Source organism: Phaethon aethereus (genome assembly GCF_964289735.1).
Source record: "Phaethon aethereus genome assembly, chromosome: 2".
NCBI classification, from domain to species: domain Eukaryota; kingdom Metazoa; phylum Chordata; class Aves; order Phaethontiformes; family Phaethontidae; genus Phaethon; species Phaethon aethereus.
The window spans coordinates 102,110,129-102,242,988 of record NC_138582.1 but is presented as its reverse complement, the minus strand read 5'-3'; the positions used below and the strand labels follow the sequence as shown (position 1 = coordinate 102,242,988).

Sequence of the window (132,860 nt, the reverse complement as noted above, 5' to 3'; positions counted from 1 at the left end):
GCCTGCACAGGTGAAGTTTTTAGGGAGCCGCTTACCGGCATCTCGGCACGGGACTGCGCGCCCCGGCGGCTGGAGAAGCGCTTTCCGCCGTTTCCGCACTTCGGCACGCACCAATATTCAACCCAGCCTGTCTGAGACATCGCATTGATTTTTCTTCGGCGAAAACGGAGCACCCACCAAAATATTCCCTTCCCTTGCGATCTGGATTACCTTCAAGAAGTAGAACAGTGGAACTGTGTCCACCACCTGTTCCCACTTTCCGGGCAGCGCCTTCACTTATTAAATGCCCCCAAAACAACTTATTAAATCATAGAACAGAATCATTAAGGTTGGAAAAGACCTTTAAGATTATCAAGTCCAACCATCAATCCAACACCACTATGCCCACTAAACTATGTCCCCAAGTGCCATGTCTACACATTTTTTGAACACATCCCCCCATCCTGTCCAGCACCCACCAGCCATGTCCAATTTTCCCGTGTTTTTTTTCCATTCTAGGCATGTTTTCCATCAAAGGAGGAAATTCTGCTCCATTTGGCATTGGAGAGGCCTTGATTAAGCTACCGCATGCGATTTTGGACACTGCACGTTAGGGAAGGTACAGCCTGGAGAGAATCCAGAGGTAAAGAAAAACAATAAAACGTGGTCAGAAAAACGCGGTCAGAAAAATGCGTCCTACTACGGAGGCTGGCTTTTGCTTTCTCAGGGTGAAAAGTACGGGAAGACATGGCAGGGGTGATCTGATACACAAAAGGTCACAAAGAGATTGCTCGTCCTCCGTAGGGAAGGTAACAGACTTTTTAAGCAATATTAGATTTAATCTAGATAACTGGGGATCAATAGATGCTGAAGTGAGGAAACCCTGCAGCAGCCTACCCAGCGATACTGGTGTTTTTTTAATAGATGAGGAAAACTTCTTTTAGGGGTGACACAAGTTTGGGCTGGGCATCCAGGACCTTTCCAAGTCTAAAAGCCTTTCCAAGTCTTCATTATGGCCCTTCCAGACCAGGCAGGAGCAAGGCTTGGCTGAAAAATCTCATGTGCTTCTGAAGAACCTTAGCATTGTTTAAAATTTTATCTAAATCTGCAGTCCGGCTACTGTGGACCACTCTTAAGGGAGTCCACCAGCAATGTCCAACTTTGTGCCTGTGCACAGTGCGAAGCAGCCGAGAGCTGTGCTCAGCATGCCTTGGCCATGGCAGGTATAGCAGCACCTTGCTGGCAAGGCGTATCCTCAGCAGAAGCGGGGCGAAACATAGATCCCTCCTTACTGCAGAGTTCACCTTCAGTCTTCTTCTGGAGCATCTTTTATGGTTTTCCTCTGCTGTGGTCTCTGCCATCTTCAGCTAACTGCCCATCACACAAGGGTGTCCTACACCAGGACTTGCCGCCTCATAGCGGGAGAAGGTTACTGGGGCACATCCGAGGGCCACAGCAGGGCAAAAGCTGAGGAGTGAGGACAGCAAGTGAAGGGCAAGGGAAAAGTCCAGATATAGAGAAATGTGCGGGCAGATAGGCAGTGAGTTTGCTTAATAATTCAAAATAAAGATTTTTTTTTCCATGTATGGAAATGGTAACACTACATTGCTTTTGCATACCCTAGAGGAAAGGGAATGGAAATAACAGGAAAGAACAGTAACCGTGGGCAGCTGTTAAGGGGTGATGGGAACTCTTCAGGAAAGAGAGGAGAGGGAAAAAAGGCATCTAGGAAATTATGTGAATAGAGACAACAGTATAAAAAAAAAAAAGAAAAAAGGGGCAAAAAAGGAAATAATCAAGGATCCTGCAAGATGAAGAGAAGAAACACAGGCCATGATGTTACATCATAAGGAAAAAAAAGTAAAAAAGGAAGAAACAAGGTACAAACATAGCAAAGCGACGACAGCAAAAATAAGAATGCTTAGAGCAGATCTTTAAAGAGAAGGAACACGGAAAGGCTGAATTATAAAAAAAGCCATGTAGATACAGCAGAGATAGCCAGGATCCCAGGAGCAGAAACAAAACAAAGTCAAACAGAGGGAGCAAAAGAGGCACTGTGCGGGCTATGGCACAGTACACTGCAGAATTCACTTTCATATATTGGTTCTTTCATCACCTAAGTTTCTAGTAGCTCGTTACACTGTAAAGGGCGTAAGTCAAGTGGTTGAAATAAAGTAAAGCAAGACTATTAACAGTCAAATCCTATATTGTTTCTTTGTGTGTTGTTTTTCATTGTGAAGGAAAAAGATCTGGCTTAATGCATAAGACAGGTTAAACATTTTCAAGAAACAAGCAAAACTCTGTTACACTCAGATGAACTGCCATAAATCCAGAATAACATCTATTTTTACATAAGAAAAAGAATAGAAAATAAATCCTCACCCCAGCAGGAGAAAAAACTCTGCTGGGTAGCATCTCCCTTTAATCAGATGTAAAAAGCTGGTCCCAGAAATGCGCACCAGCCGAATAGGATGGCCAGGACACACGACCCCATGGGAAGGTCTCAACTTCCTGTCTTCTGGAATTGGAGTTGTGCTGTGACTGTGGTGAGGCTGGAGGAGAAACTTCAAAGAAAAGCATGGGGTTCACCTGAAAAGCAACTTTCCTGTTCTATAAACTAACTCGTGCAGAAGACACTGCGAGAGAAGAGGTGTGTTTTCTTGTCTTTAAACACAATTCCGCTGCAGATATTTCGGTTTGCACCGGGACATTTTAAACATGTAATTCACTTGCTAGAGTGAAGGAAGGAACCTAAAGAAAGTGGAAAGTAAAACATTCATAGGAAGTGTACAGAGATGTATGTAAAGGAAGCTAATTGCCAGCCCAAGAACCTCTCTTTGTCCATAAAAAACAAATTGCTGCCTATTGGGATGTCATCATCCAGGTATCTATTGCAGAGAAAATACTCTGCAGAACTCAAAGGCTTAGGAGATGCTATAAGTAAGGCTGATGTGCAGCTGTGATTTGTCCTTCCTCATGGCTATGGTACTATACTACTATCCTTGTGAGAGTATGGTCTTTCTCTGTATGACAATAAGCAATTTTACCCACACAGTGTCATTTAGGGAAAAGGCCAAGTTTGTCCTGAAAATGGATGGACCTATGTAACGATGATTGCTTTCTTTGGGATTCTGACTGTTGTTGCAGGTAGTGGAAGCAGCAACGGAGATTAAGTTTTGCGTCAATGTTAAAATGGTTAAAAGCTGCCCCAGAGACCTGGATTCTATATGTGACTTCTCCCGTGAAGAAGATTCCAGACAATGTAAAAATGAAGACTGGAAAAAAGTTCCTGAGTTAAAAAAAAAGTCTCTAAGGAAGGTTTGAATAGTAATAGACAGTAAATAAATGTATAGCCCTGCATATGGAGGGCTATACATGAGGACAGAAAATACTGAACAGCTGCTTACTACGTGAGACCTGCCCATCCTTCATATTGAATGAAGAATTGTGCAGGAATAATGTTCACATAAAAAAAGACTGCATCATTATGCATACATGCAAGGGGCAGAACTGAGATTGTACAAAAACCCACTTTCTAATTATTAACCTCTAAGAACTCAATTTCTTAAATTTTGGAGCTTGTCTTTGCAAGCATCCAAGGAAGAGTTGAGAAGGGAGGGATGGGATTATGTGCTTGTGATTACACATCTGGAACACAACTTGCGTGAGAGCAAATGGACATCTGGAGGGAGTACTGAGAGTGGTGGGATATGTGCTTCTTGTTGTTACTGAAAGTGTGACATCCCATCATCCAGGTCATTAACGAAGTTGTTAAACAGTGTGGGCCCCAGTATTGGCCCCTACCAGACACCAGTGATGACTGGCCTCCAGCCGGACTTTGTGTTGTTGATGAGAACCCTCCGGGCCTCACAGTTCAGCCTGTTTTCAATCCACTTCACTGTCCACTTAACACTTCATCCATTTGTCTATGAGGAGGTTACAGGAAGCACTGTCAAAAGCCTTACTGAAGTCAAGATAAACATCGTCCACTGCTCTCCCCTCATCCACTGAACCAGTCAATCTCACTGTAGAAGGCTATCAGGTTGGTCAAGCATATCTTTGACTTCATACATCCAAGCTGACTACTCTCAGTCACCTCCCTGCCCTTCATGTGCTTGGAAATGGTTTCCAGGATAATTTGTGCCATCACCTTCTTAGGGACTGAAGTGAGGCTGACTGATCTGTAGTTCCCCACTCCTCCTTCTTGCCCTTTTTGAAGACATTTGCTTTCTTCTAGTCATGGCGACTAGAAGACCTTGACAAAGTCCCTTTCTCCATTCAGCAGCAGGCCCATGTTTTCCCTCATCTTCCTTTTGCTGTTGATGTACCTAGAGAAGCTGTTCTTCTTGCCTTTTACACCCCCCTCCAGATTGAACTTCAGGTGGGCTTTGGCTTTGCTAACACCATCCGTGCATGCTTGGACAGCATCTCCATATTATTGCTGGGTTACTTGTCTCTGCTTCCACCTCCTACATTCTTCCTTCTTACATCTGAGTTTTGTCAGGAGTTCCTTGTTCATTTATGCCATCCTCTTGCTGCCTTTGCTGGATTTCCAGCTCATTGGGATGGACCGACCTTTAGTGTGGAGGAGGTCATCCCTGAAAAGCAACTGATCATCCCTGAAAAGCAACTGATCTTCTAGTTTCCTCTCCAGGACGATTTCCCAAAGGATTCTTTCAGGCAGATACCTAAAAAAGCCAAAGTCTGCTCTTTTCCAGTCTGGGTTGTGATCCTACTTTTTGCCTTGCTCCCTCTACTCACAATTGCCATTTTAGGATGATACCGTCTGAAGCAGCCGCTAAGCATTAGTGCATCTCTGCTAAACAATTGCAAGCTGTGGTGTTTAGTACGTTTCACTTTTCAGAAAAAATTCGTTTTCAGAAAAATTGTATTATAGCTATCCTTGACCAAATTTCAAGGCTTTACTTCAAAGAAAAGCCTACCAGATTTTTTAAAGATAGCTTATGTTCCTTTGCCTTGTTTCTCAAGTAGTTTAATAGTTCTGGCCAGAAATGTCAGGCTGAGGCCGTCATCTTTGTGAAATTTCAGACCAAATGATTTAGGTTTTAGAAGGCGGCAGATGATTGAAAAACTGGGTCTCAGAATGAGAAATGTTGGATATCTTTAAGTATAGGTATGCCTACCCTCATAGAGGATATTACATAGGCAACCCTTCTGGAGAGCAATTTGAAAATAAACATGATGGAGCTGCGCTAAAGTAATAGCAGATTCTGCTTTTGTGCAGGGGGCTAGATATTTGAGACATTACTGGAAATAATCTAATGATTCCACAACCTTTGAACACAGTCACATAATGTCATTAGACCCTTTTTCCTCGTAGTTGGAACTCAGAGTTAAAAACAAACATCCAACTAACCAACTAAAAAAAATGAACCCTCGTGACGTAAATGCCTAAAACCTGAGCAAATTCATTAACTGTGTTTACACTTAAAACATTTGCAGGAATTATAGTGATATTTTCTAGGATAGAGAACAAATTTGAAAAAAAACAACAGAGAAATGAAACTAAACAAACTAAACTGACTTCCTTATTCTGTTATTTCTACTAAGAAGGTGACCTGAGAATTTAGGAGTGAAATGACTCCTATGAGCAGCATGTGACCTAGTTACCGGGTGTATTTACTTAACAGTTTCTGGAAACATTTACAGGACTACCATCCCTCAATTTTCAAAAGATATCAACCTTGAAATGTCACTTTGCTGTAAAAAAATAATGAGACATGGGCACAACCTTTTTTACCAACCGGTCATCCTACCTATTTCAGTGGTTTCAGGGAAAGCATCAAACCACCTAACCAGAGTGCGGGCATACAGTAACACAGCATCATTTGGTAGCATCACCTTATTATACCTGTGTAACATCTATTAATCCTCGTTATCAAAAGAACTTTGTGGTGGAGAAATGATTGCTTGGTTCATATGAGTTTATTTTTCAGGGTTAATGCTTTTACTTTTTTTTTACTGTTGGCAAGGTCATCACAGTCCAATGATATTCCGTAAGAATCTAAATTCTTCGCATGTAGTCATGCATTTATGTTAAAAAACACCTCCTGTATGTATCTATAAACTTGTTTATGTCTTCCATTTCTATACTTCACTACCTACATCCATTGGTAAACATATAATTTTGATTTGCAGCAAATGATACTTAGGAAAATACAACAAAAATCATGCATGCGTTATGAATTCTGTTTGTCAGCATAGTTCTGCTTTAGGGAGGATTTTAGTGAGGAACGTCAAGTCTGACTATCTGCTTGAGGAGATGGAAGCCCTATCATGGAAAGACAGAAACATACACTTGACCTTTGTGAGTGGCGGGCTTGTTATCACAAGGTGACTTTAAGTGTCTGTGTATTGCAGGATTAGGGGATCGCCTACTTGATAGAGTGCTGGTCCTTCTCTTGCAACTTTGGGATTAGAGCACACCTCACAGTTCTCACCCTCTGAGAACATGGCCCACTGCAAGGGGTTTCACTAGGAGGGAGAAGAGACATGGGGTGTGTTCCTCTACGGGCAGTTCCAATCCCTTTTGTCAACTTAGTCCATCTTTACACGAAGAGTTAATGTCCGTAGCAGCCTCCTGCGCCACGTCCTCACACAGCAATCAACTGAAACCTTGTTCATCTTGATCAAGTGATATTTAAAACACAAAGCAACCTAAAATAAAGCTGCTCTCAAGGCATCTAACCCTCTTAAGTCTACTACTCAGACTTTCAATCTTTAAGTTCTTTCAGCCTTTGTATAACTGAACGGATTGCCTTCCAAAAGACCAAACAATCCCCTTGTAATAATCAAGCCTAAACAACTGTTTGTGAAGAGGGGATTGCTTCGCCTCAGCTCCTGGCCTCTGAGCGTGCAGGAGTTCGTGGGACAGCTATGGCGTTCGACGGCATTCTGATAGGAATCTCTTTCAATTTCATCTTCTGGAGTTTTCTGCAGTTTTCTTCCCTGGACCAAGGGCTGCAATCCAGGTCTCTGGATCGATCACTTGAAATCATTTGCTGAGGAGCTGCTCTGGCAGTGGTCTGGCTGGCAGCGGAACAGCTCCATCGGAGGGTGCCCACAGCCCACGCACTCTCTTAAGACAGAGACGTATATTCAAACCCATTTTCCAAAGCAGGCAGAAGACACATTTGAACCCAGGTCTCCAATATCCCTTGTTGTGGGCAAACAAGGAGAGAAAATTTCAACTCCCGCTCAGTAAGTAGCTTGCCGCGAAGAGCTGGAGTAAGGACTCCTCTGAAGCTTCCTGCTCATTTGGTTGGTTTTTTTTGAGGGTGGAAGGCCAGCTCTTAATCTTGGGTGCCTGTTTCTCTCCATGCACTGGGTGGGAAGAACTTGGGTGTTTGGTTCAGACCCGCAGGTTTCCCTAGGTGGCACAGGAACGGCTGCTGAGCCCACAGCTACACGGCGGGAGCCTGGGCTGGGGATGAGGTTAAGCGAGTGGCAGAGAGCGAGGAAGCGTATTGATGGCTGAGTGGCTGGGGGACTGTTTCCTTCCCTGGGCTAGGGCCTACAAGCCAGGCACAACAGTGCTCAGTTTATATCCCCTCCACCAATCCAGCTCAAAATCACCTCCTATTAGAGGAGACAGGAGCAGGACTACTTTATTAGGGTGCTGTCTCTTCTTCAACTAGAAGATTTTAATCTCTGTGTATACAAGGTCTCCTTTATCCTTCTTTAACTAGTGGGCTTGTTGTAGGAAAGTTATACCAGTGGAATGTCTTAATTCCATCCAGGTTTGTTAGGTTTCTTTTCCACATTCATCCAGATCAGATAAATCGCATGCTGTATTTACTTTTTTGAACACTTGCCTAAAGAGTCTATGCACTGAGACTATTTCTCATAATATGCTGACTTTTGGAACCGACTCTTTATTTACAGGCTTTGGCAAAATGGTTAGATTTATTATTTATTAACCAGAAAACCAACAGCCCTTTCTTTCAGAAAGGTACAGAGTTGTACAAAGTATACTGTTGCACCAAAATTATAAGTTTTGTTCTGGATTTTTTCATAATTCCTATTATCTATGCTTTGATAGGTATAGTCATTATCATTTTTGGAGATGGAAATCCTTTTCTTTCCTTCTCTCTCACTTTCAAACTCCCCTACCACTTCAGGAACTCTTGTTGCATCAAGAATTTTTGTAAAGTTTGCTTGGAGATTGTAGTTAGATTTTTCTGTGCCATGTGAAGAGGCATTTCTTTACTTGCCTTTTAAATTTTTCTTAAATAAATCCACCCTTCACCTCACAGTGGGTTTCTATAAGTAGAGTTACGTTCATCTTTATCTTCCTCTTTAGTATGCCTGGATATAATGTCAGTTAGCATTTTTCTTTGGTTTGAATTGTTTTGTCAATACAGCCTTTGCAGGAATATGGCCTTACTTCTCCCATACCTGGCAGCTTGTCTAGAATCTCGTACTTCATCATCACAGGAGTGTAACTGCGAGACATGCATTTTGGAGGCATCAGAAGTATCTACAATAAATAATAATACTTTCAAATAATGCTTAAATATTATTTCAGCATACAAAGGCTTCAGAAACCCATTCTTTTTAGACTACAGTGGAAATCAAATTAGCAAGAGCCCAAGGTTTCCACACATGTTCAGAACTATCCCTGTGGGACTATGTTCTGCCTTCCCTGTCAGAAGCTAGGTGCTAACACAGCATGATGCTAATGAAGACATTTGGGAAATTCCTTTTTTCTGTCTTCTGGCCTTCTGTTTTGCCCAGAGCTGTTCAAATTAGGTAGCTTTTGGAGACACATGAACATGGGGCACAGGAAGAGCAATCCAACATTGCTCCAACATCATCCGTAACTGATGCAGGCTTGAGCACTGACCCTAAGAGCCTCTGCTCTTAGGCTGTAATTGCATGCACAACTTGAGCAGGCAGAAGCTGTCACTGCCACCAGAAGCAGTAGTCCTGCCTCTCACTTATCATTTGTTCCTGTCCCTGTGCTACCCCTCCCTTTGCTTGTGTCTGGGGAACTGATGTGAGTTAGAGCCAACTATTATTTGGGCTGGGTTAGTCTTAGCTTGTATCGGTTCCTGATCTGTTTCACTGCAGGACTGCACAGAATATTTTTGTGTCAACACAAGGGAGGGGACAACATGGAGGCAGGGCTGATCCAGGTGCCTGTAAAAAAGGGACCTGAGACACCACCACCTCAACGAGTTCATGAAACGCCAGCCTTTTTCTTGATTGCGCTTTGCAGGTGTTCAGTTAATGAGGTCGGTTGAATTTTTGCTGTTTTGCCATGTTTCAATTGTTCCTCATCCATCTCGGCATAACGGGTGACCCTCACTACTTCCCATTCCTCTGGGCTTTTCTTACCACTCCTGCTTTCCAAGGTGGGACGCTGGGAGCACTGAGTTCAGTGAAGACGTGGCGGTCACAGCTGCCTGGATCCCAGGCAGGACAGTGGAGTCTGGTGGTCAAAGAGAAAATTGCAACCAACGAGATCTCGCCTTCCAGCGTTGAGATCTTCAGCAAGCAGCTTTGTTCGTACAGCTTCTGCTTCATCTGCAGAACAGCCCCACACGGCCTTCCTCTTGGCTGAGCCACGGCTGGACAAACTGCTTAGCACTGCACGTGCCTAATGGCAGTCTCTACTGTGTTGACTGTAGAAGGGATCTGAACAGGGTCGATGCTTTCTCTTGTTGCTGTGGCTCTGGGCAGTGTTTGGTTTGCAGGAGTGCGGCTGATGATCCAAGCTTCCTCAGACCTGGCAGTAAAAACTGACATAGTAGAGACCAGCTGGCATTGTCCCACTCTCCAGGACTCCTCTGCATAAAATGCATGTAGGGATGATACCCTCTGCCCCCAAACTCGAGGGAAGAACCAGCTGCAGATGCAGCTGGGACAAATCAGCCTCTTAATCTCAGTTTTAATGCACACCTATCCTTGGCAAGGTCCCATTTATCTACTTTTCTTATTATTTACTTAGGCTGGCCTTTCTCAGAACCTCCTCCCACCAAACCATGGCATTTCCTGCCACCACTTTCATTGTAGTTGACTTTGCTTTGATCTCACCAGTCTTCATCTCTTTAAAATAAAAATAATCTATTTATAACCGAGTGTCATTGCACTCCATGGGTACCATTGCAAGGACAAGGAATATAAATACGAGAATAGTTGGCTGTTGAGGTTGTGAGTGATAGTGGTGAGATGGGAGGGACTCCGAGTAATACCACAAAGATGAGAAAATCTTTCTTCCTTCCTCTGGTGAACCTCCATATGCAAAAGTGGGGATGCTATGATGTGGCTGTCAAAGTCTTAGAAAACGATGAGGCTTGTGGAATGGACACCTGTGAGGTAAGACACTAATGTAAATTGCTCTGTACTTCTAGTAGGGAATGGTGTCTGTTGTGATGCAATCCTTGCCCACAAGGAAAACCTCTTGTCAGGTCTTCTGGTCCCAATGTGTCCCCAGGTTTGAGCACAATCTGGTCATGCATAAAGATTTTGGGATTCAATTCTCAAAATGATCAGTCTTGCTATGCATCTTGTACAAAAACAAAGAGATTGAAGTCCATGAAAATCCTCATTAGCCTGACATCAATGTTCTGAGACTAAAGAGAGTGGCTGTTGAAAGAAGAGTATATTTGCAAAGCATATTATTATTTATCAAGGTGAACAGAAGAGAAATGCTTCTCTGATTCTAGCTCTTTTTTTTTTAATTTTATGTAAAATATTTTTCTTACTATAATCAGAATAAAGATAATTCATGTCTCAAATTTAAATTCTAAACTTAGCAGAATAGAAAATAGAGGCTTGTGCTCTGTTTTTCATAAACAATTTAGCATTTAATTTTAGAAAATACATGATGCAAGCTGTGCTGGGGTATAAATGCATTCTTCTTTTGGTCCTCACTTCACTTCTATGTCTGACTCATCCAGGAAGATCTTGTCTTTCTGGAAAAGAGATGGCAGCAAATCAGTTGGGAAACAGCAGATTTCTTCAGATCTCATGTTCGTCTGATATTCCAGTATGTGATTTCTAAGCTTGTGAGACAGATGGGAAACCTTAGGAGCTTGGAAACTTTGGAGACTGTTGCAGTGAGATTAGTAAGACCTTCATGAACTAGTCAACAACTTCATCAATGTTGTATCAAATACTGCATCTCTTTGCATTCCAGGAAACACCATGGGTAAATATGCAAACTCTCAGAGATACAAGAAATCTCATGTCTGAGGTAAAGGGCAGAAAAGACAATAGGATAATTGCGTGCCTCTGATTTACCCAATGGGGCAGCACTGCTGAAATACATAAAAAGCCTGAGGAATGTTACAAAATGTGTGGCCTGAAGATTGCTCTCTTGATCTAAGGACTGCCAGAAGCCTCTGAAAGGGTGCCATGCTGCAGAGCGAAGAGCCAAGCATCGTGTGCATGTACTTGACGGGTTCGCAGGCTGCTGATGGAGGATACCGGCGTTAACTAAGCAGAGAGCTGTGGAAGCAGAGAAGGCTGCCAGGACACGTGGTGGTTATGCAGGTCAGCCTCCTGCTTGAAGCTGAACTATTGCCTGACTAGATGAAGTCAGATATGACCTTGAAATGGAAGTGTCATGACAGACAGCAAGAACAATCCTCTGATTATCCACTCCCCTATAACAAATTGCACTGGTCATAACCTTACCCACACACACTTCCTCCGTTCACTGACAGCTCTCCATTCCCTTTCAATTTATAAAGCCCTGTTCACCTACCAGAAAACCCCCATGCAAAATAACAACAAACAAACAGATATATACCCAAGTCTTCTCAACTACTGCTCCGAATCCCTATCCACCCACTACCAGTTTACAATAATTTTAAATTATTGTGTACTTAGGCAAGCAAGGATTGCTACTGAGAAAATACTTACAAAACTAATAACTAAGTGCAGCCAAGCTTTTTTAATATCTAGGTTTCCTTGGTGGTGCCTATTTAGGCTGACTGGGGTTTAGGGTTGAAAAAAAAAGGCTGTGTTAGTACAAGTATGAGGTCAGTGAGTAATTCAGTGAATACTGATTTCACGGGAATGCCAGCAGAGTATGTTAATAAAGTCGATGCTGAGCAATACAGCTTGCCTCTGCCTGCCATTGAGGCTCTTTGTCTAAAGCAGGGCTGTCTGTTTAAAGAGCATCTTTGCATGCTCCTTGAAATTATAAGAACAACTTAAAACTGTTATTGCACCTGCTCACTCCCAGGCATCTGAAGATAGTCTCTGACAGTGTTAAAATGAAGTTACCCTCATACAGAGTTAATTGGTTACATCAAACCAATGTACAAGCATTAATGGTTTAAACTGGCATGTAAATGAAAGGAATAGCAGAAGTGACCCTGCTGTTAACAGGCAGGGAATGAGGTGCAGGCTAAGGAACAAAAATCATCCTCCATTTCTGAGTTTTGATATTTCCTCATCTTTTGTTTCAACAAGACCCATTTAGGTTCAGATGATGCATATCTTGAGATCTTCTGGCACCAGGTGTGCAACATTAGCCATCTGAGCAGGGTACATTTAGAAAGCAAGGGCTGGAAGGTGTTAGGAAGGGAGGTGGTTTTTCTTCTTTTTCTTTTCTTTCCTTTCCTTTCCTGTGAAGGGGTGGTTGGTTGGAGGTGGCTCCAAAGAAGGTAGGATGAGGGGTGTGGGTGGGCTAGTTCAGTGTTCTATACTCATAAACTGTTCTGTTGAGTAATTCTTTTCCCTGGTTTTTGTCTAGCACAGTTTTGATGAGGAAGAACTTAATTTTTGTGTGCTACCGAATCCATGTGGTGTTGTACCTTAATTCTTCTAGGCCTGAATTTAATAAATGGCCTAATTTGTGCCTTTTTCTGTAAGAAAGTGAGAAATAAACAAAGAAACCTAGAAGCAAAAACCTCAAGTGAGGTTATCTGTCCAGAGACTCATGTGTTACTAACAAATTGAAGAGATCAGGGAATGCTTCTGGACACGGATTTTATTTTATTTTAATTTTTTTAAGCTTTTAAATTATTAGAACAGTGGCTGGCACTGTTTTGGTCCAAACTACGGTCATCACAAAACAGTTCTGGGCATAGTTCAGGAGTCTCTGCAGGCCCAAGAGCATTCCTGGTAAACCACTTGAATGTGGCCACCCTGTTTCTGGGGTCATTATGGACTCATAAATTTCACTGATATATCCTACTAGTTCACCCAATTACTTGTGCTTTATTTGAACTAAGCTGCAGTTCCTGGAAAGAAATTAAAACTTGATTTTAGTATCAAAAGAGATAGAACATTCCCCACTTTTTTTTTTTTGAGAATTCATTCCTTTTAATCATTTGAGCTTACAATCTGTTTTGAAGTACACAGCTCCAATTTCCAGTCACTGATTGTTATTTTAGTATTAATCTGTTAGCCTATGGTCATTCAGTACTTCCTTCTTCAGAAGATACTTATACACTGTAATCAAGCCTGGTTTTTATAACAGATTATGATTTTCATGTCTCTGTTCGTAAGACATTTTTTACAGCTCTGTAATAAATACTGCTGCCCTCTTCTGTAAAAGCACCCATTTTCAACATCCTTTTAAATAAGGGTAGCTAATGCAGTTATGCAGACTTCTAGTCTAGTCTTAGTTCTCAACCCCCTCCTTCCCACCGTTTCTCTCTGCATTATTTTCCAAGCCGTGCCAATTCTCAGCATTGTGTCTGGAGACTTTCTTCAGCTACTGTCTCCTGCAATTCTTCCCAGAGTCACTGCTGTCCAGCCTACAGCCTCCTATGCTGTAGGCAGAGACTCTCTTTGTTGTGCAATCATATGTTTGGCTACAATTTGTTTGAAAAGGTCCAGGTCATCCCAGAATGACTCAGATTGCTCTGTACAAGCACCCTGTCCACTCAAGTAACTCTAATCAGGCAAATCAGTGTTGCCCACAAATGTTACGGGAAGTGATATTTACAGCCTTGAAACAATTTTACTATCTTCATTTAATAATAACCACAAATATAATAAAGATGTTGGACTAATAAGGCCCTGCAAAAATATCTTTCTGTCAACAGCAATTCATTGACCTTTATTTCCTGATTTTTTAAAAAAATTATTAAATTTTTATTCTTCATTGGGTTACTATCTCTTCATCCCTTTTCTATTTATTAAACATGTATTTGAATACTGTCCATTTTGATGTTAGTAGGGGATTTTTTTCTTAAAAAAATCAGCTTATATTTAAGGAGCTGTTACAAATCAGATGCTTAGTGATGACATTCAGGTTTCAGCATCATATTCTTTGGGACAGATTTCTGTGCGTATGGAGTGGTTTCTCAAGACTAGAAAAGCCTTAATAAGGGAATGTCCTGAGTCAGTTTCACTGTAAACTACAAGGGGACAATGTCAAAATGGAGCTATCTGGCAATGAAAATAGTATTTGAAAATGCAGATAGTATTGTGGAGAAACTTTTGCCTGGCCAATTCTGTATTGTCACCAAAGTCTTTTATAAAGTATCCGTCCAATTCTAAAAGACAATGTATTAAGGAGAAAAAACCCCAATTTAACCTAAGTAGTGGTTGATGAATATGACTTCTTGTAAATCTGGTGTAAAGTCTGATTGTAAGCTGGAGTAAAGTAGAAGTTAAAACTTTTATCCTCATCTGTCCTGATCTATCAAACGCAGAGCAGAGCCCCCCGTGAAGTTCAAGATTCTCAAGTTTTCTGAGGCGAAAGACATACACATAGTTTAGAGAGTCAAAATAAACAATTAGCACAGCTTTTAAAAAACAGATAATCCATTTCTATTTGTTATTAGCCCAGCTGGTCAATTATTTGCTTCTCAGCATGCCTGTTAACCATCTGGAAGTTTCTACTGTTATACTCCTGACCATGTATAACATACAATGTTCACTTCTAACTATTTACAATAGACTTTCCTCTTTACACTTTAGCTGTTAAATAGGCTCTTGAAATATTTGCTCGGAGTCATAAGTATTTTCAAGTATGTAGCTTCTTGCTTTTCCTGTTCACAGTCTTGAATTCAGAAATGAACTTCGACTGCTAAAAGCCATTCAGTTTTACTTTTCAGCAGTAAATAATTTAGGCTATCTCCTAAGTTACAGAATTTTGCACTGTATAAAATATAAGCCAAACACAATTTTCAATTATAGTTACATACTTAAGAAGTACTTGCTGGCATTTCCTTGTGACTATGAAGCAGTAGCTGGGTTTTTCTTGTACTCAGCCCTCTCAGGCTGAGGAACCCCACAGATGGTGCCAGAAACTTGAAAGCTATTCACTGATGCACGGGAAAGCCACAGACACATCCTGCAGAGGTAAAGGATGGTTTGTTTATCTAGAAGGAATATTCCTGCCATTAAAACTATTAAAATTTGCAGATGGCAATGAGTATGTTATGCAACAGAGAGTTAGCACCTACTTGAAAGGACCCCGCTTTGAGGAACAGTGTGATTTTTGGATGCACAACTTGTTCAGAATCCTTAGTGAGCTAGAATAACTTTACATCACAACAAACTTTTTAATTATCTAGTAGTTTTTGTTTCATGTTTTCTTTACATTACATCCCTTGGGAATATTAGGATTATCTGTGTGTTTTACCCTCTTTGCCACAGCCAAAAGTGGAGATGGATGCTACATCTGCAGGGATCTTAAAGCAACAAATTTGTACTTCATGATAGAATTTTTTTATGTCATGATACCAGCATGTGTGCGAAACCAAAGGAACAGTTTGAGCAAGCAGTCAGCTGCTAATTATCTGCACACTCAACCTGAGTTGAATTAAGCAGAGGCAAGTTAGAATGGGAGTTGCAACATTAGGTCATGTTTTACCATCATGTACAGCACAGGCTAGTTTTAGCTTTCCGAAAGTCTAACGTAACTCAAGTTACCAACCTGCCCTTCCACTCCCATGCCTAGAAAAACCTTGGAGGAGGAAAAATCACTGTGCAAAGCTATGGTTTGCCAATGCAGAGAGGACAAATAGCCTTGCTTTTTCTCTTCTCCCCCAGTGTCAAATCTACAGTGTAGGCTCATGTGGAAAAGTTGGCAAATGCAATGGAAAGGGGAAGCAGGGACTGCTGAGCAGGGACACTCAGAGTTAATATACTTTCAGCACTATTAATTCTGTATTGCACACTATTGTTTTCTTCTGCACGTCACAGGAGTCAGAGTGCCTTGTGGGGAAAGTCAGCCCATGACAGCACAGTCATTGAATAAGCTCCTTTGCAGTGGTTGAGGAGAGGGCTTTGCCTGCGTACACAGGGATTTGGGACTGGAGTCCTGAGTATTGCTTTCTTTCAGATACTGTCCCGCTACCTCTTCGTTTCACTGCTCTCACAGCCTGGGTGCAGAGAAGATGCTTCCCGTTGGTAGACACAGCGAGGCAGCGGAGCCGGAACCACTCTGTCTTTTTCAAGACAAACAACACTTGGATGCATCCCTTTGTTTACATGGTAGTTGTAAACTGCAATCCTCTACAGTTCGAATTTTAGCCAAAATCATTACACTGCTTGGTGTCAAGACATGAGGGAGCTCTCCCTAAAAATCTCAGGCCAGGCCCCCAAAATCAGTAGCAGCATTGGAAAAAACCCACATAGCTAGAATGCACGTTGCCCATAATGGCACTCAGCAGCGAGATAGAGCATCAATCTGTAAGATGTATCTGCAGCCTGCTAGAGAAAACAAATTCAGGCTAGATCAGAAGCCTAAATGCTTCTGTATAGGGATAACTCAGGCATGCAGCAGACTTCAGTGGAAACTACAGAAGTTCTAACTACGTAATGTCGATCACCCTTATTGTCAACCTTGGCTATGCATGGGATGGAAAAGGAGATCATTCATTAACTGCATAGAAGGCTGTCACTACAGCAGATCCGTCTCATACTCTGTCAAGTAGAATACAATTTGTCAGTTCCTGTGTAGCAAATTATGATGATATCTGTTTAAAAACACGTTTGCAAGCAGTCAGCTGGCAAGTGCATTGTACAGTGGCCCATCTGTTACAACAGTAATTGGGTCATCCACTCCAGAAGAAGCTGTTTCGCCCATGTAGTGACAGAAGCAATGACTTCATATGAAGAAAGCCTGTATCAGCCCAGGGATTCTAACAGTGGGACAGACGAAAGAAAATATTCCTATGGAACCAGCTGGAAACAGCAGATCCTATCAGGCACGTGTTCAGCTGAGGTTCTGGAGCAAGTCTATTTGCACCTCAGAAATGATGCTGAAGGAAAACTAGGAAAAAGGTTCTGAAAGTTAGCATTACAGAGGGGACTGCAACCTACCTAAAAGGAGGGTTGCCAGGGATAGCTGTTTTCCTGTCCAGCACTACAGGTCACCAGCTTCAGCACCCTTCTGTTAGCACCAGGTACTGCCCATCTGGAAGGTACTGGTATATTTTAAATTTTTAGGTTGGCAATTTTAATTTGGAGTTTCTTCTTTAATAAGAGTTAATAACAGAGCTGGTTTCTGATTTAAAGGTAGTCAGGGTTTTGGCTGAAAAAAACAAAAGGACAAAGTTATAAGTCCTATTTTACCTGTTCATGACAGAAGAATAAGGCCTTCCTCTACATTGAGTATTTATTCCTCTCCTCTCCTTGCAATTATCCATTAGAATAACTTTGCTAGGATTGTAACTCTTCTCTATCCCTAGCAATTTTAAAAGCTAGAGCACCTTCCTTTCTTGAAGTTAGGCTGTAGTCTGAACAAGAAATAATTGTTACAAAAACCTTATGTTACCTCATCAGAGTGGATTTTTTTTTCAATCTTTAACCCCTGAATCTTTTAATTTTCTCTTCTGAGACAAGCTCCATTACTATGTGTACAGAATGAGTTTCTGAGAATTCAGGTGCCCATGATGCCTTGACCACCTACCTTGGTCAGGTAAGAGCTTTCGAAACTCAACAGCTTCTCATTGACACAGATATATGGAAGATATATAAAACAAACTGAGAAACTATGCAAAACTTCCACTCAAATATAAGGGAAGCATCTTATAGCTTAGAGATTAAGCACCAAAAAATATATACATATTCTCCAAATGAAGTCCAAAACTTATTTAGTGGGAAGAAACCTAAAGTAGGAAGAAAAAAGGAAAGTTAAATCCTTCTCAAATGAAGCTTCATACATCGTACTCTCCCACCAGTTCAGCCTTTGCGACCACCAGGTCACTTCTGGCCTCATAGCTAGTGAATCTCCACTGCCAGCAATACACGAGTGGAACTTGTAGGTACATCATCCATTTCCATCACTTCTTTCACACTGGACTTTAAAATTCACCACAGTATTTAACAGAGTCATCACTTGAACAAGACAACAGTTGCTCATTAACGTTTGACTGACTTAAGTCTAGCAGACTGCATCACTGCCAATCAATTCACCGTAAAATATGCAGTGAAAACCATCCAGCAAAGACAAGCTCATCACGTTTCTGCCAGCCTGGGCAAAGGGCTTGTTGCTAGTGGTAAGGAAGCCAACTTCAGAAAGAGGAGTTAAATGGTAGGACTGAGGCAGACATGATAATATTCAAACATCTTTTCAATACATGGGATCATGTTATCCATGTAACATCAAGCCCCACAGTGCAAATAATCTTTGTGTGTTCTTCTATTGCACCATTCTGATGGCACTTGGAGGCCCAGTTTTCTATGCATCTGCACCATATTAGCCTTGTGGGAAATGCATGCTGTGTTATGAGATTGGTCTAGTTGGACCACCAATTAAACACTTATTTGAACACCCAGCCTTATACTAGGGCAGATGATTACTTTTTATTTTCCTGCACTGCTAAGAAACCTGGAATTTGTTCACATATAGTCACTTAATACTGTAGGCATGGTACTCTGAGCAGCTGCAAAAGCAGACAACACTGAACTTCATCTAAATTCTTTTCCTCAACCAGGTCTCCTTTTTCCTACAGAATTAGCCTCGCATTTATGGGACAGCTGGAAGATGTGCCATCTAGAGGGACCTGGACAAGCTTGAGATGCGGGTACATGTGAACCTCCTCAGTTTTAACAAGGCCAAGTCCAGGGACCTGCACCTGGGTTGGAGCAAGCCCTGGTATCAATACAGGCTGGGGAATGAAGGGATGGAGCGCAGCCCTGCTGAGAAGGACTTGGGGGTACTGGTGGGTGAAAAGCTGCACATGAGCTGGCAAAGTGTGCTCGCAGCTCAGAATGACAACTGTATCCTGGGCTGCATCAAAAGAAGTGTGGCCAGAAGGTTGAGGAAGGTGCCTCTACTCTGCTCTGGTGAGACCCCACCTGGAGTACTGTGTCCAGCTCTGGAGTCCTCAGCACACGAAAGACAAGGACCTGTTGAAGGTGGTCCAGAGGACGGCCACAGCAATGATCAGAGGGATGGAACAGCTCTCCTATGAGGACAGGCTGAGAGAGTTGGAGTTGTTCAGCCTGGAGAAGAGAAGGCTCCGGGGAGACCTTACTGCAGCATTCCAGTACTTAAAGGGGGCTAATAAGAAAGATGGGGACAGATGTTTTAGCAGGGCCTGTAGTGACAGGAGAAGGGCCAATGGTTTTAAACTAAAAGAGGGTAGATTGAGACTAGATATAAGGAAGACATTTTTCCCCGATGAGGGTGGTGAAACACTGGCACAGGTTGCCCAGCGAGGTGGAAGATGCCCCGTCCCTGGAAACATTGCAGGTCAGGTTGGATGGGGCTCTGAGCAACCTGATCTAGTTGAAGCTGTCCCTGCTCATGGCAGGGGGGGGTGGACTAGACGGCCTTTAAAGGTCCCTTCCAGCCCAAACTGTTCTATGATTCTATGACCCACAGTAAGTTTATAAAATATCTGCTGGCAGATGTGATTGGCAGGAGACTTTGAAGGTGAACGTCTCAGTTTCTCTTCCTTGTACTATCCACAACCTTTCTTTGATGATCCTGGCTTGAAGCAGAGACACAAACTGATCCACCCAGGACGGTCTGTTAAGTGGCTGCCTTTAAAACAAACATCATCAATGTTTTACAGATCAGCCAGCAGGGGTCCTGCCTTTGCCAGTGATGAAAATACACTTAAAGGTCTCATTGTTAACTGGGTCATGTTCTTTCTAGTGGAGCTTACTGGGCCTTGAATTCAGTCCTTTCCCCTATGCATATAAATATTATACTCGTAATAATACAGCAGTAATAAGTTTATTATGTTTATTATCACTGCGCCAAGTAGCTGTATTCATGGAGGAAGACCCTATTTTGCTGGATGTTACACAAGCCCAGAATAAAGCAGGCAGCCCCGGCTGAAGGGGCTAATGATCCAAGTAGGAGGCAGGATTCAAAGCTGGATATAGACCAGCTGGCATAGGAGGCCAAGGAAACAATAAGACAGCACTAATCAGTGAATATGCTGTGATCTCAGCATAACAACTCTCTGTTGACAAGCTTTCAGTAGAAAAGCATTTCCCCCCCTTGAAACAATAAGAAAGAAACATTTTTTAAGAAGAAAGTAAAAAGGGTGAAAAAAGGGTATATTAACCTTGCATGTTTATTGGGGTCAACTCCTAACTGTAAAAGGGCAAGTTTAGAAGAAAACCCAGGAGTTCTTGTTTGAAAAATAAGGGCTAACGCTTGGCTTAGGGTGGGTGGATAGACAATGGGGACCTAGAAAGGGAAGAATGACACAAGATGGAGCAAAACAGAATATGCAAAAATAGGAGTGACATGTTCAAAGAGGTGTATTTGGGAAATATGCTTTGTAGTACCATTCTAACCAGACAAGGGTAAATTTACCAATGCTGCAGGAAAAAAAAGTTTCAGTAATCAAAACAAAAGACAATGAGAGCCTGGATGAGATTTTAGCTGAGCATGTGTTGACTAGGTCTCTACAGGTATTCACTCAAATAGAATAATAAAGTACCAATTTAAAGTAGAAAAAGGCAATTTCTATGAAACTAGTAGATTAGAAAATCTTTACAACCCAGCAGTTGTAGTTACATAATTAATATGTTGGTCATCTTAAATAACACTCATCAGCTTCAAATCATACTTATCCTTAATTTCTTTTTTCCTTTGGACATTATTTGAAAAAGTCATGACTACCCACAACTAGAACAGCAGTACACACAGTTAGAACTCTTTAACAGTGTACTGTGGGACAAAGTGTTCAGCTAGCACTAGTGTTACTAGATATTCAGGCAATACACATTGCAGAGCAATGGATTTAGCAAACAATGTTATTTGATAGCATTTGTGGACAAAAAACTTTGTACATCTTGGCTCTCTAAATCCATGCACCAGTACTGAATGATTCCTGCAATGTAATTTAATCCTTTCCATGAGACTTTTAACTACAATGGAAAGGGCTTGTTTCATTACACAAGTTTAATTTTTCTGTAAAATTGTAGTATTACACCTACAGCTTTAAAAACACTAGAATAGCTTTCTGCTAACCAGTCTTGACTGGTTTCAACATCTTTTTTTTTCCACCTATTATATTTACTGGATTTCTGGGAAACAGTTATGATATAAGGAATTGGAACTATTTCTCTAACTTTCTGGCAATATTAAAATTACTTTTCTCTGTGTTGTACAGTTTCCCCTCTAGATGGTAGAAGAGAACAAACTCTAAGGTACTTGCACTGTGATGACTGGGATGATACTAAAGAAAAACAACGTTGCTGGTGAAGTACAATGCAAAGAAGCTGAAAAGTCATGCTATATTAAATTACCTTTGTGTTCTGTTTTCATTTGACAGAGGTAAGAAGAGTCATGCTGGATACACTGATGGTTTCAAGTAAACTTAAACCTGGAACTTTGAAGTAATGTTACTATCAAAAACTTTCATGCACTATGATTTGCCTTTACATGACTGTTCTGCAAATCCTTTCTTAAGAATACAAACATAATTATTTAAATATTTTTTTAATATAAAACATTATTTCAATACTCCTGGATGTCTTTGGTTTTCTTTATAAAATCCTTCTCTTGATTTCCTTAAATGAAGTTGAACTGAAATCTCCACATGTCCAATAGTTACTGCCTGGATCCTGAACTATTTCAATGGACCTTCACCTTTTTCGTATTAGATATGAGTAATCCTTATTACACTTCAATTTTTGCAATTTCTTATTTTGTAAAACACAAAATGCCCTTCCAGGTTTTTAGTTTCAAGCTGTATTACATGGAGTTTTCTACATCTCAAAATGTTCCTGAATGAGCTCACAAAAAGATTCAATATAAACCATCTTCTTTTCTATTTGCTAGTAAATGGAAAAAAGAACCCTTCTACATTTACATGTGCCTGCCTCATGACCACTGGTTTTATTAAAGTCAAGAGATCCCTCTCAGCAGCAGGAAAAGAAACTAGGCTGCAAAATTATCTCAAGTCTAGACACAGAAGGCCTCATGTTGTTAGAATGAATTACAAGCTCTAAAGTATATGTAAATAACTGTTCATTGTCTTCTATTGTCTTTAATTTTGCATCAATAGATCCCGATTCTAATTCACTGCTATTTGAAGATATTAAAAATTATTATCCCATGATCTATGAAGCCTTCTTCAGCAGGTAGCATTCTCTTTTGATAACGGTAAAGGCCATCAGTGGCCTTTACGTGACTTTACAGCCATGCGGATGTACGGATGTTACCTAGAAAAAAATACCCATCCACTTTCACTCTCAGTTGCTCAGCTTTGTTCCTTGCAAATATTGTATATCTTCTAGACCTGCAGTTAATCCACAGGCCACCATGGTTCCTATGCCTGAGTTCCCAATGTCAAAAGAAATCAGGATTTGAAAACAAACCCATTCCCCTTCCTTCTGAAGCAAAAGGAGCACAGGACTAATTTCTAGCTCATCTCTGGTGAGTTTCATTCACACACGTAAGATACCTTACAGGCACTTTCACATTAGTATTTCCTTAACTGCAGAATCAAATTCTTGGTTTCTTCCCCTCCCTGCCTTCTCTTTTCTCAACCTTTTCTGGATTCTTCCAAAATTAGTGTTGTCAAGGCCAGAGTTAAAACACCTGTGCAAAGCTAAAAGGGACATCAACATTTCTATTGATGAGTTCATTCTAGATGTCTTACAATGTTGCTACCTGCTTGGGTGATGCACCAGCAACCTTCATTCCTGCATTTCCTAACTATTAAATGACTGTCTTTGTGACCTCTCCACATTGTCCAGTGAATTGTCTTCTACTGTTTAAATCATAAAAGGAAACATTCCACTGCAGAGTAACACTCACCATATGGAACCATATCAAATCATCACAAATCCGTTAGAATTCTCGGAACACTAACGGTGATCCTGTCAAGAAAGTATATTTGTATTTCCAGATTATTGGGGGTAGAGATTTTGCACCCACAGAAATTAAATAATCACAGAATAGTAGGGAATACTCCCTCCTGGATTAATAGCTGTTTAAAAGGAAATAAATAAAGGCTGAGAATTAATGTCAAGTTGGAAATTAATATGAAGGAATCTGTCCTGTTGAACACATTAAGTTTTTGGAAAGAAGGTGAGAAGACAAAGTTAGCAAGGGTATGAAATAATTCAGGATAATCAAGGCTTCGTTACAGAGTTGCAACAGATTTCACAATGTTGTATTGTGGGGCAATTTAAAGACTGTTAACATTTAATATTGATAAATATAAATGGGAAAAAGCAACTCTTGATTATACATACACATTAGGCTGTAAATTACCTATTACCTTTGAGAACACAGACTTTGAAATCACTGGGGATGATGTCAGGAATTCTTGGTAAAGGAATATAGAACAAAACATTATGTTACCACATAAATCTATAGTGTCTCCCTTTCAAAAACAGAAACAGAGTAGGGTGAAAATGAAGAACAAAGATACCAATAACTTCCATATAATGAGAGATTAACGAGACTCCTCAGTGAGGACAAGAGACAACTCAGGGTATATAAAGTTATGAATAGCATGGGGGAGGTGATTAAGCAAGGATTACTCACTTATTTCTCACAGCACAAGAACAAGACAGCACCCAATGAAATTACATGGCAACTGCTTTAAAACAAACCAAAGGAAGTACTTTTTCTTACAGCACATAATTAAATAGCGGAACTCATGGGATACTGTGGAGGTCAAAAACATAAGTGAATTCAAAATATATTAGACATGCAACATAGGCCCATCAGTGGCTATTAAACATGATATTCCAGATGAAATTTGCATCTTGGGAGGTCCTAATGGCTAGAAGCTGGGAGAGTACAAAGTAAAGGGATTGCTCTGTATTTGTCATGTTTCTTGCATACGTTTTCTAAGCATCCACAATTGTGATTGTCAGAGACAGAGGATCTAAATAACATTTTGGTCTGACAGGTTATGGCTACTTTTACACCTTGTAGGTGGTCCTGCCAGTGGAGAAGGGGGCAACAGACCGTGACATACAATTTCCATGTGCAAATTAATTTATAAACCAAATGCGGCAGTGGCTCAAAGATATTCCAGATGGGTCTGTTCAAGCACGGTAGAGTGTAGGAGAGCTTTCTAGTCCAAGTGCCGAGTATCACAAAAGTACCTTTGCTGAGCCAGTTTGGGTCCAGGAGTGTGCTCTTGGTTGGATTTAGCCCTATTGAATGTCCTTGGCTCCAGGCACTGCTAGTTCAAGTGTCTCTTACAGTAAGGCTTCCCTTTCCGGGTGCGCAGACTCCGCATAACACACTGCACTGCTGGATCCACACATCTGTACTACCTTGGAACCAAGCTAGCAAAGCTCCCCCCAAAGGAGGTGCACCAAAGACTACGTTGAGGAGACATCAAACCAAGCTCTCCTGCTGACAGCTCAGGTTTGGAATATACCTTCCCCTTCTTTTGGGATTGTACCAGCCTTCCGTGACTGTAAGATGTAGAGCTGACAGTATTGTGCTTACGTGTTTGAAAGCTACCAGCTAAACATGAAAAGGAGCACTGAAATTCAATAGTTGTTTTCAACAGTAATAATTTTTCTAATAATAATTCCAGTTTTCTTCCCTCCTGTTGCCACTCTCATCTTCTCCTCTCTCCCCAGTGCTTTCATCTTAATACTATCTTGCCTTTCTTCTCATACTTCTGTCCCACCCCCTTCTTGCTGATACACTGCCATCACCAATTCTGTCCTCCTAACCATAGCTCCCTTTGCTTCTGTTCCTTTGTATCTGTAGCCAACTTTCCTCTAGTTCCCTTCACTGGGCTTGTGCTAACCCACTTCAGAATCACTGTCTTCCTCCTTCTTCTGCTCTTGCTCCTGGCTTTCTCCATCTGTCCTTTTCTCCTTCCAGCTGTTTTCTGGAGCGGCTGTTTCCACCACCGCACAAAGCCTAGATGGCCGAGTACTGACTATACAGAGACAGGCACGCTCTTCTTGGTTCCTCTGCCTGGAGCCGTGTGATATCCCACTCTGCTCTTGTAGTGGCAGAAATAGATGGGAGTCCAGTCACACGGAGGAAAAGTGAAGGGCTTGAAGAATGCTTATGGTCTTCAGAGATGCTATATACTGACCCCCTAAGTCTCCACATGGATTATGTGTGGCTTTTTCCCCCAGAACTCCAGCAGTTGGTCACTCTTGAATAGGTTCACAAGGACAATGAAGGCATTTCCTTGATTCCAGGAAAACTACCACATCTAAACTTAAAGTCACCATCCCAGGGGTACAAGATTTCCACAGTAAAAAAACTTTGAGAGTATCTGTAGTGTGCGTGCAATAAATCGCTTTTATTCTGTCCCCAAAAGCAGGTCAATGGTTTTAGCCAAAGCTCAACAAGCAGCCCATGGTGGATACAGCCCATGGAAAGTTCCATCCAGATAGTTTCAGGCTGGCAAATTTTAAACAACTAACTGGAAAGAGGGACTTCTGATGGAAAATATTATGAACTCTTATGCATGGCTACCCAGTCCTTCCAAACTGCTTACTTTAGCTACTTAAAATATGTGCATGTATGTATGTATATGTATTTATAGATATATTCAAACTGGCACCACTAAAACAACGCTGTTCAGAGAATGTTGTTGCTGTAAAACTCTTTTCCTATTGAACAATATTGGCATGGGTTTTCCAGCACAGCACTCACTTGTACCGTATAAGCAGGACACCCTGAGCATGGCATGCTACTGTTTTAAGCCACTGCTACAGTTTCAGCTACCATAGTTGGCAATTATTTGAAGAAGAGAAAATGACAGGCCTATTAAAAATTCTGAAACTGAGTCTGCAAAGAACCTTTGGGGTATTTCAGGTTCCAAGCACGTCAGCAGCGTGAGCTGAACAGAAACCTTTGCAACGTTGCCCGAGTTCTCCTTGCAACACAATACTACATTGTCTGGGGAAAGCTAAGAACACTCCTTCTGCAGATAGATGATCTTGGCAGAAGTACCTTTTTAATGGGCATATTTCACTTACAAGGTAAATATATCATGTAAAACTCCTGCTCCTTTTTCTTTTTTCCCCCCTATCAAAGAAAAGCCACTGTTTCCCCAAATCACGTGCATCTTTGTTGCCAGCAACGTGAACCACAGGCTGAATGCTTGGTAATTCTCCATTAAAAACAGAAGTACTCGTAGGAGCAATGACTAAAAAAAATTAATATCCGTGTTAAAAAAAAAAAAATTAACCTTCTTACAGCTGTTTCGGTTGTGAAACTCCAGCTCGCCGCTGCTTGGGACAGCTTGGCCCTGCCGGTGTCAGGGAAGTCAATGCCTCCGGCAAGAAGCTGGGTGAAGGAAACCCGTTTTAGCCGCTGGCGCGGACGTGGCTGACTGGAGCTCGCCCGGTAGGCCCGGTGCCACTGCGAGGGGGTGGCGTGCGCCCGCACCGGGCCCGCTCGCTGCCACCGCCTGCACAGCGCGCCTGGCCAAGCCACCCGTGGGCGAGCGCCCTGCCCGCTCCCCGCCGACCGCTGCCCAGCGCTGCAGCCGAGGGGCTTGCACCGCCGCTCTGCCCCGCTCCCGCCCCGCGGGACCCCGGGAGGGGACGCGCGCGGTGGTTTTCACTTCCCGTTACAAACACGACGCCGCGGGGGGGTGATGGGAGGGGGAGAGGGGATTCCCTCAGGACGGAGCAGTTGCCTTTCGAATTCGAATCCGGCCGTTATAACGGACCACCCCCCCAGCGCGAGCTTGGACGCCGGCCCCCCGCCCCTTCTGCCGGAGGCGACGGGAGGCGGCAGGTGAGGACCCGGGGATGGCGACGGCGCCCGCCGCCCGTCCCGCCCACGGCCGTTGGCGGCGGCCCCGCCCCGCCGAGCGCCCCCTGCGGCCCGGCGGCCGGCGCAGCGCGGGGCGGTGGCGGGCGGTGCACGCGGCACGCGGAGCGGGCGGGTGGCGGCAGCGGCGGCGGGGCGCGCAGGTGCGCGCGGGCCGGGGGGCGTGTGGCCGGCGCGCGGCGGCGGCGGCGGAGCGGGGCGGGGCGGGGGGATGCAGCATGGCCGAGCCGCCCGGCGCCCCGCACCGCACCACCGGCTCCACCTTGCTGCACCCGCTGAGCGGGCTGCTGGGCATCCCACTGGACCAGGTGAGGCGGCGAGGCGCGGCGGGGCGGCTCTTGCGTGTGTCCCGAAACGGGGCTCTCCCGGCGCGGGGAGGCTCGTCTGTCACAGCCGGGTCGCCGTCGCTGTCCCGCCTGGCATCGGAGGCAGCGGAGAGGCCGCCCCCGCGGACAGCCTTGGGGTAGGAGCGTGTTTCGGCGAGGGGACGGGGCACGGCGGAGCACGGCGAGGGGGGGAGCGGGCCGGGCGGCGCAGCCTTGCCGGTGCCGTCGCGGTGACAGCCCCTTGTTTTCCCCGGGAACGCCTGGCGCGCTTCGCGCTCTTGCAAGGGGCGGCCGCTGGATGCGGCCAGGCACGGTGCTGGAGCCAACTGCGGCAAAGTTTGAAAGGCTGCGGTCGTGGCGGTGCTTGCACCCCTCCCGTTCGCTGCTGGGGGACTGCTCGCGGATGCAGTGCGTCTTGCAAGGAATCGTGACGTTTAAGGCACTGCTGCTTTTGTGGCTGTTGAGGTGTCGAAAGGAGGCGCGGAAGCCTCTCCCAGCCCGGTACCGGTGCCCGGTGGAATTGCAAAAGCACACCTGAAATGCACGGGCACGCGTGCAAAAAGCGGTCTGACGGGTGAGCCAGTTTGTATGAAGTGCTGAACGGCGTCGTGCGTTTTTGCCTGTGGTGTTGTCTGGTTTGTTTATAGGCTCCTAGTTAAGCTGGACCCCTGCAACAGGCAGAAAACGTTGCTCCCCTGCCGCCACCTCTTACCGTCTCTCAAGCCTGCGTGCACCTGCTGCCTTCCTGCGTTCTTTCCAGCAACGAGGAAGTTAGGTCTGGAAATTTGTGCTGACCAGAAAAACTCTCCGCCAAACTACTAGGAGGTAGAGCTCTGCCCTAAGAAACCAGGGCAGCAGAGACGGGCTGGTAAAAATCAACAGAAGATTGAGATTTATTTGCTTTCTTCTGTTTGCAGAGTGGCTGGTGCTATGTGTCATTTTTTACGACTGTTTGGTTTTGAAGTTGAGTAAGAAATACATCATTTTATAGATTAAACCCCTATATCTAACCATGCCATTTTTTTCCTTTTTTAACAGAAAACAGGTGTTGATGCAAAAAAAGAGGTCTGTTGCTTAACACTAAAACAGTCAAAACAATAAAGGCCTATAATTATAAGCTATTAATTTAGGAGAAGGTGCATGAATAGCGATAGCTTTTTTTTTTGCGGTATGCTGTGCCATGATTGATGAATAGGGTAACACGAAAGGAACCAAGAATAGCAAACGTTTACTGTTCCAGCTTGTTTGCGACAGCATGGCGTACGTACAGTGTCAGGCTGATGGTCACCAAACAACGAAGACTTGACAGACTGCAGTTTTCCTTCCTAAGCTTTCCAAAACTTGTCCTTCCATTCAGCCAAGGTGATACAAAGACAATGTTGTCCCTGGAGAAAATTCTCCCCGTGCTCTTACGGGCCTGAGGATGCTTCAGTGTGTCTGGTTACAGGCTGTGTTCATCCCAGGGCCCCGGTCTCCTGGGTGCTGATGGTGGGCACCAGCATGCCTGGTGGTTTGCACCTTGAGCCCGCAGCAGTAGGCGGGGACGGCGTGCTCCAGGGCTGGTGGTGTGGCTGGGCTGTGTGTGCGGGCATGCAGGCGTAGGTGCTGTCCCTGCAAATGGCTCCAGCAGCGCCGAGCAGTGCTGGGCTGGGAGGAAACACTGGGTTTCCTTGCAGAACTGTGCTGGAAGGCAGCTTTCCTCACCTGAAAATCACCTTCCCCTCCACCCCGCCCCCAGGATCCTGCTTAATTGTCCCTACAAGATTATGCTATCAGTCATTTAAAAAAGTCTCCCCCACCTCTCTTATCCCACTGCAATGTGCTGGCCAAGCATCGGGGCTTTTTGCTGTCCTGAAGTAGGAAATACCCAGATGGCTGTATGGAAGCGTTGTGCCACCACTGTCCCCTCAAATGACATGAGTTTCAATTCTGACCTGCAGTGCTTACACCCTCAGAAACAAAATAATAACACTTTCAACATTTTCAGAGAGTTCTTTTGCCAGGTAGGTTGGTTACCTTCCTCATTAGAATGAGAGAGGGCTTTTGCTGAGGGGGAAAAGTTCACTCGCTCCTCTGCGCAGAACGGAGCTCTGCATATGAAAGACTGTTTTGCTGGATACGAATCCCACGTGTAGCAGGGACTGGTTTTATACGAGTCCCTTGTTGCCATGCTGCCAGGCTCTCTATGCCTCCCACTTGGTGGCTTGGCTGCAACACGGCAGATAATCTCTGGTTTGTCACTGTATGTCAGCATCACCGTGCTCGGCCTGTTGGATGGCAACAGCCTAAATCTCCCTCTGGTCCATGTGGCTGGCAGTTCCCCATGGCTGGCCCTGAGCCTTCAAAAATGCCGAGAAGTGCCCAGAGAGCAAGAGAGAAAGGTGCACAGGTGGAGTTTAGACCCTTCAGGTCACTGTGGTACGTGAAAGCCATGTGTGTCTGCCTCTATGTTAAGTGCACAGAGGACCTGTCCCTTCTTTTTTATAGAGATGGATTTCCATGAGGTCTGTGCTATGGGAAAGATTTCAGCCTCTGAGAAAGACCAGAAAAAAATTGAGCTGCAGGTCTGAAAAATAAAGGTCATAATCGTTACCCTTTCACAACAGGGGCAGAAAAGATGTAGCAATGGTAGACAGAAAATGTTTTGTCTTCTAATAAGCAGTTATTGTATCACTCACTGTAGGATGCGTGGATGAACATGAAAAAGTCATTTTTCACATTGGTTGGTTTTTTCATTTAAAAAAATTACAACTTAGGCATAAAACCAGTGCAGAATTACAGAGGGTGCAATTTCTAGCTGCGCTGTGTACCTGGCAGACTGTTCACATTTTATTTAGTAGACAGTGTACTGCATGGAAACATAGCAATGTTTTCTACTTTAGATACTAAAATAATCCTGATGTCTCAGTGTGTGTTTGCATATCTCTTTAATGGATGATTTATCTTTGAATTTAGCATTGAAATATTATTTTTTAAGAAGTGCTATATTCAGTAACAAGATTAATGAGCTTGAAAGAGGATGAAAAGTCTCTCTGTGCTCAATTCATCCTCATATCCCAGGAAAGCAGACTTTGAAGTTTAGCTGACTTGTGTTCTAAAAATATCTGGCTAGGTCAATGACATACCTCCAGCAGCATTTGGAAAAGAGTTTTGGGATTTTATTTTTTTTTCTTGTCACATATGCCCTACATGACTGATTCTGGAATGTCATCCATCCAGTATGCTTACACAGTGACGTTGGGCAAAGTATATATATTTTTTTGGGGTCATATGTGCCCTAAATCACCAATTCTGAGACGTCATCCTCTGGCATAGATCAGGGAGATATGGTAAGTTAAAGATTAAACTTTTAGTTTAGTTTTTTTAATTAGTGTGATTTCTGTAAACAGAGTGCATGTGTATATAAATACAGTGAAGAAATATCTATACTATTTAAAAGTATATTAGAAGTAAGTTTAATGGCATCGTTTATCCTTATGGAGTTTTTACTCCATGCCTTCCTAAGTTCTAGGCACTTCCAGAAGTAATTCAGATTCAAAGGGTTAAGGCATTTGATTAAAAAATGTTGCACTTCTCAAGGTTAGTTTGCAGTACCCTTGATATCCCTGGTTACCTATTGCCTTGGAAGTAGCAGTCCAAATGCAAATCCTCAACTGCCATACAACAAACCTTACATTTTAACAGGTCTTACCCTGACCGATGTCAGTACCAAGTTTGTTGACTTTCAGGGAAATATGTTCTGTGTTCAAGGGCATGCTTTAAAAAAAAAAAAAAAGTAGTATGAGCATCTTCTCAAGTTTGTATCGGAGAGCTTCTAACTTCAGTGTTTTCATTGATGAGGCCAGCTGTGTTTCCCCAAAGGGGAAAAAATGTGCATTTAAACTTAATTTTGGATACTTTGCCTGCTGGTTGTACACCTTCTTTTTCATTTTAATCCTTTCATTGGAGCTGGTCTGCATATTTATGTTTTGGCAGCAGTTTAAATAAAACACTAACTCTGTGGGGGGACTGTGGGACATGCTTCTGAATCTTGGAATAGTTGAAGTATTAGAGATATCTTCCCACTGTTCCTTGAGTTTGAATAGTTCTCTGCCCAAAGCATGCTGATGCATTGGTTTAAAAGAGGAGAAAGAAGAAAAAAGTATATGTATATTTTTTTCCTTTTACAAAAATCAACATGAATTTGGATCCCAAAATCAGGGGTTGTTTTGTTAAACTTCACATTTTTCAGCTCTTTCGCTGCCCGACTTCAGTTTTGCTTCTACACTTTCCAGTTTAACTAATCAGCAGATTTGTTAGTCCCAAGCCTCTTTGCATGATTTTTCTAATCCACATTTCAGGCAGTGAAAAGCCTAATAAAAAAAATGAGCTTTCTAGGAACTCAACAGGCTTAGGTTGGGAACTTTAAGGTTCCTTTAATGGCTGTTAATAGGAGCATTAGAAGATGTAGTGCTGAAGAAAAAAAAAAATTGTTACAGACTGAAGTGAGATAAAGAAAGATAGAAGTTCACTGAAGACATAAGTGGGATTAGTATTTGTTTTTTACCTGAAAAAAGCTACTCTAAGGCCACAGCAATAGCTGTCCATGTTTGGTATGAACCATGCTACATTTTAATTCCCAAATGCCAGTCATTCTGCAATTGAAAAGTCAGTGTTTTCATTTTGAATTGCAGCAGTACTTGTCAGATTTTAACGCCTCCCTGCCTGACACCCTCAACTGCAAAAAATAAAGCTGTGTAACTTTTAGTTATTTGAGAAACAGTAAGCAAAATGAAATTTGAAATGAACATCTTAAAAGACATTTATAGAGAGATATTACTTAGGTTGCCAACACCGATTTTAATTTTGATATTTTCTGACTTTTGAGTACCCAGATTTTCTAAAACTACTGTCCTTAAAAGAAATCATTAGCTTTTTACTATAATGGCATGAGGGACATAGCGTTTGACTTAAAGAATAGAGGTATAGTCTTGCTGACCCTGTTTTGGGTCCCTGGTTAAACAGGTGCCTGCGAGCAGGACAGTTCATGGTGCTCGTGGGCTGCACAGCTTTTCTGTGCATTTAAAACAAATCCGCTCTCTAACTTGTTGCACCTGCTTGTGCAGGGCCCAAGGTTCTCTATGTTCCTGAGACATAGGTACAGTACTTTCCAAAGATGAAGGCCATCTCCAAAGCATTTCTTTCTCTTCAGGTCAGCTATTACTAACAATTGCAATGTTACACATTTTCCTCTGCCTTGGAAACGTGCTGCCTTTTTCAATGTTTTCTCACTCAGTTTGGCACTTCAGTCTTCAACCTCATGGCTGATGTCTTGATACTATGGGCGTAAATATTTCCACATCCCTCATGCCTTGAAAACAGAGTCTGTCCTATTAAGTTTTTCATTTGGCAAGGGGCAAAAGTGCAACTGGAATCAGCTGCTTGCAATTTTTCCCCTTTTAAGCACTTTCCTTCTCATTTGTGTTAAATGAGATCTGGAAAAATAAACGTTGAAGTGCTGCATAAAGTTTCCTGAAACCTTCTCTGCACATTAATCACACCAGCACTGATTTAGTGGTGCTCTGCAGCTATTTTGAGACAATATAAAGTAGTGACGAAGAATCTTGGGCTCCAGCCTAGGGGTCTAGGCACTGAGCACAGAACTGGCTCTGTGCTTTCAGGGGAGCCCCCGATGCTTAGGATTTACTGCGCGTTGGCCAGCCTGGCACGATATTTAATGCCCTGGCTGCTCCTTGGCTCCCATCACAGTTCACGAGAACGGGCAGCGCTTGAGGCAGATTTGCCAAACTGTAAGTGGTTCTGGTAATCCCTGGGCAGGGGAGGCTGCAGCGCTGGGCTTGGCATCAGTGCAGAGGTGAATCTGGCCTTCGGTACTTGTCCAAAACCAAGTAAAAAGTCTGATGTCAATGGGCCGTGTTTCTCTTTGGAGTGAAAAAATCCCTCTGCATGTCACCTAGTAGTTACAGGTAACGTGGAGGATACCTCACCTCCTGGATGCTCCGGGAGTCTAGTGAGGGTACTCAAGGAGGGCTTCCAGAAACTCAAGCTTGCTCTTAAGAGTACAGCCCAATGCATAAATTTCTACTGTCCTTTACTAATAGTGTGGGTATTTACGTTAACATGTAGTTTGGACCAGGGGTATGCTTTGGGAATGAATCTCCTGACTGTCCCCACTTAGGACAATTTGTATGTGAAGTGGCCCCGGAGCATCTGCCCAGGGTTGCTTTCTGAGTATATGGAGCCGAAGGATGCGCCCCAGGAGCCTGCAGCCTTTCAGCTGCTAAAGGGCACACGGCTCGCAGTGGCAGAGTTCAGCTCCTCAGGAGTGAGACCCTCCAGACAACGAGTCGCGTGAATGTGGGGTCCTCATCCTTAGCTGTTCTGCTCTTCTGACTGACTTCTGCTGCACCACACTGCTTGCTAAGATGGCCACAGAGGAAATCTCTGACCTTCATTTGGTGGATCCTTCAGAGCATAGCACTGGTCAGGCTTGTTTGGTCACTTCTGACAATGTGGAATCCAATCTGCACTGGGCTCAGCTGGGTCAGCCTGTCCTGTCCCTGCCGACGGGGAGAAGGGCAGGTGGACACAAACAGCCAAGGGGAAACCAAGGGTGGTCCCTCCCCAGAGCAAGGCGGGATTTGAGCATTCTCCCTTCTTACGATCATGACTGGAAATGTTCATTTTTCACTAGTCCTTTTTTCCCTGGCTTAAGGCATTTTAAAGAGCTTTTGCAGAATTGTAGGTGAGAACCAAAGCAGAAACAAAAGCACAAGCAATAGTTTGTGACATAAATGGGTTTTTTAGAACTTTTTATGGCAGTGCTACTTACAGTATGTTGCATCCTTAATGAAGTTGTATGGGAGATAATTTTTTTTTACTGTGATTTGGCCTTTCCTCATGATAAAATTTCAAGCTTAAAGAAAAAAAAATCTCAACAACATTAGGAAAAAACCTTCTAAATGTATTTTTGAAACACATAAATTGAAACAACACCTGAGTCTGTGTATCTGCCTGGTAAGTCTCAGCCAAAAATCTGGCAATCCTATGGAATAGCAACTTTAAAAATTGTTGGCCAGTATCAGATTATATTCTGCGGTCTTCAACTTCAGTCAGTGAGTCAGGCCGGGGATGTCTGGGAAGGAAAAAGGAGGCAAGAAAACACTCCTTTAGATCAGTCTTTTTGGATTGCAGGCAGAATACTAAAAAAACCAAATAACAATTTCAGGCCAAGAAAGAAATTTCAGCTGCTGGCTGTCGTGCACAGGGTGAGTGTTTGCTGCTTCTGCAGGCCTTGGTCTTGTGACAAAAGCTCTAATTGGACTTGAGCAGTTTCTTCATTTGTGGTTTCTTGTTCTAGTGCAGTTTGGCACTGGTATGCAGATAGGGCAGGAATGGGGAAGGCAAAAGGGCAAGGCAAAACCCAAGATATTTGAGGACCCTCCACTCCCAGTGTTTCGTGAATAACTTCCATGCTTGTTTCCTGCTCATGTATCAGTTGTATTTAAACTTTTTTTCTTTTTAAAGGACTGCTGAGTAGACAAGATTTAATTATTAACTCTTACACCTAGCTTAAATGACATTATAAACTGGTGAAAGTGTTTTTTTTTTTCCTGTTATCAGTGCAAGGGAGTGTTAAGGAGTAGTACAGTACTGGCTTTGTTTATCTCATGTGTGCACACATAGAGGCAGGTTCAAATCACTGACTTCTAAGGTTTGCAGCAAGTATTTACCCCAGCAAATTCCAGCTGATAGATCAATGATTTATCTATTTGAGAGATTTTTAGAATTACTTTGTTCACTCACAAGCGGAGTTTGTCTTGCGCTTACACTTCTTATGCAGCAGGGTTTCGCAGGATGTTTTTGCCAACTGTGCTGTACTGAAGGTGAGGAAAAACAAGTGTAGACAAATGGTTTGCAGACAGTGACTGGGAAGTTAAAGGACTTACTCTTTGAATTAAATCCAGTTTTTGATGGCAGTGTTACGCATCCACAGTGCATTGTAGGCACTGTTAGCACCCACAGCTGTTTATGCCTTTGTGTGTATGTTTGTGTTCATGCTAATTCTCTTAAGGCAAAAAAATTGTGGTCTGTAGTTGCCACAGCAACAATAACACTGCACTCAGTGTATGGGTGTTTTTTGGCTATTTTATACAAGTATGTTGAAAGTGTAGGCATATTGCTGTGATACATTGTGAAATATGATAGACTCTTAAGAGAGGAAGCATTTGTTTGTTTTTCATTCAGAGAATGTAACTTTGATTTAGTGTTACCTTTATTACTACTTCTCTGCTAGGGCGCTAGTTCCCAATTGCAAACATAACATTGCACAGAGGAAAATGGGCTCAGCAGTTTGGAAAAAGAAAGTTTTAGAGTTGTTCTGCTGATGCTAACCAGCAAATAAAATGAGGATTAGTGCAAAGAATGGTCCAGGTCAGAGGAAAATGGGTGACATAATTGTGTTTCTGTCCCATTGTAGTTGCTCTTGTCAATTGAAAGATGACTGTAGCTGTTCTTTGCAGAATGAAAATATGAACAAGATAAGAAAAAAAATTACAGGGTAGGCTTCTTAAAAATGCAAAAGCAAAGTGAGGGAACTGGGTGGTTTGCTTTAGGAATGTGACTGTTAAGAAGGATCATGGTGAAAGTATATGTGAGCAGCATAAATGAAATAGATCTAGGACTTCTTCCCTTCTGTCTCCCAGTGTTTCTCCATGTGAAGAGAAAAATGTGATAACATTGGAAGGCTGCAGATTCAACAGTGGTTAAAATGAAGGTGTTTTTCATGCAGTCCAGAAACAGACTGTGAAACCCATTTCAACAGGAGGCTGCCAAGAACTTGGCCAGAGGCAGTGAGGACTTGGATGTTTATGTGAAAACATGAGTATCCAGAGTAAGATACTTAATAGCTTAAAAGGCAAAGCTTTTGGAAGTACGTATCCTTTTGCCGGATCCTTTCAGGGCCCATCCCCTCTGCAAGCACTGGTTTCTGGCAGCTCTGCCTCTGGTGTTGCTGATGCTTTTGGGATCCCGAGTTGCTGCTGGCAGCCCCAAGTGCAGCTGCTCCTGTTAAGAGTGAGTGGGTCTGCTAGAGTCGTCATCCCCTTCCAAGGGCTTGACTCGACACTGGATTTGTCATTTGAGTTTTTCCCTGTGGTGATACAGCAGGAAGCAGCCCATCTCTGTAAGGAAGATCAGTCAATGCCCAAGCAGGATCTCTCCTCCAGCATCCCACTTCCAAGGAGCCCAAGCTACAGCTATCCTTCTATCAGTTTATATAGAAAGTAACTGGCCCCTTATATGCTTTGCCATGCATTTCCCTCTTGGTTATCCTCTTATTTGTCTGTTCTGATTTTTAACTGTTGGGGTCTTTTTTTGTCCATATGCTGAGCATTTCCTCTCTGTTCAGTTCATGCTGCATATCTTTAATGCTGTACTTGTGGGTTCTGTGATCTGAATATTCTCTTTGAAGAGACTACACCAGCAGGTGTAGTGTCTGGTGTAGTCTGCCTTCATCCTTTCATAGGATTCTGACATCCTGATCAGTAGTCTGTTGTCTAACTGTTTATCAATCATACATTTTACATGCACCATTACCTCAATTGCCTAACTATCTCGGTCAGGCTTCCTGGTTGGTTTTTTTTTTTTTGGCCTGGATAGAGTTGAGTCAGTGTTTAAATGATTATTCGGAGGAAACTGATTCCATATCTGCCTCCCCTTTTTCCTTTTTCTCTGACACTTCAGTTTTTGAGCAAAGTCATTAATAAGGGCAACATACCAGACCGGTTTAGAAGACCCTAAATGGCAAGTGTGCCTCTGTTTCCTGTGTCTAGGATCAGGTCTTTGCAATTGCTTGGACTATTTCTGCCTATGAGATGGTGGCCTCATTTATTTGCTGGCAGGTGGAACTACTGGCTTGTGCCCTGGAGAGGCTTTGAGAAGTCAATGGGGACCCAGGTCCCTGGTCATCCCCTTCCAAGTCTCCTCTCCCTTGTCCAGTATAAAGTACGTGCTGCTCATTGGTTGGGTGCCTTCCAGCATCAGGGAAGCTGATACACTACCACGCTCTGCACTTCAGTGCTATGGTATCAGTGGGAAAAATTCCATCTGCATTTTGAGATATTCTTAGGTTTGCTAAAAATTAAACCTGAAATGCTTTCTCAAAGTGCTTTCTGAGATAGCCAGCTGTTAGTGGTACAAAACCTTGCGATAGAAAAATGGAAATAAATATTGTGAGCCAGCTGTGTAGATCATGCAATGTGCTAGTTCTTTTAAAGCATGTTTTTTTAGGATTTATGTGTAAAGGGCTTGTTTGAAAGGGAAGTTATAATTATTTATGCAACTTAAAGGATTGTTGAATTTCTTTTTCCTGGCTAGGTTTAAGTTCATAGGGTATTTCGAGAAGAGCTCACTTGGAGTTTCTGGAATTTTGTTGCTGTGCCTTGTTTCTTGGACAGTAAGTTGCCTGTTACTGCATCACTGTAGGAGCATCACTGTAATCGTTCTAAAATGTAAGGACATTTTTTTTTTTTCCAAACTGTTAAAGGGGAAAAAATGAGACTTATTCCTGTTGCCTAATGATTGCTGTCCTTTGTAAAGGAAGGCAAGTTAAGTGTCTGCTATCGCTGACTCATAAGCATGGCAAGAATATGCCTGGGGAAAAAAATAATACGGTGTCTCAGTAATACAATCGTATGTGGGTTTTTTTCCTCCTGATATGGCAGTTATCTTTGGAAAATATCTATGTTATACCCCAAAGTTCTGCTGTACTGCATGCAAATAGAAGTATGGAACTCTAGTGGGGGATATACAAAGAAGGCAGCCTGCTTTTAATGAGGCAAGGAAATTGAATTTTTTTCTCAAGTATAGTATAGTGCAAATGAAATCAATTTATAGCAAAATCCTAGTATCTTTTTTTTTTTATTGTTTACATTTCTTTATGCTTATTCACCAACGGACACTTGCTCATGCTGTGTGTTTTCCTGTTAGTTTTTGTTTTGATTTCGTTGCTTTCGTTGCTAGGTTTGAAAACTAGGAAATCTTTTTTTTTTTTTTTTTTTTTTTGAGGGGGTAACCCCTGGAATTCATTCAGGGCTTGACTTTTTGGAAAGGTACTAATGATTTCCAGATAGTTTAGTGACAGTTGAGATGTTTGACTTACGCCGAGTCCTAAGCGTTTGTCATCTCCAAGTTACTTGTTTTCAATAGTGTCTGAAGTTGAGTGCCTAAAATTAGACATGCTCTGAAGTTCAGCTTCCAGAGATATTTGCTGTAGATGTAAGGTGCTTGTAACACAGGCATAACTAAACAGCTGGGCTATGTTCTTGTCTTCTTCGTTCAAGATCCAAAATAAATGAGCATGAAGTGAGAGTGCTGCAAACTCTGAGCAGAAATAAGGAAGGAAAAACCAGCCACAACAGGATATTGTCGCTGTACACATTTTATTGGTGGCTTTTCTTCCTGCCACAGTTATGAAGGGATTAAAAATAAGTCTGCAGCTCACGTGAATGAAGGTTAGATAAATATATCTTATATTAAACAGCATAGAGCAATAACTTTACTTTTAAACTGTGGAACAATAGGGAACAGCAGTATTTTATGACTATGAAATCTTATGATTGTGAAAGCAAATATCTGAAGTTGGCAGTTATAGAGGCTTGCTAATTCTACACAGTCACTGTTATAGCAAAGGAATGAAACAAAGGTAATTGTGCTTGAATTGAAAAAAACCCCCACCCATACACCGCTCTTTGGAAATAGGCTAAAAAATGAAGGGAAAAAGCTATCTAGAAAATTTGCTTGCCAGCAGTATCAAGGGCCATGGTGGAAATGGGGGACTCTGCAAGCAACTGCAGAATATAAAGTTTTCATTGTTCATGGAAACAGAGGGAGTGAGTTACTAACTGTTATGTTTGCAAAGATAATTGCCAAAATGCAAACTGAAAATATGATTTTTCCCAGTCAAATAAATGGGTCTGACTAAAGTTTACTACTAAAAAAAGTGGTTCTGCGTCTTCCCCTTGTGCCATGCTTATTTTTCTTCTCTTGTGAAAACAACCTCTCAGTCGTGCATCTGCACAGGTTCAACTGACTGAAAATTAACTCTAAAAAAGAAAAAATTAGAGCAGATTCACTGCAGGTTTTCCCTGGCCTTTACTGACGGCTTCCCAAAAATGTTTGTGTATCCTCTTCTGCCTGTGAAGGAGTTCCATGTTGAAAGGTAGCTGGGAATATTTTCTGTACCCCCGTTAGTAAATTCTGTGGCTCTGCAGTGTTAGAAATGGTACGGTGGTATCTGTGCCCTGTATTTTGCTAGGTTGGAACATGGGCAGAAGTAGACAGATCTTCACCTCTCTATGTTGATGTACCATGAAGTGATGTTTTTAAGCTCAACTGAAAGCATTTTCTTTGTTGTTCACATGGGTTTTCCTTCTCTTGTTCTGCCTGTGCTGTTACTGGGTGTTTCGGAGGTGTAAAACTGCTTAGACAAGGAAGAGGACAGGAAGAACTGAGGTTTGCAGCACCTGCAGAAGCAGGAAACTGGGTGTGTTTGACTACACCCATCGTGTAGGAGCATTCTCACCCTAAAACTCTTCTACACATATCTGACAGTAGATATACTAGTAATTTTTTTTCAGAAGTCCCTCCTGGTTGGCACTTTTTTTTTTCTTCCCCTCCACCCCACTATATTCCAGGCCCTTGAAGTGGGCTTAGTTTATTGCAGAATACCAGCTTCTAGAATATGATACCATTTAATGGTGCCTCTAAGTGGTAAACTAAAAAGTAGAGCACCAGGAACTGTGGGTCATTTTTGAAAATTTCATTTATTGCAACTAAATGGAAGTCCAGTGTCACAGCCCAGAGATTTCTTTTTGCTTCTGTTAAAGTTAATGAGTGTAGTATGGCTACTGTTGATCTTTGTAAGTCTGCAGTGTACATTTCTACATCTAAACTTACTCATCTAGATTGCTTTTATAGTCAAAGTACCTGGTTTAGACTTGTGTTTTAGGATTAGATGAATTGCAAGCTAGAATTGCCTTTTTTCCCCATTGACAATAAAGGAAATTTAGATGGGCTAGCTCAGGTATCAACATCAGTGTTAGGACAGATAAATTCTACCCCTTCCTCTAGGAAAGTCCTTGCATAAATTTTTAAAGCATGTCCCAGTATGCTAAATTTTACAGTGCCATTGTTTTAAGTTACTATGAGCATGATTGAGCATTTAAATACAGGATGTTCCAGATTTTTGAATGTGTAAGGGCCTAATAAATTCTTATGCAGTACCATTGCAATGTCTGAAAGGTTTAGTCTTTGATCAAGCCACTTAATTACAAGGATAATGTCCCTAAATTTAACACAGTGCTGACAGTTTCTACAGTGGGGAAAAAAAGTCCAACTTTCTTTTGGTTTGTAATAACTTGTGAAGTTGGCACTTTTTTCCCCTTACTGATGTTTGTTTCTTTCTGTTTTGTGCACTTGCTGGGATATCACTGGGATAATATGAACAAAACTGATCTGTTTGTATTGGTGTGTATTTTTAAAGACCACTGTCACATTTTTCTATAGAAAAGGAACTGAAAATAGAATTGCACAGACATTGCAACAGCAGTAACGGGGCAAGTTATTTTAGCTGTGCCAATTCCCATTCTAGTGAAGGATTGCACTTTAAGCCTACTGTTTTATTTTTAAAGTGGTGAATATGTGCAGGCGCGAGGCTTTCATTTGGCCTGAAAGTTAAGTGTGTTTCTGAATTGGGACTTTAGAAACATTGCTGTAAGGATCCTGCCATTCCTACATTCATGCAACTCCCATTGGTATTTGGGGAATATAATTTACATCGAAGCCACAGAAAGACATGCCAGCAGGGTGGCTGGGTATACACACATATGTCTGTATTGTCTTCCTTCTTTGCGTTTTGAATAAATCAGCTATGTACATATGTCAGTATGTAGACAAAATTAAAAGGTGCTTGACTTGCTGTACTGTATTCTAAGTTTTCAAAAACTAAATCTCTAAATCTGGGTGGAAAACGCAGATCTGTGTTGATGCTACTCTTAACACTGCTGCTTTGAAGTTATTTACTGAAAGATACAAAAGTAGTAACCGGACTGAAATCTCCAGAGCAGTTAGGCTGGTGAACTCGAGCTGGATCATGTCTGATGAAACCTGTCTTGACCCTGTTTCTTTTTTGTTGCTGATCTACTGTCTGTGATGGATGAGGTGACAGTGTTGGAGAGCAAGGGCTAGGCAATGCTCTTGAGCGGTTGTGTGAAAATAATTGTTTGGGGTTAGGGAGCACTCATCAGGTCTGAAAAGACCAGCTGGGAACTAATTTCTGAGAAAAAGATGAGTAACTGGTGCATTTAACTAATTATTATGAAAACTAAGGATCCAAGCTCCAGTTAGTTGCCTGAGCCCTATAAGTGGCAAAGAAAAGGGGGAAAGAGTGCTGTGGTGTGCCAGCCATGGGAGGTTCCTAGAGCTCCAGGGACTTTCAGAGGAGGCTTTGCAGGTACTCAAGTCTCTGCTTTGTTGTATTTTACTCTCCTGGAGCTGTTGTTTTCCTTGTTTCTATTCATTTTCACTTCAGCATCTGTCTCCCAACTTTGCATTTGCTTAAATCGTGTCTTCTGAGTGGACCCTGTGAGAAGAGCTGGACTGATGGAGTAATGTGGTGATAAGGTTCCCGCGTCATGAGTATGAATCTACGCACGAGCAGGAAGGGTAGGGCTGTACCAGATGCCACCTCTCCTACCAGAAGTACCAGATCCTAGTGACTTCCTACTTCCTGTGGAAGCTTTTGGAAAAGCAAGGCTGGTAGTCCTAGTGGTTTTTTTGGTTTGTTTGTTTGTTTGTTTGTTTTCTTTTCCCTGTCAAAATTCCCATTTGAATAATGCCGTTTCACTCCTCTTTTTCCTTTTCTCATTAAGATATCTTCTATACTCTGACCTGCTGGCTGTAGTTCTGCTTTTAGACATGTCTGCCATGTTATACCATGTGACATTATACCTGCACAGAGGTAGGTGAAACTACTCTTTTTAAAGTACTCTTTTTAGGTTAAAGGTACTGTAATTAGTGTGCCACCTCACTGATGAGTAGTCTGAAGAAATGCGGCAGCTCTTCCTAACATAGCTCTTCTAATGCCTAAAGGCATTCTGGTTTAAAAAAAACACCTGAATGACTGAAGGCTCCAGCTTGTTTGATTTTACTGTTGCTTCTATTACAGGTAGGAATTAGTGCTGGCTATCTCAGGTACAAGGGAACTTCATCATGCTATGTTTTGGCATTACTCACTGAGAGAACAGTAATTACGGAGTCGCAGGTAGCGGCAGAACATCACTGCACGTAAGTGAGCACTACTTCAACATCTGTTCAACATACAGAGTCATGACAGTTCAATGTAAAAGCTGTTGACAGCAAGCTAAAGCTGTGTTTGGATTGGGTCCACACGTTAAATTTATCAGTCATCAAAGGTAAATGTATGGGTGTGTGACAGCATTAGGATGTAGATTTGACTTCTCAAATATACTTTTGACTTAAATGTTTTTCCTTTTAAATTTTCTGTTGACTCAGAGTTTAATCTGTTTTATAGCTGTATTTGTGTGTCCTGCTAGCGGTTATTCTGCTAGTGGCTTCATTAGAGGTAATCCAGAAAGAACATCTGTTTCAAGTTTATAGTCTAAGTCATGGAAGGATATCTGATCCTGTAAGTAGGGAAACACGGAATTTACCCAGGAAAGCAGCACAACAGGCCAAAATGCTGTCAATTTGACATATTCTACTTTACCAACTCCACATTCCGTGTGCAACAGCAACAAAAAAGCCAGGGCTATGAGAACTTAGTGCTGCTTCTGAAGAGGACAATAATCTGAAATTAGTCATGCCTATATGCTTCTTTCTCTCCCTCTCTCTCCCCACTCCCCCCATCCCGATGAGAGAAACTCTATTTTCAAACCTTTGCTTCTGCCCCCTCAAAACCTTCCACAGGACTCCTACAACAACACAAAGTCAGAAAAATTAGTTGTTTCAGTATAATATTGGAGATGCGATTTTTCAATAGTTGCATCAGTATTTCTTCAATGTAAATGAATTTGTCTCCTCTCTGATCCATGCTGTTTGCAATTCACAGTGCCTGGCTGCAGACTGAAAATACGGCATCTTGCAAGTGACAGTCAATTCTGATTTCTTAACAAGTGCCTGTTTGTGCTGGCTGTCAGTGCACTGAGTTCTGTGCAAAGCGATTCCAATGTGGGTAATAAGGGGAGCTGCACAGATGGTGGTACATGGATCCTTTTCCTGTGCAGAAGCCCACATCAAAATTCTAGCAGTGGAAAACCTGACATGGTTTCTGTGATATCGCCCTCCTTTTTGGGGGTGTTTGTCCTCTCCCTGCGTAGAGCTAAGTGATCTCTGCAGACAACTATTTGTCCTTATGGTTCATAAAAACAGTCTGGAAGATGAAAATATTTTGAAAAATTTCAGTAAGTATCAGATATCTTTGAGATGATCTGATTAAGGAATATTCCATCTCTCATTCTTAACACACCCATTCTAAATATCACCCTTTGGAAGTTGCAAAATGCCATCATAGCAGCAGGTCTATTTTTCAACATCAGAATAGAAGTGTATCCAGCAAAGTGAACTTAAACACATTGCCAGGTGTCTTTGGTTATATGTGCAAAATAATCTTTTAAACAGAGAAAACAAGTTATTGCCCTTCTGTAGTTCTTGCTTTATTCTTTGCAAGAAACACACCATCCTGGGAGATGGGGCTGATCTCTGGTGAAGTGGAATGCTTTATTATGGCATCCCCTTTCCAGAATACCACCCAAGCAGTGTTGGACCCCACAGACAGTGGTTTGTCTTGAGAAGGAGTTGCTGTTGCTGTCAGTAGTTTCTATTAACATGGTTCTTTATGCTTTTCCAAATACTGAAAACAGCTGTGGTTAAGTTAGTAAACAGAGGAGAAATTCTAATTTACCAGATAAAAACTTTGTAGCAGTCTACTAAACTAATGCTCAGTAGCTCATTAGTAGATAGCAGCAAATACAGAGTATCTTGACCATGGGCTACAACTTCATCTGTACACTGAGCCACCATGGGAGGCCTCTGTTCGTACACTTTCTTCCGTTCAGCAGGTGAAATGCAGATTTAAAGGCTTATTCTCTCATTTGGCTGGTAAGCACAAGGCCTGGAATAAAAGTAGAGGTACCTTCAGCAATATCTATAATCTGAGGACAGTCTGCATCATCTGCTGCACACTGAAGTGGGCAAGGACCTGGATACTAGCTGGGAATATTCTGGTAGCCTGGCTGTGCCGTAACACGCTTGTACCTCTGTCTGTGAACGTGTATGAATGTGCAACATACCCGGTTTTTGTCCAAAGGTGGTGTGCTGGGGGACACACGTCAGCACCTTGTTATCCAACAAGTGACAAGTTAGCAGTGTGTTTTCTCATAGTGATTTTCACAGTGAATGTATTATAGCATTAATAGGAATTTTGCTTACAGAGGACGCTCAGGTTGGGGTAATAGACTTAATTGCCATTTGGAGTTTGGAGACAGCTGTGTGGTCAATTTGTTATATCCTCCTAGATTTTTTGAAAGTGAGATCAGCTTTTCTGCTAGTATAAGGGAGGAAAAAACTAGTAAAAGCAAAGCAAGTTCTTTTTGTGGTCAAAACAGAATGTAGGATATTTCTTCCTGATGCTTAACTATAAGGAAATGTTAAAAGCACTAAAATAACAGACTACGTGCTTAAACTTACTTATTATCTCTTCCTAGATTGTGACCTAGTAACCCTCAAATGTCTATTACCACTTTTTTAAATAGGAAGATTTGCAGATGCAAGTCTTATGGGGTGAGGGGAATTGAAACTTCCCAAAGTGTGTGATTAGTACCTACCCGGAACTACAGCAAGCAGTGACCAAGACTATTTGTGATGATTTGGTGGAAGGGTATAAAGCCAAGTTTTGCCTCCTCTTGTATGTTCTGTTTTCCATCTGAAGAACTTCTAGCTAAGAAAAACACTTTCCATTTTGTCCTTGTAAGATTTTTGTGTTTTTTTCAGTCATTTTTCAGTGCACCAAACAACACATGTACTTGTCTCCTTTTGGAAATGTGCTATGGCTCCATGCCTTTCCTGTTAGAGGAATTTGACAAATTGCTACCTTTCCCCGCTTGTACCACCTTTTGCCAACCTGCACCACAGAGACAGTTTGCTCCAGAATGAAAGATGATAACTGTTCCTACACAGTGTTATTAGCAGTGGGCTCATGTCCTCCAAGTGCTGAGATTTCGAGACGCAGGTATTTAATGCCAGGTGTTTGGAACTTTTATTTTGTGACTTACCAACTGGCTGTTGCCTTTAAAAGTCCCCACCTGCAGATGGTTAAAGGGACCAAATAAAACATAGAGCAAAAAGTTTTACGTTTTTCCTCTGAGAATGGTTAGGAAGTTGAAGAGATGACTTTCCCACGTAACATGTGCTGCCCATTGATGGAGATGACTGAAAAGATGGCTGCAGATCCCCAGGAGTTAATGTTTCCCCTTCCTACCGTACCAGTCCAACATTTGCAAAGTTGGTTTCACCCTATTAAAAATAGGAGAAGATGCAAAGGCTCAAGGCAGATGGAACTAACCTTTTACGTACTGTGAGGGCTTTGATTTTAGCATAATAGTATAGGGGGATCTTGAAGCCATTATGTTTGGTTGTTCTTGTGTCAACATCATAGGTGCTTGGTCGATTGGTTTGACCTGACTTCTAGCTTTGTATAAAACTTCATTTTGCAGTCTAAACATCACTTTGAGTTATTGCTATTACAGACTTTGAATGGATTTGAATTTGAATTTGAATTTCCTCCGTTTGAATGGAGGAACTATGGGCTTGGGGTTTTGTTGTCATACCTGGTGTTTACATGCTCTGGATCCATCTGGTCTTTTGAAGTCAAGACTATTAGATATTAAAGAATACCTTAACCAGACAATAGCCATCAATCCAGTTGGGCTGGAGCTGTTCCAGATTTTCTCTCTCTCCAAAAGTGCAGATGTCTTGCTTCTGCATTGCAAGGCTGTTTTCAGCTGGCTGTGATTCAGATACAAGACTTCCAGATGTCGTTGCAGGATACCGTGGTGAGACTGCCTTTCTGTCTTCCAATATTTAATCATGGAAGATGAAAGGAAGATAGTATCTTGTTTTGGCAACATATCACATGCTCTGATTCCTAGTTTTATTACATCTTACTTGCTAGACCATGGCAGAAAATGACTGTAAAAAGCAAAGGTGTTTCTTTTCTGCTAGCAAGGTTGAAACCAGATGTGCAAAAATTTGATGGCAACACTGAATAGATATGACTAGCTAGAAACATGGGTTAAATGACTTATAACGGTGGGTTGGAGTGAGAAGGCTTAATTCTCATATGTTATTTTTATGGGGACACTATTCATTAATGTTCAGAAGCCCTCAATTTACTGTTTAAAAAGTATATTTAGCAACTGTGGAAATAACCTAAAGGGAATAATATGAACCCTCTCTTTGGGAAAGGAAAGGGAGAAAAGTGTGCCTGTTACTTCACTTGTGATGGCATACAACATTTCTTAAAATCTTAGGGATCTGTTTGCTTCAGTACCTTAAATATGTAAAGTGAAGAATAAAACTAATGCTAAATGGAATGCAATAAAGTCACTGTCAGATGAACTGGCAGTCTTTTTGTGTTTGCATGTGAATGTTGCATGTTTTTAAAATGTTACATATAAATAACTAAATAGAGGTGGTAGTCATATGAAAAGCTATCATATCCCTCTATTAGCTTGTCTGGTACCAGAGTTAGTGCTCAGTTTTAAGTATGGAGTTCAGCCTGCCAGGCAGAACAAATTTTTCTCAACACTTGGAAAGGAGAACCCCAGTTTTACTGGTGTCTTGACATATGTTTTACGTTCCTCAAATCCAAGAAACAAGCAACTTCCCTCCTTTCTTTGTGACAAGTTATAAGAAAAGATTTGGGCTGTTCTGTCCATGCTTTCAGCTTGGCGCAGGTAAACTCAGAAGGGAATGATCTGCACAAGTATTCTGCAATTACTCAGCACCTCTAAAAGTCAATCTTGCAGTAAACTGTGTGCTAGACCTTGCAGTGAGCTCTGTGCAGCTACGTTTGATCTTCAGACCCATAAATCATAGGTCATCTTGGTGCATTCAGATTCTTAGTGCAGGTTTATAGGTGGACAGGTACAAGAAATATTCTCCAATACTATTTCCCAATGTTTTTGGCCAACAGGTACCCAATACCTTATGGATGACAGAAAGATTTTATCAATAATTGTATTTACCTGGCTTTCTTGTTCAAGGGTATCCCTCTCCCAACACCTCTGCTGATGAATCCTTTAAAATTGATCACATTGTCTGTAATGTGTATGTATTACTGTAAACACACACACAAAAAAAACCCCTAAACCCTGAAAGCCTTAATGGTAGACAAAGAAAAACAAACACAGCATGTTGTGTTTAGGGACAGCGCTGTCTGTCCAAAAAACATGGTCATGGAGGAGAGGAACCTGGAAAGCTGCCAAAGAGTTAGGGTGGCTGCACTTCAGAAAGGAGGCAAAGACATGAATGTTCTCAGCCAGTGAGCAAAAGTCTTCTCTTTCTGCATTTCAGACTGCATTTTTTTTTGTATCTGTGAGTCGATCTCCCAAGCAATGCACTGGGTGCAGCCTTCTCACTTCCTTTGTTCTATTGTGGTAGGTCACATAATGTTCAAATGACACTCAGGGATCCTGATGTGTGTTTGTGTCTCTTCGACACCATCAGTGCCATTTACAGATCCTGAAAACAAAGATTAATCTTTAGGCTTTTGAATCATATCTGTAACTTTTAATGGTGGATTGTAGCCATTCCTCTGTAACGTACTTTCTAGCTTAATTCAGTACAAAAAGAGTAAACTAGTGTTCTGAGATTATTGCCTGCTGAGTACGTTGGGTGTGTGATGTTTGGCTGCTCTGCAGAAACAACCCTAATAAATTGAAAGCTGATTGAAATACAAGGTTAGCATGTACTTTTGCACAGAGAAGAAATTGTCTTGGTTAATTTGCACAACAAATTGAAGATGTGATAGTGGTGTGGTTGGTGTACCCATGCTAACTTTAATCCAAGTGGCACAGGTAACACGTGGTCAGAGGAATTGATAGTGTAGGCAAGCAGCAGGGTATGTGTGCAAGGCTGCTGTGCTGTCGTATGCTGTATGTTGGCCTGTGATGAAGTCTCTGCTGCTTGCTTTCTGCTGCTGCTGTGGTTACCTGCCTTAGCTATGTCAATGCTGTTACAAGTGTGTCTGCCACGGGATCTTGCACTTTCCTGTTGCTGTGTGTGTGGATGGCTGAAGTCCCAGCATCTTTAACATTTCGAACTGAACATACAGGAACTGGATGAAAGTAAAAAGAAAACACTTGCTTATCTTGATGGTTTTTATGGGTGTAAAGCTTCCATGAGTGTTGCTGCACAGAAGGGGGTATTGTCTTTTAAACAATCAGCCACATCAGGTTTCTTGCAGTCTCTGCACTTTCCTTCTTTATACTGAATCAGGGGGGCTCTGCATGCTACAGTCGAGCTGCACTGGATGTGCTAGTATGACCCTAAGTGGGAGCAGGCTGAGGTGGGATTAAGGTTCACTGAATTGTCATTGATGAATTGGCATCTGTCAGTCTTGGGAACTTGCTTGGAAAGGATGCAATCAGAGCAGCCCCGTAGGGGATGTCCTCTCTTCATCCATAAGAGTTTGGGATTTGTATTACAGCATCTGGGTTTTGTGAGACCAGTGCAATTTTGTTCTCTTACTTTTTAAATCTTGCATAGAAAATAAGAATTGTCTTATTTCAATAAAGCACAAAGTACTGTCATAACAAGACATTGCTAATTACTTGCTTTTGGGTGTAGTTCTATGATACCGTCTGTTATAAATGCTGGCTGCCTACATGAACAGGAAATAAATTGGTATTGTCTCTGCTCCACAGAACTAAAATTCAGCATATCTAAGTATTTAAATTATTGCATTATTCTATTGCATGGCTGCCTGCATCACTCAAATAAAGGAACTGCAGCAATGTAGCCAAGAAAACTTTAATAAAAGCATTTGCTTGAACAGCGCCGTGTTGGATATAGTCCACCAGAATAAAAGCAGTTTGGGGCTGTAGTGTCTTCTGTCAATGTTAAACACATTGTGAATGTTTTTGACAAGAAGCCTGCCAAATCCAACCACCTCTGGACAGCCAGCATGTCAGAGCATTTCCAAGTGAGACATATCATCCTGTCCTGGACTGATAGCTTTGGATAATCCCCTAATCCAAGTGATCGCTTAAATGCTGCAGCCTATTTAGTTTTGCTCAGTCTAGGACGACTTGCTGCTGGAGAGCTCAGGGTGAATTTTAAAAAAAAAAAAAAAGACTGCAGCTGAATAAATGAATTTAACTCCAGCTGTCTAGGGTCCAGGCTGGATTTACGGATGTGATGTCCTAATGCTGTATTGCTCTGTTAGAGACAGCTCCTGAGCTCTGTTGTTCCTCTGACTTCTGGGATTTTTGCTGAGGCTCTCAAAGAGAAGGTGCCATGAAGAAGGCAGCTTGGCGTCGGTTTAGCTCTGAGGACACTGAAGCTCTTGCTTGTCCTTGTGTCTGATAGGAGTAGTCATGGACTACTTGCTCTCCACATGGACTGCCATCACTACCTCCTTGCAATGGGGCCAGACCACTTCCCACACTCTATAGATATATGCAGTAGCCAAAGAACAATTGAGAAGCATTTCCTTTAGCTGTCTGTGTGATGGTAGAGCACAATTATTTTCTTTGCACTCTTGAACTGCAAAAAAAAGGGTAAGTTGAAAGGCCTGCTTGGAGGATGCTCTGGAGTGGAGCATTTCAGCTAAGGCAGCTGTCCAGTTACTGCTTGTGAAACAGCGTCACGTCAGGATTGTTGCTTTTGCCTTTGTTTTGAGGTTTGTGGAGAAAGATAGGCACCGGGGCTGTGCTTTAGAGTCCCAGTCTGCTTCCTGGCCTCTGCCTCCCACCAAGAGAGGCGGGTGATGTCCCCTGCACCTGGGCTGGGCTGGCAGCGGAACAGAGCTCTGCCCCGGAGAGGGCGAGCACTGCCCGGAGCCCGCCTGTACCTTGGGCAACTGGAGCCTGCTCTTCCTCTTCTCCCAGCTTTTGTGTGGCAACATGCTTGTTTAATCCTTTCTGTTGTTGGCCAAGGAAAGTTACCGCTTGGGCTCACAATTGAGAACGTGAAGAAACAAAAGACTCATTGCTCTCACTTTTTTCCTCCCTTTTCCTGGCTCCACTCTTTATTGTTCTGAGAATGGAGAGCCTCCTTCCCCCCCCTCCAAGAATTACAACCATTTTTTTGTTTTGTTTGTCTTTTACAGATCAATTTTGTAGCCTGTCAACTGTTTGCACTTTTGGCTGCATTTTGGTTTCGTATTTACTTGGGTCCCAGTCATGCCAGCTCTGCTGTTCGCCATGCATTTGCCACACTCTTTGGAATATACTTTGCTGTCTTCTGCTTTGGGTGGTGAGTATTTAGTCACCATGTAGACAAAGCTTGGGTAAAAATATTTTTAAACTTCATATGAGCTTTTCTGGATTACATCATTTTAGTCTTAAAGCATTTTCTATGTTACCCTAAAAAAACCCCAGAAATTCCTAACCAGCATAACTGTCCCAAACCCTGAAAGTAAAATGGGCCATGAAACTATTTGTAAGTGAGGTATTTAATCTGTGGTGTTTGTGCTGGAAGTTAAAGCCACACCAGTCTGCTGTGAAGATGCCTCTTTTGGAAAAGATGTGGCCAGTTGGAATGTGCACTTTGAACCAGGCTGCTCTTTCTCTCAGTGAAACACATTGACAATATCTTGTCAATAAGTATTAATCTATGTTGGATATTCAGGCTATAAAGATATCATTGTGATAATCCATGTTTACAGATACTCTGATATGACATCACATGTATGTCATTTGCATGGAAAAATATTCCCTTGCTCTGAACTGCGAGACCTTTCAAGTCACATAGAAATTATCTAAATACTCACTTTGTTGTCTTCAAGGTATTCCATTCATCTTTTTGTCCTGGTGATGATGAACTATGGCATTATGAATATGGCAAGTATTCCCAACATCCACAGGTGAGCTGATGTGACTGCAAGTCTGGAGCTGACAACTTCTCTCCTTTCATGGAGAAGCATGAGGGTTTTTTAGGGCCACCTTCTCTTCTTTCCTGCTTTTATTTCTCAGTTACTTGCAGGAGCTTTGTTCATTCAGTTACAGAAGCAGCTGTAATCTCAATTTGTGGTTTTTCATTGACATATTGCATTTCCCTACAAGATTACTGGCCTCAAAAGGTGGCTTTTGCAGACTTAATAATTTATGCCCAAATTCTGGTTTCTTAAACATAATGAAGTCATATTCTCCTTGGTCTTGTGTCCTTGAGGATTGCTTTTGATAATCCTTTTTAATGTGTTTTCCCCCTTGCTGTTTGGCCTTTAGGTATTTTCCACTTATTCTTGAGTTAGGTAGTTCAAATAAGGTCACTGTGGCAGCTTAACTTAGTGATCTACAAAATTAAGTCTTGTATTTGGTACTGGGCTTTGATCTTGAAAAAGTAGAAAGTACCAGAAATATCACTGATTGAAGCAGAAGCTTATGGCATTATCATGAGAAGGTCTCCACCATGGGATCTTTCTTGTCCCTATACAAATGTCTCAGAGGAAGGAAGACACCTAAGACTCCTAAAGTGCTTTGTCAAATGAGTGCTTTCCTGGCCAAAAGACAAAAAGCACTTTCTTATGAAAATGAAAACTACATGGTCGTTATATCTGCTTCTTTCACTGATTAAGAGGAAGTTCATGTGGAAGAACTTCCCTGCTCAGTCACTGAGCCTTCTCGTGTGGGTACCATAGTCTCAGAGTTCAGCTTGTGGGAGTTTTTAAAATTGTGTAGGTGGAGTCATTTGCTTCCCATCAGTCTGCACAAATAGGAATTTTTATTTGTAAAACTGCTACTTTATACCAGGCTAGAAGGATGAGCTGGCAGTTTTTCCTACCTCTTTACTTTTGTGTTGGTCTCCCTAACAGCATGTGGTTAATTCTGTGGTTTCGTTTGGGTGTGTTAAAGATGAATTCTATCTCTATGCTGTGTTGCTGTTTCTGTAGCTGCTGCTGAATGCTCACATCCACATCAGTCTGGGCTGGGGAATGGAAACCCTTTCTTTGCTTGTTTTCAGGGCCAGGGCTGTCTGAGGATCTGATGCTCAGATAATAATTTCCCCTTCTTTTTTATCACTTCCTGATGTGACCCCTCTCTGATAGCCAAATGGGAACCATCACTTATGATTTCTCTAGGATTGTTTAGAAGCGTGAACCATAAACAACGGGCCTGTCTCCAGCTGTCACTAGAATTTGGACCAGCAAGACAGGTGTTAATCAAAGAGGTTTTCTCTGTCCCCTCAGCAAGTGCAAAGCCCAGAACTCCAGTAATTAATAATTTTAAAAAATTAAATAATTGGACAATGTTTATCAAAAAAATGCCATCCAGAGAGCAGAAGGAAAAGGTGCTAAAAAATTCTATTATTTGTCTCCTCATCATTGTCCCTGCCTGTCACTTGGAGGAAATGCAGGAGTTACTGATTGTAGATCAGAGAAACCAAGTCCACAGAGGGAATCATCCAATACTTACTTATGTCTTCCTAGACAAGTTGAGATCGTGGCAGGGAAACTGGCACAGTCTCAACAGGAAAACCCCTCACTCTTACTGTTTAGCCATTTAGTCACAATGGGAAAAAATAGCTGTATACTGCAACACAAATTAAGCCGGTTCATATAATGTCACCCACTGCTTCAAGATAGTCATGTGTTGATTTGAGTCAATGTGAAATGGCAATCCAACATGCTGAAAAACCTTAGGAGAGCTGGCAGAAATGGGTTAGAACTTTTCTACTGTATTCCACTAGCCATAGCGGTGTGATTCAAAGTACATCCACATTATTAATTTTGGCAAAATAACAGTGTATTCAAGCTGCTTGAGAATAAGCTTGAAAAATGGCAGCTTAAGGGCTGAACCTATTCATACAGAGGGCCTGTAAGAGCACTGGATCCTTCATAGTGGGGCTCCAAGACTTGGCTTTTTTCCCCCCAAAACACAAGTGAAATTGAACAAATGAAAAAAAGAAACTACAGAGTTTCACCTGCTTGCTCCTTTCCTTGGTTATTTTCTGCTAGTTTGCTCTCTGGTTAGGCTGCTAGCCTTCAAGGCCTATAAATGGACAAATTAATCCAGCATCAAAATGCTGCCAGCTGCAGCAGCAATCCAGTACATCTCTCCCTGCTGGCCTCCCTTTCAATCTAGGTGCTTTACGCTTTAGCATTGAGGCTTATTTTAGATGCTTCGTCCCACCTATCACTGTTACATGTCTGAGCTGGGTGACTTGTCTTTGGAGGGATGCTTGCTGTTCTCTGTTGGTGAGAGGGAGCCTGAGGTCCTTGCTGAGGCTGGACTGGATGCCTGATCCAGATAAAATAAGTTAAGATCTGCTCTGAATCTCCTGATGAAGCTGTCATGTCCCCTCAGTCTGCCTTTCATCCAGTTGTTTACTGTGGGCCACGAGACCTGCAAGTTGCCTTGCGATCCATCACTGTCACTCACATTGCAGCTTATTAGTCTCCAGGGAGGAAAAACTCACTTGTTTTAAAGCCAGCCATGATTTGACAAAGGCCTGGCTTATTTTCAGTCATATGCTTACTCACCGTCTTGTCGGATTTCACCTTTAGTTCCCCACCATGATCAATCCTCCCATGGGTCTGGGGAGACCCTGCTTGGCAATGTGTGCTTACCAGCCTGCCTGACCTCCCATGGCTCAGCTCCGCTGGGTGTACAGGATGTGCGGTCTCATTCTGTAGTCTGTAGGTCTTTGCATCTTCTCCCCCATGTGGCTAGCTTCTGATGCAGGGGACACCAGTAGACCTGGTCCTGCCCTGTCCATGTGATGCAAGCCTGTCATTCTGGTGTCCCAGTTCTCCATTGCACTGTCTAGTTTGCTTCATGTAGTCTGTTTCCAAATATCCATCCACTTCGTACCTCCCCAGTATCCTTTCTTGCTCAGGTAAATACAGGGAGAATTTAGTTGTATGAAAGACTGCATCTGCCCCACCTAGACACTGCATCACTTCCAGTCCTCAGACCATTCAACCCTTAATATAGAAAGAGTCATGCTACTGTCCTGCCTACATAATTTTCTGATCATCTTGAAAAACAGAGAGTGAATTTGTCACACCCCACTTACTTCTTCAGTTGGACTCGATGATCTTAAAGGTCCTTTCCAATCTAAATGGTTCTGTGATTCTTCTGGAAGACGGCATATTTCAGCACGTAGAGCTGAAAAGATTAGTCTATGTATCATTATCTGCCTTTATACAGAACCACAGACTCACAGAATGGTAGGGATTGGAAGGGACCTTTGAAGATCATCTGGTCCAACTCCCCTGCCAAGGCAGGATCACCTAGAGCAGGTTGCACAGGAACGTGTCCAGTCGGGTTTTGAAGGCCTCCAGAGAAGGAAACTCCACAACCTCTCTGGGCAGCCTGTCCCATTGCTCCGTCACCCTCACAGTAAAGAAGTTTTTCCTCATGTTGAGGTGGAACTTCCTGTGCTGCAGTTTATGCCCATTGACCCTCGTCCTATCGCTGGGCACTACGAAAAGAGCCTGGCTCCATCGTCCTGACAGCCACCCTTCAGGTATTTATAGACACTGATAAAGTCCCCTCTCAGCCTTCTCTTCTCCAGACTAAACAGCCCCAGGTCTCTCAGCCTTTCCTCATACAAGAGATGTTCCAGACCCTTCATCATCCTTGTAGCCCTCCATTGGACTCTCTCCAAAAGTTCCCTGTCTCTCTTGAACTGGGGAGCCCAGAACTGGACACGATACTCCAGATGAGGCCTCACCAGCGCAGAGTAGAGGGGGAGGATAACCTCTCTTGACCTGCTGGTCACACTCTTACAAATTCAAAATCAGAAGAGAGAAAATATCTTAAACTTTAAATATTTTAGTTTCTGGTAGATCTGAGGAAGAGTTGTACATGTAGATAAAGAACATTTAGAGATGAAAAAGGCAGTGGATAATTTCAGTGATGCACATACAGTATCATCTAATTTCAAATACTTGAATCAGACAGAAATTTCAAAATAATATGTGAGAGTGGGAACTGAAATTGAAATGCTCAACTTGGAAGTGATCCTATTTCTTCTTTGCTTTCCCCCCCCCCCACCCCTGCAGTGTGAGGAGACACCTCTGTAATGTTTCAGCTGGACCATTTGAAAATTTCTGCCAGATCTTGTAACGTAGCTTCAGACTTGTTAACAACCTAATTTGCAAAAATGAGACTCCACTCCTAAACAAGCCCAAACCCAGTTTGAGTGATTCTGCTTCTTGTTGGTACTTGTGTTCGTAACTATGTATTCTGTATCTTATGTTTTTAGGTACTCCTTTGTCGTAGCTATGGGATACCTCACGTTGTGCCACATAAGCCGAATATACATATTTCATTATGGTATTCTCACTACAGATTTTTCCGGGTGAGTGAGTCTGCAAGCTGTGTCAATTAGTATGAGTTGAGTTCAGTATGTTTTAAGAATAATTTTTATCTTATCTGTGGAGCACCTTCAATTTTGTTTCCCTTAATCTTTTTCTAAGACTTTTTGGCGTGGTGTTTTTTTTTTGGTTTGGTTTGGTGGGGTTTTTTTTTGGTTTTTGGGGTTTTTTTTGGTTTTTTTAAGGAAGGAATAAACACTGTGATTTTTTTTGCATTGACTCATTGTTTCTGCTGTTTTCTTGCTAGGCACTATCTAGTTAGGAAGGTAGAGCTTGGTTAGCTAGACTTCCACCTAGAGCAGCCTGGGAGGATAAGTCTGCACAGTCGCTTGCTGGAGCTGGAGGAGCGCTTATAGCCCTGGTGAGCAGCATGGCTGGTGCTCTGGTCCCTGGTGGTCTGCCCCAAGAGGTGGGGTGGGCTGCTCTCCTCCCACCTTCCTAGGCACAGCTATTGGCTCTAGGTCATCCTTTCTCCCCATTCTGATTTATCTTGATGCCCCAGCTGGGAAGGTGTTTCCCACCCCAGGCACTCCAGTGGGCAGGAGGGGTGGACTTGGACAGGGGAGCTGGGTGGTGGGTGGGTAACCTGGGCAAAGAGACATGAGACCAGCTTTCGCTTTTGCCACTGGTCCTACTATGGGTTCTCTCAAGGGGGGCAGGTTGTGGCTGCTGTTTAAATAGCAGAACTTCTTATATGCCATGCATGTCTGTAGAACAGTGTTTTTCACATACGCTGTAGTCCCTATTTGATTTCACTGAAACAGTAGAGGATGCTTTGCAAAAATATAGACAGCTAACTTTATATATTTTGTTTATGAGAGGAAAGTATATTTTTGCATGATTTAAAAACTATGCTAATCTGTATTCCACTTGTTTAATTGAATGTCTTGAATACAGAGTAATTAGTAACATACTATGAAAAACCTTTGTAAACTGGCACAGTAAGTTACAGACGCCTCTTCCAAGCCTCTGTCTTCTTGTGGGCAACTGGAGTTTTTTGCTGTCTGTGTGCATGTGTCTCTGTGTGAGGTGGTGGTGAGTTGAAGCATTTAATTAAATTGTGGGGGGAAAGTTCTTCTGAGACTTGAGTTTTTTATTAGAGGAGGGGGCAAAAATGTGAACTCGTACATGTAGAGAAATTTATTTCTATATTTTTTCTGTGTTGTTTTTTTTTTAATACATAAAAGCATGTCCTAAAAGAGCATGACATACCAAGAAGCCTATAAAAGGGATTGGAATGCTATAGCTCTGTGTGTGTGTGAGACAGAGAGAGAAATACAAGAGAGCATGCTTTTCTGAATAGTGCATTCAGAAATGCACTGTGAGGTGTATTAGCTGTCTCCCTCTGAAGACACTTAATAAAGATCTAACTGAGACTGGGGGTGGAAGAAGAGCTTGGTTATTGTGGTGCTTGTTTGTATTATAGGCTAGATAGTATTTTCTGCTCTGTTGATGAAAAGGGAGCTACTCTTATCTAATGATGATCTTGAGGATAATAATGGTACTGAAAGAATAATACCTGAACTTACTCTGTTGTTTGATTTTTCTCCTGATGCTTCAAGATATAAACAGATTCCTAAACTTCAGTCAAACATAAAACTGCCAAGTGGTAAACAACTGGAAAATGTAGTATGGATATGAGCTACATCTTAATAGTATATTTTAAAAACTAAGAATAAATAAAAATATTGTAGTGCTAGTAATAAAAGTTTGCAATCCTAAGTGCTCAAACCCAGGTCAGCCTCATAAGTCTGTCTTCAAACCTGTTTTCCTCAGCTGTAAATACTGTGCCCACTGAGGCTTCATGCATACACCTAAACAGATGTGATGACCCAGAGAGACAAAATATACTCCCTGACCACAGTTTTACCATATATGAGCAGCAACTGAACCTCCTCTTGCTCCTTCTCCCATGTGTGATGGTTCCACATCTATTGCATGTAGTAGTAGGGAAGCATTCAAACAGGCTTCTGGCTGGAAGGATGGCCTTAAAGTTCTCGCTCAGGACTTCAGAAACAACTGAGACAGAATCCATGGAGCGATCCTCATCTCCCTCCAGCCTCCCATCCTTCTAGGCAAACGTGGCTGGGAATATACACTGAGAAGACAAAACACTGGATTTAAGGGAATCTTTAAGAGGGAGGAAAAAGCCTGTCATCTACTGACTTGTATTTGAGGTCTCAGTATCCCCTAAGTCTCTGGTGATATTTGATTGCAAGGAGGAAGTTTTAATCCACATCAAATAGGCACGTAGCCAGTTCTAGTGCCGTCAGCTTTCCAGTGTTGGTTCCCTGAAGTGATGAGCCAGATGTTAAATGTGTTTCCTAGTGTCGGTGCTGAAAGCTGGCATACCTCATTTGCTTGCTTGACCTGCTTTGTGCACTTAACAGTTTGCATGCATAACCCTTGTGTGCTTGCAAATATATTTTTTTGGTTCTTTAGTAATAGTTGGTTGTGCTATTTGGAGTCCCACCATTTTGAGAACACAGCTGGTAAAATATAGGTAGAGATGGAGAGGGAACAAGGTAACTTTTGATTCATGTCTTAAATAAACTGGAAAGTAGAAAATCAAACTGTGACTCACCACTTCAAGGTTAAGTAGTATGGAAACTTGTTCTCTACTGATGGCTAGTTAATTCTTATAACTCATGCAAGGGATAGGTTTGGTCACTGACTCCCACAATTAAAACTGTACGCAAGCTGCTTGCAGCAATTTGTTTCATGTATTGCATAGTACTTAGGTGAAAAGTCCATTTTTTTTAAACTACGTGCCAGGTTTTAATGAAAACCAGTTACAGTTTGCCACACGTTAATTTTAATTACTTTTAAAAAATGTATATGTATTTTATCAAAGTTCTTTATATTATTCCACAAAAATTTAACGACATAATTTAGGACTTTTCTCCAGACTACTTTCTCAAAAAAACTATTCATTTTTGAATACTAACTGTAAAATAACTGAATGCTGTGCTTCCCCCTTAAATCAGTCTTTGAGAGAAATGTGCATATTTTATTTTGCTTGGTTTGCCAAGGCATTTATACATTGTACTCAGGAATACTAAACCTTAACTCTTTCTCTCTTTTTCTCTCTCTTATTTTTTCTTCTTTATGCTAAGAGGATTATGCTGGTAAGTTGCCTGGTTTCTATACAACTTTATAAAAATGGTGATGCTAACATACAGTTTGGGTTTTTTTCTTTGTATCACAGGCTCAGACTAATTATAGTAATATTATGGCTTTAGGGAGAAATTAGTTTAAAATAAATCAAGGTATCTTGATTGGAATTTTTGGAAACTAGTAATAGATATGGTTTCAATCTAGCAAGCTGCATCAACAAATGCCATATGCATATCATCATCTGGATGGAATTCAGAGAAGCTTCTCATCCGTATGAAGTTGTGTCTGCTTTAATCCTCTGCTTGATTAAGACCATAGAGCTTTTTGGTTTCCTCTTTGAATTCTTGCTGTGTCTGAGCAAAACTTCCTAATATTGCAGCTCATTCGGTGAATGCCAGGGAATGATCCTGCATATGTGAGTTTCTTGGTGCCATTCCTCACAGAAAAGAAACTCAGTTTGTGAAATCGCCACGCACACTGGCATCGCTTTCAATCCTTTGTTGGACTTAGAGAGACCAGAGCTGAATTCAGGTCGACTTGAGCAGTTTTCCTCCCTATAGATGTCAAATCTGTACCTTTTACATGAGTGGACATCGCTCTCCAGAAGGATCGGACATCTTTATGTGTTCGCTCTTTCCCAAGTGCAGAAGGGCAGCAGCATTCTCAGCAAACTGCTTAGAAAGGGATGGCCATTGAAAGAGCCCTCTCGAAAAGCCACATAAGCAGATACTTTAGTAACAAGTGTCACTTCAGGCACTGAGTTTTTGTTCGGTGGTTAGTGCTTTGTTGCTGGTTTTTCCCCTCTCGGTGGCTTAGTATCAACCACAAAAGAAAGGAACAAAGGTACAACAGCCCTTTTGAACAAAGGTACAACAGCCCTTTTTTACAAAGGAAATACATTTGCTGGTGGAAACACAGATGTACTCTGTTGCTGTGTTTAAACACAATGCAGAAAAACCAACTGGTCCTGCGAGTTGAGTTGGTTATTTTTATTTTCTTGCCTTTTAAACGTATGATGTGCAATACGTTGTTGCAGTGTATGTTCCAGCAGCTCTGGGTAGCTTTAGTCCCCAGAGGCCACACAGCAGGGCACGTGCGGGGCGAGTAAGTTCAGTCGGTCTTCCGTGCCCACTCGCTGCTTGACTGCTCTGCTGGGTGTTTGTCCGCTTGAAACTGCACTGAGATTCACTTACCATTGGTTACACAGAACCCCTGCAAGAGCTGCAATGTGGGAATTAACCAAAATTCAAGCAGGCAGTCATTACTAGAGAGTTCCACACATCTAGTGCATCCCAGGACACTTCTCCAGCAGTAAATACTCTTTTAAGTGAAACGCTTCTGTCATGAAGGTGTAAGAAATGCTCCTTGAGAGCTTTCAACAAAAAAAATGCGTGAAGCAAATTGGAGGGATGGACGTGTTCAGTGAAGTATTTTTCTTCTGTGTGCTTCAGCACTTCTTCATTTTGCTGTCAAAAGCAGAAGTAGGAGCCCGCTGCCAGTGAAGCCGTTGTGGCGTCCCTGGCTCGGCCGTCCCCTCGGCAGCATGTTTAATGTCGTAGCAGAGTGTGACTGCGTGAACTTCTCATCATGGCTTCAGGGCTAAAGACATAAACCTGAAATAAATGTTTGCCGATTTGCACTCTTGTCTGCAATGAGCCTTTTGACTCCACCTCCTCTCTTAGTGAAATCAGGTCAGTGGAAACTATTTCCAGCAAGCGTGTGCCAGGCTCCTCCACGGGATTACCTAAGGTCAGGCAGGCTCTGCTTGGTAAACGTCTTTTCTCTCGTAAGCGTCGAAGCTGGCTCAGTGCAGAAGCCAGGCTGTGATACAGGGAGGATCCCCACCGCAGGCTACAAACCGATGCTGACATCTTTAGTTTCACTGACCGGTGCTTCTGTGCCAGTTTCTTTCACTGGGACAAGCCAGGTTTAAAAATGACATTTAACTGGTATGTTTTCATTTGGAAGGTTTAATTAGGGGGGTAAAGCCCTCTATTCAGCATTCTCTGTAAGCTGCTGCATCTTTGTCATCTTGTGTTATTTTTCAAGGCATCTAATTTAAGGTAAAGACAGTTTCGGGTTTGGGGTTTTTTATTTGCTGAAACTTCCTATTTCATACTGACTTCTGGGAGCAATTTCTTGATGTTTTGTTGGTTGTGTTTTTTTAAATTAAACGTTGGCCACTATAGTTTGTGTGTAGGAGGTACAATGCAGCTACAACCTGAGGGTAAAATCTTAGCCAATATATAAAACATAGAGGGGCAAAAAAAGTCACAGTACCACAGGTAAATCAAATTCTGTGTTTCTGTGCTGGTGTGTAACTAGTGCTTAGTAGGTGAAGAGGAGAGGATGTGGAATCACCACTCTGCATGTGGCTGCAAAGCAATTGGAAGGTGTTCAAATACGATGGAGTTCAAGCCATTTAGGCTTTTTAAATATGTTTCATTTCAAATGCTTCCTTACTAGGGGAAGGCTTTCGTGCCTCATCTGCAAATGCAAGTATAGTAGGTAGATTTTCTTTTTAAGTTCAACCTAATAATTTGGCCCACTCCAGTAAGCTATGCATCTCAAAATTTGGGAGAAGGAAAGGTTATCAGAAGTTTTATAGTTTTGTTAACTCCCTTTCTTGTTTGTAGCACTGCTGACTTTTTCCAGTAGAGTCTAAAGTTTAAAATATTATCATGTTGGAAACAGTTGACTATACGTGATATGATGCTGTATTTTGTGTATTAATTTACGCAATGTTTTATTGCTGTTTAAAATTAGAGCTTGCCTGAAAGCCTGACTAGAAATGACAATTGGATACTCTGATATTGCCAAGTTTAATAACCAAAACTCACATGTGTATTTAGGAAATGATGATACAATTTTTTCCCCTTAAATTAAATGTATTTTTCTTATTTAATTTTTAATATTGTTTCAAGACTTCAAATCCTCGCGCATTGCTCTGCAAATATGGGGGAAATGTGTATTTTTCATTCTGAAGAAACAAAAAGTCTTGCTCTGTGTGTGTGTGATGAGGAGAGACTGGTGAGTCCCCGGAGAGGAGTGGGACAGGTGTGGGTGTGCAGAAGGTGGGGGGCCTCCACACCCCAAAGGGGTGCCAGAAGGGAGAGCTCCAGTACTGCCATTGTTGTGCTCTGCCCTTTCCTGCAGCGAAGGCTTGGTCTTCCAGTGAGATCAAGTCAGTGGGGGAATGGTAGATGGGTGAGGAAGATGCTCCCTGTTCACCCAAAACCTTGCTTACCCTTTGTGTGAAGCACTTAACGATATCTGATACTCACCTTTTGAAAGATTTAGAGGGTGTCATCCCATTGCCACTGTAGAGCAGGTTTCCACCTTCCCGAGTAGGGTATAGAAGAGATGCATAGATAATAATGTGTAATACAGTGATGGCAGGAGAGAGAACTGAAGGTATCTCGGACGCACTTTGTGGGTCGCCCTCCCGCCCACAGTGTCAGCAGCGTCACTTTTGTGCTTGCTTGTCTCCTCTGGAGTTGGGATTTGAGGGCGACAGACCGTCTGTATTTTCTGGTTAAAATGCAGGAGAGGCAGACTTGTTCTGCCGGCTTACAGTGTGCCGTCAATGAGGCGATGAATCCCTAATAGAGATGAAGAGAACCACCCTCTTCTCTGTGCTTATGCGTTGTATGACTTCAGTGCAGGCTGCACTTCTGCTTCCCTCGGTTAATCAGCACGTCAGGATTGTTTGCATTTTGGTTCTCTCTGGCTTACAGTGGGGGGCCCAATTTTCTAAGACAAGTGTCTAAATTTAGGCACTTGAAGGCACACGGTTTTGGCTGTGAGCCTGAGTTCTAAAGTTTACCACTTCAATATTGGCATAAAATGCTTGCTGTAAGAAACATCTGCAACAAATTGAACCAATTTGAAACAAGTGTTAGTGTTCATCCATAAAGCTAAAAGGTCAAGTACTGACAAAATAAAAATCTGTGTTTACTGCAGTAGAACTGCTGGTTCACCGACAGCCTCTGTCTCTCTTAAGGATTAAAAAATCTGCTTTTTCATATGGTTAAAGTATTGGGATTTTTGTATCTTTGAAAGCAAAGCTAAATTTTGCCTGAATGGGAAAAGCTACTTTGAGAAATAGGATGCTGAAGATAATGGTGAAAACAGCTTATAAATAACTTTTCTTGAAAGATGAGTTGCAATAAAAATTAGAATGATTATTTCACAATATCGGAGTTGTCTGGAAGGTGAAAAGTCATTGTTGCATTCGTCCATTCCTTAGCTGCGATCAGGTCTAGGTGACCCAAGGAGAGCTGCTGTACAAACCCTTGTGTTACGGTTGTATTCCAGACCCGTGTGTATTTAAGCTTGTTCTGGATTTTATGTGCAAGCAATTTTACTGACATTTCAAGGACATACTGCTGATATGATAAAAATTGTTTCTGATTAAGAAATTGGCTGATATTGCTTGTTCTCTGTTTTTGGGTTGAAAATGCAAATTACTCAACCCATGCAGAATTACATGTGGACTCTTGAAAAAGACCACCCATATATTGTATCAAAAAAAAGACCACTTATGATGAAAGAATGTCTTTTTCCAGTATTCTTGTGTTTACCATGTTCAGCATATTAATTATCTTGAAAATTGGTTTGATTTATCATAGTGGGATAATCAGATTGCAAACAGTTTATCTTAGCTATTTGATTTATATTTGATTGTAACCAGTTGGTTGATTTTAACCGAGGATGATTCAGAATACCTTGAAAAGCTCTGCAGAACATGAATATTTGACTGTTATTTTAGACAGAGATATCACTGAATATAACTTTATTTGGGTTTTTTTTTTGTTTTTTTTCTTACCTTGAGAAATCAGTCAGGAAAATACAGAGCTCAAACTTAAGAAAAAGCCTTCAGCTTTTTTTCTTTCATTGGATTCCAGAAAATAGATTACAATGTTTAAAATGAATAACCATAATATTTGGAGTAATCATCTATGTCTCTTTAAAAAGTTCCATATACCAGTCAAACTCTGCAAACAGCATGTACAGAAACTCAGGTTTTAATTTCCATGTCTTCAATGAAATGTTGAAGACAACATTTGTGTTCAAGCAGAAACCTCTGTATGGTTTATGTTGATAATTTATCACCAAATCGAGAAACATTCCATTGTATTAATCCTCAGAGAAGACAAATCTTTTCTGTGGAACTGGTTTTACATACAATAATCACAATTATGCTTTGAAAATAATGATGCATCCTCATCACCCATTACAACCTCCTGGCTATTGTGGCTATGAAGGTCTCATAGGTAGTGTGAGATCTGGGCACCCTGCACTGGTGTCCTCAGTGGCAGAGCGATGGGGAGAGGCAGTGTTAGCAGGTGTTTATCCCTCACCTTGCCTGCCGTAGGTCCTTCCAGAATACAGGTGTTCAGCACGAGGTTTTGTGTTTAGGGCTCCACAGCCCTTAGAAGCTGTATATGGACCACAGTTAACCCTGGAGCTTCTGCCTATGAGGGACTGCTTAGTTGTTCCCATGGTTTTCCCCCCATCTTTCTTCTTACATACCTCTGAATGCTTCTGGCTGTGTCCTTTACCCTCATGGGGACCAGCTCATGGTGCCACCAAGCTGAGTTTTGCCTTTTTTCTATTCCTCAGCTGCAGCAAATCACATTTGCCTACAGTGCCAAGCAGCTCTGTAAAGCTGGATACGGGAAGTATAAGCGGTCCTGCTGAACATAGTGGCTATTCCTATGCTGCTTGTTTGGTTGGCTCCAAAGCTGCTGGGTTGTTGTAGCCTGTAAGCATGGCTCAGGTACAGCTGGCTCATGTTTTTGGGAGGCTCCAGATCCCACATGCCCAAACACTTCCCGTTGGATGGTGCATCTTGGACTTGCTGGCCACAAGGCAGTTGCATGACCACGAAGCAAGTGGGAAACTCTGCTGTGCTGACAGCTATTCTGGTATTTGCACGTAGTCCTAATTGATAGGGCTATTCATGTGGGGAAATAAGCATGTTTATCTGCAGAGTCGACATTTTTTTAGGGCACTGAGGAGACAGACAATAAGAGAGTAACAGAAAGGAGAGCCAGAGTTGTGTTGCAACAGTATTGCTGGATTCTAGTGTTGCATTGTATGGGGCTTGAATTTGGTCTTTGCCTGAAAGGAAGCCCAGTGGACTGCAGTAGCTGGTATTTCTTAGTGGTGCGATTTCTTCTGAACTACAATTTGCACCGCCTCAGAATGGGGAGACATAAAATAAGGCTTTGTGTGCACTTAGCAATTAAAAATTCCTGTGCAAGTTACTGTGGGGTTGTTTTGAACCTAGACAATTGTCTTATGCCTGAGTTCCTCCTTCAACATTAATTGGATGTTTTCCACTTGTTGCTAATACAGTTTATGCCTTTTAAATGGATAAATACATTCAGTAAGAAAGTTGGGAATAATTTGTGTTACAAGACATTTAACTGTTGTTTCTGTCTTTGTTATAGTCCGCTGATGATAATTACGCAGAAGATCACAACACTTGCATGCCAGTTACATGATGGTAAGAAAAGGAATCTCTTCCCATGGCCTGGAGACAGCCTTTTTATTCCAGCGCGATCTATGGTTGATTACGGAGTAGATTAATGTAGTTCAGCAAGTTGCTCTGAATAAAGGAAAAAGCTTTGTGGAGGGAAGTGAGAAACTTCAAGTTTTGATCAGTTCTCTAGGATCAAACTGTCTTTGCAGTAACAAAGACAACTGTTTTCCGCTTTGGGAACTCTGCTTCCGTGGTCCCCAGTTCGCATGTTAGCTAGCACCTGCATCCGCTGTTTGGATGCTGCAGTGCATTCCCATTAAGCTTGCTGAAGCTGTTCCTGAGTCTCAAAAATCAAGAGCTGTATTTGATACATTGGTTCAGCCATTAATGTCAATGTAGCAAAAAATATCCTATCCCTGATACATTCAGCAATAAGGTACTCCATGAGTTGTGAGAGGTGGAATTCGTCAGCTTTTCCCCAGTGCAGGGAGAAGCACAGTTGCAAGCAAAATAACATTGTCTCCAGTCTTGTGCTGTGCTGTGACAAAGAGCGTTATTATTTCCCAGTGAATGCCTGTGTCTAGTACAGTGCAAAGGCTGGAAATGTCAGTTGTCATCAGTACCGTTATTGCTCCTGTCTCCTGATGTTGCAGTGTGAACTTCTAGTGGTCTGAGGCCCATTGCATTATGAGCTGCGGGTCACTAAATAAGCAGCCTGCTATATAAGAGTTCTTATGGTCTAGGATTTAGGCGCTGGCCGCACCGCAGACTGCAGGGTCTGGCGTTGTTCGCAAGCCAGGTTTGCACAAGTGGGTCTCATGCTTTTAGCTGGCTATAACAGGTGCAGCTTGAAGCTCTGTGTGGGCTAATCGACCTTGTCGTTGACAGTCACGTTGCTGGGACCTCTCTGCTTCTGGTATTCGAGCCAGCCAGCTCAGGTACCGCTGCATGCCACAGCGGTGTGCAGCCTAGATGCACACCTAGAATGTTGAAGGTAAACGAACAGGCGGAAAGGACGAGGTAACAGCAGAGGCAGGAGCATTTTAAGCACAGCAGGAATCCTGCAGATTAACGATGGTGGAAAAGGCTCATTTTGTTGTGCACATCCCTATATGGAGCAGTTGATCAAATGATGATCAAGCTTGCAGTTCAAGCGTCAGTGACAAATTTCTATTTGTAAAAATTTAACGCAGCTGCCCATAAATGGAAACAGACAAACAAAATACCCAGCCCTTTAAGTAATTAAGTGCTGAACCGTTTCCCTGGAACTCCGGCCTCCCAGTATTTACAAACTGAAATAGTGGAGTGAGAATGGAAATACGCAGTTTATCAGCCGCCTTTTTAGAAAATGGATCTTGTGTGTGTGTATTGGTAATTATGGCCAGTAGGTTTAGAACAGTAGTGTTAATTGATGCTAAGCCCCTAATCATATATATATGCATGCTCAGCATCAAGTGCTGTGACTCATCCTGCGGTGACTTGTTCTGCTGAAGCCAGTGGGATTCCTCAGAGTATGTGCAGCTAGAGCTTCAAAGTGAAGGTTTTGAGGTATTTGCTATGAGCCACATCTGTTTATGCGCTGGCCGTCGTACAGGATTTTTCCAGAGTTTTCCTGGGACAGCAAGTTGGTGCTCTACCTCTGGCCCCAAAGGTCTCATGCACTCAACAGGAGGCTGCCCTTCTAGCCTGGACCGTGTACAATTCCAGATTGTTACTGATGTATGTGTTTAGGCTTGCTCCAGCAGCAGGCAGCCAGGCTGCTTGTTCACACCAGTGGAGCTTCTGTTTCCTGAGACCCCATTTCTCTTCCACTGCCCACTCCTCCTGCTGTGAAATGCTCCATTTCTCACCAAGGAGCCAGCAGGAGGCTTGTGCTTAAATGAGCCAGCGGCTTCTGGGAACAGAGGTTCTTCCAGCCCAGGACTGTTAGTAGTGGCTGCTGGGGGTCACTGCCAGTTGCTGGCATTGCGAGTTGCGTTGTGTGTGTGGGAATGCTATGGCTGCTCTTCCTGAAAGTGTAGCAAGGGTGAGAAAGGGGGAATGAGGTAAGGAACTGGGTAGAGAGGTAGGGCAGAAGATGAATATACTTGACCTAAAAGTTAAGAATTGAGCTGTATTGCAACCGCCTGTGACAAAGGAGTCTTGAAGCTTATGGCTTTAGAAAGTTATCTGTGGGATGCAAACATAAGGCTTTGGGGATAGCTCTCACTGTTTGGCTCTCAGAAAGATCTAATGTGACTTCTCTTTCTCTCTAGGAATAGGGCGACAAGCTGAGGAACTCACTGCTGAGCAAAATCGGCTTGCTGTAAAGTAAGAATTTAATTCCCCTACTGATTTGTGTTTAATTTTATCCAAAGAAGTTTAGAGTTTGAGTTTGAATTTTTTTTTTTTTCCTTCACAATGCTAGGGTCAACTTAGCGGCCTGGCCATAAAAATGTTCCCTGCTTCTTTCCAGTCCATGATAAGCCAAAAGTTCTACCTGCATTTTCTATTTGGTTGAACAGTTTTGTTTTTAGTGATGCTGCTGCCAGTGCCCTCCTTATACAAACATATCTTCTCTGCTATATTCCCTATTTCTTCAATCTAGGACTTCTGCCTTTATCACCCTGTGCTTGTCAGTAAAGCACTAAAGTACTCGGCAACAAATCATTGACTTAAATATATATTCCACATGCAACAAAACTAGTCTTTGCTGAATCAACTCTTTTATATTCAGGCTAAGACTGTACTACATGGTCTTTTTGGCTGTTGTCTTCATCCTATCTGTGATATGTTATTTTTCCAAGTAGAATACTCCTTCTCTGTCAGCAAACCACTGCAAAGTAAAAATCCATTTTGGTTTGACTCTGACACTTGAAGTACTGCTTTTCTTTGCCATAGTTTTTGGATGCTGATTTTTTCTATCTCCCTCCACAATGTTAATGCTCCTAGTCTTTCATCTTATGTGACTAGTCTTCTCATTTTTCAGAGGGAGACAGCATGTTGATCATATGTTTGGGCACCTATTTTTTTCTTTTGTCTCTCAATGCAAATGCAGGATGCAGGTGAATTCTTTTTTTTTTTTTTTTTTTTTTGGAAGAATTAGTATTACAGAATTAGTCTTGGAACCGTAACTACTTTTCACCGTGAAGTGTTTGTTTAAGGCCAAGGAAATTATTTACTTTATTTCCAAGGCAGAAGATTCAGCAATGAGAAAATCTGCCTATGAGCTTCTAAAAGTAAGAAGGGAGTAATTTCTTGAAAAGCAAGTGTCCTGTAGGGAGACTTACATAACTTGCTGTGACCCATAGCTTTGTGTCTATTTTTAAAGCTCACAGCATAACGTTTAACTGCGCTGGGCCCCTGTGACCATATGATTAATTCTAGTCAAATTCTCACCAAACAGGCTTTTTTCTTTTTTTCCCCATGTACAGTAGATGTACTCATAATAGAAAAGTACATGCCAATAGCTCAAGTGTCGGTGGCAGACAAGTCATAACTGAAGAGTTTTAAATCCCCTTTGGTAACACAGCCTTTTGTCTTCTCTCCTGTTCTTGGTCTGTTTTTGTTTCTCACTCATCCTCTGTACATTCCTTCGTGCATTGCTCATGTCTCCCCACCCACCCTTGTGCAGAATCTAAGCTGAAACTAACAACTTTATTTTTAATCTTACTGTAGTGCTCAGAAGCCCAAATCACAGACCTGATTTTGCAGAACTGAAAGATAAGCCTTACCCCAAATTGTTTGCTGCTTCTTTCTGTGAAATGATTTCACCAGAGAACATATCATTCAGGCGCTAACATCTACAATAACTAGCAGGGTGAATGCAGAAAATCCTGGCTAAGCTAACTGTTTATTCAAAGTAATTCCACTTCAGAGTAAAAGTAGGCAACAGCAAATGTTTAACTGTTGCTTAGTTTTTCTGCTAGAAATCTATGTTTTGGTCTGAAAGAATTTTAAGTGGGTTTTGGTTTATACATGTCCAGCTGTGTCTTGGACAGGGAAGTCTTGAAACACTGTGCCCTAGTTTCTGTTCTCATCTGGGGACTCCTTGTTTACTTGGACGTCGACTGCTAGCACATTTGTGGAGAGCACTGTGTATCTCAGTGCAGAATTTGGATGTTGGTGTTTTCTGCCACATAAATAAAGCAAGCCCAACAATTTACAAGGTACAGTAGCGGTGAGAGGCCTGTGCATCTTTCTCTTCCATCCTACTGATCCGTAGCAAGGGCAGTGGATCTTCTTCATTTTATGTCTAATGTAACCCCCACCAAGGAACTTGTGGGATCTGCTCTTGCAAAATGGAAATAATGAACACGATGGGACTCTCTTTGACTTTCATCTTCAGCTGTCTTTTGATGTATGTGTTTTTTTCCCCTTAGTTCCTTTTCCTGTTCGTGATGCAATACAAGCAATTACTTCCTTTATTTGCACAGCAGGACAGAGTGCCTCTTCATTCTCTTCCTCTATGTATCACATCACACTTCCCATTTTTCAGAAGGCTGAACTGAAGGGTGGGTGAGAGCTGCTCTCAGGCCTGAGAGTCCTGGTCTTAAATGCTCCCTGCCCTGTGGTTTGCTTAGCAAGGCAAGGTACTGCGTTGCACTGCTTGGTGAGACCAGGGTTACCCAGCTTGTGGTCAACCAGACATTACTGGTCCCTGACATACTGGCCAGATGTCCAAAAACAGTTACCAGCTTCTCACTCCTGCTGCTGCTGACCTGTTCAAAACATGCAGGTCAATTTGTCTGAGAGTGGGTATTTAAATTCATGACTGTTTTTTAACTACAATGTTTCTAGTAATAAGATTACAACTTTTCAAACCAGTAGCAGTCCTTCACCTGTAGCTTAAGCACTTCCATGTTACCCTTGTTTTGACTGCCATCTGCCAGGCATCACTGGGATATAAGAGAGGTTGTGCTTCATCTTCTCCAAAACGGATATAGTGAGCTTTCAGCTGTGGGGAGGGTGCTAGGACAGAGTTGGGCACCAAGGCAGGCAGTACAACAAAAACAAAAGCATTCCAGAAAGCCTTTGCTGTGTTTTACCTTCGATTTTTTTGTTTGGTTGTGTGTGGATGATTTTCACAGGACAAGACCTTCTTTACTGGAGTACTTAAGCTATCTCCTCAATTTTATGAGCATCATAGCTGGGCCTTGCAGCAATTACAAGGATTATATAGCCTTCATCGAAGGGAGGCATGTGCACATGAAACTGTTAGAAGTGAACTGGAAGCAGAAGGGTTATGACAGACTTCCTGATCCTTCTCCAACTGTAAGTTTTAAAATGACAAAGATTTATTGCAAAGGGCAGGAGAGTACAGCTTTGTACATGATTCTCATAATTAAAAACTAAGAAGAAAAAACATTTTTTATTATCTTCCCAGTAAATGTTACAGTGTTTTTTTCCTGTGAAGAGGATGCTGTTTTTATCACAGGGTCAGGGGTGAAGGGGCTAGTTTCTTCCTCTTGAATTCCCCAAATGCATTTGGCTTGCAAAACGGGTCATTGGTTAATGAGTGTCCTTTGTGCAGCGGTGGGAACTGTCTGCAGGTTCTGACAATGAGGGGTTGCAGTTCAGCTCCAGACAGAGGAGGAAATGTCAGGAAAAAATAAGTCAAATCTCACCCGTAGTGCAGGAGATGTTAGAAGTACATGAATCACAGCTAATCAGAAACTGTAGCTTGTCCAGGTGCTTTGCAAGAGAATCTCACACTTTAAGATGACTTGGTAATTTTTCATATACTATTAACACTAATTTTATTTTAGAACTTTCTAATATTACTTAAAACCTTCTTACAAAATCATCTTCTTGTAAGGCAGGATAACATAGCATGAGAACCAGATTCCTTTCTCTTATCTTAAGGTGACACTTTGTAAGTGTGTGCAGAATGTCTCCTCTGAAGTTGACTATGTGCCTATGCATCTCTGATTCCTGTTGCACATGGTTGTATTTCTACAGACTTCAGTGGCGTTACTTCTGGTCTACGTTAGTCTGAGGTCAGAATAAGGCCACCGTGTTAGATGCAAGTCAGCAGAGAATATTAAAACTTGCATTAAAGACAATTGCACATTAGTTTATTCCAGAATATGGAGAATATATAAAAAGAGTACTTGGGATCAAAAAAATGCATTGTTGTTTCAATAGTGTATTGCACTTTTATTAGTCTTTTGAGAACATGAGTCAATTTTTAGATGGTACCTAAATGCCAGATTTACCTTTTTAATTATGACTGTATCAAGGAGAGTTTGCTCCCGATGCATATTTGAAATCGCCCTTTGAACTACTAACATGGTTGTCAATAATAGTGCCTAGCAAGCTGAAGAGCTGTAACGGGAAACACTGGTGTAGCTGATACCCTATGTCATAGGAAGGTATGCATGCTGTATAAGATGTATGCTTTTTGGACAAGTGATTTTTAGGAAGACCTCTGGATAGTAGATGGACACTAAGACCTACTGTTGCACTGAATACCGATCCTTTTAGCTTCCAGGAGCAATCCAGTCTTTAGTTCCAGGAGATGACAGTACATATAAGGGAAAATCTCTGCTTTCCGTTGTAGGGTTTTGTTTGCTTGTTTTCCTTTCTCATTTTAGGACCTCTACTAACTGATGTAGGAGTCTCTTGTGAAGTTCATCACCAATTTTTGACTTCTAATTGTCCTTTGTACCTTTCTGTAGGTAGTTCAGTAAACCAAATTAAACCAAAACTTTGACTGTGGACTTTTCTTTGTCACCTCTTCTAAATTAATTATTATCAACTTTGTCACTGCTGACTTCATTGGTTCTTGAAGCGCATTGTTTTTGTATGTCATGAGCACTGCCTTTTTTTTTTCCCTTAAGCAAATGTTTCTAATGAATGTTTCATTGTTGTTTGTGCTTTTTAGGGAGCAGTGATGTACAAGCTGTGTATCACACTAGTATCTCTCATTTTATTCTTGACACTTACCAAGAACTTTCCTGTGGCGTATATTATTGATAACGAATTTCTTGATAAAACACCCTTCTTGTCAAGACTTGGTTACTTGTATGTTGTAACACAGGCAGCAAAACCAAAGTATTACTTTGCATGGACATTAGGTAAGTCTGGCTACGTCACTTATTTTTATGGATAACAAGTTCTTAAATGGGGGAGAGGGTCTGAAACACTGGAGGCGTGGGAAATGAATTAATCCCTAGGCCGGTAGCTCATGTGGGATATGTACATGTGCTCCTGTAGGCAGTGGACCCCACTCAAATGGGGAGATGTCAAAAGTTTTGAAAAACATGCATAAAAGCTATTCTAGCTTGCCTGACAACCCCTGCCTCCGGAGCCAAATCTGCTTTCCAGCTTCCTGCCAGTAAAGTCAATGTAACAATTTCCTCTTACTTTAGACTTTGCACCAAGATAATTTTTACAGGAATTCTTGGGGAAAAAAAGTGTGCCACCTCTAAACCTTGATTTTTATGCTTTATTCGTAATTTGCCACTTACATCAGTGGGGTTGGAAGGTTCAAGTTTGTCACACTGGCTCAGCCTCTAAAAGTATGTTACAGTGCAAACAGACCTCTCCCTTCCTTTAGGGATGTCTTTAGCACATGCATCTGTATTAAAGAGCTGTAGTGCTTGTTGAGGTGCTGAAGTTAGGCTTTGCCTCTAAGGACCTGCTACAATGTTAGATTTTAGTGGTCAAGAGAAAGGATTGGAGAACCATGGGGAAGGTGGGGAACAAAGGAGGTGATGGGAAGGACCCAAGAATCTCTGCAAGGAAAAGGAGAAGAGAAGGAAGAAGGCTCATTATAGAGAAGCAAGTTTCTTTTATTGGGAGCCAGCTAGACTGGTGGTCAAAATAAACGTTTTGTATTTTACCTTCTTCCTTTTAGAAGTCACCTTTCCCATCTATGTGTGAGGAGTCAAATCCTTCTAGGCCAGGCTGAAAACTGAGAGGCTGAATTTCCTTGCTGGTATTAAGAAGACTGTGTGTAGGGGAGATCCTGAAAGCCCAGCCAGCAATGCATACACCTGAAACTGAGAAGAGTGTCATTGAGATGGGATGGAAAGAGTTGGGGAAGTTCATTGCAAGGCTGTGATTAAACTGCTGGGAAAAAAACTGACAGATTGAGGGAAGACAGCCAGGACTGGCATGTGTGGGATGGGAAAGGCTTTGGGATAAAGAATTACTCGCTCAGAAACTTATTTTTGTGGGATTCAATGTTAAATTGTTGTGTCCACCTTTTCCAGCATTGTAGTTAACTAGAAGCCCATTATCAAAGAGGTAAACTGAACTTGGATTTGTGGCATGACTAAGCCATAGAGTAGAAATATCTTACAAATGAGGGGGCTCAGGAGAAGCATGCATTGCGTACTGGAGGGTGAGGCCTCTGTTATGCACATTGCAAATCCAGGCAGCAGAACAGCAGACACTTTATTCTTTTGCAGTTTAGCTCCCAGTGGCATGGCCCAGGGCATTACAAAAGTGCCTGCTGAAAGGGCCGATAAGCACTTACTGCCCTCAGAAAAGGACAGGCACACTATTGTGCGAGAGCCGTGCTGCTGAATTCCTCAACATCCATGGAAAGATGGAAAATTCGGCTTCTCGCTGCATTAGCAATAGTCATGGGAACGTGGCTGCAAACCTAACTCAGAGCTGTCGATGAAACCAATCTGGGACTGAACGCCTGCATCCAAGGAGCTGTGAAAGCCAGAGCTGTTCAAGACAGCAGGGAAACCTCTGCTGGGCTTTGCGGAGGTTGGGGTTTTGCGAGCAATTCGAGGGTGGACAATTGTGATTCTTCTGTGCTTCACACCTTGCTCTGCAGACAGCAGCTCAGGAAGCGTGAGGCTGACAGGCCTGTTGTATTATTATGTCCCTGGATTTCTGGTTTGTTGCTTTTGGCAAAGAAACACTAAGCTGTCCCTGCTGCCTTTGGAGGAAGGAGGACCAGCAAATCCAGGAGTGCCCCTGCTCTGAGAGGACAATTACATGCAGCTCCAGTCTCAGAGATTCGGCAGCATCCTATGGGCCAATTTCAGGCAGGATTGTTGTTTGGTTTTTTTTTTTTTTTAACAGGGAGAGAATTGGAAAAACTTGGAGACTCTTCTTTCCATCAGTAAAATCTAGCTCTCTTAGTAAAGTGGAAAATAAAAAGGAAAGTTTCAGGTTAGAGAATGTTGCTCAATTATTTATTTATTGTTAGTCTTGTTGCTTTTAATTAGGTTCTGTCACTGGTTTTGTACATTAGGGCTTCTCCATAAGCTTGTGCCTGTGCTCATAGCATTTACAAAGCAAAATCAATTTTCATTCTTGGGAAAGAAATGCTGGCCTTTTCAAAGCATAACTTAACCAGGCTTGTATTTTGTAAATTGTCTAGAAGGAAGAGCTTTACCTGTATTTTTTTTCTTTCCTTTTTCTTCCAATAATCCTCAATGTTGGTTGTACCTAGTGATCCAGAGGTAATGAATCCCTTCTGCTTTCTTAGTACTCTGAGAGAGGATTTCTGGCAAGGGCGCATTAAAAGCAGAATCTTGAGACCCAGTGATGAGGTGGCTCCCAGGCAAGGCTGAGAGGGGAGGTCGTTGACCGGTGCCCTGGGAAAGAGCACGAGTGCAGCATGTAAAATGCCTACCATTACCCAAGTGGGGTAGTGCAGTTAAGTTTGTGACTGAATTACTCAGTATGTGATTTGTAGAGATGGTGAGGTACCTTAGTGATGCACTGAGCAACAGAATTAACAGAAGGCTTTGTCTGCCCAATTCTGAACGAAAGTCTTAATTAAAACAACCATGTTGGAACCCTTAATAGAAATGGTAAGCATGTCTTTGAGACACTACAGTTTTTCTGAATTCTGGAAAATGCTGTGACATCCAGGTACCCTTTTGAGGAAAATGCTCATTCATTTTACTGAAACTCCTGTATATCTATCTCACATGGATAATAAAGGCAAAATAATAGGACACATTATTTCTATTCATTGTTATTTTATTATTTTATTTCTTCTGCCCAAGGAGTAGCTAGTCTTTCCTCTTGAGGAAATGGCTGTTGTGTTGCCTTTTAGCAATGCCCCTTTGCCAAGAGGAAGCTTTTTGGAAGAGAGGATGCTAATTGCTACAAAGCTGGCTTGAATTTGTGTTTAATGTCATACTGACTTGTAAGAAAACACGGTTCCTCCAGCAGTCTGGTTTGACCTGTTTTGCTTTGACATTGCAGCAGACGCAGTCAACAATGCAGCTGGTTATGGATTCAGTGGAGTTGATGAGAGTGGTACTTTCCGCTGGGACCTGTTGTCCAATTTGAATATCTGGAACATTGAGGTGAGTTAAAGGAGTTGCTACATTGGCATAATTATAGAGAAATGGGCATGAAAATGGGGAGAAGCTTTGCTGGAAAGAAAATAAGTCCGTGCCACCAGGCTGCCCCTCTTTAACATGAAGAGGTTTTGTATTTTATCTGTTGGGCAGATAAAAAACATCTGTCACACAGGCTTTGTCATGCTCTGTATTCAGGTTGCATTTCTAAATAGTTTATAGAGGGCTAATAAATGATTAATCAGATGTTTAATAAATGAGCAGTCAGTTACTGTAGATTGTGGCTGAGTTCAGCAGGGTCAGCAAATTGCTCACAGCTATGATTCTCCACCATCTGTGGTGTATTCTGTTTATTTACTTCTAACAGTCTTCCACTTTTGTAACCCAGTTGAGTTCTCTACCCGGGTGCTGGTAGAGAAAAGAGACTGCCACGAGCAGGCATCGCACAAACACTAGCAAGGACTGGGTCCCTGCACATGCCTGGGGTGCTGCTTGTAAACAGAGGGAAGCAAGAGTCAGAGAGAGAACAGGTACAGACTGAGCAACCTGAGTGGGAACTGGCAGGGCCACATAGCACTTAGATGGCTGCTGTTCTAGAGCTCCATCCAGCAAACCACCCTGTTTCTCAAAATATCTGTCACTCGTTTTTCTTGTGACTGCAACATACTTTTAACGTCCACTAGTCTTTTGCAAGCTATTTATGTTTGTTTCTCTAAGGGAAAAGATGGCCAATGTAATTTGTTTGCCCTGAAGAACATTTTGTGTGTGCCAGTGAAATGTGAAAATGTTTGTCTGAGACTGCTTTGTAAAGGCTTCGTTTCTTTAGAAACAGGAGGAGCTTCCCCCTGAAATTCTGTAGTTACAATTTTAAAAGGGAAAGCAGATGAAAATAAATTAACTGCTTTATTGCTGAATGATCTGTAACTAAATGGATGTACTGCAATAGCTCTTCTCAAAAGCAAAAGAGCCCCTGTAATTCTTCATTGAAAGATGCCAAAACTAGAAGTATCATTATACATTCTCTCTTTCTCAACATCCTTTCTGTCTTTTTTTTTACCTTAATTAATCCTCAGCGTACATCTCTCCTTGAGAGACACAGAATACACAGCCCAGAAATGCTCCATGACGGCAGCACCCCAGATACCACTCTGAGATCTTGAATCAATATCTGATTTGGTTTTGGGGCAGGAGATGATTCCTACTTTGATGGGCTGAGGCAGTTTCTGCTTGAAGGAGGAAAGTGAAGTGCAGGCAATGGTCTTTAGTCAAGACAAATTAAAGAAACAGGAGCCTTTGCTCCTTTCTACCCACTGAACTGCAGGCCCCTCAAAACTTTTTTTCCTTTACTGGTCACAAGGGCAATAGAGATCAGGGTGGAGAAATTATTTCCAGAAGCATAAAACAGAGTGCTCTCCATTGATTTGATCTTGTGAGAAGAAGAGGGGCTACAGAGACCATTACTTCGGGTAAACCTTGAACTGTCACTTTATGCACCAACAACACTTCCGGGAGTTGAAGTTTAAGTGTGATTGTACAGAGCGTTTTCAGCAGGTATAGCCACCTGCATATGTAAAATTGCGTAAGAGTTGGGAACCTGAGTGCTAAATGTGGTGAAGAAATTACCTGATCTGTGGTAAAGGTAAGCACATGGCAGGAGTTGTGAGCGCATTAAAATGTGACAGGGGCTAAAAGCGTGTGGGGGACTTGAAAGCCTTGTCAGCATCCATATTTTGACAGCCAATGACTACTTTCTCTCTTGGTAATGTAACAGGGGAACTTAAAGAAGGCCAAAAGTGGCAATATTAGTTGGAAGAGAAATTATGTTTTTCTTGGCTTCTCTTGGTGCAGTAATGCAATTAAAATGTGGCAGTACAGCATTGGGAATTGCTAATCATTTTAACTCTTTAAACACAGAGGATTAAGTGCTAGCCTTCAGGATTCCGTGTGGAAGTGCAAAAGTATCTGCACATTCCCCTTGGAAAACTTTGCCTTTAATCCACCTCTTCAATGTGGCCTTGCCTTCAGCTGATAAGGGAAAAAATGTGGTGTCACTGAATCATGTCCCTGCTTGGGACGCTCGGGGGCTTCTGTCAGCAGGCAAGGAGCAAGGGGGAGTGGGGAAGGGGAACCACCAGAGGTGAAGTTGACCAGGGTTAGGGGAACTGATGCTGAATGGAGTCCAGCAGTCACCTAAAGCTGGGGGAACTGGTGCTGTGAGGAGGTACAGGTGGTTCTCCCAGGACTCTGGAGTCTACTCTGGTTTCTCAAGCGTGCAGTGGACTGAGAATTGGCCTCTAAATTTAGTCCTAACATTTTTTGCCCCTGTTTTTCAGTCTTCCCCCTTCCTTCTCCAAATAATAATACACTTCTTTTAGTTTTTATAACACTTTCTTTTAACAGCACTCTAGGGAAGTCCAGACTGCGTAACGGGTGGCAAGATATCTCTTCCAAAAATGAAGCTGTTTACAAAGTGAAGGGAAGGCCAAGCATTTAAAACAAAAAAGCTTGTCAGATTTCCCTTAATTTGAAAAATAACCAAACACTGTATTTAATTTTGCAAAACAAAGTGAGATTTTACAGCAAGTGCCAAGTGTTAGCAGTGAGCAATCAGCATATTTAATGTCCCTCCCAAAACATATTAGTGTAACGATGGACTGTGGCACAGTCTTCACAGCAGTTAGCTACTAGAATTAATATTTTCCATGTATCTCCTCTCTAATTTAAAATGCAAGTATTATTTTACAGGTTTCAGTGCTAACATTTAATGTGAACTTCTTTCTTAGACTGCCACAAGTTTTAAAATGTACATTGAAAACTGGAACATTCAGACAGCTGCCTGGCTTAAACGGTAAGAGTAGTGAAACAGTAACATGCCTGTGAGACTCAAAAACTTTAGATGGCTTGGAAAATGCTGACTGGTGAATCTCATAAATGTATAGCCTTTTGTTCTTTCTTTGTTTCCTGTGTCTGTAACAGTTAGTGGAATATAAGGTTATTTGGTGCTGTAAAGTTTTATTCCTGCAAATGTAAATGCCCACATTTTATATATGAGCCGCAGAGTCATAAATGAACCGTTCAGATCTTCCAAAATAAAAAGTAATAGCATTTTGATGGCATCTTTTAGGCTGCTGTTTGCCTCTGTTATTATTGCTGTAGTGTTTCACTTTGCTATGTTATGTTTCCCATGTGTGTTACTACCGGAGGTGAGCCTTGCTGTGTCACTGGGGTCCAGTTCAGCTACATTTGGAGAGAAGTTGAAATCTTCAGAGCCCCAGTGTAGTCTGGTTTGGAGTTACCAGAAGATGCGTGCCAGAGAGTCCCTGTTTAGGATATGGAGAAGAGACTTCATACAGCATTGAGAGGATCTGATTTTAACCTGTGAATATTAAGGCACATATAAATACTAGAATAAGTCCAAATTTTGTAGACTGAACTGTCTCTTGTTACTCGTTACACTTTTTGCCCCGATTAAAGCTCAGCGTACAATCAATGTGGTGTCTGTAATGCAGGCACAGATTTACTGTAGTTATCGTAACTATTTTTTTTGTTAAATATATACATCTTAAAAGTCAATGTCTACTAATTTTCATGATTCAAATGATATTCCGGGTAAAAAGTGCATAATCTTGACTCGTTTCTTTGGAACATAGCATTTCAGTTAAGCTTCAGATAGCCAAATAGACTGGTTGGTGTGTTCTTGAACCGGTATAATTCGCTTGCGTCTTTGGAGTAAGATTTTGGGCTGCTTAGTTAGTTAGCAGGAATTCCCTGCTTTGCAATAGCTTACGGCACGCCCTGTTGTTCCCAGCATCTGCCAGATAACAGTGCCTAAAAATACCTCCCTTCAGTTCACCAGTGAAGGGTGGGGTCACATCTCCTTGTCTTTCAACTTCTCTTGATCTGCCATCAGGGTTTTGAAAGGTAGTGTGTGATTCCAAATAGAGCTATAAAGGTGAATGAAGTCTTGCCTGCCCTTTGCCCCATTATTTATTTAAATGCTATGAGCATCAGGAATATTTGTACAGGCATTCTTTGGACACTTGTTGCATAAAAGCATGCTTCCTCTTTCCCTCTAACTCTCCATCTAAATGAAGGGAGAGTACCTGGTCTATAACAGAGGCAAGATAAAACCATTACGAAAACAGAATAAGACCTTAAAAACAGAGAAGGATTTGAAGTGCAATGTCCATTGTTTCAGTTGTATTCAGCCTCTTCTTGTTTTGTTTTCATTTTTGCAGCGTCTGCTATGACAGAGCTCCCTGGTACCCGACGGCTTTAACATTTATCCTGTCAGCCCTGTGGCATGGTATCTATCCTGGATATTATTTTACGTTTCTCACTGGAATCCTTATCACACTCGCAGCCAGAGCAGTATGTACCTTTCATTGTTCTCTTCTAAGGCCCACGCTAGGTACTATTCCAACTGTCACCTGCAGGGACCACCCTGACCCAGGCAGCTTGTCCCTGCTGTGAGCCCTCTTTCATGTTTTTGCAGGCTTGATGTTCACTGCAACTTTGTTCTGTATTGAGGCTAATTACAAAGTACCCCCAGCAGTTATAACCAGCACCAATTCTGCACGTGCTGCCGTGCTGTCCCTGGCTGTCAGAAGAAACGTTGCTTGTAGTGCCACCGGCTATGTCCATGCAGTCAAATTAGCTTGGGGTTCAAGGTCAAGGAGCCCAGACTTCTTCTAGGTCATGTTGCCTATATGCTGGCGTGTAATTGGCTCTGTGCCCGGTCTTTCACAAGAAGCTGTTATGGGTTGAACATTAGCCCAAACTCAAACTCTTTCATGTGGATGCAGTTGATGCAGTAAACTGGTCTCTGTGTTTATGGGCCTCATCTTGGGTAGAGTCACCAAAGACAGACAGGTTTCATGTCTCACTGTTAAATTTATCACTGCTGATCTTTCAGGCTGAACCAGCCGGTTGTGCAGGGCTGGGAAGCACCACTCTGTCTTTCAGAGTTTGACTATGGAAAAACAACCAGGTCAATTTGAAAGATGAATTAACCACTATGGCTATAGTGGGTTGCTTAACATATGATCTTAACACGTGCTTTGCCTCTTATTTGTGAGGAGTTCACAGATGTGAAGGTAAATCAAAATCTCTAGGGAACAGCACACGCTTGCAGGTATAAACACATACTTGTTCATTTCAAGTAAATTTGTTTCACTGTTGGTAAACAATAATAAGTCAACACCAGGAGGGAGGAAGATCAAATCATAACAACTCCCCTGATAGTGTCCCAGGTACACAGCATGAGAGTCTGCTCCTGTGATTGACAGAGGAGATTGGGGGACATTTCTCTGTTTGCCACTGGTTGACTGTGGGATCTTGGATATGTCAGTCAATACACTTTCGTCTTCCTGCCCTCAGTGCTTTCTAACTGGTGTATAAACGTTTCTGTAATACTAATGCTGATGATAAGTGGAGAGTCATACACTACAATGCGTCCACATAACTGCCTAAGAAATGAATTTATATAATTTTCTGTTTACTTTTCCCTGACCTGCAGATAAGAAGCAATTGCAGACATTACTTCCTCTCGTCAGTGCCTCTCAAGATGGCCTACGACGTTGTTACCTGGGTTGCCACTCAACTGGCTGTGTGCTATACTGTTGCACCATTTGTTATGCTGGCTGTTGAGCCCACAATTAAGTTCTACAAGTAAGTTCTCTCCTCTTGACTGTTATTCTCCAGACCGGCACAGGCTTTTGTTAAATAACCCAAACCACACTGAAAGGCAGTTGGCATTTCAACAAATTTGAAAGGAGTTCAAACAGGATGCTTAATAACGTGTAAGGGGTGATTTTTGCACTCCTGTAACTTAATGAGATAATAATAATGCCAAGACAGAGCACTTCACTTGTACTTCTCAGTCTTTCTGTGTCCTTATGTGACTTTTCACATACTCAGTTTCCTTTTTCAAAACAGTTGAGTCTCAACCATTAACAGTAGCCAAGGCTGGAGAGGTTAAGAATAACGTGAGTTAGCAGTAGGAAGCACTCGATGAGAAGAGACCAGCTTTCCAGCTGCCAAATGTGTAGAACAGGAGATGTGATCGGTCAGCAGGAGATAAGGAGGATGCCTGGCAGGGGGTTACTTCTTGAAATGTGTATGCTTTTCTTTTTGAATGCTTCCATAGGAAGTGAGAGCTTCCCTAGGTTCCTTAAAAATAAGAAAACACTGGTGTTGCAGAGTATATTGAATATACTCTAATAAAAATAATTTGAAATAGAGAAAATGACAAAATAATTTGAAAAGGGAGACTGGACTACCTTATGTTACTTTTCTTTCATTCTACAGTAAACTGTCAACATAGAGAAACAGGTTTTGGTTAAGACGACAGACAATTCCCTCCTCTAACATAAAAGACATAAAACTGATAGTCAAGATAGCTGCTGTCAGTAAGCCTGTTTGAAGGGAGTTGAATTTTGACATTTTCTATTCCTGTTTCTTTTATTATTCCTGCTGAAACATTTATTTCAACACAGAAAACTTACCATATAAAAATTACTCTGAATCTTTCATAGTTTCATTCCTTAATATTTTTTGCCCTAGTGACTTTGAACATAGTTAACATTTAAACTTAGAGACCGTTAAGCAAGAAAATTGTAGGTCTTTGGATCAGGGCATGAATTTTTGGAGCACCGAACACCTAGCAGTGGTCTTAAGCACCTTACAGGGATATTAACAACTATGGTAAGAAGCATAAATGTGACCAGAGAAAGGTGCATCTCTGTGGTTAAGAGCTGGACCATACTGCGCCCAAACATCGTCCTTCCCAAGCTGCCAGAGCCTCATGTAATTGGTTTAAGTACTTTTTGTTCCTGTTTGAATTTGTGTATACCAAATTATTTGAAATATAAATATTTTATATTTAATAAGATATCAAATAAAGATACCTCTGAGTAGTTGCCTTCAAAAACATAATCCTTCTGTAAACATGATTACCTGACCTTCCCCAGTTAAAAGTCAAGTGTTTTGATTTATTTCTGATCTCAACACTTGGAATTATTTTTTTTTTCTGTCACTTTTTAAAATTAAAAAAAAACCTTGTACAATTTTTATGTCCTAAGCATGAAAGATGTTTTTTCAGAATGTGGCCATGTATACGCTTAACATTAGAGAGATTAATAAGTCTGGGGTTGGATTACGTGGGTTTATCTGAGCTGTCAGACTTTGGATTCTGGAGTTTGCTGATTGATTCCTTGCCTCATTAACATCCACAGCAACATTTTCATCGATGCCAGCAGATACCACATGCATAGGCTGTGTGAAATTCAAGGGTGTATTTTTGTGCTGTCTAGGTCAGGTTCCTACCTTCTGCATTCATCCTTTAGCACTAAATTCTTCGTGGACTTATTGAGGTTGCACAATTCATGTTATTACCAACAAAAGTATAAAATTCTCTTTCTGCTTTTGTTCCCAGGTCTATGTATTTTCACATGCACATTCTAAGCATCCTGGTGTTGCTCGTGTTGCCGATACGATCTCAAGCCCACTCCATAAGAAAGCCTCAGAATCAGGCCATGCTGAACTCTGTTAAAAGCAAAGACAAATGATGCCTCCAAAGAAAATTGCTGATATTGGGAAATCAAACTGTCACGTTGGAAACAAAGAAAGAAGAAGAACGGGTGTCATGAGGGTTGAAGTACAAGACAAACGGCATTTCTATTGGTTATTTTAAAATCTTACTGGACAGGGCAGAAAAGAGCCTGAGTGACTGTATTTGAAATTATTCCAGTTAACAGAGATTTTACAGGCAATGTTTACAGGCTCATGGGGCATTTTGATTTTTTAATAAATATTTTTATGAAGTGTTTTTATATATTTAAACTTTTTCACACAGAGGGGCATTTTTGCTCTTTTACAGAAGTGTACAACTATTAATCAGTAAATAATCCTGTGATGAGGGACAGGAAGCAGCTAGTAAAGAGTTAGACCGGCTGCCTGATAGCCTGGCGCTGCGGGCAGCTGGCAGGGGAAGCTTTTCATCTCTTGGCTGTGGAGGGAGATGCTGCAAGTAGAAAACTACGGACATAGAGTTGATCAAGATGCTGGCGCTGACTTCTGCCACGGCAGGGAGAAGAGGAAGCAGGGCTTTCCCCGGCAGTCCCCAGAGCAGGGACTGCAGCCTAAACCTCAGCAGCAAAGGTATTTCACATCCTTCAACGTGATACCTGCTGGTAATGAGGGCAAGACAAGTCCCTTGGGAATTGATGTCTGTCAGCACAGGCGACTGGCCAAGTCAAAATCTAAAGCCAAGTAAAAGCGAAAGGAAAGTGGGGGGTGCGCAGGGAAGCCAACCTAGAGTAAAAGAAGGGACATACACCCTGTGATCTGTAGAGTTGTGCTTCTCTAATGACGCAGCTGATGCTCATTGCTACATCAGCGTTACTCTGCAGTTTTAGCCTGATGCAGCACTTCCATTTTGGTATCTAAACAACTGAGGGCCCATGCAGGTTTAGCGTCTTAAAGCTCACAGATATGGGTTAAGTATGAAAAAGGTTTGTAATGGATGAGACTGTTCTACTCAAAAACGTCCCATCTTACAGAGGGGTTACTTTCCGGCAGGATAACACTAATATGAAACCTAAACGGTAATTATCATAGTCACAATAAATCATTCTCTACAAAATAATTGTGATGTGGTATGATCATCACAAGAGTCAAGACTGAGTGCTTGTATGATCTTGTCATGTGACTTGGCCTGTTGATGCAAGTTTCCCTGCCTGTAGTCCTTGGCTTACAGGGATGTTTTGAGGCTTAATTTCTAAGAGCTTGTGCACTGAGATAACTTTTTGCAGAATGCTGTGTCAGGTTTTTTAATTTCATTTTTTCTAAATCCACTTACCTACCCCAATAAAACAGGCTCCTACAACACATCAAAACCAACTAAAACATTTTTTTAAATGACTGTTTTCCAGGAATGTTTTTACCAGGATTTTGTAGAAGCGATTCCTTTGTTAAAGTGCTGGTATTTCTTTAAGATTGTTTAACTGATGTGTGATTGGGCAAAGAATCTGCTGTTTACTGCATCCTGATTTTTGTGTCAGATTAAAATTTTGCAGAATCCTAACGTTTTGGGAAGAAACAAATAGGTGAAACCAAAACAAGTTCCCCAAAAAGTTTGGTGTTTTTTCTTTTCTCTGGTGGGAAGTTTTGGTCCTGTGACCACCTCATGATTTAGAGTGTAGTTCATGGAAGACTTTATTTGGTAATTTATTTTGAAGGTGAGATGGGATTAAAAGGTTGATCAGAATAAACAAAATGCTTTGTGTCACCGCCTGGCATTATTAATTACAAACGTCTAATGTGAAAATGAGTGAGTGGGTGTGAGATCCCTCACATTTGTGAGGAGAGGTGTTCAGGTCTGCCGGATTTTACAGAGCAGCTGGGCTTTATATCCTACTCCTGCTGGAATGGAGACGAGATGACCCCCGTGCGTTTTTGTGGCAGCTTTGTCCTTAATGTGACCAGTCCTTATTTGTGCTCATGTGTGTGTTCTCCTTGTGGCACCAGCCTCAGCTGCATCTGGGACATCTAAGGTTTCCCTTGAGATCTGGCTGGTTTCTTGTGGGAGAGAACCAGGGCACGTCCCCAGGGAGGACATGGGCTTGGGCGCTGCTGGCTGTGGCGTCCTGTGGGCTGAAGCCAGCCTGCATTTACCTCCCAGAAACATAAAATCCAGGCTTTGGCAAGCCTGCAGAAGACAAATGTTTCCAGCAGGTTGGCTTTACGGAATCATAGAATCATTAAGGTTGGAAAAGACCTTTAAGATCATCAAGTCCAACCACTGACCCAACACCACCATGCCCCCTAAACCATGTCCCGAAGTGCCATGTCTGCATGTTTTTTGAACACATCCAGTGATGGTGACTCCACCACCTCCCTGGGCAGCCAATTCCAGTGCCTGACCACCCTGTCGGTGAAGAAATTTTTCCTAATATCCAATCTAAACTTCCCCTGGTGCAACTTGAGGCCATTTCCTCTCGTCCTATCACTAGTTACTTGGGAAAGGAGACCAACACCCACCTCACCACAACCCCCTTTCAGGTAGTTGTAGAGCGCGATCAGGTCTCCCCTCAGCCTCCTCTTCTCCAGACTGAACAATCCCAGTTCCCAGTTCCTCTCGTCCAGTTACCTGCACGATCACTTCCCTGCTCCTGCTGGCCACACTATTGCTGATACAGGCCAAGACGCTGTTGGTCTTGGCCATTAGCACCTGCTTTGGAAAATTGAGGCCATTTCCTCTCGTCCTATCACTAGTTACTTGGGAGAAGAGACCAACACCCTCATCGCCACAACCCCCTTTCAGATAGTTGTAGAGAGCGATAAGGTCTCCCCTCAGCCTCCTCTTCTCCAGACTAAACAACTCCAGTTCCCTCAGCCGCTCCTCATAAGACTTGTGCTCCAGACCCCTCACCATCTTCGTTGCCCTTCTCTGGACACGCTCCAGCACCTCAACATCCTTCTTGTAGTGAGGGGCCCAAAACTGAACACAGGATTCAAGGTGCGGCCTCACCAGTGCTGAGTACAGGGGCACAATCACTTCCCTACTCCTGCTGGCCACACTATTGCTGATACAGAATTAGTCTTATAGCTGTGGGGAAAAAAAAGGAAATCATCTAAAAGCTTTGCTGTACTGCATTTCTGTGGCCTAGGCAGCTTCCCTAGCTGGACATGGCAGTCCTGCAAAGCTAACACAGAGTGGATTTAAATGGCTGTAAAATATTCCTTTGAAAAAAGGCTGTTAGCTTTGGTACTACCTTTCTCAATCCATTGTACTGAATCTTCCTCTCCTTTTCTTCTGCTTGGGAGCAGAAAATTTGGTTTTATAGAAAGACTGCAAACAACCACTACTATTCAGAGGAGACTCGTGCTTGTAGTGTGCTACTACAAGCTGTATATACTCCTGTGCTCCTACTTTGCACAGGAGTATATAACTCTAACAGCCAATGTAGAAATTCAGGTTATAAAATGTGATGTCAGGAACTTGAGCACTGGCCTTGCATTACTTGGTCTCTACTTGGAATACTGTCATTTCAGGGTGTGCTTCAGTGATTAAAATACATGATTGTGATTGCCAACATGTTATTAGTTTCTAATCCCACTCTGGGTTCCTTGTGCTGCAGAAAGCTGAGGGGCTCTCTAGAGAGGGATTCTGAAGACAAAACCAATCTTCACGGTTTGTAAGAGAGAAATAAGGGACTATCAGACAGAAATGAAAAAGGTAGATTGTACTGAATTGACAAAGGTTGTATTTTAAATATAGGAATACCAAAAAGACACCGGCACCCCCTTGGACTGAAGGCAGATTCTAGCTGCTATTTTTCAGCTCATTTGTCTGCATTAGAACTAAACCAGCAGTTGAGACGCACTTAGGAGAGAGGTCTGTGTGAAGAGTAAAACTTAATTTCAGCTTAAGTATGGGTCTGGTATTTAAAGAAGCAACAGATCAGCAATTTCCTCAGTGGACTGGAAGCACAAAGTACTTTCTTTTACTGTCCTGTAAGCCGTCCCCCTCCTGGAGTACATTCCTGCATGTCCCCTTGGAGCATGCCAAGCAATGGAGGCAGCACAGAAGTGGGATACAAGGTGGGCAGATATTTTTCCTCCCTTTTTGGCTGCTCTGTTCTGCATGCATACGTTGCAGATAGTTGGGATTTTTGCATCACTTAAAATGAGGTAGGCGGGCAAGAAAGCCGTGGATTTTCGCTCTATTGGTAGGTGTTTGCATAAACCTGCACTTGCCTCTCTGCACATGTAAAAGCAGGCTCAGCAAACTAGATGTGGATCCTGTCTTAGACATACAGGTTGAAATCCTGACATCCAAGGAAGTCTAGCGGTAAAATTCCTATCAATCAGTGAGGTCAGCATCTCTGGTGTTTAAAGCCTTTATCTCCTTATCCCTGAACTGGGGACATGATAAAAATATTCTACTGGCTGCAGTAGTAAAGGGACTGAATGCAAACTTGTCTTTGACATTTAAGAGTGTGTTACAAGGAATGCCTGTGGTCCACATGTTGTGGACAGAGGAAGAGCATGTGTCTCTTCATCCTTGCTGGAGAGAAAGTGACATGCATGGTTGCATACTGAAATATCAAATGTCCTTTGAGGTACCATTCTCTTCCCTTACGTCACTGAACTAATGTACTTCAGCTCTCAGGGGCTAGAGACATTCCACTGCGACACAAAGCGAGAAGCCTCGCCTGACATCTCGGCGCGAGTACGAATGCACAGTGTGCGCTTTGAAAACGTATTCTTTTGTGCGGCGTCAGCCTGCCGCTCCCTTTCTTCTTAAGAGATGGCAGTAATAACATGCCTGAAGCATTCGGATTTGCTCGGGGTGGAAACCGCAGCCTTCCGAGCGCTGGTGTGACATCAAACGGCAACGCGTTTGCTGGGTTGCGCTTACGCGTAGTGCCCTCTGTGGGAGAGTGGGCCGCGGCGAGCGCTCGGAGGAGATTGAGGTGGGCTGAGTGGGGGACGCGGCAGAGGCGAAGGTTTTTGCAGCCGCGCTAACGGCAGGACAGCTGGTGGTTTTTGCACGTGCGGTGACAAAGGTGCTTTGCTTTGGGGCAGGAGATTGAAGACCTAGGTAGATTGGAAAAAAATATTATTACAGGAGGAAATGCTGCCTTGTTGGTAGAAAAGATGGTGTTCCTATGCCTTAAGAACTTGGGGTACGCTTTTGTTCAGCTGACTCAAACATGGCCCGTGGAAGGGAACCACAGGGTGGGGGAAAATGAGTTCTGAGAAGAAGTTCTGAAGACTGCCCTTGGGACCCCATTTTTTTATTGTCCATTCATAGAGCAGCTCTGAAAGCGAGACCTCGGGCTTGTCTGGAGGCTTTTCTGCAGCAGCGCGGTCCCCTGCACGCCCGGATGTTGGCACAAATGGCAGGCTGCGGATCCGGGAGCGTGCCGTGCTCCCAGTCGGTTTTCCCGATCCCTCTGTCAGATGCTGGCAGGTAACTACCATGCCCAGCGGTGCTGGGAAAAGGGTTTGGAGCGTACTGAGGCCGAACCAGTCAGGGTGGGACAGGGAAATGCTGCCAGGGCCCAGACATGCTAAGTGACCCGTGCCTTGTCCAGGCATGGAAACTGGTACCCCTTCGGATGGTGACGTTGTCACTATGCTGAGACGCAGGGTTTTCTCTTTGTTCAGATTTATTCTTGCCTTGATGGCTTCTGCATTAGTGCACTTCAGTTTTTCAGCTTTATTTGTTTTATTTGTCTTTGAGAAAGGTGGTGTTATGTGACTCTTTTATATCTGATCAGGGAGATGATACACAACTAAAGGCAACCTCGAAAGATGTGGTGAGTAATATGATAGATAACATTAATTGATTTGCTATTAATTTGTATCAATTACTATAAATTGATTTACTATTACTATTACAATTATTACTATTACTATTACTATTACTATTACTATTAATTGATTTACCTGTCTGTGACTCTGATGTGGGGTTTTTGCCTGAGTGCTCTTAAATGGCACCTTCCAGTGCGCAGTGGATGGTGCAGGTTCCCCCTGGAGGTGTCTCGGGAAGCAGCTCGGACAAAAAAAGAGCCCATTTCTGACACCCACAGGCCCCCCCGGCCGGCCTGGTCCACGGCGCCTCAGGACAGCCGGGTGCGGGGCTGCCGGGCAGCTTCGGGGTAGTTTGGGGTAGCGTGTGCTTCCTCCTTCTCCCACCCTGTGAACACGCCGGCGATCCACGGCGTGCGTGCGTGCGAGAGGCCGCTTGCAACTGCGTCCCTCGGCGTGCGAACCCGGGTGGGGGGTCCCCCGGGTACGTGAACAAAAGAGACGATCGTCGCACAAATCGTGAGCAGAAAGACAGATGGCTTTGGGCAGCAGGCAGGAGAGACAACGGCGCAGGTGGGGACCGTGGGTACGGCGAGCTTGTGACAAGGGACGGCGAGCCGGCAGCTTGTGCCACGAGCAGGAGCAGAAGGCGGGTTTCCGAAGTGCCAGCCGCCGGCTTCACGTGCCTGCCGCCGGAGACAGGGGCAAGGTTTGCCCGCTGCTTTTGGAGGAGGCCCCTCCAAAAAGTTTTTCTTTGGAGGAGTACCCTCCCCGTGCTTCCCCTTGCCCCAAAGAAATCAAGAGATGCTCTGAAAAGACGAAATGTCATCAAGAATCTTGAGCGTCTTTATATTCACCTTCTGATCTCGGCGCCGTTGAAGCCCACGCGTTCGAGCTGTTCCCAGCCGCCAAGGCCGGCACGGCTTTCAGAAATGGTGGCTGTCAATAAGGCCGTTTCCACGCTGCGCCCAGTCCCCCGATGTGTTTCGTAGCCACGACGGGCACGGGAGCTCTCCTCTCCCCTCGCTCCTTCCTGCCCCAGGTCTCGGCTGGCCGGAGGGGCAGCGGCAGAAGCTGCCCGGAGGGTGGGAAGCGGCATTATCGGCGGCTTTCGCAGCGCTGGCTTCTGCGGGGCGGTTTTGTTTGCAGCCAGCCGCGTGGCCCCGGCGGCGTGCTGCTGGCCGGCCTCCATCAGACTCCTTGACTGATGGCCAGTTTAATGAGCCTATGTACAGAGGGTCATTCAACATGGCAATTATACCTATAAATCTATTTGCAGCGGGGCTCGAATAACCTTTTGCACACAGTTCTTCATAAAATGACTGTCTGATTAATTAACATTAATTTATCCGCTGTATGGAACCAGATGCAGTCTGTATGAAAGCCGCTGCTCTGATGTGCGGGCACTGTGTGAACTGGGAGGATTTGGGGATGGGAATGGCTCTGATGTTTTTTAAAGCCTCTCTTTTAAATGTTTTTTTCCTCCTCTTTCTTCCTCTCTCCCTCTCTCTCTGGTCCCAGTTGATTAACATTCCAGGGCAGCATCGTATAACAGGGGGCAAAATTCAATTAATTGAATATGAAATATTTATAACCCTACTCTATGTGTCTATCAGAGAAGGGTCCTTAATAGATCTTCTCATTAGCATGGACTGGTGACTCACTTCTCTGCTTTCACAGTCATTTGGAATTAAAATCCAATTAATCTAATGTCCCTGTGAATATTATTAAACTATTTGAAAAACTGCATGGTAGAGATATGAGGCAGGGGGTGAGGGGCTAACAGAAGAAGAGGGAATATGTCTTGAGTTCATGAAGATCCATTTCTTCTCTGTTAAACATGTAGTCTGGAAAGACTAATTCCCTGTTTTCTGGAAAGTGGATAGCTAATTCTTAGTATCAAAAGCTTGAGAGTGGAAAAATAACTTGCTTCCTACAAGCAGAACTGTGTCATCTTTGAACAGGCAAGGAATGCCCTTACCTCCTCCCATCTTTCAGGTTGCTCCTACTTCTTGGCTGCTAATGTTAGCTTGAAGTGGAGGACAGATTCACACAAGGTGTTTAGGAGCCATGAGATAGTTCTGGGGCTCGTCCCCAGCTCTCCAGCACCATTCAGCTGCCCTAGGCTGCTGGGCTGGGTCTGTGGCCAGAGACCCCTCTGCCCACCCTGGGGACCGGGAGGGCACCGCGTGTCCCGCCTGGCCCCGGCAGGGAATTTCCCTTCCCATGGGAAGGGGAGCGTGGGCAGAGGCGGGGTGAGACCATACCTTCCCGGAGCGAAAACAGCCAGGGCACGTAGATCCCAGGCCGGGGAGCACTCCTGAGCTAGACGTAGCCTAGAGGACTATTTAATTGTTAAATATCTCTGTCTCTTCCGTGGATAGGGCGCTGACCTGAAACTCGGCAAGGAGGGATCTTAACCATGAATTTCACATGCGAACTTTGAGCAGGAGGCAAGTTTCTAAATTGAATATTCCCCTAATGGGAATGACTTGAGGACAAAATCCTTTAATGACTCAAAGGAATTCAGAGACTGCTGCAAGAGCGTGTAAGTCAGGAGATAAATATTTCTGAGCTGGAAGAATATTCTGGATATTCAGATACAAAATGTTCCTCTTCTATTTTAAAAACAATAAATTAAAAAAACTATCCATAAAGTTTGCTCTGGTGTTGTTTATTTTCTTTTTGTTTTAGGTGGAAGTAGCCTATTTGTTTGAACGCTGCCCCCCCGCCCCCCTTTTTTTTTTCTCTATTAGAACCTTAGTCCAACCATTAGTCACAGAACATAAATACACATTAAGATACAACTGGTATACATCCCAATGTCTTTATGAAGCCTTCTAAAGCCAGACTTGAGAGAGACAGGACATACTTCCCCCGTCACAGAGGTACAGCCCACGGGAGACACTTAGCTGCGCAGTAGTGCTGCTGTACGGATTGTGAACCAGAAGCAAGGAATACTTGGGCTTATTGGGCAGAGGTCAGGCTCAGTCGCTCCTTTCCTTTGGCACATCTGGCATTTTTGTCACCCCTGTATGGACAGGTTTATTGTATCTGGTAAAACTGCAGGTGGTGACTGTGTGGTACAGTGACATACAACATGCAAATCTCAGCTGCTCTGGACTTGATGCAGCGAATAAATCACAGGTGAAAGTATGGATTTTTAATTCACCAAGGGGAATAGGTGCCTTTTGTGCCCCTTTTCCCGTTATTGTAACCTCAAAAATCATCTAGACCTTTTTTAAGGTTGCTGAATTACTTGCAAGGAAAATCTCATCAGTAGTTTGGTTTGGTGCTCATCTGCACCAAGGGTCTGAAGTCAAACCCAGCAGGAACATATTCCCATTCACAGCAAATCTGAGTGAGAAGCCTCTTAATTCAAACCACAGCTTTTCAGGGAGCAGAAAGCAAGAATTAAAATCTTAACCCTCTTCAGGGAAAGTGCCTGAAGCGTGGTGGCACCTCAACAGGACAAAGCCAGAACGCCCTGAGGGTGCACCATTGGTCTGGTGAAAGCTGGTGCTACCGCAAAAAAATGCTCTTTGGGCCTCTGTAGCATTTCATACCTGTTTTGTCTGTCTGTCTGTCAACCTATATTTATTTATTTATTGCTAGTGACATGCTATGAAGGCTATAGGGAGGTGGCTGAATCTGAACTACAGGCTTAAAATTTATTTATCTAAGGCTCTAATTGGGTTTGCTTTTAATATTAGAAGCGAGTGACTGTGGCAAAACTCTCGAGTCCCATCAAATTAAGAGAAGAATTGAATTTTTTTTTCTGTAACTCTGTGCTTTTTCTGCAGCTGGTCAGTGGATGTTGCCCCCAGTTTATTCTTACTCTCTCTTCCATCCTAGCCAGAGATAAATGTGGCAGCCCTTCTCAGTGGCTTCCCTCTCCCTTGGTCTGTTGTTTATGGCCTGTGTCCTAGCTTAGGCTCCAAGCCCCAGTGGTCAGGGACAAATAGTCTTGATTGCCCCTTTCCCTGGGATCTTTGCAGCAGGAAAATAGAGAAAGGCAACATAAAGTGCACTTGTTCTGTGCCGTGAAGATTGTGCTCCCACTTTGCACTGGTATAAAATGACTGCTGATGAAGGAGGGCAGTGGAAAATCAAATCCAGGGTCTTTTTTAAAATCTTCTATAGTCCTCTGCACACTTCAGGCGCTGTATTAATCATTATAATGTCTTCCACATTGCCACTTTGTCTGCGAGCTTCCTTTGAGCAGTGTTTTCTGTTTTGTGCTCTCTTCCAGCAGGCTCCAGCTTTTCTGGAAGCGGCTGCCTGAGCTCTTTCCCAGGGCGAGGATATGCCAGCCAGTGCATCAATCCACTTTTGTTTTCATTATGCCAGCTTCCTGCGATGTTTTCAAATTAATTTTAATGTCTCCCTCAATTTTAAGGCCTATAAAAAGACTTGGTTCTGCCTACCTTGGTGAACTGGGACCTGCTCAAGAATCTGGAGGATGCTTTTGCCTTGGTGCCGGGGGTAACCGTTTCCTCCGCCTGCGTTCAGCGGGTTCCTGGCACCATCAGTCTGAAAATATCCCGACCCTTCCCCAGCACCCGCCCTGGTCGGAGGACGGACCCACGCTTCAGGTATCGCTCCCCTGCCCCACACTGTGCCGGGTTGGGCGATCCCAGTAGGACAGTCCTGAACCTCGCGCCCACGTCCCCGTGCTCGGTCGGCTTGTGGGAGCCAGGGCTGCTCCACAAAAGCCCAGCCAGAGCTGGGGGGAGCGCCGAGGCTGAAGTGACAAGGGACGTGGCTTTCCTACACAAGGTCAAAACCAGAAAATAGAATAAAGGGTTTGGTCTGTGCCTGCACTGCAAGGCGAAAGGGTGCAGCTTTGTGCGGACTTACTTGTGTTAGCTTTAAACTCACCAGCTCTGCGGCAATATGGCCTTTGGCATGGGCTCAGAGCTGGCAGAGGCGCGGCGGGGTGAGGACATCCTTGTACCCATGCAAGCTGTCCGTGTTGCATGCTAAGTCAGCCGTCTATGACTTGTGGATGCTGATGGGTCTGTGGACAGCTGCCAAGGACTCTGTGAGGAAAAGGCAAGTCTGATGGCAGCCTTACATTTGCGATGTAGGCATCTTCACTGCCAGTGGAATAATGTTCAGTGGGCCTGCAGGTCAAAAAACCAAAAAGCTCACCATGGGGTAAGATGCCAAATTGCACTGGGTGACCTCTTGTCTGCTTTTCGCTTAGCTCTCTGCTAAGTGTCTTTAACAGGTCCCCTTTCTGCTGAAAGAAAGGATGCGTGTGGTAAAACAGTCTGGAAAGCATTTGCCTTGCTTGCAATGGGTTGCTAAGTCCGTGCTTCCAAGGGACACCCTCTTCCTTTCTAAGAGCTGTCTGTAGGTGACAGGATTTGGGGGGACAAACCAAGGCTGCGGAGAAATGACCACCCTGTGCCTCTGGAGTCACAGGTCTATGTCAGCGGAGTGTGGCCGTGAGCTGCAGTAAGTCACAATGGAGCCAAACAACATTCAGCCACGTTGCTCCCGAGGGAGGTCTGAGAAGCAGCGTAACTGAGGCTGGGGGGAACCTCTGGAGGTCAGATGGTCCAGCCCCTTTGCTGCCACGTGAGGCTGACACGGGGATGGGGGGAAAAGGGCAAAATATCCATGAAGAGGTCCCATAGACATCTTTTTGAGTGTAGTTCTCCCTTGTTCACACCAGTAAGGGACCCTGCTTCTGAATTCGGCGAAGTGGCACTGCCAGAGCGTGGCCATTGGGTGGAAAAGACCGGAGGAGAGACTCCCGCCTTTCTCCTACTCCCAAGTACCTTTCACAGTTCAGGTGTTTTAAATAACAGAAAGGGAAGAAACTTCTAAAAACTTTCTATTCACAACAAAGAAAGAGAAGACGCTGCCGGTTTTCCTATCGGCTGAAGCCTGGTGGCCCCGACTCAGCCGTTCCCTGCTGCCTGGGGAGGCTTCCCCCAGTTGGGTGGTGAAAGGAGCTCCTCTGCCAGCGCCCACCTGCCCACCGAGCACTGCGCAGCCTCAGGTAAGGCTGACACCTGGGCGGCTAGAAGACAGCCTGCTTGTTAGTATTATTTTTTTTTCCCTTCCCAGCATCAGGCGGCAAATGAAAATACCTTCTCAGCCCTCGTATTATTACCCATATGGACGGCACCTTCAGCGCCTGCCATTCATTGCTGTAATAGCTGCACCTGTGTATAGCACGCGCGCTGGAGCTGTGGCAGCTGCGGGCTGTAATTGCAAAACACTATTTTCTGGTTCTCCCTGAAAGCTTTTTTTTTTCCTGTTGTTGTTGCCGTGAAGGTCCATTTATAATGACTGCGGACCTCTTTCTTTCTGCGGGGCTCCCTCGTCCTATTACACCTATTTCTGTATCCTGGAGTTCTTCAAAGAGCACCCGCGCGAGCGCACGTGCCGTCTCACGTGGGCCTGCGCCCCGCAGCCTCCACACGCGCGTCCCGGGCGGGCGGGACGCTCGCTGCGGGACCCGGCGCGGTGCGGTCGGCCGTGGGGCCAGGCCGCACCCGTCATCGCCGCCGCTCGGAGCCATGGGCTTTTATAGGGGTTGGCATGGAGGCTCTGAGATGATGAATTCATTTGTTCCTTAAGCATTCTGCCCCGGGGTGCCTGCATCACGGTGAATCAATTTAGTACTTTCAGGCCTGGATTAGTGCACGTGCCGATGGAGCAGGCACGGGAGGAAGGAGGGGGATGGAGTGGGGGGAGCGGGGGGGTATCCAGAACACAGCTAGCAACTCTCAAAAATGAAAAATACAGGGAAGGAGTGCTTTAAAAAAAAATAATTTTAAAAATTTGTTCATTAGTTTTTCAGTCATTGCAGCTATCATGCTGAATTCAGTTCGCTGAAAGGCGAGCAGCTAGTCAGTGTTTCAGGTTGTGCCTTATAAATCAAGGCTGTAGCAAGGAATTTGAAATGTATATTGATGCTAGCTGTTCTCTTACCTCCCACTGTAATGAATTCATGTCTGCAGACAACAGACACAATTATTATGGAAATTACGTGCACACACAAACACTCAGAGGAAAACGGGGTGGGTTTTTTTTCGGAGCTCTTGCCTTACCGCTCCTAGCCCAGGCCTCCAGCAACTGAGGGGGCTGTCACGGCTGGTGGCAGGATTTTGCTTCTCGGGCAGCTGCTGGAGGATGTCACCCGTGGTGTGTGTCCCGTCCCCCCCCCCCCGCAGCTGGGGGTACAGCTGGGGGTACCATCACCTCCCAGCCCGCTGCCCTGAAGTAGAAGCAGGAAAGCTGGGTGTCCAGCTCGGGGCTGAACAGCGGAGCAGCAGCGCAGCCGGAGGTGTGGGAAATAACCAGGCATCCACTGGTGGCTCCCAGGAAGGCTGTTGGAATTACATTCAATCAGCAGTGCATGTCCCTTCCCCGGACCCCTCCACTGCGTTCCCTCCGGGGCTGCGACCCCTCCGTGAACCCCTACTCTTCCAGCCTTACGTCAAAAGGCAGCCTTCAGTCAGAGACGTAATACCCCCCGCCGCCGGGCCGCCTGGGGTGGCAGCGCGGATCTGCCCCCCCGCCATGAACACTCCGGGGGCCGGAGACGCGCGGGGGGCGGCCCCCCGGGCCCCGCGGTAGCCCGGCGGTAGCCCGCGGTAGCCGGGCGGCGGGGCCGGCCTGGCCCGGTAGGTGGCAGTGCTCCCCCAAGAATTTGGGAACGGATGTTGGGGGGCGGGAGGGAACCCCCAGACCTCGAAACCAGCGGCTTCTTTGCCGATGCGGCTGCAAAACCAAATGAAAAGGAGGGCAGAGCGCTGTCCCCCTTTCTCTCCTGCTTTTTCACAGGTAGAAGTAGTCATCTTTCCCTTTTCTCTGGGTTTAAAATAAAGCCTGAAGATTTCCTTTCTGTGCCTGGAAGTGAAAATGAACAGACCTGCAGCTTAGGGAGCAGGTTGGACATGAGGAGGTCCGCAGGTATTTTCAGTGTTGCCAACCGCTAACGATATACAGTCGCCACTGTATTTGGTATCAGTGAAAGGGTACTGATGGCTAAAATACCGCAGCTTGCACTTAGATGGATTTAGTTCTCCTTAATCTGAGGCAAATGCATTTGTTTCTCCTCCAGCCCCAAAGACAAGTTATGCAGCTCTTTGTAAAACCTCAAGTCGTGTTTTGTTTATTTGTTGTCTTCCTTTTGCATAAGTGGTTTTTTCGTATTTTATTTCCACAGCATTATGGGCTCTTCATTGCTTGCTCTTTGATAGTGCCCCAGGGGTTAAGGCAAGGGCAGGAGTACAGTGGAGGCATTTCAATGAGGCAGAAAAAAAGCCTCACAAGAAAAATTGTCCGGATAAGGATACATCTGAGTGCCGCATACAAACCCTCCTCGAATGCCACAGCTTCGTGAGAGTCGCTGTGCCAGGGGCTAGAAAATGTTCCTGTACCGAAGGAGTTTTTTAGGGTAGTTTATATGGAGGTTTCCTGAATTCAAACTTTTTTGGGCTGCACGCGTACATGAAGGCTGTTCTGCAAGTGCAAGTGCAGTGCTGGTGGTGTTGGATGGTGGCACGGCGTGAAGGGTGCTTTGTGATGTGGCGTGTGTCTCATGGCTGCCCGTATTTCTGACCCCAAAATGCTAGTGAGGAGCATTTGCAAACCTTGCCTTTTCTCTCGGGTCCTTTGCAAGCAGCACCCAAAGTCCACTCCAGAAATTCCCCTGAAGAGGCCAAACACTTGTGAGGGACAAGGCTGAACGTTCGTGGCCGGCTGACCTCCATCTAGCGCATTCCCTTTTTCCTCCCCTGTGGATTTGGCGTGCACGGGGGTCAGCCCTCTGCGCACCGAGCCGGCGCGGCAGCGAGGGCAGCTTCCCTCGCTCCGGGGCAGAGCATGCACCGCTCGCCGCCGCAGGCACCCCAGACCTGCGTGCCAGATTTTCACACGGTCCTTCCCGTGGGGTGCTCGGACGCCGTTTTGAGCCTGCCAGCGTGGGTGTTAGTTAACGTTACCTGTCTAGGATGTTAGTCCGAGGCCAGGAATTGCTTCTGAAGAGGCCGAAGTGGCCGCTACGGAGCAGCGACGTTTGGTCAGTAGCTTGCCAGGCTGAAACTGCAACGTGGCGCACAGAGGTGATGGGTTCCCACCTAGTCTTGTCCGTCACCATGCCCCTCGGCCTTCCCGGCTTGTTTGCTTTGAAAGAAATAATTTTATAAACCGACAGGACTATGCTGAGAAATCTTCCTTGTGGTGGGGAACAGCTTCATCTGGATTTCAAAAACTATACCGAGTCTTTGAACTTCCTCCTATTGCTGCTCACCTTTTTCTGTGTGCTGGGTAATTCAGTTAGGGGGAACCACAAACAGAGAATTCTATTTCCCTTGGAATTTTTTTTTTTTTAAATATATTTCCTAATTAAGAAGTTAATTGCAAGGCAGAGCGAAGCATCGGGTGGAAGCTGGCTTTACCGGTGGGTGACGGCAGCTTTTTTGTGCCTTTATTTCAGAGAGGAAATCTTAAAGGATGGATGAGGTGTACAGAGTTTGGTCATGATGCAGCAGTTCTTACCTCCATGCCACTGGCTAAAACCAGCTGAGGGCTGCGTAGATAGCTGTTACCATCTGTCAGTTGTGAAATGATTTGATAGTTTCGAGCCGTGTTTCTATGGGATGAGTTTCTGTTTAACAAGAAAACACCAGTGAAACAGGCGCTCTTGCTAATAGTTGGAGGCCAGAGATTGAATAGATGATGGAAACTGAATTTCTTTCTCATCTAGCTCTTGTCAACACTGCGTGAAAAATAGAGCAGGCCTAGAATCAGGAAAATAGCTTCATCAAATTTTGAGCTTTCAAAGTTATTTTCATTGTGCAGGGACCAGAATGGGCTTTTTTATTTCTTGTGAAATAGGCCACAGCATCCTTTAATGAAATTTGTTAGCAGAACAACCCTTGAGATATTTAATTTACTGAAAGTATTTTTTTTTTCAGAGAGCAAAATCACTCAGTCGTAACTTTGGTGTTAATTTTGTTTAAAATGATGGTAAATTTTTGCAAAAAGAAGGGAAAACCCTGAGAAGTGTCATTTTTTCCAGCTAAAATGTATTTAATCCAAAAATTCTGTATTGTTCCCAGGTGAAAAATGTGTTCCAGCCATTACTGAATGATCATTCAAAGACAGGTTTGGGTTTTGCAAGCTATTTTTTTTTTGTGTGTAATAATTAGTAGCGACACTGGAAATCAGATCTTTAGCTGACGTTCATTTGAACTCCCTGCAGTCGCCTGTCTTTGAACATTTTTCGAGACTTTGAAATGCTTGCACCTTTTTTTTTTTTTGCATTACAGCCGTGCCAGCAGACTTGAGCGAGGATTAGGATCCTGTTGTGAGCAGAGTTGCACAAGTGTGTAGCAAGAGCCAGTTGCTACCCCAAAGAGTTTTATAATCAACATAACGAAGACGGATGACATTTGGGAGTGGAAGCAGGCAAATGGAGATGGAGGAACTTGTCCAAGGTCAAGGCTGGGACGAAATCCAGATTTCCAGCGTCCTTGTCCAGGGCCACAACTGACTCAAGCTTTCCCACCCTGACCCCTTCTTCAGCATTTTGCAGTTGAGTGGACTTTTCCTCTGGCCTTCCCTCCCATTTCACACCACCTTTTGGGGAGCCACCTCCTTCGCAGTCAGAGGAGGTTGCTGAGAGGAGAGGTCAGACGTCAGGGGGGAAGGCTCAGCGGCCGGCTCGCCGGGATCCAAGCCCTATCACCAGCAGTTGCCGGAGCCAGATGCTTCGGGGGGGATAAAGAAGAAACCCACAGCAGGCAGTTATGAAATGGCTTACCCCTGGGAAAGTTTCCTTTGAACTGCTGTCAATTAAAGGATGACTTGTGGCCCCGAGCACTGGGTTTTTTTTCAATATTTACTATTTAAATTCTAGATGTTCTTGTTACCCAGACTTGTTTATGCTTGGTCTGCCTAATTTAAGCTAAAACAGCTCCTCAGGGCAGAGTTCTGGTCTTCTTACGTTTCTAAGTTACCACATTCCCCTAAAATCGTGCAGATTGTAATAAATAAAATAGCAGTGCTGGGTCCTTCTGGTTTTAACCAGCCATTCCCAATCTTTCCTTCTCTTTTTGGTGTTGCTTAGGCACACTGCTTGGGTTGAAAGCATCTTCACCCCAGACTTTAAAACAAAAGAAAATTGTATTCCAAGACAACCAAATCCTATTCAAAAAGGTGAGGACCATCTTTGGGATGCCCGTATCTTTGTTTCTGTGAGATTTTTCGTTTGGGAACCTGAGGCGCCAAAAACTCCTCAGCAGTGAAATTCAGTGTCAGGAGTCAGACCTTCAGCTGGGATAAGTCAGGCTGCTTCCCCAGCGGCGGGGGGAACTTCAGGGCACGGCACCTTGGGGGCGCCTGCCAGACAAGACTCATTTTGGGGATGGCTCGTGAAGCGGCGTGAGCCCCTCAGGGCAGAGCTCCGGGGAGGCCACGGCCGTCCTGCTGCCCGCTCCTGGCATGGCAGTCAGCCCGGCCGAAACCAGTGCGTGGTGGGAGAGGTGGGTTCCTCAGCTCCTCCCCAGACTGGGCGAAGGCGACGTAGCTCATATAGGGTCTTTCCCAAGCTGGTATGTCGGATGACTTTGATACCACCTATCCTGGAGCTTGCAGGACTTTTCCCTGAAGTCTGTTAACTGCTCCAGAAAGTGCTGGTGAACCCGATTTGTGCAAGCACTGATGGCAAATTTCTTGCGAAATGTGCTCGGTAGGGCTCAGCGCACGCGCTAAGGAGGTGTGGGTGCTGAGATTGGGAGCAGCCACCACTGCTCTTGAAAAGGAGGAGGTACCACCGCGCCTGCGAGACCTGTGGTCCTGAAGCAAGGCGTACTTAACGTCAAGAAGGGTTTGGCACAAGCCCCTTGGATCGTACACCTCCACCGTGATATTGTGGATGGCTTTTTCTCAAAGCAGGACAAAGAAAAAGCTTTTTCAGGGCAAGATTAGTTTATTTGATGTGGTAGTTTGAGTTAGATTTCATTGTGCTTGTCTAAATGTCACTAACCTAGCCATGAAGCAATCGAGGAAACCGCATTACAGCTACACAAATGTTGTGAATTAAAAAAAAAAAAAAAAGCCACCCAAATGCAACTCTCTCTGGTCCGGCCTTACTGAAACAAACGAAGATAAACAAAACCTTATGTGAACTCTGGCCTAACCCTTGTCCCCAGGTCTGGCTGAGATGGAAGATGAGTCATTTACTGTGGCATGATGGTGAAAATGAGCATCTGGATTGGGTTTCTAGCACGTAAAAATCCACACTCTGCACACTGCGGTCCTGTGTGCCTAAGTAGGATGAAACATTGATTTTTTTAGCAAGTAGATTTCTAGAGCTCTTATCCATCTTCCTTCTTCCCTTTCCCTCTCCTCCAGCCCCACGGACCGAACTGGGAGAGGTCAGGCAGAGCACCTCCCGCCCCAACGCGTGCCAGCCTGCGTCCTCAGAGGGAAGCGAGCATGCTGCCTGCCTGCTTGGGAGTAGTGCTCAGATGCAAGCTTTCACCACAGATGGCTGAGACTGAATTTTCAGTTCACTGGGTGTGTTATTTCTACCCTGTTTGAACCAGAAATATGTTTGTTTAAATATTTTCTTTGAAATTTCACTTTTGGAAATTTGCCTTGTAGCATTTCAGAACTAGTTCACTTGGTGGTTTGTTTAATTTGGGAGCTAATCATTACAATTTTATGGTATTCCTTGAAGTCAGTTATCAGAACTATCCTGATGTAACTGGTAAGTAATACAAATTGTACAAAACCCAAAATGAACCACCTAAAACCGTTTTGACATTACATTCTCAAATTTCGTTTCAAAACTCCAAAATTGGACCTCAGAATGCCAACATGTTCTGGGATGAAGATGCCTAACTCATTTTTATTTCTTTTCAGTATGTCTTTCATGGGATTTCTGTTGAGATTGTTACTAAAAAGATTAAATTGGGTAAAGCCTTCAGGTTTTCATTAGAAATTCACTCTTAAATTCTGCCGCCCCTACCCTGCACCGGCAGCAGAGCCGCTTGTGTGAGGTACATGTCTGCATCGAGTCTAGATGAGAGGTTTTTGCCTGGGTCTGAGAAATGTTTGTTGTGGTTTAGCCCCAGCCGACAACTGAGCCCCACGCAGCCGCTCGCTCACTCCCCCACGGTGGGACGGGGGCCAGAATCAGAAGGGTGAAAGTGAGAAAACTCCTGTGTTGAGATAAAGACAGTTTAATAAGCAAAGCAAAAGCCGTGCACACAAGCAGAACAAAACAAGGAATTCATTCACCGCTTCCCATGGGCAGGCAGGTGTTCAGGTTTCATCACTCCTGAGAGGAGCATGGAGAGAGCTGAAGGAGAGGTCAGAAGAAGACAAGGTGAGGAGATAGGGCAGCAAGCCTCTAGGTTTAATGTTGAATATGGTGAATCTTGAGGTCATTTTAATTTCTGGCGGTGGTGAGTTCCACGCCACATAAATCACAGGTCTGTGGGCGAGCGGCCAGGCGCTGCTGTCGGGAGGAGATGGACGGCTGGTGGGGAGAGGTGGCCTCCCAGGTGAGCCCGGCTGGCCCACGCGCAGGCGCACCAGGCAGCTTAAACCGCTCGCCGGATGCACTGAGGTGTTTGCGTCCTGCCAGCAGGATCAGGGTGGGGGTTTGTTCCCAGGGACCCGCTTTGCTGAGCAGATGTGCTGCTCTGCTTTGCACCAATGTATAACTTCTTTTTTTTTTTTTTCCTATGACAGCAGGAAGCATCAAAACTCTGCTCAAGCCCCAAAACCTGGGGGTGAGCGATAAACGGCCACAGGCAGGTGAAAAGCGCTTTGCTTCCTACCTCCTGCTTCTTATCTCCCAGTGCTCAGCCCACTCTCCAGTGTGGCAAGGGCGGACCCCAGCAGCCCGAGCGGGCACTGCCGGGGAGAAGAAGACAACTGAGGCCGAACAAGCCTCCCGGGCAGGTGGCTGATGCTGCCAGTGGCCTGGCAGGATGCACGTGGGAACAACTTTGGCACTTGCACCCTGTCCCTCCCAGAGACCCACCACTCCTCCTGCCAGCCTGGCATCCATCAAACCTTCTTCTGACGGGACCGAGAGCGGGGGTAAGCCCCGGGGTGGCTGAGGCTTGCAGCTGGCCCGCCCGGCTCGCAGAGCGCGCTGTCCCTGGCCCTTCGCATGAGTCTCCTTCTCATGGGACAGCAGCAGGGCGGCAGGGCTGTACATCACGCCGTCACACCCCTGGTTGTCCCCGCCTGTCTCCGCACTCCTTGCCCTGTGCTGAGCAGAATAGAAGAGTGGAGATAATGATCCTCATTTGTATCAGTTAAGGTCTCAGCCCACTCTGGAATTTACTTCATTAGGACTGTAGGCTGAATTTATTTTCATTTCTCCTACCCTAGTGTAACTGAAGCATTGCTTTTGAGTGTACTGAAGTACCACAGTTGTCTCTTCTCATTTCTTGTAACCTTCTTCAGCTTTCTCTTCCTCCCCTTCCCACTTCTCCTTCTCGCTCTCCCTTTTGCACGTTGTTCACCCGCAATCACCCAGCCTCTGACACCGGGCATCATCTGGACTCATCAGCCGCTAGCAAGGAACAGGCAGCAGGCAGGGACACCTGCCACACTCGGTACGTCACTTGGCCGATGGGTCAAACCGCAACCTCATGGCAGGGAAAGGTGCCTCTCCCTCTTCCCCCAGCTACAGCAGGTCAGAAGATGCACTTAAGCCTGCATGGGGTAAGAGGTGCTTTTGGCTGAGGGAGGGCAGAAAGCTCCCGCTGCCTCTCGGTCCAGGAATAAAAAAGCAGGAGGGGCAAGAGCCAAAATTTAAAAAGGAGGGGAGCAGGTGGGGACACTGGGAGCGGACATCACGGCTCATTGCCTTTGACTGAGAGAGGTCAACCTGTGTGTGGTGCGATGCGGCTGTGTATATGCGACCCCGATAGGGTCAAAAGAGGTACTTCATGCCCAGCCCCGTTCCTCCTCTGACCAGGGGCTGGGATGGGACAGCCCTTTGAGAAGGTGACCCATCCGCAAGCAGGATGGGTCCTCTCTTTCCCCCTTACTCCCATTTGTACCCTTGAAGGAGGCAAAGGAAGCAAAAGAAAACCTTTAAAGAGGCCTTTGAAGGCTCACTGCCTCTCAGAGTTTTGGCCCCTCCAAGCGAGGGGCGCAGAGTTTGTGGGGACGTGGCTTTTGAGGAGGTAAGACCCTCTGACGTGAGCAAGAGCTGCAACAGCAGCAGCAGCCCCCGAGGAGCCCATCCCGTGCAGGCAGCCCGTCCCCAGCGGCGGTGTCACGGTGCCGGTGCCCGCGGTGTCCGCCACCTCCCTCCTCCCCTTCCCATGCTTGCGGGGCCCCGGCTCCCACCCCGCGGGCGGAGGGTCAGCTCGGCCCCCTGCCGCCTGCACTGCGGACCCCCCCCATGCCTCTGACAGCACCGGGGTGGGCGCCAGGGCCCTGGGACACGTTTTCAGGGAGGGGGACGCTGGGGTGAGGTTATTGCCAGGCTTGCCATGTTTTGCCCGGTTTCTGCCGTGAGACTGGTACTGCCACCTCTTCATCTTCATCCAAGCCCCGGTGCTCCCTCTGCTGGGAAAAGTAAAGAGGTGAAACCCAACATAAAATAGGCAGAACGAGCCTGAAAAGTGTTAATGTGATATTGCACTTCCCACTCTCTCACAAACTGCGCAGCCGGAGCTGCAGCAAGGTCACAGCCACTGCCTGCCTGTGGACATAGGCCGACAGGGGCTTTTTTCATAGGCTTTCCTGTGGGTCTCTGATTTAGGAGAGATGTAGGGCCTTCCTTCACGACAGCCTGGCTTTAATACAGCTTGTCCGACCCCTCTGTTTGCCCCTATCGCAGGTCTTTTTCTAAAGCCTGACCAAAAACTCGGGGTGCTGGGGACTGGTAACTCAGCACACCCATCAATTCTTGCTCTTAGACCCGGTATGAAGACCCTTAAGATGCTCCCTAGACGCAAAGGATCCCTTCACTGGGGGTAACCCCGTGATTGCCCTTTTCGTGGAGCACCAGTGCGGCATTATGACACCAGAAACACCTCTTTTGAATCAGTGAAATGACAAGGGTTAAATGTGTGTGCTTGTGTGACGCACAAACCTGCATCTGCACTCGTGCTACCAGTGGACAGGGAGAAAGAGTCCACCAAGCCCTTCATCCATTTTGGAGGTGGTGGCAGCACATTTGCTTCTATAGAGAGCTTTATAGACTTGTTTCCCATCAATGGGCAGCCCTGACTGCATTAATTCCTTCCATTGAAACAAATGAGTCTGTGGCTGGATCTGACTGCATGGCTTTCAAGGGAATTCATTCTGTATCTTTCATGCTAGTGATATCTGTGAAGAACAGGAAACTGTTTTCCCATCTCATTCACATAATAGATAAGATGAGAAATTAGCTGCTGGATGAGCATCCTGGGGGCTGTTCATTTTGTCACAATAAATAAGGATTTGATGCCGCTGCCGCTTCCTGTGCGCACACACCACGCACACGCGCGCGCACACGCGCGTGCACACTCACACTCACACTGTCTCTCAGGATCAATCTTCTCACCTGAGCACAGCTCTGCCTCATTGCTACAGAATCCCTGATTCGGAAAGGTGTTCCTCCCTCGAGTCTTCTCTCTTGCTTTGTCCCACAGCTGCTGCCGTGTGGAGTGCCCGCGCTCCCCACAACTGGCTGCGTGCACCCCCAAATGAGGAAGGATTGGGTGGAGAGTGGATTTTCAGCATCACACCATGGTAGATAACCCCTCCTGCTCAGTGCTCTTCCCCCTTCCACATCCAGGGACAGGGACCAGATGGGAGCCCTGACGTGCTGCCACGCTGAGCTGAGGGTACTCCCCGGCCGGTGACCCCCTCGGATGGCCTCCACGGCTTGGCAGCAATGATTTTTCTCCAGCCCGATGGAGACCACACCGTCCTTCTGCACGGCTCCCTCCACAGGCGGTGACCAAGGCCATGGCAGGGTACCACCGTAAGCTACGGGTGACAGGCAGCACCGACTTTCTTTTGAAATTTGCTATTTCCACCACCTCACATTTTGCCCATTTCCAAACAGTAAAATGAAGCCAACATCAGGCAGAATTAATCACGTTCAAGAGCCCATGTTGGTGTTTAGGACGAAACAAAAGTACTCCCAGGAGGACGCTGCAGAAGGAGAGGGTGCTTTTGCCCTTCCAGTTATCTTCCCGCAGACCCAGCCTGGGGGGAAGCTCACAGCCTTAGAGCAAGTTTGAAAAAACGAAAGTGTAGTCAAAGCAGAGGTGGGGTTTTTTTGTTTTGTTTTGTTTAATGTTTAGAAAACTAAAGAAAAGGAAATCAATTATGAGGCCTACCTGAATTTTATTTCCTCACCAAAAACCAAATTACTCAGCAAACTTATCGCTTGCTATTGCAGGCCTTGGTATTAAAGAAAACAATCAGGCCAGCAGGATTAATCTCTGACAGCTGCCTTATCTTTAACTTGCACCTTTGTTATTTTCTGATGAGCTTCTCTTTTTTTTGCTGCCACGTTGTACCATACCTCACTGGTTCCTTTCATTTTATCATCAGGCAGGAGCGGAGGACCTTTCAGTTTATTAAAAAACCTTTATTTGTGAAGAACAAAGAGGGGGGAAAAAAGGCAAACAATGAGGTCAGACAATCTCCTCCTTGCCAGGAGTCACTCACCTGTTATTTAGAGTGTTATCAGTTAGAGGAGACTTGCATCATTGAAAATCAGTCCCTGACAGCATACTCTGTTAATACGCACACTCACGCGTGCACACCCGCGTACGTGCACGCACACAAAAGCCCCTTACGATTGACTCATACCAACCTCCAGAAAAGGTCCTGTCCCGCCAAGGCTGTAATATTTTCACTGGAGGAAGTATCCGTTTTTGCTCTGGCTCAGGAGCGGCGGTCAGGGTCTGTGGTGCGGGAATACGGCTTTGACAAGTCTCACTGCACAAGGATAACCGCACTGCCAGCAGCGTCCCCCACCCCTCAGGAAAGCCTCCTGTCCTGACCTGCCTTGTGCTCTCCTGGCAGCCTGTGAGACGCAACGTGGCTTTGAGATTCGCTCTCAAACAATAGCCTTTCTCTTCTACCGGGGTTGTTCATCTGCCTCTCCAATTAAGCTTTGCTAATGAGGTTGACTCAGGTAGCACCCAAAATGACTTTGTCAGGTAGGAACTTGTCATCTCCCAACTGCAGTCCTCAGTGTCATGTGGATGCTGATCCCCTCGGTGCAGGAAATGCCTCCTGCCTTTGTCCTGCTGGTGGGTTTTGCTGTGGAAGTCTTCACAGAAGCTTGTAGGGGCAAGATGAGCTCTGACTGCAAAATGTAGAGCTGGTTTCCTGCTCTTGATGTAACGAGTCCAGCTTGCAGTGGTTTTGTGCTTCCTTTCCTCCCAACGAGTTCTGGACTTGTAGGACATGAGCTCACGAATGAGTGATTTTGAGTTAGTGGCACCACATTCGTCCCACAGAGCTGAGAGCTGCACCTGTAAAAGCAGGGTTATAAAACCAGACTTGTCTTTCTGGAGTTTGAAGAGCAAACCAACTCTAAAGCTGTCTTTGAGGAAGAATTTGTTGAAGACATTGAGATTATTGGTGACTGCTTTATGACAGTGGCAATGGATTATGTGCTCAGTAAGTTCACTGTACTCAGAGCTCATCTTGATGTGCGCATTACACGCATATGTCAGTCCCATTTACATGGTGTAGGTGAGCTGGGGGGGTGCTTGCAATGTATGCATTTCCCACAGGCTTAGGGTCATGGTGGGGAAATTCTCTCACGAAGGAAGGAACAGATCTAGTCTGGGGTGGAGACTCAGTTACAAATGTGTCATGAGACACAGTTTTAAACAAGACTGCGAGCCAGACAGGTGATTTTTTAAGTCCTTTGAAGCCATCTCTGTACAGCTGAAGGCTAGCCAAAGACTACATGCATGTTGCAAGAGCTGTGGAGTTAATGCCATTGAGAAATTTTTCAGTATTTGAAAAGAGTTAACAAGAGAATCAAGGCAAAAAAACAACCAACCCATAAAAAATCACAGTAAAATGGTGTTAACTCAACCCCCACAAAAAGTTAAAAAGGCCTGGCTCAGAAACGTGTGAACCTGTAGATACATACCTTTACCTCACTGTGTCTGTGTGGTCAGAGACCTAGTCATGTACATGATGACAGAAGACATGATGATCTAAGACTATAAATGGTTTACTGGCAGGGTTTAAATTGGTCTGCTGTAAATCATGCTGCCAAGAGCGGTGCATGGCAATCTTGTCCTTTGCCTCTCCTCTGAACCAGAGGGGAAGCAGATGGTGTAAAACTGTTTCTTCCAGCACTATGCCAATCCCCATCCTAGGAAACAAAACCCCTCTGCTGCCTGTTTGAGGCAGCTTTCAGTCTCCTTTACACCACTGGAGAGCAAAACTCCCCCAACAAACCGTTTCTACAGGTAAAGAAAGCACGGTTCCAAAGGGCTGACAGCTCCTGCCCGTTCCTGGTTAGATTCTTTGGAGAGCTGGGTTTCCCTCCTTTCCTGGGTCTTGGGGTGAGTTCTGCTGTGTGTTTTGTCCATAGTTTTGTCCATAGTTTTGTCCTGTGAGCTCTAGGGAAGAAGTCTTCTCTGCCACATGTGGCTACAGAAACTGAAGGTCTACAATTGTCGCTGCACACCCAAAAGCCACCGTGAATTGTGGCTGGTTTATTAAATAGACATATGCACAGATCTCTAGCTAGGAGGGGTATAATTGTCTGTAAAAGGAGTAGATGAGTTTCCAGACTGTGGATATACACAAAGAAGTGCTTTGCTTTCTGCAATCATGATCTACTTACCCATGTGTGTATATATGCACATACATGTGCCTTTAGACAGAATCAGCTACATCATCTGAGACCTTTGGTGATTTTCAGCAATCTGCCTCTCTTCTTTCTAGGTGTTTTCATTTCTTCTCCAGAAGCATTATTCAGTTTGACGGCTCAGTTCAAATCTGCAATGTACAAACCCAGCTGAAAAGAACCTGAGAAAATGAGCAGAGACAGCCACACAAAGGGAGCGTGGGGGGGACTAAAATGAGAAGAAAAAGAAAGGTAGGATAATTCTTTGACAAAGGGGTCTTTGGGGTCTAATGTTGTTGTGTTTTTGTTATTGTACTGCATGCTTTGTTGCTGTTGGTCGTTTACTCTTTCTTCTTGGGTTTTTTTTGACAGTGTGTCTTGGTCGGTATGAGCTTGAAGGACATATCAGGCCCCAAGACCCCCCTTGCAAGGAAGCCAATCTGTGGCATCCCGTAGCATGAGCTGTGGGAGGTAACCTGGCTTACTCCCTTTCTTTTGGCCGTACCTACTTAATTCTTTCCAGTGCAGCAATACTCTACTCTTGCCTTTCCTTCCTTGGCTCTCCAGTAAACAGCACTGGCCTGAAGCAATTGTAATTATTTATTTGATTTTGTTTATGCTGTGCACAATCTTAGATTGCATTAGCTACAGTTAAAATAAAAACAAATCAAAACTCACATCCCCTACTGAATTATAATGCCATGACAACAACGAAAGTGAAAGTGCCCTCATCAAAACCTCCCTTCTTAGCCCACCCCAACATATTAAACTAAAACTTAACAAAAGAGACAAGTTTTGCAACATGCCCTGAAGGTTCACCACACAAGGAAGCAAATTCAAGAGCTGTGGGCCGCCTTCTGCTGAGAAAAAAGCCATTTCCGAATGCGCTGCTCCAGGGAGTCTCGGTTCAAATGCCTCGGCTCATCTCAACGGTGGACGTAGCGTTTGTAGGCAGAGGTAGTCTCTGGGGGACAGGCAGGTTCAAATCACAAGGAGATTTAGAAACTAAGGCCTGAATTGCACCTGGAAATGAACTGAAAATTGGCGCAGCCTGTGTACCATCTGCGCTCTATGGTTTGTGTCTGAAATGTGGATATGTAAGCAGGCAGCTGCATACTGCAATTAGCTGAAGTTTCTGAGTGGTCCTCAGACGTAGTGCTGAGCAGACCACATGGCAGCGATCCAGTCTGGAGATGAGAAAAGCACAGACAATGGTGACACAGTCCAACAGGACAAGAGGTTGAAATCTCCTCACCAAGCAGATAGGAGAAGGGGAAATAAACACTCGTAGCTCCTGCTGCCGCTGGAACATTCAAAAGCATCTGGAAATCCAGGAGGCCTTCTCCAGCCAGGCAACAAAGGGTAAGGCTTCCCTTCATCCAGGCGGCGAGCACTACTTTTGCCATCTCCCCCAGTTATTTCCTGCCACCATTATCGTTTTGATTTCATGTGCAGTCAGCCCTTGTCTTCCAAAACCTGGATTTGGTTGAGCCTGAGAAAGCCAAATGACTGCAAAACCTGAAGTCCCATGAAATAGGAGTCACAGAGCTGAATAACACGAGCATTTTGATGGCATTGTTTTCCAGCGCTGTGATGGTTCCTTTGTGAGTATCACAAGCCATCTGTGGAAAAAGCAATGAAATAACCCTCTAATAACCCAAATTACATGCAATTTTTAACTCACGTCAGAACCTCTTGACCATAAACTAGGCGGATGCAGAATATAAGTACTCTGAGGCATAAGCCCTGTTATAGAAGACTGCCTCTAAACTTTGCCTCAAAGGTGGTGGTCTCCTTGCTGCAGTGAACAAAAACTATTTGGGGCCTGCTACAGTTACCATATCCAGGATTCAAAAGTGTGGCAAATTTTAGCCTTAGATATAAAAGTGAGGAAGACCTCAGCGACTTTTCTGAGGGAATTTTTGGGAGGAAAATGGTGGCTCGAAATGGGAAGCTGCGGTCGGATCTTTACTGTTGGCCAAGAGTCGCACCGGTCTGAGAGCCCAAGTATACCATACCGTGAGTGCCTGATGTATGGAAGGGATGCCAAACAGACTGATTAAATTACAAGATGACAACTGCATTATAATGAACCCAGCGGATCTGACCTGCCACTGCACTGCTCGGGTTTTAGGCTGGTGTAACTCTTCTGAAGTGACTTCCCTCTGTTGAGGCATCCTGCAGCAACGTGTTGCCCTGGAGCTGTGTGACGGTGCAGCTGGTGCCATTTCTTGAGGGGCAGAGAGGAACCGTGCTTCTGGGGGTAAATAAGTAAAATCACTACAACTCAGAGTTTAGACAACAGTGGAATCTAATGGTGGCTATTCGTTAGCTAAAAGGAGTTTAATCAATAAAACAACAAACACGTGGAAACTCAGACAAATTCACATGGGGAGCAGATTCTAGTTTTTCAAGAATGATTGTATGTCAGGGGTGGTAATGTAGAAATCCACCTTGTTATATCACCCAGATGTGAAAGGTTTGGTTTAAAGTTATATTTGCTCACTGTGCTAACTGAAATGGAGGGTATACTCCTTTTTGCCCAGCAAGCGCTGAATAACCAGCCCAGCGTGCGATGCCCTGCTTGGTTTTGTTCCGACACACCCAACATCCTGAGGACTGGCAGCTAATTTCAAATTGGATGGCTCTGGTTGTTAGTGGTGTGTGAGTCAGAATGGCAGCGCAGGCTGAGGCTGTTGCTGACAGTTAAAATAATGATCTTTTTACTAGTGAACTGTGCACATTTGATCTTGAGTCACCAAGAGAAAATAGCATGGAGAGAGTTCCAGGAGGCAGCTTGCACGGTGCCCTCTCTAGTACAATGGCGGGGGAGACTCGCCCTTCAGATTTCTGCTCACTTGATACCAGCTTCAATTTTGTCCAGCTTTGAGTTTGCTCCTAGCATAAAGTGCACGTTGGTTCAGATCTGCTAGTTCGTATTTATGCCTAGGAGAAGATCAACACAATAGTGTCAGTGTAATTGTCTGCATAATGAATTTGGTAGTCTTTATTTTAAAATCCTGTTTTGGAGCTGTGTGACCTTCTGAAACTTTGGAGGCATGCTGTCTACCAGGTCATCTATGTACCCAGATGTCCCAACACCTCAAATCACTTGACCATCACGATCCAAGTTTTCTATGGCTTGTTGTGTTGACCATGACAGTCTGTCTTGAGGGATTCCCTCCGCTTGCTTGTCTTCCCGTGCTGCACTGAACATCAGTTACATATCTTAGTTTTCAAGGCCTGATTCCCCAGCTAGCATGTCACTGGGTCACCACCATTGCATACTCATGAAATGTCTGCTTCCACCTCCAGTTAGACAATTTTCTGGTCTCTGTTGCTCGTTTGTTAAATTTTCAAACAAGGGCCTCTGTGTTTTCTTCCCTGTTGCCTTGTTAAAGTTTCAAACAAGTGTCTCTCTGTTTTCTTTCCTGCTGCCTTTTGTGCTCAAGATGCATCCCCTGCAGCCAAATCCAAACTTGCCTTATTATTGCTGTCCAACCCGCCTTGAAGCTATCCTTTATAATGGTATCTATAAAAGGCTGGACAACTGCTTGTGGGTGTGTTGGAGTGACTGCCTGTCCAGCTGACTACTATTTTCCTGTCATTTCCTTGTATTTCCTTCCTGCCTGCATTTGCCTGGGGTCTTTTTTCTCCCAGTAAGCCTCATTTCTTTGTAGTTTAGACCATTTTCTTGTGCTGTGCTTATACAGCGCATGCCACAATGTGAGCCTTGCCTGTGGCTAGGGCTCTTGGATACAATGGTGGTTTATGTCAGGTGGAGATGTACTGCTGTGAGGGAGGAAGATCCCTGTGTTGCCTGTTGCTAGCCCTGGTTAGTGTGGGACACGCGTTCCTCAATCCCCCGGCATGGCTGTGCAGTCTCCTGGCACTCTCCAGCCCAATGGATTTGAGACATAATCTGCAAAATTTGCAGGGGATTTACAGTGAGGAAACGTCATGCTATAGCACAAAAAGATGCAGGGTCAATTCTCTCCCTGATGCAAAAGGAGAAAACTTCATCTGAGCTAATGGAGACACAGCCATGGCATGTTGGCAGAAAATGAGCCCTCGTGCAGGTGGGTAAGTGCTGTGGGGTGTCTCTGCCTCTGGGTTGAACCAGCCACTGTGAGCTCATGGCTGTCATCAGCAACTCATACCAGGTCAGCAGTGGGAAGAGGAAGAGGAAGAGGAAGGAGAAGGGAGGGAAGGGGAAGGGGAAGGGGAAGGGGAAGGGGAAGGGGAAGGGGAGGGGGAAGGGGAAGGGGAGGGGGAAGGGGAAGGGAAGGGGAAGGGGAAGGGGAAGGGAAAGGGGAAGGGGAAGGAAGGGAAGAGAAGAGAAGAGAAGAGAAGAGAAGAGAAGAGAAGAGAAGAGAAGAGAAGAGAAGAGAAGAGAAGAGAAGAGAAGAGAAGAGAAGAGAAGAGAAGAGAAGAGAAGAGAGAGAAGAGAAGAGAAGAGAAGAGAAGAGAAGAGAAGAGAAGAGAAGAGAAGAGAAGAGAAGAGAAGAGAAGAGAAGAGAAGAGAAGAGAAGAGAAGAGAAGAGAAGAGAAGAGAAGAGAAGAGAAGAGAAGAGAAGAGAAGAGAAGAGAAGAGAAGAGAAGAGAAGAGAAGAGAAGAGAAGAGAAGAGAAGAGAAGAGAAAACAAAGGGCATTGTTTGGAGCTATTGACCAAATATGTTTTAAAAATATAACTGCATTTTTTCCACGTAGATGGAATATGGAAATTCTGTGAAAGTATTTTAAAGATAAGTACTAGGTAAGTAGCCCCCAAATAATCATATTTTTCTTTGAGCTTTTTATTTCTCTTAAGTTAAATCCATTAGGAGATTAGGTTTTGCCACCTCTATTCATGGATATTTGATCCTTGAATCCTTTCAAGAAAATCAATACGTGGCTTTCCAGCTAATTAGCATAACGTTAATAAAATGTATAACGCGGCCAGGATTGCCGAAACCCCGCACTTCGCCGTACGAAGCCTGCGGGGAAGGTCAACAAGCACTTCGGGCGCATGGGCCAGGGGCGGGGGCTGCGGCACCCCGGGCGGCGCCGGGGGCTCGGGGGGGCGGCGGGGACGGGGCGGGCAGGGACGGCCTCCCCTTCCCTGTTCTCTGTGCGTGTGTGTCCCCGCTCCGCGCTTGCTTCTGCAAATCAAAGCCGCCATCTGCTGTGACAAGTGTTCCCATTCACCTTTTCCCTCTTATCTGCTCCCTCGCAGGGAAGTGCTCCGGAGGCTGACAGCCTCATCTCCCTGCTGATGCTGCATTTCTGCAGCCATCGGCCCCCGTCTCCCTCCTCTCCGTACCCGCCCCCGCCTGCCCTCCGTTAGCGGCGAGAAGGGGGCTCTCGGGGTCACGGGGGGAGCGGGGGGGCTGCTGGCGTACGGGACGAGGAGGTGGAGTACCAGGTACCCGCTGTTCCCCAGCATCTCCCAAGCATCCATCTCCAGGGGTTTGCCCCCCCTCTGTATTACTCCCATTTTTGAGGCAGATGCTGGGGGACACACACCTTGCTTGTTTTCCCCTTCACCCTATTTCCCACGGACTTGCACAGCTCACCGGTATTTCTCATTTGTTCAGAGGAAATCATTTGGGTGAGTGAGAAGCTTAGGCTAGAACATGTAACGGGCCCCAATAAATCACAGTGGTAATGGCAATGCAGCAGAACGCAGAAATGCTGGGGGTAAATATTTTTTTCTTTTCCACCCAGTCAGCTCATGCTGACACATCTGTGGTTGCATAGGTGTCAACAGAGAGAGAATTATTTCCCTGCGTGAAAGAAACCTGAGAAGGGGAAAAAAAATGACGGAGGAAGGGATAAGCAGCTCCTGTGAGTACTTTTTTCCTGCTGTAAGGGAAAAAAAATTCCCTTTGTTTTGTTCTCTTGTCTGGATGTGACATTTTACACCATTTCCCTTCTATTCTTTCTTATCCAGTTTTAAAGGCTGTGGTTACCTCATGTAAGTATTTCTGTGGCAGGCTGTTAGCTGCCCCGAAGGCTGCCAGCGTGGGCAGCAGCTCCTGCAGCAGCTCCGTCCTCAGGGCTTCACCCTAGCGGTCCCACAGCGCTTGCTCGCGGGAGGGTATCGAGTGATTTCTTGGGAGTTAATGCTGATTGCTTGAGAGTTGATGCTGCTTCTTTGTAGTGTAAATTCCACACTCTCGGCTTTTCACACCCTTTGGTGCGAAAACCCCACCGTCCAGTGTCTCCCTGCGCAGCAGCACAACAAGGCCTTTCTGTTCATTTGAACCATTGGAGGGTGAAAGGACTTGGCAAGTTCAGTAAAAGTGAACAGAAAATAACTTCCATTAGAGGTAAAGCGACAGAACAACATCACTAGGCGGGTTTACAGGAGCTGTAGATACTGGTGGAAGAAAATGGAAAGTGGGCGGTAAGCCTGCCTTTGCCACTGCTAAACGTGGCTTGAGACTGGCCACAGGTTTTGTTGCCTTTTGACAATCATAGGTGCTTCATCCACGGGCAAGTATTGCTTAACACTCTTTTCTTGAGAGCTGATACTAAATGTTTTCATTAATCTCCTAACAATATTTGAGCTAATGCAAAAACGTTTAAGTTATTCAAAGCTCCTGAAGACTGTGAGGAACTTCAGAGTAACTTGATAAATTCCGGTGGGGAGATTGCTCAAAACCAAATACAAATAGTGAAAAAAGGTGAAGGGCATTCACGGAGATAGTTTGAATAAATCACGGGCGCTAGCTGGGACTCCAGAAAAAAATAACGCAAGTAATGTGTTAGAGTCCACAGGATTAAAAAAATCAATCCCTACTTGTGTAACTATAGTGTTTTCAGCCAGAGAAGGAAAGTTATTCTACGTTGCAAATTTTTTTCAGTTTATCTAATAAAAAAAAAGAAAAAAAAAAGCTCAGGATGAAAGATGAAAGGATCTGCGATATGAAAGGATTGAAGTCGGCTATGGAAGTTGTTAGAGATATGGAAAAATAACCTTGGAGAGAGGGGAAAATGCATGAAATCTAGAGCAGAGCAGAGACTTGGAAGGTGCTCACAGAGGTGTGTGACCCAGAGGATGCCTAAAGGGGAAGGAGAGCTGCGCTCTGCACGGTGTTAGAGAAGATTTAATCTATCAGTGGTGTAAAACCTAATGCTCCATGGCATAGCTCAGAGACCCACTGCCTAGCTTCAGAAGACAGTTTTCAAGTGGGTAAGTTATTTCGGAACTACGTACTATAAATTGCTTTGCCCTGTCGTCGGGGCTGCTCATATTGGTCACTTGTGGAGGCCCGATTCTTGCCTCCACTGCTAATCTGTTACGGGATATAATTACACGTCTCCGTGCCAGACCTCTAAGGGTTCTCGGAGAATAAATTCCTTACAAAAGGTTCCTAATATCCTGCCACATAAATGTCCTTGAAAATTGTCTCAAGGACTTCTGCCCATACACTTGGCGCTTTCTCTCACTGTGTTCATGTGGGCACAGCCCCGTGTCCCCCTTCGAATGAACTGGGAAGTCCGTGTGGGAGGACACGGACCTGCATCCCACGTGTGCTTTTAAGTAAAAGAACCTTTCCCCAAGAAAAGAAAACGCATGTGGCTGGTGCAGTGTCAAAGCGCCGAGCAGTACATTTTCTGAGCGTGAAACACATCGACAAAAATCCTCTGTCTGGCCAGATGGGATTATGATGAAGTGCTGTGGCTTCATCGCTGTTACTGCCGTGCCGGCTTTTTGTTTCTTGGATTGTTCAGGTTAACGTTTGTAACACTGCTAAAAAGCAATTCTCTGCTCGTTCCCCATTCAGCTGTTCTTCTTGCGTGCGCTGGACTGCGCAGAAGTAGCAGGACTCAGGGTGGGAGTACGGTGAGCTCTGGCTGGGAGGGAGGGCCAAGCAGGGGACTGGAACGTCTCCACTGTGGCGTTGTGAAGTGTGTGCGCGCGTCTTGCCGCGCTTTCAGGGCATTGCCAGCGATACAGAGCTTTGGCTTTTGATTCTTCCAGATGACAGGTACAGACTGCTCTTCAGCCGGGCTTGCTCTTGCACCCCGCAGCAGCGATGCCTGGGTCATGGCTCGGGGGGTCTAGAACATCAGCGGTGATGAGGTGAGGCGGGAAGGTCTGACCCAGCCCTATGGCTAGAGCAGAGGGAGCTGCTAGATGTCTGCAAGCATGAAGGACATTCCCGTCATCTTTCAGGAAGCTTCTCTACCTTGAACTGACTGGCAAAGGTTAGACTAAACTTTCTGTACTGATTAATAAAGTCTCTGTGGATGGGGTCCAAGCCAAACCTGTGAACAGCCTCTATCTCTGAATTTCAGTTTGTTACAGCATTTACATTAACTTGTAGATAATGTGCTCATAAAGCATTAATCCGGTACTCTGAATTATGAAACAGCTGCAGTTGAATTAATGTCTTTTTACAATCAAGTCTTATTTTGATAGCACTTAGGTTCAAATTCCCCCAAAAATCTCCTTTCTACCTAAGATTTGCATATCTGTTTTGTAACAAATCTGGTAGAACTGTTTGACAGAAAGTATGAGGTAGATTAGCGAAGGTATTTTACAGGCTTAGGCATGTAAAATGAGCTGCAGTACCTATTTTGCAATAGCTTCTTCCATTTTTAACCCATGTCTCAAAGTTGTTGTGTTTTGGAAACGCGAGCTGCAAGATGCAGATTGCAGAAGATACATCCTGTTGACTTTGAATTTAAATCGGTTAGACATGCAGTAGCTCACCTCGTGAGTTTATGAAGAAGTCAGTTCAAGGCTGGAAGATAAATTTGACACATGTTTGCAAAGGTGAAACCGTAGGACCCGTCAGCCAAGCATCATATTGGAAAGACAAGTTCAACTCTGCTGGGACATCCTAAACTAAGGTGGCACTGGAGTCAGAAGCCTGTATAATGCTGGTACTGAATGTATTGGGGCTCACTTCTGATTTCTGGTGGCAGCGAGGCAGACCAGGACCTTCGCAGTTCTCTGTTGAACCTTGTTCCGATCACTTTTCCTATGTGCAGGAAATACCTGGTGTTTATTCACTAGAGTGAACTACATCTCAGAAAACTCGGATTAAAATCCTTGCCGACAGGGAGTAGACTGCCTGTCCACACTTTTAGTTAACCCAGATGAGACAGGACATCATGGTGGTCCTGATGGGTCCAAGTACTCCTTTGTACACAGAGCAAATCTACAGTAAGAAGTGACTCGAGAAATCTGAGGAGTTATATGCTCATTAGGTAAGTATATTTCAAAAAAATAAAATACCTTTTCATGACGGGAAAACAAAAAGGACACAGATTTGGTTTTTTTATTGCACCAAGGGGTTGCTGTGCTACTGAACTGTGAGAGCAAAGTTTGCACATTACAGTATTTGTCAACAAATTGGTTTCCCAGCCTGTTTTGTTTATCAGCTACTTATGTGATTCAGATGGTCAGTAAGGTAGAATTATGAGACAGCAAGTGGGCTACAATTGTGATTTTTCAGTGATTTTCAATGAGTCCCTTTAAATCTTCAGGCTGACTACCTCAAAACACTCCAAGTATTTTAAACAAAGTTGTTGGTTATGTTTACTAACTGCAGGAGTAAAAAACACAACTTGGCAAGTTAGCTCTGTAATGATACATATTCTTAATATCCAGATAAACTCCTAATCCTACTGAATTTTTTTTGCTTCAGTCATATCTATTGACAGTTAGCTCCGGAAGTTACTTGCATGTTGTATACAAATAAATAAATCCTTTTATCAGTTTTCAATTGAATGCTTTTCAATTTTTTTTTAGCTATCTCTTGTTCTTTCATTATGAGAAACAGTAGATAACACAAAAGCAGATTTTTTTTGTGTCACATAGGCTAGCAAGTCCCCGTTTTCATTACTTTTCTAAACTAGATGTCCTCTTCTTTTCAGTCTTTCTTCCTATGGAAACTTTCCTCATATCTCTAACAACACAGCGCTGAATTACACAACGATGAACGGAAACAGGATGTTTCCTGTTGTGCAATTAGCTTTGATGAGTGGGTCTGCCAATACTATTGACTATCATCAATTGTCAGTTTATATCAAGTACTTGCGGTTCAGGATTCATGGATGGAGTAGACTGACACTCTTCCTGGTGGGAAAAGGCCGGGAGGGATTTGCTTATCTAATTTTGGAGAGGACGGTAAGCAACACTGCTGAAGGGGCGAGGTGCCAACCTCCTTCAAAGAAGTAATTGTTGAACACTTTCTCAATAAATCATCTCTTGTTTCTGATAAATTCACCAGTGTTAGTTCTGCTGCTTCTTTTCCCGGCAGGAGGATCAGGCTAAGCAACACCAGCATTTCTTGAGCCTTTTGCCTTTCTTAACCCTAGTGAGGTTGGTGCGTGCTGTGGGAACCCCATGGAGCAGGGCTGGCCAGGCTGCTTGGTAACACTGCAGAGGGTCATGTTGGTCACGCTGACTCCCCAGGGTCTGGGGCGGCCAGGCACACCAGGTTTGTCCGGCGTGGAAGCGCACACACTTCCTGAGAGAATACAAACCTGGTGACTGTGGCATGACTACGCTGGGCTGTAGTTGTCCCAAGACTTTCCCCGGGATCCCCTACACCTTTGGTGGGCCTCACTTCTATTCTCACTCTTGTCATCTTCAGGAACACAGCATTTGTAGACCACCTTGGTCTCAAGCCAGCTCCTAGCTGAGGAACTTCCAGGTTTTTCCTTCAGCACCCACCTCCGCCTTTCCCCCTCAGCCGGTGCCAGTGGCCCAGCACCCCTCCACCCCCGTCCCTTGTCCTGACGCTATCCTCATGGCAATGACCTTTCCCCATCGCTCATGACTCCCTGTGGTATCTTGCTTCTCCACCGAGGCCCACAACAACTCTTTATTTGCCTTTTAACAGGAGCATTCAGATATGCAGAACTAATGCAGAGCAAGTTTTGGGGGATGTACTTTTCAAGAGTGTTTAGGTGTTGCTTGGGCATTTTGTAAGACCAATAACCCTGGTTGTTGCTCTGCCTGCCAAATACCTACCTTTGTGCCATTCTGTGTCCAAATTATGAATACCTGTTTCCCCCAAAACTCTTCCTTCTCATAAAGTAGGTGAGGAGACTGCTCCTGTTGCCTGTTTACTACTTGTAGAAATGTCAAAAGTAGTCTTGACTAAAACGTAGACATCAGCAGAGGCAGTTCTATGGTGGCTTGAATTAATGCAACAAGATTTTATTTGGTTTAACTTCCAGACACCTTGGTTTTCATGCAGAACCGCAGATCTGGGTATGTTTAATTTCTATATACCAGGATGCTTGGGAGATGGGGAGTTTGTTTTGTGGTAACCTTAATATGGTTGTTGATTTGTATCGTAACGACAATAAACTTCCATTATCCAGACACTGTTTCTCAAACTTTTGATCTGACATGAGTAAAATATTAGAGTTCATTTAAAGTCATGGATTCTGGCTCCTGTATTTTATGTGTGAAGAAATGTCCATAGGTTATTTTTTTCCTATGGACATACACAAATTTGTGGTTTCTAGATTTCACTCTGAGTATATTGCCTTAAATACAACACACAGAAAAGCATAAAGGCCAGAAAAGAAACACAAAAATGTCACTATCAACCCCTATATGGCCTTGGTAGAAGTAGCTGCAGGAGTGGCCCTTCAGCGCATCATCTCAGGCTTCCTAGCTCTGAGAGTGTTTTCTTCTAATGATCGCTGGAGAGAGTTATTGCATAGGAAATAAGTGTGTGTGAGTGAGAGAGAGAGAGGCAGGCAGGGAAAGTTTTTTAAAATTAGTATTTTAAGTCTTCTGTAATTTGCAGCAAATCAAAACACATTATCATATGAATAATATATAAAGAGATAATAATATAAATGCATGCTACATTTCCTTATCTGCACACCCAAATAAAGAAAATTTGATTCACTCCCATAGTTTTTCTCACCCAATTGCTGTAAAAATCTCTCTTCTCTCACATCTGTCATTATAGTGTCTGAAATACGAATATGCATCCAGACAGCAAGAGAGGTTTCTGAGAGACTGCAGAGAGGTTTCTGCTCTTCCCTGGCCCATAGCAAAACTAAGTCTTTAACAATATGGGAAAAAAAAAATCACCTTTTGCTTTCAGATTTTCAAATTTTTCCATTTCTATTTTACTGAAGCCTGGTTTGATGATCTTGTTTTCTGCTGTTGTTGCTTCTTCTCTCACCTCTACTTGTTTTTCCAGTAAAGAATAAAGCAGAGCTGTGGGGAAAAGCAGAAGAAAGCATGGAAAGAAACAGGCTTTACTCACCCCTAATTTTGACATAAATCTTCAGACAAAACAGTGAATGAATGAAAAAGTTTGTCCCAGAGCTGTCAAAGGAAAACGTTACTGGAAGTTGTTACAATTTTTGAGGAATTCGAATCATCACCGCTTGCAAGGGAGCAATCAGCTGCATTCAGTTAGCAATACAGTGATCTGAGGTTTCTTCTTCCTGGCTGTTGATGTTGAAATACTGGCACTGTTCAACTACTTTCTGAAATACTCCGTTCCTAAGGCACAGTGTTTTGTGGGATCCTAAACCTAACAATGATTTCTGTAGATTAGATTTATTTCGAATGCCCTGGTGAAACTCATTGCTTTGGTACAGAGGTCTCATCCCATCCCTGCTTTTAACATGCACATTCCTCAGTTGAGAAACCCATTGTTCTGCCTTAAACCAGTGAGGACACAGATTAAACTATCCAAAATCAGAGCACTTAATGGGGAGTAGCCTTCAAAACGCGTATACTTGTATATGTGCTTGGGAAGGTGTCTGCATTTTGTGCAACCCAAATCTTTGTTATATTTAAAGGGGTGAGAACCGTTACTTCTGAAAACAGTGTGAGGGGGATGACGACACCGCACTGTTCCTGTGGCCCCACAGGCTGCATCGCTGCTTACCAAGATCTTTGCGAAAGTACGTGACCCAGGGCTTTCGGTGTCCTCAGTGTCACCGGTGCATGGATGCTGCAGACGGATGTGTACGCATGTATGCACGTGGATTTTTAACGTTTGGTTATATATGTTTAAGTGCGCGTGATTTGACAGAGAGAAAACATTTGTGCTTGGCAAATAAAAATCGTTAGAATGCAAAGTGTCTTTTGCTAGACACAACGGGGTATATTAGACAGAAGACTGAAAACTATTATTATCAAGTACGATTACTGCTTAATGTGCAATGCCAGAAGCTAAACTTTTCTTCTCCTTCCCCTCATCCTGTGATGTTTAGGATGTCCTGTTTACAGCCATACTTACCTCGCCTAGTTCTGGAGTTATATGTGACATCAAACACCTCCATCCTGAGGTGGGTCCTTGACCGTCTTTAATACGACAAAATGATCTGGGCTTCTTTTTCCACCCACGCGTCCATCGCAATCCTTGACGACTACAAGGAACACGTGGCTGGTCCCAGCCTAACTCTCAGCTGCACAGCGCTGCATTGTCATCACATTTGGACGTGATAGATTTCCACGCTGCTTTACTAAAAATTTGTTTGTGATTGAGTAAATGTGCCACTTGCTGTGGGAAATAAATTAGCCCAGAGCAACAGCAGCATGAGAATTTTTTTAAAGTTTGTGTGCTTTTTATGTATATACATACAAATATATCTATATGTATATATACACACACATATAAATAAAGCAGAAAGGCTGTATGAACAGGTCAAGTGCCTAGCTAAGATTAGAAAAAAATCCCCTCCATTGCTAAATGGCATCCTGAACTCCATTTTCTCAATGTGTGTTGTACATTTTCCCCTCAGAGCGGGTGAAAACATAAAAGCAATACTGCAGACTGCAGCGTGGGGGAGGGTTTTCTTCTTCACACTTTCTACTTCTGTCAAGCCACCTGAGAAGTTGATATGAGAAGGGCATTTTAGAATAAAGACATTGCTCTGACAGCAAATACAAATGAAATAAAATTGGCCTAAGGCTTTGATGCCAGAACCTGAATGAAGAGCTGAGACTTGGCAATGCACTAGTTTAATACACCAGAGAAATAGAACTAGAATAATTTGCAATGCAGCATGATGAAAGAAGAAATATAACAAACCCAGAGATTAAAATAGACTTTCCAGCCTGTGTATATTCGCATTTTGCACTCAAGTTGATCCATAAACATAGCAAGAGAAGTAAACATGCGCTTTTCGCTTCTCTTGGAACAAAGCGGTTGGACGTGGGGGGACACCACATCAGGAGCCTGGCCCTGAGACTCCAGAGAGAAGGAACTGAGGCTCTCGCAATTTGTGGATGAAGTCTTCTTCGTGACCGTCTCCTGGTTCTGGCAATAGCCACCACCAGGCATGTTAAGCCATGGCTCTGGTCACTGATCAGGCGAACACACTTTGTGGTGGAAGAGAAGGAATATTTGAGAGAAAGAAGGCCCTTGTAGGACACCTTGTGCATGCCACTGCAGTTTTTTCCCTGTACATGTGCACTCACATCCCTGGCTTCCTCCCAGTCCTATTACTTTCGTTAGTGTAAAAACTCCTGAGTTCAGGATTATTTGGGGTTTCGTGCTTGTGCAGCGTTTACAACCAGAAGTGATCCTATGTGTTGCCACAACGCAAAGAGAAAAAAAAATTGTCAATGGGTTAAAGAATGAGTTGGTTCACATTAACATGTGGATCTGTTTATTTTCATACCCTCCAGAAGACATCATTTATTGGTCTCTAATGTTTTTCAGGTTTGTATGACCCAAATAAGAATTGTTTGACTTTTTTTGCAATAGGCATTTTGGCAAGTACTGAATTCATTTTATGGTATTAAATCAGCTGTAGAGAAAAATAAATAAATTGTTGAAGTATCAGAGCCAATTATGGGCACTGGTTCATGTGTTGGATTCTGCATTTCTCCTTTAGATATTTAAATTATTCCAGTACATAGGCCCAGTCATTCCAAGTCTTTGGATGTATTTAAAGCAATTGAAAATCCCTCTTCAACACAAAAGTCAAATACTATTACAGTCCCTTTAGCAAATACTAACGGTTACCTTAAGACTGTGGTAGGATGTAAGTTTTAGCAGGAAATTCCACTTGCTGGTAAAGGAGTGTTTAGGCTACACAGAAAAAGAGCCATGAAGTACAAGTAGTAGTAATAATAATAATAATGATAATAACAACTCTTTTTAAAAAGAACAACCCTGGGTTCAAAGAGCACACCATCCTCACCTCCTGGTGTAAGTCACCTCAGTTTCTTCAGATGTAGAGCTTGATTGAACAAAGAGCGATTTGCAGCAAATAAATGTAAGACACGTAGAATTATACAGCATTGTCCTAAGGGGAAACTTTGCTATCAGCTCTGTCATACAAACTATCCTTAGGAAGGAAACCAGCAATTCAAATAAACCAGTGATTAGTTTGCATCTAACTCATAAGTCTGAATCCTCCAAGTCATTAATTTGGGTGGGAATTGGGGTGGGAAGGGCAAGAGTACAGCTATTGACTGATTCTGCAGTAGAGTGAGAAAAAGTGCTATCTAATTAACTGGGAACTTATGTACATTAGAAAAGCAATAACTTTGTCACAAGTATACAAACTACCACAAGTAAACAGCTTCTTCAAGCCTGATGGAAAAAGCTCCAGCATGCCGCAGCAGCCGTGCATTTGTTTATTTTCCTATATAGTTTAACCCGTTTTACCAGTGACTGCCTGATTCTCTGCTTTCCACCCAGGTACAAAAATCCTAGATTAGGGCGTAAAGAAAGGCAGAGCTTGTAAGGAAGAACTGCCCAGCTGGTGGTGGAGGTTATTAACTGAGGACAAAGCAGACATTTACAACAGTGGGGCAGAAAAGGGAGAATGAGAGAGAGATCTTTAGTTATATTTTTTTCCTTCAGAAATATCACTTTGTCTATGGCAGTTCAAACACTTGGGGAAAAAAAAAGTAATAATATGAATGTTTAGGCTTCCCCTAGGCATTTTATGTGCTCTAGATATCCCCAGAATGCAGCAGAGCATCCTAGCTCACCACTGAATAACGTCTCAAATATGCCCTTCCCCTCACTGGCTGGAGGGACTAATTTATGAAAAGAGATTAAAAGAATTAAATATAGATAGCTTTGCTAAGTGAAGACTACAGTGGGACAAAAGAATAGCCTACAAATACATGGAGGGGGTAAATTCCTGAGGGAGGTGAATTATTTAGGACAATAGGAGTAGGTTTAATTAAGAGTAATGGGATGAAATTAAGAACAGGAAAAATTAGGCTGAATATATAAAAGAAATCTTCTCCACAGCAAGATCTATTTGGTGGTGGATGACTGTCCCTTGGGAAGTGATGGAAAACCCATCGTTTGGTACATTTAGAGGCAGGCTTTGAGAAAACATCAGTTAATGCACTGTGGGAAACAGCTTTCAGGGAAATATGTGAAAGGAGTTGTTAGGTATTGTTGGTCTCCTCAATTTTTCTGTAATACATCTCATCAAACCAACCCCCCAGCTCAGTGCATTGACTTTGCCATCGTCACACTTGGACCACATGGATCCAGAGACTGCTGTGTGAGAGCTATCACCATCACCGTCCCCTTGCCCAAGCGGAGGCTGGTAAATCTGGCAGGGTCTTCTCTTGGCACGGGTTCCTTTGGCAGGTCAGGGTGTACACGACGGCTACCTCCATCATACGGCTCCTTCTGTACTCTTGGGGGCTGGATTATCCTTTCCCTCTCACTTAGCTTACACCACTCTTTGGAGACGCTGCCACAGTTTCTTCATCTTTAAAATTCTCCAGCACGGCTTCATGTTGTCAGCTCCCTGAGCCCGCAAATGCTTGAAATGCCTCCCTCTCTTTCAAATGTGTGTTGGGAAGATAGTCCTTATTGCCGCTGCCGGTGACAGCGGTGACAGCAGTGCAGCTTAAGAAGTACATTGCATTTGAGTTTTGCTGTTTGTTATAAAAGGTGGTGATGGCTTCATCTTCGGTTTAGGGGCAGAAGAGATGTGGTTTCTGCAGCTCCTCAACAGGAGCATCCTCAAACCTGTTGTATGCCTGCGCATAAGAAGGAGCTGCAGTACAATATAGTTTGTACACACATTTACTGAGACTAAAAAAGGATTAAATAAAAAGACATGAAGTCCATCGCTTTTAAAGAAGTGGCAGACAGAACTACACTCAACATGTTTTTACCAGTCATTCAGACCCTCAAAGCAGGAATAACGTGCTGTGACGGAAAGGTGACTTTCTAGACGCATCTGATTTCCATTATATTGAAGAGCTTGTCTTGACACTTTAAAATCATTAAGGCTTCCTAGTTGAGATGTGGAATGTTTCTGTATATTACCCCTGCAGATCTCTCCCACCCGAAGTCTTGATGTGACCCCGTCAATTCCCGAGGACTGCACCACCACCCCAAGGGACGAACGCCCCACGGAAAGGGGGCTTTAAGAAGGCCCAGCCTCGCACAAAACGAATTCAGCAACTCCTGTTTGTCATTTTGCCCTTCTTTTGCAGGAAAAAATACCCACCACCAACAAAAAAACCCATGCTAGTCATTTCTTTTGACTTAAACTGGGCATTCAAAAAGCTGGTTTTATTAATGAATCATATTAAGCCATCAGTGAAAGGCTCCCTGACTCTGTTTAAATAACAGGCTATGATTCCTCCCTCCCGCACCCCCCTTCCCTTTGGCTCCACTGCTATTAATTGAGGAGTTTCTTTGTTTCTTTTCTAATGAAGCTAACAGAACACATCTGTCAGGTGCTTGTATTCTTCACCCGTCTATAGTATGTAATAGCCCAGCTGGAGGCTATAATGCTACACAATACCCCTGGCCGTTACAGCAACTATTTATTCCTGGGCTTTTCCTCAGATAGGGATTTGAAAAAAGTCTGAAATTTGGGCCTAATTGCTATTTACACAGCGATAGACACCTGTTCTAGCTGAGACACTGGCTCATGAATCCCACACCTGAGACCTTAGGGAAAGCGAAGGGGGAAATTTCAAGCAGCTGCCAGTCCAGTTTGGGAACAGGGAGCTTTTCTATGCGGTACGTACGTACAGTACATAAATTCGTGCCCGCGTATTGCCATAGCTACTGTCTCGCGGCCAAATGTTCATTTAAAGGCTTAACATATGCTGGTTGTGTGGACACACGTACGCAACCGGGAGGAGAGAGTTTTCTGCCTTCGCTTCTACATGTCCATTGGACTCTCCCAAACCCCTTGTGCCAGGATTTCTGTCGCCAAAGGTCGGTGGCCGCGGGTTGCTGCCAGCCGCCGAACCCCCACTCCCGCCTCACGTCGCGCGGCACAGTTGCTCCGCTTTCCCCTTGTTTACGCGAAGGATCCTGCCCTCCCTCTTCGTCGTGGTCCAGGGGAGTTCTCGCCCGCGCGCTCCTCGGGAGCAATAGTCTGCGGTGACGGCGGCGGCGGGACCGTTTTGTTGTCGTAAAGCTGATAACGGCGGGGCCGCAGAGTAAAACCATACATGAATCTGATATAAGTTAGCAGCATCTCCAGTGCAGTTAAGAGCTCGAATTGATTAAAATGCAATTAGCTCATAAAACTCCCTGTTTATTACCTCAGATGTTCGTCAAAGACACAGAGCTGAAGGAAAGATTTCTTTCTGTTTCTCTCCTCTCTTGGCCATCGTCATTCTTCCCCCCATTTGTTTCTGTTCGGCGCCAAGCAGCCCCAGTAGTCAGGTGTGGGACAGAAATAAAATGTTATTGCCCTGCCACGGTATCTCCCGACAGCATCCCCCGCCGCTGCCGGGGGAGGAAGCTGGGGCGTCTGCTTTTTACAAAACTTTTCCCTGCAGTCAGGGAGGGGGCTCTGAGCTTTTTGGTCGAGACCTCCCTGTTGTGGGAAGACCTTTAATTCAGTCTGTTTCTTTAATCCAGTGATGCTCCGGCACCCCGAGCCCACTTCTGTAATGCTCTTGTTCGGGGGGAGGGGAGAGCCAGGAGAAGAGGTTGAATAATTAATTGGGAAAATTGGTTCTTATGTCATGCAAAAGACATCTGAGAGCTGCTGAACATCAAATGCAAGAAGGGAAGGTGAGGAATAGGAAGGTTAATAGATGGATTTTAAAAAAGGTGTGAAAATCTCGCACAAGGGATGAAACAAGACTACTGAGCCAAGCCGAATATTCTAGAGGCTTTTAAAAGACATATATCAGAAACAGAGAGATGAGTCAAGGAGCCAGCAGAGCTTTTCAGATGGGGTGGGGCACCCAGATTGCTGAGAGACGAAGGGGATACTGCTAGTATTAATTATGTGCCGCAGGGCTCGCAGAAGCAGTTCAGTAGCTGAGGACCGAAACAGAAATTCATTTCCCAGAGGAGGAAGAAAGTAGTAGTGAGTGATCTCAGGGTCACTCCAGGACAGGTGATAATGAAATTAGAGTTAATGAAGATTGGGAAGACACCAGGCTCAGATGAGTCTCCATCCTAGGATTATGAAAGTGATGCTAGTAATAAATGCTCCCTGCACATGAAGAGGGACCTTAAAGGTAGAGGGAAACCATGGCTGCATCTGATTTAACAGGAGCTCTGGGGTAATAAGAGACCCTAACCGTCATCTTCTAAAGACTGAAGTTTTAATAGCTGCTGAGTACCTAGGAAATGCTGGTAACACACCTTCTCCATCTCTGGAATAGCCTCCACATTAAAGGGAACAGGTAGTACAGGATGGATTAGATATCATTTCCTTGTTATTTGTCCCTGTATGGCACTGGGACAACTTTATCTGGTGAAACCAAATCTTTGATCTCTAATAGAAGCCAAACTATATATACATATGTATGTGTACTTATATCCTTCACTGCAGAAGCTGTACGTGCTTGTGAATACAAAACACAGGAAACAAGGTGAAAGCAAGCAAAGCTGGAAGTGTAGCCCCCCTTGCAGAGGCAATGAGGTGACAGCTTTGACCCACTGCTGGCTCGTGCCGGGGTTGTTGAGGAGGACACTGTCTCCAGCTGTGGCCTAGCCAGTGGGTAGGGACCCAGTGACCGTGTCTCCGCTGTAGTGGCACTGATTTTGTTTGCCCAATATAATTCTACGTTCAACAAGGGTGCTGCCCGGGGCAGCTCTGGGGACATGCTCTCTGTTCTGCCACCTGCCTACTCCTCTGGGGACGGGTGTGCGGTCACTTACGTCCATGAAGAGAAGACTTTGGGTCTGTTGTCCTTGCTGAGCAAAATTCCTGCTGACTCACATCCCATGCCTAGCAGAACACAGTTTTTCATCGTTTCCAAGTGTCATGACAGGATGTTAGTGTCCTACCCACCTCACCCGTGTTTCACCAGCGTGATGTTTTTACGGGTCTGTTCTGTGGTTTTGTTCTCAGTATCAGACTCATCCACTGCTCCTCTCTATTAATGCCTGTATATTCCTTATTCAACCTGGTTCCGTATACGAACTGTTTCTTATATTTTGGTTCCTAACAGCCCTTGCATGTGCTGCAGATCTGGTCACCTTCCTCCCCATTTCTGTTATCACAGATGCCTTTGCCTGAGCTACAATAAGCTGATCCTCAGGGCAATCCTTTGAAATACCTTTCTACCGTGAAAGTTTTGCAGGAGAAGGCCTTGATTTTTTTTGTAATCAAGTAAATTACTTCCCAATTGAGAATGAAAACATTATGCTTTTGAGTAAATTGTAGTAATCCTCTCATATAAATCATCTTTTTGTACGATGCTGCCTCAAAAGCTTTCGTGTTGTCTGGGTAAATAATGCTTGGTTTCCTCCCCTTGATTCTGGGTGTTACTTTCGTGGTGATTTCTCTTAGCTTTGCTGGCCATTATGTTTCTTAATAAAGATATGTCTATACCTTTGGTTGGACTAAGTGCCACTGAATATTGCATTACTCCAGCTCTGTGTGGCTAGTGTCTTCCCTGTTAGGGAAATCAAATTCACAGCTGTGAAGGGTTTTTAAATCGTTAGTTCTGCATCTGAGTTTAGCAGTTTCTGCAGTTCACCTTGCTTTCCTTTGTTATCCTCTGGCCAAAATGACTGTATCAGGAAAGCGTATTTGTCAGGATGCCATTCCTGGCTCTACTGTCTTTGTCATAGGTTAAGCCCTTGATCTGTGTTACATACGCAAAGTTCAGGGTGAGTAGCACTGGCCTCAGCAAACGTAAAGAGTTTTTTAGGCAAGCAACGCGAGTTCAGGGTGACCAGACAGCCTATGCGATAGCATCATCATTTTGGTTTGGCTCATTATTAATGGGTGAAGCTCTAGATATAAGGGAAAGAAGCAGTTAATAGATTTTAAAAGTTAGCTTTATATGAAGGCTCCTAGTTTCTGTTTGTCAGCAGTCAGAATAATTGGCAACAGTGGTTTATTTCCAGCTCTGGCTGGTTCTCAGTTTTCTGTGTAAACTTGGTTAAATGTGAATCACAGGTTACTTCCAACTTTTCCACCATATTCTTTTTAAAGACAAAGTGTAAAAGAAGTCATTTGGTCCTTCAGAAGTTTTTAAGTTAAGTGAAATGGTTTGAAAGACTTAATCACAGTTTAAAATCCAGCCAGTTTTGATCATTATTGCAATATTACCATGATATATTTGTTCATGTTGACAAACACTTAGCCTTTGAGAAGTCCTGCTTATTTTCAGCAGCACTACACTTGAGATAAAGCACATAGTTTTGGAGAGAGAATTTAATACTGTATGCTCTGATCTTCCTGTGGGAAATATTCTCTAGAACAACATATTTATACCTGTATATAATCAGAAATACAGAATATACACTCATACCCAGATGTATGTATATGTGTGTCTTAAAAAAAGCATATAAATCTATAAAACAGGTCTCCTGAGATCAGTGAGACTGTTCATGGATAAAGACATTGCACAGTGTGTGCAAAGGTAGGATATTTCGGAACTTTTAAATGCAGATCTAGAAATCAAATGAATGAATTAAAAATAGATGGGAAGAGGGCGATGAGGGCTTCTCAGGCTATGAACTCTTTGGAGCCAGGGCCTTACACCACTGCGTGTTTTTACACTGCCTTGTGCAATGAGGTTTCGTTTTTTTGGCTGACTTAGGCACAGCGGTAGTGAAAAAGATTAACAGTGACAACACGTTTTAGTGAGACTCGTGGGGTCGGTCCTTCCCATGTGCGAACGTCTGGCCGCACAAACCATCTCCTTCTTACCAGGAACCGCAGAACATCCTTGCGGCCAAGGCAGTAATTGCTTACAGAGGAAATTAATGTTGGGAGAGTATTTAATGTATTTTAAGCTGCCTTTTAATGTTATTTAGCAGGTGGAAACAAGGAAGAGATTTAGCAGCATGTGAACAGCCAGTTCTCAGTGGACCACCAAAAGGTTGGAGCAGCTGAGTTGAGCTATCAGAGATGCTTCCAGATGTTGTTCAACAGCATCCATTTGACCGATTATGTGGAATAATAGTGGAGTCCAGATGTGATCGAGCCACATCTGAGTTCTCAGGGAAAGAAACATGCCTATACATGATATAGATATTATATGGTTACTTGGCATAGTCCAGGAGTTTATTTTACATCCAGCGTTTAACCTCGTTTCCCCCCAAGGTACAAATGTCAATATTGGATTTTCTCTGGTTGAATGAATGTGTCACAGCGCAGATTAACCACTGGCAGTGATAAAGGACTTTCACTTGCCAAAACTAAATTTCTCACAAATGGATCAAAACAGTCTGAGGTACAGAAAAGAAGCAAGGCTGGAAACCTTGCCAAATTTAGTCATGATGGTTCATTAAATTGATCTTAGGACCTTAGTGTATGTACTTTATCTAGGAGCTCCTGCTTTCAGCTGGTGGGAAGCACAGGCTTGTGTGTGCCGGCGCGTCTGTGTGTGCGAGTGCACGTACACTTGGGGATGAAGTGGCAAGGCAATAGCTAACAAGACAAATGAAGCCAACACTTGTCACGGTGGGGTTCCTCAAAAGCCCGCTACCCTCTTCGGTTATTCCCATTTTCAGTGTGGGCTGAGTTTCCCCTCTCGCTCTCAGGGTAATGTTGCTGTTCCAGCGTTTACTGTTGCGCTTCGTTAATCGCAGAGCCGCGCGCGTGGGCTGCGGGAGGACCTGGTCCCCGTGAGCCGGGCTGGGTGGGACCTTTGCTGCTGGGTGCAGCTGGTCACACTCCTGGATGTCTGAGCGCCTTAAAAAATACGTCTCCTTCCCCCACCCCATAAACCTGAAGAGCATCTATTATTCCTGCGTAAGGAATCTCTCCCTTTGCTTACATCATAACATAGGTTGTTTAAGGTAGCTCAGCTCACCTCAGATTTAGCTCTTGCTGGAAAACTGACCTGCCCTTGTTATTTATTATTCTTTCGGGTTTCATGCTGTCTGCAAAGCTCAACGGCAATAATTTTATATGTTCTTCTGGTTCACTGATTCTTTTTTTTCCCTTGGTATCATTTCAGAGGCCTTTATCAGTTTTCCACTTCTGTGATTTTTAAGTTTTACGTGTTTATTGCCTTGTTAATTATCATGAAAAGGGGAGGAGAAGAGAGAAAGGGAAAAAAAATAGGATACACACGCATCTGTTATTAATATATAATGGATACAGTAATGTCCCAATTGTTCACGACCAAATGTTAGCATTCACAACAGTGACTTGCGAGGCAATGTGTCATTGAAGTGTGATGAGTGCAAGATTCAAAGCACAGATCTGCTTTCTGTTTCCTTTGACTTTACATGACTGTTTGCTGGGAGATAATTGCAAACACAGACATCTAGTAGGCAATGGAAAAGGGTATACCAAAGAGCTGTGGGTCTGATTTTTCTGGGCTGTCAGGGTACATATGTAAGGTCAGAAGGGGTGTTGCTGGATGTTAAAAAGCATCAAAAATTATTTGATCTTTTAAAATTAGCATTTCTATA

At 43.7% G+C, this 132,860-nt stretch overlaps 1 protein-coding gene across 1 annotated transcript; it reads left to right on the top strand.

The window, feature by feature from the left end:
* Positions 1–27,330: 27,330 nt before the first annotated feature.
* On the top strand, positions 27,331–83,499 carry MBOAT1 (membrane bound glycerophospholipid O-acyltransferase 1; the record flags this gene model as incomplete). Its single annotated transcript, XM_082014682.1, has 13 exons — positions 27,331–27,420; positions 50,849–50,994; positions 51,527–51,604; positions 55,951–56,046; positions 65,638–65,693; positions 67,925–67,979; positions 70,739–70,922; positions 72,535–72,727; positions 75,834–75,937; positions 78,715–78,779; positions 80,170–80,302; positions 81,450–81,601; positions 83,367–83,499. 13 exons carry the CDS (start codon positions 27,331–27,333, stop codon positions 83,497–83,499), a joined length of 1,485 nt encoding a protein of 494 aa, XP_081870808.1.
* Between the last annotated feature and the right edge of the window lie 49,361 nt (positions 83,500–132,860).